The sequence below is a fragment of the Musca autumnalis genome, unplaced genomic scaffold (genome assembly GCF_047663935.1).
Source record: "Musca autumnalis isolate F117 unplaced genomic scaffold, ASM4766393v1 scaffold_4, whole genome shotgun sequence".
In the NCBI taxonomy this organism is placed as follows: domain Eukaryota; kingdom Metazoa; phylum Arthropoda; class Insecta; order Diptera; family Muscidae; genus Musca; species Musca autumnalis.
This window is the reverse complement of record NW_027411977.1, coordinates 47766861-47911039: the sequence shown is the minus strand read 5'-3', so window position 1 is coordinate 47911039 and position 144179 is coordinate 47766861. Positions and strand designations below refer to the sequence as shown.

The 144179-nt window shown below is 37.6% G+C and overlaps 4 protein-coding genes and 1 long non-coding RNA gene across 13 annotated transcripts; 2 read left to right on the top strand and 3 right to left on the bottom strand.

The window, feature by feature from the left end:
• Positions 1-1866: 1866 nt before the first annotated feature.
• LOC141403898 (uncharacterized) lies at positions 1867-23731 on the bottom strand. Of its 8 annotated transcripts, none has more exons than XM_073986980.1 (11): positions 23207-23731; positions 23034-23147; positions 22882-22971; positions 22532-22813; positions 15222-15485; positions 14926-15156; positions 14771-14806; positions 14576-14677; positions 2881-2992; positions 2330-2410; positions 1867-2252 (listed from the first exon to the last, which is right to left on the bottom strand). In XM_073986980.1, the coding sequence occupies exons 1-10, from the start codon at positions 23640-23642 to the stop codon at positions 2338-2340; spliced, it is 1740 nt and encodes a 579-aa protein (XP_073843081.1). In that variant the 5' UTR covers positions 23643-23731; the 3' UTR covers positions 1867-2252; positions 2330-2337. The 8 variants fall into 8 exon arrangements, with proteins under 8 accessions (XP_073843081.1, XP_073843078.1, XP_073843074.1 ...); XM_073986977.1 differs by having other exon boundaries at positions 2888-2992; XM_073986973.1 differs by having other exon boundaries at positions 2888-2992; positions 14771-14830; positions 23207-23719.
• A 3676-nt stretch (positions 23732-27407) lies between these two features.
• Positions 27408-33788, top strand: LOC141403897 (putative serine protease F56F10.1). 2 transcript variants are annotated; one of them, XM_073986971.1, is made up of 8 exons: positions 27408-27629; positions 27773-28187; positions 28264-28384; positions 32231-32466; positions 32530-32665; positions 32739-33179; positions 33349-33518; positions 33577-33788. In XM_073986971.1, the coding sequence occupies exons 2-8, from the start codon at positions 27857-27859 to the stop codon at positions 33702-33704; spliced, it is 1563 nt and encodes a 520-aa protein (XP_073843072.1). In that variant the 5' UTR covers positions 27408-27629; positions 27773-27856; the 3' UTR covers positions 33705-33788. The 2 variants fall into 2 exon arrangements, with proteins under 2 accessions (XP_073843072.1, XP_073843073.1); XM_073986972.1 differs by having other exon boundaries at positions 27427-27629; positions 27736-28187.
• Positions 33789-41218: 7430 nt separating this feature from the next.
• On the top strand, positions 41219-42306 carry LOC141401866 (uncharacterized). Its single transcript, XR_012412465.1, has 2 exons — positions 41219-41458; positions 41510-42306. It is a non-coding gene; the product is annotated as an uncharacterized lncRNA (long non-coding RNA).
• A 5307-nt stretch (positions 42307-47613) lies between these two features.
• On the bottom strand, positions 47614-49243 carry LOC141401306 (uncharacterized). The gene is made up of 4 exons (XM_073981441.1): positions 49023-49243; positions 48725-48919; positions 48109-48393; positions 47614-48048 (listed from the first exon to the last, which is right to left on the bottom strand). The coding sequence occupies exons 2-4, from the start codon at positions 48909-48911 to the stop codon at positions 47822-47824; spliced, it is 699 nt and encodes a 232-aa protein (XP_073837542.1). The 5' UTR covers positions 48912-48919; positions 49023-49243; the 3' UTR covers positions 47614-47821.
• A 5637-nt stretch (positions 49244-54880) lies between these two features.
• On the bottom strand, positions 54881-129978 carry Galphai (G protein alpha i subunit). Its single transcript, XM_073985794.1, has 5 exons — positions 129314-129978; positions 65818-66289; positions 65414-65508; positions 56612-56800; positions 54881-56545 (listed from the first exon to the last, which is right to left on the bottom strand). Exons 1-5 carry the CDS (start codon positions 129432-129434, stop codon positions 56355-56357), a joined length of 1068 nt encoding a protein of 355 aa, XP_073841895.1. The 5' UTR covers positions 129435-129978; the 3' UTR covers positions 54881-56354.
• Between the last annotated feature and the right edge of the window lie 14201 nt (positions 129979-144179).

Sequence of the window (144179 nt, the reverse complement as noted above, 5' to 3'; positions counted from 1 at the left end):
CTGTTTTCCAGTTGCGTAACATCAACATGGATTCCGGAAAATACATTGGACATATAAATATAAGTCGAGGACTGAACCAGGACAAACCGTGGCTCTTTACCTATCAAAGTTCTCCGATACCATCAATCCTGCCACGCTGTTCGAGGACATAGAGAAGACTTCCGTCCATCCGTGTTTGAAAAGTTGGATAATCAGTTATATGTGTGGATGCCAGTCGTATGTGGAATTCAGGAACAAGAAATCCAAGCCCCGTAGAGTGAAACAAGGTGTGATGATCTCCGAAACTGTATTCCAGATCCTCTAGACAGACATTGAGATTGTAACGTAAGCGGATGATTGTACGATCATGGCGTCGGGTACTTTCCCTGATGTCATTTGATGAAAGGCTGAAATCTATTTTGACTAAGATTACCACTTGTTTCCAATCGAGGAATATGCAAATATCCGCCACTAAATCTACTGACCACTAGCTATCCCAAGATTCTAGGGGTAGTATTCGACAGCATGTTCACGTCGTCCGCGCATGCTACAGCTATCTGCGACAAGCTTAGAACTAGGAACAAGGTCCTCAAGTCCCATGCCGGCAGTACATTTGGTGCGGATAAAGAAATCAATGCGGAACTATAGGTCGGTCTGTGGTAAGCTATGCGGTACCAGTGTGGTCCGCGAATATAAACAAATCTGTCAAAATGCCGCCTTGGGAACTGCAACAGGTCTTCATTGGACTACATGAGGGGACATATATTTTTCCAGTACAGCAACACAATAGCAAGCAGGTTTAAACAGCATACACACAGATATAATTGCAGATGCCATAAACAACTATCGTATGAATGCGGTCCTCGCAGTTCATGCTCCAACTATCGCAGTTGAGGAGCGTCAGTTACCACGACAAACGAACGTAGTATTGATTGAACTACGTTCGGGATGGTGCAGCCGTCAGAATTCTTATTGGACAAGGATTTATGATATCGTGCAAAACATCTGCCCATACGGCGCAAGCCCCCCGACACAGAGTACCTTTTCATTTACCCTGCCAAACCTACTTAACTGAATCCAGTAGCTTTGTGGTTACAACCCATAGAAACATCCTCATTCCTGAAACTGACGATAGGCCCAGAGCCAGATTATGCAGAAAAACGCATTTACAAAACATATCATATGCTGTTACAACAACAAAAACAGAATTTTCAAGATTTTGAACAGGTATGTAATTTTTATTTTAGATAAAATACTCAATCTCTCCCATAGCTATTGATTACACATTGCCTCCTCACGCTCTACCCTCATGTCGTGCTCTTCGCCTTTCCAATTCTTCTTTGGCATGTTGTTCACGTAACTCCTTACGCCTTTTAAGGTTTTCTTCTTCTATATTACGTTTCTTTTCCGGTTTATATGTCTCTTCGTTTGGCAAAATATTATTGGGACCATGGAAAAATGTTTTCTGACCATCATCCCAGGCAAAACGTTTTAAACGTCGATACATATATTCATATGGTACATATTCTAGTTCAGCTTCTTCGTGGGGCGTTCCAAATACATTCACGGCCAAAGCAATTATTATGGGAAACATACAAAAAGATAATATGCGATATGGTCTGCTATTCCCATGAGGTGTATCGAAAATATAACATTTATCCTTTATATGATTTCCAGAATTTTGCTGAGACTTTTCCGAACAAGGTGGACATTTGGTGGAGGTGGTACGATAACTACAACCATTGAAGTTATTTTTATTGGCTGCTAACTTGCTGGTGAAATGCCGCTTTATATTTGCATATAATTTGTAATTTAAAGATTTTGGATTTATCACAAATAATTTTGAAAAATATCTCGACATGGCAGCTGAGTAATAGTTTTAAAATATACGATTTTTCAAAAATATTTATTTTATATTTTTTGATAAATTTTTCAAATTTTAAATTTGTGTAATAAATATTTTAGAATTTTTAAGGTACTTTTTATTTAGACCTCCTTTAAATTAGTCCCAATTTCGGTTTCTGCATCAATTGCCTCCATATTTTGTGGTGGATTATCTACATGGTCTTCTTTGTTGATTTTCGTATTCTTCATGTCCTTTTGATAGATAGTTGTTTGTATTAGAAACTTTTCTTGATTTTGATATTCTTTCAAGGATTCGAGCAAATTTTGCCACAAAGTGGAATTTGTCTGCAGAACACCATAAAGCAGTAAACTTATTCCAACATAAATAGTGGTTATTATAAGGGTATTCCAGGTGTTGTCATTGGATCCTTGGCAAAATTTATATGTTATTATAATTAATATTTTTTAATTAGTGACATAATTGAATATTTTGAAAAACTTTTACCTTTCGAATTATTTCGATTTCCACCAACGGGGCCACCAGACAGCTTTTTTGTTGTTGTTGACTTCATTGCTATTTTGTTTTCTGTAAATAAATATAAATACATATGTATGTAAGTGTTGACATTCTTAACTAGGCAGGGAAATTTGAGGGATGCCCTCCAATATATTGAAACGTGTAGCTATATCACCGACATTCTGTAGATCGAAATAGGCTAGGAATTAATTATTTTTTTTGTCAGAAATGAAACAAGGCATGAGAGCCAGGCCAGGAGTTTGCTTATGTAACCAGGCCTTAAGTATCACAAGATTTTACAGGTCGATTATATGACAAGGCTATTTGTGACAAGCTAAAATGCAGAATCAAGGTCATCAAGTTCCTAGCCGGTAGCACTTGGGGTATACATAAATATACCTTGCTGACTACATAATACACAATATGTAGGTCTATGGTAGGCTATGCGGCGTCAATGTGGAACTTTCCAAACTGCTGGTATGGTATACTCATTCGAGTACATTGGTGATATGTAATAAAATTCCTAGATTTAATCTCACCTCTCACCTTTTTTGAGCATCTCTTTTTTCTGTTGAAATATTTTTAATTTTTCCTGATTTTGTTGCAATTGCTCCGGTGTCATGCATTCACCAAACATATTTTTGGGACATTCTATGGGAAAAAAAATTATTTTTTTTAAGAAAAACGGCTTAATAATGAGTAATAACTACTAAATAGTAAATATTAAATAATGAATAATAAATAACTAATAATAAATTAGAAATAATAACTAATAAATAACAAATAATAAATAACTAATAATAACCCAGCAAAATTTGACGGAAGGGGTTCTTTGCGATGACGTGATTTCATGTCATCTTTTGCATTGGTTCAAAGGAAGTCGTGAAAGATCCGATCTTTTCATTAGGATTTGAACCAATGCCAAGGAAGTCGTGAAAGATCCGATCTTTTCATCAGCATTTGTACCCATTCCATCGATCCAATAGATATGATGTTTGTGTTTTTATTTACACACCTGTTTATTTTCATTTTGGTATGTTCCAGTACTGGAAAAATCTACTAATTTTTACTATTTTTTCCGATAACATAAAGGAAAAATTGTTATCGTAGTAAAAATAAGTAGATTCTTGCAGTTTCTGGAACAGACCAAAGTTGTTAGAACTGTCGTCGTGATGTTGTCTTACATTTCCTGCATATCAAACAACTAAAATTTCTAAACAATTGGTATTATATGAAGTCCCAACCATCGAGCTAAAAATAGAATCGGACTGCACACATTGCGTTTTTAAAAGTTCCCTTGTCTGTTCTAAATCTGACATAGAATGAAATCAATCAAATCTCGCTTCTTGGAATTTGAAAAAAAGTCCGAAACGAAAAGGAACAAGAATCTGAAAATAAAGAAGAAACTACTTTTGGAAAGAAACAATTAAAAATAAATTAATTATGCATAAATGGTATTTTCCATAAAAAGTCTCTCCTCCCCGTTCGTTACATTTTGTTCTTAGAGATCCCTAAAGCAAGCCGGGTTGTAGATCCCTACATATTTCCGTCACTAAACAAAAGAGTATAAATTACCAAAATGTTGTTATAAAATAACAAAATTATAAAATAAAAGTAATTTACGAAATAAAAATACTTAAAGGAGTGCATTTGCAGTCCATGTTGAAATCTGAACTGGTGATGGGAAGATAATTGAAAAAACCTTTTGTAAGATGAAATAATATCAGTTGCGGAGAACGGAGGAAGTAATCTTTTGCGTTGCAGCGGTGGTGATTACATTGCAATTTTGGATGTAAACTTTGGAAAAACTAAAGTGATAAATTAATTGTAGCTATTTCACGAATTCGTTTGAATTAATAAAGAGTTTTGTTTTTCATGAAAACCATATTTCAATACAGCATTTCCATTTTCCAAACAAGACATGAAAATTTCATGCCAAGGGGTTGGTGAAAATGACATGTCAAATTATTGGTAGAAATGACATGCCAAAGCATTGGTGGAAATGACATGTCAACGCATTGGTTAAAATGACATGCTTAGGATCCAGAAAAGAACGTCATCTTTTGGGGTCCACGCTCATATAAAATTCATCGATGAAGATGCTAAAAAGATGACATGCTAGATCACTTGCACCCATGATTGAATGTCATCTTTGGCATCGAACATTTTGCTGGGAAATTACAAATAATAAATAATAACTAATAAATAATTAATAATACATAATAAATAAATAATAAATTAGAAATAATAAAAAATAACTAACAAATGATAAATAATAAATATTAAACAACTAGCGGACCCGGCGAATTTCGTCTCGCTATTAAGGAATAAAATTACATACAAAAACTCAATTTTCGATTTTTCCAATTTTCCGACTTTTCCAGAGAGATTTTCCAAAATTTTCTTCCGTAAAGACCTTCTCATCGAAAATACGAATAACTGACAAAAAATTTTACAGAAATCGGCCTAGCCGTTCTCATTTTATGAATTACTATACATTTTTTACACCATTTTTATATATCGACGCCTCCAAATAATAGTATGCTAAGTCGACTTAGCATGTTTTCAAGTTCTTTACATTTTTATATTTAACGTCCTTTAACTTAAATTCTGTCAAATGTTGGTAATGATCGAACAATCCGAACAGAAGTTATAAACAAATATTTACTTAGCATAGTACTGAAGTTCAAAAAAATTTCCAAACTTTTAGAGCTTGCCCTGCAAAACTCGCTTTTCAGAATTAGCAAACTATTATTTGGAGGTGTCGAACGTCCTTTAACTTAAATTCTGTCTAATTTTGGTAATGATCGGTCAATCCGAACAGAAGTTATAAACAAATATTGACTTAGCATAGTACTGAAGTTCAAAAAAATTTCCAAACTTTGAGAGCTTCTCCTTCAAAACTCACTTTTTAGACTTAGCATACTATTATTTGGAGGTGTCGATATATAGATAAACAATAAATAATAAATAATTAATAATAAATATTTAATAATAATTAACGTGACTTAGGGGATGGAAGATACCAAGGAACGGTCCTGACCGGTTTTAACATGGCAAAGCCCAGGATTTAACTTGGTCCCTCTTTCATCTCAAGTGGACACTGACCTCCCCGTGGTGTCACCTGGGGAGCTGCCTTTAACACCCGTTAAAGGTAGTGAGCTAACATGTGCCGCGCGTTCACCTATAAGAACGTTAAAAACTTGGGTTTGGGCGTCGGGTTAGTAACCCTCCCCTAGAAAAAACAGCCTACTATGAAAAAACGAAAGAAAAAGGAACCCCTCTAAAGCTGACGAACCCCGCAAACGTTTTAAGGACCATGATCTGCGAATCTGCACCTGGAATGTTCGCACTCTTTATAGAGAAGGTGCAGTCTTCGCATTGGCAGACGTACTTGAAAAGTACAAGTCCGATATTACTGCCATACTGGAAATACGATGGATTGGGAAAGGCGTCACAACAACACCTAAAGCCCTTGGCACATACGGTCCGTTTAGTGACACGTTGGGACACGCGTTGTCCCAAAACAGTTAAATTATTGGTCTGTTCCTTTACGTGCAAGAATCTTAAAGTTTTACAACTTTTTACTCGAAAAGCGTTCCTTTACTTCAGACACCATACAATTCATAAGGGGGCAGTTTACAACTTTTACTACTTTTGCCGGTTTTACCATTTTCAAAAGTAAAGGAACAGACCATATGTTTAACTTTAATGAGTCAGCCACATTGTTGTTTTTCAAAAAAACTTGGCATCACTTACACTTTTTTCATGTGGTTGTTGTACCGCGACGCTCATCGCATCGTACACGCAGAGAAAAAATATTTTTTTAACTGGTGGTGGGCAAAATTTTATTTTGGCGATAATGTATATTGCCAATTTTGATTCTGTTGACCATATAAAACAACAACAAATCGCATAATCTTGATATGTGGTAATATTTTCATAATTATCTGATGGTCAGTCCAACCACAATCTGGTTAACATCTTTCAAAAACTAGGAACCTTGCCTGATGCACGTACAACAGCTGTTTACTGTCAAAAGCAAATATTCTCTCATTAGTTGTTCTGTCGTTGACCCAATGATTACACATGCAAGTAACTTGCAGACAGTTGTGTATACATATTATAGTCGAAACTTCAATTTTTTCGAACTGACACTTGTATGTGTAACCCAAGGATTACACATGCAAGTAACTTGCAGACAGTTGTGTATACATATTATAGTCGAAACTTCAATTTTTTCGAACTGACACTTGCATGTGTAAACGTTCGGAAAAAAGTTGATGTTACTTTCAAAGCACTTACATTGATTACTGACAAGGAAATTTTGTCGGCAGTGAGGTTGTTAGTTGGTGTGGCAGTGAATATGTGTGAGTGTATTGGTGTTTTTCGAACTGTCACTTGCATGTGTAATCATTGGGTAAACGTTCGGAAAAAATTGAAGTTACTTTCAAAGCACTTACACTGATTACTGACAAGGAAATTTTGCCGGCAGTGAGGTTGTTAGTTGGTGCGGCAGTGAATATGTGTGAGTGTATTGGTATTTTTCGAACTGTCACTTGCATGTGTAAACGGGGGGTGAGTGAAAAGGTTGTAAATTTTGTTAAATTTTCATTTAAAAGTATTGTGCAAAATTGGTAATAACAGATTCCAAACAAAAAATGAAAAATTTCGAGTATTTGTTGACGGTATTAATGACTACAATTTATTTGTGAATGAAGATATGAACATGTGTAGACAGAAAAATCAAAAAGTGACAAAAAGATATCAGTGACACTTCTTAAATAAAAAGAATCTCCGAATGTTTTGTGCCAATATTGTTCATTATTTCATTTTGTAATTAATAAGTAATAGATATCGTATGCAAGTGATCGAAATAACTAGAAAAAGAATGTACATATGTATAACATAAACATCTGTTGTTGTTGCATAATGTTATCCAACATAAACATAACAAACGGAGAGACAACAGAGAAAACTGCATAGTGTTTGTTAATGTTGTATTATACTTATTTGTTCTATTATATCCAAATTGTTCTTAAATAAATAAAACTTTTATTTAAAATATATTGAAAAATCTTTTAATGGGCAATTAATCGCAAGGGTGCAGTATAATTCCAAAGAAAATACTACTTATTAGAGGCAATCAAAACATGTTTTCGGCGGCTACCACTCCATTTTAAAATATTTCAAAAATTGTATTATTAGAATATGATAGCGGTTACCATATATCTAAAATATATATTTTTGTTTCAAAATATGGTGGCATGAATCATATTTTTTCTCTGCGTGTATGTGCCGAGCGCTTAAAGGTGACGCACTGTATTATAGCTGCCATGACGTAAAGCATGAGTTTGGTTGCGGATTTGTAGTTAGTCTGAGACTAAAACATCTGGTATCCAGCTTCACCCCAGTGACTTGCTGCAATTCGAATAAAAGCTAAATTCTTCAACATCAGCTTTATTTCCGCTCATGCTCCCACTGAAGAAAAGGACGAACAGACCAAAGACATATTTTACGAGCGCTTAGAAGAAACATATGACCGTTGCCCTGCCCATGACATTAAAATCATTCTAGGCGATTTAAATGCCAAAATCGGAAAGGAGAATATCTTTGGCCCAACAGTCGGGAAATTCAGTCTCCACAGTGAAACATCTGACAATGGTATGAGGCTGATAGGCTTTGCAGCTGCAAAAAACATGGTAGTTAGCAGTACCAGATTTAATCATCTCGATATTCATAAGGGTGCCTGGCTGTCTCCAGATCAAAGAACAAGTAATCAAATTGATCATGTTGTGATAGATGGAAGACATTCATCCAGCGTGTTGGATGTACGATCGATCCAAGGCGCAAACATTGATTCGGACCACTACCTTGTTGCAGCAAAGGTACGTACCCGTCTAAACGTTGCAAATAAAGCACGAACAGACACAACGCGGAAGTTGGACATCGATAGGCTGCAAACACAACAGATAGCCACAGCATATTCCACTCAACCAGCCCAATTGCTTAACGCGAGCGCTCCTTGTCCCGATAACATAACAATACAATGGCAAAATATTGCCCACTCCATGCAAACAGCCGCAAAATCCATACTTGGATTCCAGAAACCTCCACAAAGGAATTCATGGTATGACCAGGAGTGTCGTGCTGCTACCGAAGAGAAAAATGCGGCATATAGAGCTACTTTACAATCAGTAGCAACGCGTAGTGCACGAAAGAGATATCGGGAGAAAAGTAGAGAAGAGAAACGTCTTTTCCGCAAGAAAAAGAGAGAAATGGAAAAGCGGGAGTGTGAAAAAATCGGGATGTACAGGAGCCAGAATGAAGTCCGAAAATTCTAACAAAGAGTGAAACATCAAACAGATGGCTTTGGTACAGGCACATCCTCCTGTAGAGACCAGCAAGGTAATCTGGTAACAGATAGAGATAGCGTGCTCAGGATATGGAAGGAACATTTCTCCAATCTGCTGGTATCCAATAGTAGCGAAGACGATGATACCACAGATCCAATCCCAGAAGATGGTATAGAATGTATACCGCCCGGCCAAGATGAGGTAAAAACAGCAATCAATCGGCTGAAGAATAATAAAGCAGCAGGAGCCGATGGCTTACCAGCCGAGCTGTTTAAAACCGGAGGCGAAGCGCTGATAAGGTGTATGCATCAGCTAATTAGCACCATCTGGCAGGAAGAACGCGTACCCGACGATTGGAACCTCAGCATCCTATGTCCCGTCCACAAGAAAGGAGATAAGACTGTATGCTCTAACTATAGGGGCATAAGTCTACTCCCTATTGCCTTTAAGATAGTGTCAGGGATATTGTGCGAACGACTAAAGCCAATGGTCAACGAAATAATTGGACCATACTAATGTGGCTTTAAACCTGGCAAGTCCTCAATTGACCAGATATCCTGGATCCTGGAGATCCTTGCATCCTGGAGATCCTGGAGAAGATGCAAGAAATGCAGATCGACACATATCACCTTTTTGTCGATTATAAAGCAGCATTCGACAGTCCCCTCGTTCAAAGGTATTCCATGCAATGTCTGAATTTGGTATCCCCGCAAAGCTCATCCGGCTTTGTAAGATGACTTTAACTGATACTAGGTTCTCAGTTAAAATTGGACAGAACTCTCCGAAGAATTTTGCACCAAAAGAGATTTCAGACAAGGAGACAGCCTTTCGTGTGACCTATTCAACATTTTGCTGGAAAAGGTAATACGAGATGCAAATGTCAAAAGAAATGGCAAAATTTACACCAATAGCCACATGTTACTTGCTTATGCTGATGACATAGACATCATCGGACGATCATTAAAGGAAGTAACTGATACCTTTAGGAAGGTCGAAGCAGAATCTGCGAAAGTGGGTCTGGCGGTAAACGGCGAAAAGACCAAATTGATGGTGTCGACGCGCAAAGCGTCCATAGAGCTCGGACCAACTGTGGAAGTTGGTACCTACAATTTTGAGGTAGTTAAAGACTTTGTCTACCTCGGCACTGCCATAAACACAACAAACAACATCAGTTGTGAAATAAGAAGAAGAATTATATTGGCCAACAGATGCTACTATGGTTTAAGCAAGCAATTTAAAAACAAAGCCACATCTCGTCAAACAAAAATAACACTATACAAAACGCTGATACTACCCGTGCTAATGTATGGCTCCGAAGCATGGGTACTTGCGCAAGCAGATAAGGCAGTGCTTGGTGTGTTTGAGAGGAAAATTCTTCGAAAGATCTACGGGCCGATTTGCGTTGACGGTGAATATCGACGTCGTATGAACCACGAGCTATATAAGCTATACAAAGACATGAATATAGTTAAACGTATCGAGATGCAACGATTGCGTTGGCTAGGCCATATCATAAGAATGAGCTTGAGCTCACGTTGTTGTTGTTGTTGTAACAGTGTTTATTATTATGTTTGTATGTTCGTTCTTCTGTTCAATCTGGCTCTGGGTCTCCAGTTCCAGGAAAGTGGCTGCTTCGATGGGATGTAACCACAGATCCACTCAAGTTGTTTGGCTGGGCTGTTGAAAAGGAGTTTTGTGTCGTGCGGGCCCATGCCGCATACTGGGCAGATGTCTTGCACGGTGCGATCGATTCCCGCCCAATAGGAATTTAGGCGACTGCAATATCCCAAGCGTAATTGAGCCAAATCTACTCTGGTCTGTCGTGGCAGCTGACGCTATTCAGCTGCGATAGATGGGGGATGTACTCCGATGACTCCATTCACACAATAATTGCTTATGGCCTTAGCAACTGCATCCGTGTGAATACTATTTAAACCTATATTGTTGGATCTTCCTCTCTAGGGTGTGAATATCCTTCCTGATATGCCTGAATGTGTCGGGCCTACCCACAAGATGGTGATTGGGATGGCTCTCCCGGTAACAGCCGTGCAAGTACTATAGCATCTCATTATGTTGTCGTACTGGAAGAATCTTTGCCTCATCATGTAGATGGTCCACTGTAGATTTGAGGAGGCACCATGTTGCTGTTCTCAGGGCGGCGTTCTGGCAAATTTGAATCTTATCCCACTGCGTGTCACATAAATTCGGGGACCAAACTGGCGCCGCATAGCTTACCCCAGACCGACCTATCGCTTTACACGTAGTCAACAAGGTTTTTTATCTGCACCCTAAGTGCTGACGGCTAGGGACTTGAGGACCTCGTTCCTACATTTCAGTTTATCGCAGATAGCGGTAGCATGCGAGGACGATGTGAAAGTGGTGTCGAATGTGACCCCTAGAATTTTGGGGCAATTTGTGTTCGGAATTCTGCTACCATCGACCATGACATTCAACTCTCTTCTGTACTGCGCCGTCCATGTGGTGAACAGAGTGGCCGTCGATTTAGTGGCGGATATCTGCATATTCCTCGCGTGGAAAAAGTTGGTAAGATCGGTTAAATAGGAGTTCAGTCTCTCACAGATGTCATCACGGATAGGTACCTGACGCCAGGGTCGTGCAATTATCCGCATACGTTACGATCTCGAGGGGGGGGAGGGGAATACAGGAGAGGTAGAGGTTAAACAGTACCAGAGATATCACCCCACCTTGGGGAACTCCCTGTTTCACTCTACGGGGTTTGGACTCCTTGTTCCTGAATTGCACGTACTACTGGCGTCCACACATATAATTGACTATCCAACATTTCAAGCTTGGCCGGAAGGTTGTCTGCCCGATGTTGTCAAACAGCGTGGAGTGCCTGACTGTTCTATCGCACGGCCGTCTCTGTTTGAGTCCATGACAAATATATGTGGTAATGGCGTGCAGCGCAGTGGTCGTGCTGTGCTGCTTACGGAATCCATGCTGATGATCGGCAACTTGATAGCTATTTCTGATATTGGGGAGGACTAAGGCCTCAAGGATTTTAGCTACGGGCGACGAAAGAGAAATCGGCCTGTACGATTCACTTTTGCTGGCATCCTTGCCGGGCCCCTTAGTGAGACCACCCTGCCCATTTTCCAGACTTCGGGAACAATGAGGGTGGATAGCGACAAGTTGAGAACTTTAGTGAGATACTCCACTCCCGGCTCATCCAGCTGTTTCAGCATTACCATGGAGATTCCATCAGGGTCCAATGCTTTGGATGATTTAGCGTTCCTGATGGCATTGGCAACATCATCCATTGTAAACTGTGGTGGTTCCTCCTCGGCAGGAAGAGATCTGATGCGACGTAATATTCTTCTCTTCGCCCTGTCATTCTCGGGGTGCTCGACAAACTGTCGATTGAAATAACTTGCGCACATCTTCGGGTCAGTCAACGTAACGTCGCCAAACGTGACTGAGGTCCTATCTTCCCTTCTTCCAGGGTTCGAGAGTGTCTTAACCGTTGCCCACAATTTACCTATACCGGCTCCAATGTTGCAACTCTTCAGATGATTTAACCACTTGTTGCGCTTATGCTCGCCGACCAGCCTGTTAACTTCCAGTGTCAGCTCCCTGACTCTGGGGTCATTGGGGTTGGTTCGACGAAGCTCATCACGCTCATTTCCTAATCCCACCGCCTCTGCTGGGAAGTTGGGTCTTACTTGGGGTATTCGACCAGCATGGCGAGCGGCTGCAGCAGTGATGATGTCTCGGAACGTCCTTTCCGCTACCCGATCATCAGAAGGATTGGGCAGTTCTCTGAAGCGGTGATTGGTGAACTCTCTGAAACCCGGCCAATCAGCTTTCTTATGATTGACGAATGTGAGGCGTTCAGAGGTAATGAAATCGGGTGGTCTGCTAATGGAGACAATAATGGGGAGATGGTCTGATCGAAGGGAAATGACGAGTTGCCAGGTAACGACATTTGTCAGACCAGGTGACACGATGGTTATGTCAGGCGAACTGTGACACTCTCCTCTAATTCTGGTAGGGGCATCCTTATTGGCCGTGCAAAACGTAGAGCTGTCAATCTGCTCAGCCAGCGCTGTACCTCTCTGGTTGTTTCCGAGGGCCGAATGCCACATCTCATGATGCGCATTAAAGTCCCCCAAGACCAGACGATTATGACCTTCCAAAAGCGGACTAATGTTAGACACGTAATCTGAGATACAGCTATTTCTCGGCGGGATATACACGTTGAGCAACTCTATCTCGCCAGTACCACATCTAACTGCTACCCCCATACATTCCATGTACGAGTCATAAGAGACAGGCTCAAGCGAGATAGGTCTGTATTGGACAGACTGGTGCAAGAGGAAAGCTAATCCCCCACCTCCACTTCTGGTGCGATCCTTCCTTAGCACGTTGTAACCATTACAACGTTGTAATCTACAGTTGTTCTTGGTTTCTTGCACCGCAGCGACCTTGATATTCCTCCGACTCATGAAATCTACTATTTCCTCGTTCTTACCTCGGAGTCCATTGCAATTAAATTGCAAAAAGGATGCATTTTCCGGGATTGGGACAACAACGGCTGGTGTTAAAGGCTACATATGCGGTTGTTGTCTAGGCGACTGCGGGGGAGTATCATAATCAGACAACGAGGGAGTTTCGTAACCCGATGACGACTCATTGGGGACTGTATTCACGCAGCATGCAGCAATATAGTCCCTCACGTGGACAAGTCCAGAGTAACCCCTTTGCTGCACCGACTTCTGACATCTATTGCATCTCACCGAAGGCTGGATGTGGGTGAAGATGCGGATGTGACAAACCGACCACAAATATATTGGACCTGGGTTTTCCTCCGTTCCGGCACGGACCAAAAGAATTCGAAGCAGGCATTCCGGGATATGCTGCTCCCAACACAGAAAAACGGATCAAATACAAACATATGTACACTGAGGTGGCAGCCACTGGCCGGAACTATGATGTTGTGTAGTTCCGGGTCAATCCGGTACGAAAGAATCCGCTGCCGTGGGATTGAGAACCTAGCTTGATCTAAGGTTAGGCAGAATATTACTAGGAGCAGTTTGAATCAAATCAATTGATTTGTTCGATAGTTAGAGTTAGTGAGCACAAGCAACATAGGCGACTGTAAAATGTCTAAATGATCTGGGACCTGGGGCCGGCTTCTTGCTTTATGAAAATTTGAAATGAAAACTTTTAAAATTAATTTCAATGAAAAAATTATAAAGAAAATATTTTTCATTTAAAACTTTCATAAAACAAGAATCCGGCCCCTGCCCTTAAACTGTACTTTTGCGAAAAAAATTGGAAATGAACGAAGGGATGGACTGGGATAGAAGCAATATTGTGATTTGCAAAGTTTGGACCAAATTAATTACCTTCTTTGAGATTTATCTTGTGCATTATTTAAGTTTTGTGAGAATAAGACCAAAGAAGAAGACCCATATGGTCCATCTTCGAACTTGATTTCAGGAGTTTGCTTGAAATCAGTTGATCCTTTCGAGAGTTAGTACATATTTACATTAGGCACTTTTCCTTGCGGCAATTGTCAGTTTGTAGGTGAGAGAGGGTGTTGAGAGGCAAAGGGTTACCATATGCCTCACCCCTCTCTCCATCAAACTGACAATTGCAGCAAGGAAAATTGCCTAATCTAAATAAGGACTTATCGAGACAGACGGACGAATAACATTAAACCGACTTGAAATTTTCAGAAACAGATATCGCCCAAAACCACTATTTCGATGAGTCAGATTTTTTATCGTATAAAAAATGTATATACCCTTAGCCTAAAGGCCAAATGAACAAATAGGAGAAGATTATGTCATTTTTATTTAATGTGTAGTAATATGTTTTTAAAAATAAAATGAAAGTTTTCTAAACTACTTACTAGTTGAAGATTTTGGAGGATTTTTTATATTTTCCTTTGGTTTAGTGATTGTGTTCATATTTGCATTATCTTGGGTTTTGGCTTTGTAGGCAGGATTATTCTCTGTAAATATCATACACGGTTAATTAAATATTAATTGATTAATAAAAATATAAAGTGATTAATGTTAAAATTTGTCAACATATTTCTGCTAACCCATTTTGGATAACTTATTGTTAGCACCGCTTGAATCTATAGAATTAGGCATTAATGTATCTGAAGAAAAATAATAGCAAAGTTTTTAATATAAATATATTGTTTACGTTTTATAATAGTAATATATGCTATGAATTGCAGAGCCAAAAATTTACCTGTATTTGTTATTACTTTCTTTGATTTCCCACCTAATGGCAGATTGGAATTATTTTCTGTAAAAGCTTGTTTTGTCGATGGTTGTGGCAAAGGCTTTACATTTGCCTTTCCACTTTCATTTTGTGCTGAAGACAACTTTTCTGCTATTTTGAGAGGAAATTCACTCTTTTTCAAATCCTTTAATTTGTCTGTTTCCGCATTGGATGTTAAAGACATTAGAAATATTGAATCTAAAAATAAATATTTCACTTAGATAAAACATTTTATTTCAAATTATTTTATTTGCAATACTTACCATTATTATTTGATTTGGTATTTGAATTGTTCAATTTAATTTCATCTTTAGTAAAATTGATTTGAGCTTCTTTTATAGGCGTAGATGATTTTGCCATATTTTTGGATTCAATATTTGTTGTTGGGTGTTTTATGGAAGAACCATCAAGAACATTTTTCAGTTGACTACCGCCATCTTTTAAAAGTTCTCCTTCATTTGGATGGTTTTTGTTTATATTTGACAATAACTTTTTTGAGGTTTCGATTTGTTTTGGAATTTTTTCATCTGGAAAAATATTACAATAAGTTATAAATCACATCTCAACATCGCACTATAGGTAATTTGGACAGGTTTTTAGGTAAAAACTCGAGTTTTGCAGTTTTAATAAAGCGAGTTTTCTAATTTTTTCCGAAGAAAGAACATTTCAATTTCTATTGATGTGCAATTTGTTTTAGAAAATATTCAAAACTCGCGGTATAATTCGAAGCTTAAATCAAAATTTCGAAGACAAAATTAAAAATGTTAAAAAAGTTTAAAACTCAGAGTAGAATTTAAACGCAATTTGTAAGAGTTTGGTGATAATCAAATACATAGATATGGTATTCAGTGGAATGGTGGCGGTGTGTATTTTCTGTTTTAACAAAATTTTTTTTTTTTCAAAATATTTGTTGCGGAACTTTGTCTGAAATTCTGTCACCGGGAATATCTTCAGCCAAGTGTTCTGAATCAACTACATAATTACCAAGGTGCAATTTTTTGCGTTACAAACCTAACATCAAGAACTTTGCATAAATGTTGGGCCTTCTACAATGTTAACTACATTCCATGATGCCATGACATTTCTGGCTTTTAAAAATCATTGTCGGCTCGCCTAAAAATATGTCACGACAAACCACTTGCACCCATAACTCAACTCATCAATCCCACGGCAGCGGGTTCTTTCGTACCGGATTGACCCGCAACAACACAAAACCAATGTTCCGGCCAGCGGCTGCCACCTCAGTGTGTACATGTTTGTATTTGTTTCGTTTTTCTGTATTTGGAGCAGCATATCCCGGAATGCCTGCCCCGAATTCTATTGGTCCGAGCCGGGACGGAGGAAAACCCAGGACCAATATGTCTGTGCTCAGTTTGTCACATCCGCATCTTCACCCACATCCAACCTTCGGTGAGATGCAATAGATGTCAGGAGTGGGTGCATCTAAGGGGTTGCTCTGGACTCGTCCACGTGAGGGACTGCATGCTGCGTGAACACAGTCCCCAGTGAGTCGTCGTCGGATTACGAGACTCCCTCGTCGTCTGATTACGAAACTCCCCCGCAGTCCCCTCGACAACAACCGCACACGCAGCCTTTAACACCAGCCTTTGTTGTATCAATCCCCGAAAATACAGCCTTTTTGCAATTGAAATGCAATGGACTCCGAGGTAAGATCGAGGAGATAGTAGATTTTATGAGTCGGAAGAACATCAAGCTAGCGGCGGTGCAGGAAACCAAGCTGAACAACAACCACAGCTTAGAGCATTGTGATGGTAACGATGTTCTGAGGAAAGATCGCACCAGAAGTGGAGGTGGGGGATTGGCTTTCCTATTGCACCAGTCTGTCCAATACAGACCTATCTCGCTTGAGCCTGTCTCTAATGACCCGTACATGGTTAGGTTAGGTTAGGTTAGGTTCAGGATGCGCAGCTGCCATGTTGGCAGCTACTCCACTAGGAGACCTTGAGGTCCATTGTGATCATCCAAACTATTAAATTATGTGTGTTGTAGAGGTCAAAGATGTTGTATTGATTTGTGGTTTGGGCTATTTGATTGTAGATGCTGGATATGGCTATGTGTGTTGATGTTGGTTGAGTTGTAGATGGTGATGATATGTAACTGATGTGGTGCCTGATGTGGATAGAGCTATGTGGTGCTGTGTGACTGTGGGTGATGATATAAGTCTGTTGAAGTGCTGTGCTTCTAGATGGTGATGATGTGTAACTGATGGCTATATGGTGATTTGTGCATTCAGGTGATGACAAAGAGATATTTAGATGATGATAGTGCATGTGAAGTTATTGGTGATGTGGAGGACAAGTGATGTGGTGCCTGTTGTGGATAGAGCTGTGTGGTGCTGTGTGCCTATGGATGATGATATATGTCTGTTGATGTGATGTGCTGTGTGGGAGGAAAGTGATTAGGTTGGAAAGGTTGGACAGGAAGGGAAGCGGAAGTTGGTATGACAAGAGAGAAGAGTAAGAATAAGAATAATTAGAATGATTAGTGACTGTATTGGAGAAGTCAGGTTATTTAAAGAGGGAAGATTGTTTAGTAGCTAACTACGATTTAATTACTAATGGTTTTAGGTCTGTGTTGGCCTGCCCCAGAGCATCTTAAGGCTCTTGCAGTAAACCACCAACACTGTGGGGTCAATAGAGGCGAAGTAGGAAAGAGATTCAATCACATGTTCACCAAATAGTCTATGTCTTTTGACCATCAGTCTAGGACATCTACATAGAAGGTGCTCGATTGTCTCCGTTTCCTCCTCATCCTCACATAACCTACAGTACTCAATGTTATTGCCATCCCACTTGCAAGTCATGGATCTTATTCCGCAGTGACCGGTTATTACCCCCACAGCGGTTCTGATTTCAGATTTGCACAGCGAGAGGAGGGACGAAGTTCTACGCCGTGAGATAACCGGCCAGATTGACTTAGATACCTTACAACCAGGCACATCCTGGCAAACTTTAACGGTTTCCTCTGCGTAGAGCTTACTGAGTTTGTCGAGGAAGAAGCAGAGAGGTGGCTTGACACTATCCTCTACCGTGAGGTCCGAGGATTGGGATCCTCTTCTAGCCAGTTCATCAACTATCTCGTTTACCTCAACATTGCAATGCCCTGGAACCCAACAAAACCTAACAACTATGTTACATGTTTTTAAGAGAGACCTGCATCTTTGAACAATCCTGGATTTAATACTGTATGACCCTAACGCTTTTAGGGCAGCCTGACTGTCCACGTAAACAGTGACTGCCTTATCTATAATGTCCGTCATTCCCACTATTAATTCCAAGGCTTTCAAAACCGCAAAAACTTCTGCCTGAAAAACGCTACAGTTGTCATTAAGCTTATATGAGTTCCTGATGTCTAATTCTTCACAGAACACACCAGATCCCGTGCCTTCCTCCATCTTCGACCCATCGGTGAAGATCGACAGGCTGTCGGGAAGTGGTCTGCCTCGTGTCCACTCACTCCTGTCGGGGATTAATACGTCAGCCGTGTCAAAGTCCAGGCTTGATGAGATGTAGTCAGTCTCATCTCCCCTGGCTCTTAGTCCAATCTGGCTACAAATCCGCTGTAGAACACTAGCATGTCCAAGATGTGAAACACGCCACCACGAACCAGCGTTGGCGGCACAAATTCGGCAATATTTCTTTTTCTGGTGAATAGTACCAGCTCAGTCTTCGCAGGGTTCACCCCAAGACCATTGTGGTGAGCCCAGCGAGAGAGCTTAACAATGCGCACCCTGCATCAGTTCCGACAGCGTCGACAAGGATTTTCCACTGATTAGAAGGACAACGTCGTCAGCGTATGCTACAACTTTAGTCCCTAGTCTATCAAACTCTTTGAGTATCCCATTCACCACTAGAAGCCACAGCAGTGGAGATAAGACTCCACCTTGTGGGGTGCCCCTAGTGACTGACTTCCTTACGGAACTCTCTCTAATACTGGAATTGATCAGTCTGCTTTCCAGCATTCTGTCAATCCAGTTGATTAAGATAGAGGGGACACTCAGAAGCTCTAGAGTAGAATGAATGGATTCAAGCTTCACATTATTGAACGCTCCCTCTATGTTTAGAAAAGCGGCCAATGTGTGATCCAAGTTATCCATGTTCTTCTCTATATAACTCACTACCTCATGTAGCGCTGTTTCTGTCGATTTCCCTTTCATATAAGCATGCTGAGAGCTGCTTATAAGGTCACAATTTATGTACGATCTGATCTCCAAGCCGAGCAGCCTTTCTAAGGTTTTTAATAGAAAGGAGGAAAGACTTATCGGTCTGTAGTCCTTCGGCAACGCGTGGCTTGGCTTCCCAGCCTTGGGGATATAAGTCACTGTTACCTCTTTCCACAGTGCCGGTACGTGCGACAGCAATAGACAAGCCCAAAAAATAACCTTCAGTATGGTGACTGTTACCTCTTTCCACAGTGTCGGTACGTGCGACAGCAATAGACAAGCCCTAAAAATAACCTTCAGTATGGTGATCAATACCGGAGGTGCGTTCTGAAGCATCGCCGGAATGACACCATCTGGGCCAGGAGATTTGTAGGGTTGAAAAGTGCTGATCGCCCAAGAGATCCTTGAGTCACTTATCAACCTATTGACGAAGAACCTCTCATCGGGTGTATAGGTTCTGTTCGTTTCCGAGCTCGGATACGAAACAGCGTCCTTGCATCCCGGGAAATGAGTCTCTGCCAATAGATCAAGAGTCTCTAGAGCAGAGTTCGTCCACGTGCCATCATTTCGTTTGATGCTCCCAATAGGTTTGGGGTCCTTTGAGTTTACCTTACGAAATCTTGCCGCCTCGTTTACTCCCTCTATCGACTCACTAAAGTTAATCCAGGAGTTTCTCTTAGCTTTCCTGACCTCACTTTTGTACTTATTGAAACTGTTCTTATACAGATCCCAATCCGTACTAAGTTTGGTCCTGTTCGCTTTGTTGTATGCTCTCCTGCTAACCTTCCTGAGGTTAGCTAGATCTTTGTACATGGAATGTATGGGGGTAGCAGAGTTGCTGAATGTATACATCCCGCCGAGAAATAGCTGTATCCCTGATTATAGGCCTGACATTAGCCCGCTCTTGCAAGGTCATAATCATCTGGTCCTGGGGGATTTTAATGCGCATCATGACCGACCAGAGAGGTACAGCTATAGCTCTACGTTTTGTACGGTCAATGAGGACGCCCCTACCAGAATTAGAGGAGAGTGTCACAGTTCGCCTGACATAACCATCGTGTCACCTGGTCTGACAAATGACGTTACCTGGCAACCCGTCATTTCCCTTGGATCAGACCATCTCCCCATAATTGTCTCCATTAGCAGACCACCCGACTTCATCACCTCTGAACGCCGCACGTTCGTCAATCATAAAAAAGCTGATTGGCCGAGTTTCAGAGAGTTCACCAATCACCGCTTCAGAGAATTGCCCAATCCTTCTGATGTTCGGGTAGCGGAAAGGACGTTCCGGGACATCATCACTGCTGCAGCCGCTCGCCATATCCCTGCTGGTCGAATACCCGAAGTAAGACCAAATTTCCCAGCAGAGGCGACGGGATTAGCAAATGAGCGTGATGAGCTTCGTCGTATCAACCCCAATGACCCCAGAGTCAGGGAGTTGACACTGGAAGTTAACAGGCTGGTCGGCGAGCATAAGCGGAACAAATGGTTAAATCATCTGAAGAGCTGCAACATTGGAGCCGGTATAGGTGAATTGTGGGCAACAGTTAAGTCACTCTCGAACCCTGGAAGAAGGGAAGATAGGACCTCAGTCACGTTTGGCGACGTTACGTTGACTGACCGGAAGAGGTGCGCAAGTAATTTCAATCGACAGTTCGTCGAGCATCCCGAGAGTGACAGGGCGAATAGAAGAGTATTACGTCGCATTAGATCTCTTCCTGCAGAGGATGAACCACCACAATTTACAATGGATGATGTTGCCAATGCCATCAGGAACGCTAAATCATCCAAAGCGTTGGGCCCTGATGGAATCTCCATGGTAATGTTGAAGCAGCTGGATGAGCCGGAAGTCGAGTATCTCACCAAAGTCTTCAACTTGTCGCTAGCCACAACTTGTCGTAAGCAGCACAGCGCGATAGAACAGTGATGGTGGCGCTTGACTTATCAAAAGCCTTTGATACAGTCAGGCACTCCACGCTGTTTGAGGACATTGAGCAGACAATCCTCCGGCCAAGCTTGAAACGTTGGATAGTCAACTATATGTGTGGACGCCAGTCGTACGTGGAATTCAGGAATAAGAAGTCCAAACCCCGTAGAGTGAAACAGGGAGTCCCCCAAGGTGGGGTGATATCTCCGGAACTGTTTAACCTCAACCTCTCCTGTATTCCACCCCCTCCAGACGGCATTGAGATCGTGACGTATGCGGATGATTGCACGATCCTGGCGTCGGGTACCTATCCTGATGACATCTGTGAGAGACTGAACAACTATTTAACCCATCTTACCACCTTTTTCCATTCGAGGAATATGCAGATTTCCGCACAAAATTTACAGCCACTCTGTTCACCACATGGACAGCGCAGTGAGTTGAATGTCGTGGTCGACGGTAGCAGAATTTCGACCACAAACTGCTCTAAAATTTTAGGGGTCACATTCGACACTACATTCACTTCGTGCGAACACGCCACAGCTATCTGCGACAAGTTGAAAAGTATGAACAAGGTCCTCAAGTCCCTAGCCGGCAGCACTTGGGGTGCAGATAAAGAAACCTTGTTGACAACGTATAAAGCGATAGGTCGGTCTGTGGTAATCTATGCGGCTCCAGTCTGGTCCCCGAGGTTATGTGATACGAATTGGAAAAAGATTCAAACTTGCCAGAATGCCGCCCTGATAACAGCAACAGGGTGCCTCCTCAAATCTTCAGTGGACCATCTACATGAGGAGGCAAAGATTCTTCAAGTGAAGCGACACAATGAGACGCTTTCGTTGCAGTACCTGCTTGGATGTTACCGTGTGAGCCATCCCAATTACCATCTTGTGGGTAGGCCTAACACATTCAGGCAGATCAGGAAGGATATCCATGCTCTAGAGGGAGAGGTCCAACGATACAGGAGAGAACCCCTAGATCAACAAGCATATCAAGCAGGATTGAATAGCATTCACACGGACGCAGTTGCCAAGGCCTTAAGCAATTATAGTGTGAATAAAGTACTCGGAGTACATCCTCCTTCTATCGCAGCGGAGGAGCGTCAGCTGCCACGACAAACCAGAGTAGTTTTGGCTCAACTATGCTCGGGCTATTGCAGTCGCCTAAATTCGTATTGGGCGGGAATTGATCGCGCCGTGCAAGACATATGCCCAGTATGCGGCATGGGACCGCACGACACACAACACCTTTTTAACTGCCCCGCCAAACCTACCCATTTATCCAGTGGATCTGTGGCTACATCCCATCGAAGCAGCCAGTTTTCTGGAACTGGAGATAGACCCAGAGCCAGATTGAACAGAGGAACGAACATATAAACATAATAAAAACATTGTTACAACAACAACATAACTCAACTCATGATTTGTCATGGAACATTTTGCAGAGTGGTATTTAAAACTTACCCGCGATATTTTTTGTAATATTTTCTTTATTCTTTATAGCAGGAGTGGTGCCACCCACTGTACTGTTTTCAGGTGTTCCATTGGAATCTGTTTTCGATTTAATTTGATTATCTTTGGAAACCTTTTGTTTTGTCAGTTGATCTGTTTCGGCATTGTATATAGCTTTTTTGGTATCATTTTTAATGGCAACACTGCTGGACGAACTGGATGGTGTTTGAATCGAGGGTTTCTTTTCTAACTCAATATCCTTGCGATTTTCTTCCTCCATATATTCAATGTGAACTGTAAGAAAATAGAAAATATACTAAAAAGGCCTTAAAGAGAAAAAGAGTTTTATTTATTATACTTACCTTTCTTTGGAGTCAATATGGAATTGGCAATTCCCTCATGATCGGCAAGTATTTCCAATTTATATTGTTTGGATTTAATATCAGGGGATTCTGTGGTATGTTTTGGGGAATGCAAATTTCATTGGAACCATTTATATATAAACATTACTTACCAATCGATTTGTTGTTATTGTCCCTTTCATTATTCTCCAATAACTGAACTATCATAATTCTACGCTTGCTGCCTCTGCGACGAGTTTGCATATTGGCTGGATCATTGAGGGCCTCTGAAAGAGTTTTATTAAATTCATGAGCAAATTAAACGGAAACGCCCAACTAAATTTACCTCTGGACTCTTGTCGAGAACGTTTCTTGAAAACCTTTTTCAAAATTGTTCGAGGTTCCTGGGTTGATGGCTTATCTTCTTTTTGCAAAGATTCTTCATCATTGGAAACATGCGAAACCGATTGATTGAGAAAATGTGAGGAATTTGGATTAATAGTCTCTAGGGTTTCATTTATTTTCTTAATATCAAGTGATTTTTCGAAATCGCCATTTTTCTTTCCATCCGAACTCTTTTGGCGCATAATATTCCAATAAGGCAAATAATTATGCCGCTCAAGGCCCCGATAGCCAGAAGATGATGCCTTTAAGTTAGATTTGAATTTTGGTTTTTGCATACCAGTATTCATTGGCCGCTTAATTGAATGGTGTAGTAAGCACTTCTTTGCGATTTCCACATTTTTTGTTGCAATATTAAAGACTGGAGATTTAGAAAACATTTTGTAGATCTTTAGAAAGAATTAAAAAATATAAATGAATAGTTTTGAAGTTCAATATCTTGTTCTGGCAGTTAAAAAAAAAATTGAATGCAAGGTGTTTCGGAATTGATTTTTATGTAGCTCCCGTTCCGGTGTACGTTGTTTTTCTCCGACCATACCAAATACTTACTTACTTGGCCCATTACAGAACATTTGTTCCATAGACCGAACTAAGAAAAGATCTCCATTCCTCTCTGTTTTTCGCTTGACTTTTTGGAATACCGCGCCTTTCCATTTCTTCATCCACTTGTTTGCTCCATCGAAGCTTAGGCCTGCCGATTCTGCGTGCACCGCCATGTGGCATGTATTCATACGCCTTTTTAGCGGGTTCATCATCGTTCATTCTCATGATATGGCCTAGCCAACGCAATCATTGGATCTCGATACGTTTAACTATATTTATGTAGTATAGCTCATATAGCTCGTGGTTCATACGACGTCGATATTCACCGTCAACGCAAATCGGCCCGTAGATCTTTCGAAGAATTTTCCTCTCAAACACACCAAGCACTGCCTTATCTGCTTGCGCAAGTACCCATGCTTCGGAGCCATACATTAGCACGGGTAGTATCAGCGTTTTGTATAGTGTTATTTTTGTTTGACGAGATGTGGCTTTGTTTTTAAATTGCTTACTTAGACCATAGTAGCATCTGTTGGCCAAAACAATTCTTCTTATTTCACAACTGATGTTGTTTGTTGTGTTTATGGCAGTGCCGAGGTAGACGAAGTCTTTAACTTTAATTGTAGGTACCAACTTCCACAGTTGATCCGAGCTCTATGGACGCTTTGCGCGTCGACACCATCAATTTGGTCTTTTCGCCGTTTACCGCCAGACCCACTTTCGCAGATTCTGCTTCGACCTTCCTAAAGGTATCAGTTACTTCCTTTACTGATCGTCCCATGATGTCTATGTCATCAGCATAGCCAAGTAACATGTGGCTATTGGTGCAAATTGTGCCATTTCTTTTGACATTTGCATCTCTTCGGAGAGGTTCTTTCCAATTTTAACTGAGGACCTAGTATCAGTTAAAGTCATCTTACAAAGCCGGATGAGCTTTGCGGGGATACCAAATTCAGACCTAGCATGGAATACCTTTGATCGGAGGGGACTGTCGAATGCTGCTTTATAATCGACAAAAAGGCGGTAGGTGTCGATCTGCATCTCTTGGGTCTTCTCCAGGATTTGCCGCAGGGTAAATATCTGGTCAATGGTGAACTTCCCAGGTCTAAAGCCGGATTGGTATGGTTCAAATATCTCGTTGACCATAGTCTTTAGTCGTTCGGACAATATCCCTGACACGATCTTGTAGGCAATAGGGAGTAGTCTTATGCCCCCATAGTTAGAGCATACAGTCTTATCTCTTTTCTTGTGGACGGGGCACAGGATACTCAGGTTCCAATCGTCGGGTACGCGTTCTTCCTGCCAGATGGTGCTAACTAGCTGATGCATACACCTTATCAACGCGTCGCCTCCGGTTTTAAACAGCTCGGGTGATAAGCCATCGGCTCCTGCCGCTTTATTATTCTTCAGCCGGTTAATTGCTGTTTTTACCTCATCTTGGCCGGGTGGTATACGTTCTATACCATCTTCTGGGATTGGATCTGTGGTATCATCGTCTTCGATACTATTGGATACCAGCAGATTGGGGAAATGTTCCTTCCATATCCTGAGCACGCTATCTGTATCTGTTACCAGATTACCTTGCTGTTCTCTACAGGAGGATGTGCCTGTACAAAAGCCATCTGTTTGATGTTTCACTCTTTGGTAGAATTTTCGGACTTCATTCTGGCTCCTGTACATCTCGATTTTTTTCACACTCCCGCTTTTCCATTTCTCTCTTTTTCTTGCGGAAAAGACGTTTCTCTTCTCTCCTTTTCTCCCGATATCTCTCTCGTGCGCTACGCGTTGCTACTGATTGTAAAGTAGCTCTATATGCCGCATTTTTCTCTTCGGTAGCAGCACGACACTCCTGGTCATACCATGAATTCCTTTGTGGAGGTCTCTGGAATCCAAGTATGGATTTTGCGGCTGTTTGCATGGAGTGGGCAATATGTTGCCATTGTGTTGTTATGTTATCGGGACAAGGAGTGCTCGCGTTAAGCAATTGGGCTAGTTGAGTCGAATATACTGTGGCTATCTGTTGTGTTTGCAGCCTATCGATGTCCAACTTCCGCGTTGTGTCTGTTCGTGCTTTATTTGCAACGTTTAGACGGGTACGTACCTTTGCTGCAACAAGGTAGTGGTCCGAATCAATGTTTGCGCCTCGGAACGATCGTACATCCAACACGCTGGATGAATGTCTTCCATCTATCACAACATGATCAATTTTATTACTTGTTCTTTGATCTGGAGACAGCCAGGTGCCCTTATGAATATTGAGATGATTAAATCTGGTACTGCTAACTACCATGTTTTTTGCAGCTGCAAAGTCTATCAGCCCCATACCATTGTCAGATGTTTCACTGTGGAGACTGAATTTCCCGACTGTTGGGCCAAAGATATTATCCTTTCCAATTTTGGTATTTAAATCGCCTAGAATAATTTTAATGTCATGGGCAGGGCAACGGCCATATGCTTCGTCTAAGCGCTCGTAAAATATATCTTTGGTCTGTTCGTCCTTTTCTTCAGTGGGAGCATGAGCGCAAATAAAGCTGATGTTGAAGAATTTAGCTTTTATCCGAATTGCAGCAAGTCTTTCATTCAGTGGGGTGAAGCTGAATACCAGATGTTTTAGTCTCCGACTAACTACGAATCCGCAACCAAACTCATGCTTTACGTCATGGCAGCTATAATACAGTGCGCCACATTTAGGTGTTGTTGTGTCGCCTTTCCCAATCCATCGTATTTCCTGTATGGCAGTAATATCGTACTTTTCAAGTACTTCTGCCAATGCGAAGACTGCACCTTCTCTATAAAGAGTGCGAACATTCCAGGTGCAGATTCGCAGATCATTGTCCTTAAAACGTTTGCGGGGTTCGTCAACTTTAGAGGGGTTTGTTTTTCTTATCTTTCGTTTTTTCATAGTAGGCTGTTTTTTCTAGGGGAGGGTTACTAACCCGACGCCCAAACCCAAGTTTTTAACGTTCTTATGGGTGAACGCGCGGCACATGTTAGCTCACTACCTTTAACGGGTGTTAAAGGCAGTTCCCCAGGTGACACCACGGGGAGGTCAGTGTCCACTTGAGATGAAAGAGGGACAAAGATAAATCCTGGGCTTTGCCATGTTAAAACCGGTCAGGACCGTTACTTGGTATCTTCCATCCAATACGTCACCCGACCATATCAAATAAAATACTGATTATCTGATCTGCAATCCTTTTCCCGCCCTTTGGAAGAAGAAGACTTTTCATAGGTATTCTACATATAAAATATGTACCTTATATAAGTCTCCTTTTTAGGTCTACTATGTACGTACAAAAGACCTATTATAGGGCATTTATAGATAGAACATTTTTAATACATATTCTGTAGTTAGACAACATAATATAGGTTTTTTTTTAAAGTATAAGGCCTTTTATAGATCTTCTTCATATATAATACCTTTTACAGACCAAACACCATATTTTGTCACATTTAAATTAACTTCCAAAATGCTTCAACTTTGATAAGTTTCTTTGTGGACAAACAAAATAAGTTAAACTTTCGCATGACTGTGACTTAAGAGAGCTTAATTCATGGGAACATTGGAAAACATTTGAATTCTCTTTCATTATTCTCAATAATTTGCAATGCAAAAAACGCATTGACTCACTCATGGAGGGCTTTTGTTGTTATTCCAAAGTTAAAGTTTTGAGTGGTGGATAATGATGATGGGGAGAAACATAACATGAAATTTATTCGTCAAACGACAACAGAAGCGGTCAGACAATTAGATTTCCATCGCATGGTATTGTATTTCGCGAACAATACCAAAAAAGGCAGCACAAACAAAATAAAGAAATACAGAGGTAAGCAAAACTTGAGCATAGACAAAGAAACCCCTGACAAATAAAAAAATTGTGCAAATTAAACAATTATCAATGATTAATTAAATTAAAAGTATTCCAATTTTAGTTCACTTAAATAATGAAAACTCGGCTTTTTTTTGCAGCTTTATCATTCCACTAATCTAAAAATCATATCACTTGCTGCACTCAAGCTTAAACATCAGAAAACAACAACTAGCGCAAAAATCATGGCTGTCTCAACAGCCGCCCCTCATTATCTCTGCTGGCGGAACATAATTCTTCTGTTCATCTCTATCCTCTACTTGCTGGCTAATGATAAGGCTGGCGTTACGGCTTTGAGTAAACGTTATCATTTGGGACGTTATTGGCATGGTTTCCTTGGTGAACCAAGTAAAATTCCATCACTGCAAGCGGAACGTGAAGTGCCAGATTTGTGGTTTGAACAGCCATTGGATCATTTCAGTGAAACAAATAGTGCTACTTGGAAGCAAAGGTATTTTGTCAATGATGAACATTATCGCAATGATAGTACGGCTCCCATTTTTCTAATGATTGGTGGTAAGTTGGAGGGGGTTGAGGGAGTACATAATGAAAATAGCTTTTCTGTTTTTAATGTTTACTGTATATTTTATAGGTGAAGCTGAGGCTTCAAAGAAATGGATGCGTGAAGGTGCCTGGATACATTATGCCGAACACTTTGGAGCGTTATGTTTTCAATTGGAACATCGTTTCTATGGTAAATCACATCCAACAAGGTGAGTTATATTACTTAGGTGATTTACTTACGTACTTCTGTAGATGCCTGACCGCGAATCTTTGTCCCAGAAGTAGCTTTATTTTAATTTTTTTTCTCATTTTATATACCTACATGACATATAACCTATACGTAGGTCATTCCATCGAATACTTGTCCTTCTCTTACTGCGTTTACTGTCAAGAGGATGGTTTTTACATGTCTTCCTAGTAGGGGCATCCTCATCCATTATAATGTCATGACTTAGCCAACAAAATCATTGTAACCCGACACGTTTAACCCTGGCCGACTTCCGTATTGTCAGTTGCATTGAATTCGCGCATGAAACTAGGGGTTCTTGAATCGATTTCCCCACCACTGCAATTTCATAAAATTACTCTAGTATGGAACTCGATTTAAGAACCCCTAGTTTCATGCACGAATACAAAGCAACTGACAATACGGAAGTCGGCCTATGTTAATGTCGGTGTATAGCCGACGCCGCCAATGTATGTTACCGTATTTTTTTGGAAAACACCATGTACTACCTTATCTGCTTACTCAATTTATTAAGTGCAGTTTAAATTCAAAATTTTTGCCGAAGGTAGTTCTTGTGCTCCTGATTAAAACGATATAATTATTTTCGTGGACAAGTCCAAACGTCCAGTGGTAGTGAAACAGAAGCTCAAAAAATCCGAGGCGGCACCAACTTAACTGACTGATGAACATGATAACTTACGAGTTGAGTATCCGATTTGGCTAAAACTTAGCAAATCGTAATTTTTCTTTCAAATGTACATCAAGATCCAAGAAGGTTTTAATCTAATATCTCCTTCCAGGTACCTCACTTGGAAAAGTTTAAAATTATGGCATATCTTTTCTTTAGCCGAGGAAGCTACATATATACTTTACAAGTTGTGGGCCATAAACGTTCAGAAGGAATCCTTAAATCCCATATAAGGTTTTAGTTTGTCTCTATCTCCAGTTCTATGAATGTGGCTGCCTCGATGGTTTGTATCCGCAAAGCTACTGCAGTCAGTTGAAAACTCTACTTCTCATGTATTCCACTCTCTCCAGACGGCACTGAGATCGTAAGATATCACCCCTACCCTACTGAAATCCCTGTCTTACTCTACGGGAATTGCACTTATTGTTCCTAAAATCCGCGTACGACTGGCGTCCACACATATAATTGATTATCCAACGTTTCAAACTTGACCGGAGGTGATTCTACTGCAGTCGGTTGAATTTTCTACTTCTCCTGTATTCCACTCTATCCAGACGGCACTGAGATCGCAAGATATCACCCCACCCTCCTGAAATCCCTTTTTAATCTACGTGACTTGCACTTATTGTTACTGAAATCCACGTACGACTGGCGTCCACACATATAATTGATTATCCAACGTTTCAAACTTGACCGGAGGTGATTCTGCTTAATGTACTCAAAGAGTGTGGTGTGCTTGAGAGTATGAAAGGCTTTTGACAAGCCGAAGTCCACCATCACTGTTCAGTCACAAGTCCTGCTCTGCTTATCATACTGTGCTGCTTACGGAGCCAATGCTGAACATCGGCAACTGGATAGCTAAAGCCTTTGCTATGCATGGCAAAACCGAAATCGGCCTGTACGAGTCAACATATCTGGCATTCTTGCCTGACTTCAGTAGCAGGACCACCCACTGCCCATTTTCCAGACTTCGGGCTCTATGTGGGTGGTTAGCGAGAGGTTGAGAACTTTTCAGGGCACAACGCTTTCGATGATTTAGCGTTCTTGATGAAGTTCGCAACATCATGCTCGACATGAGGAGATCCAAATTGTGGTGGTTCATCCTCGGCAGGAAGAGATATAATGCAACGTAGTACTCTTCTCTTCGCCATGTCACACCCGGTGTGCTCGACAAAAATTCGATTAAAATAACTTGCGTACCTCTTCGAATCAGTCAGCGTAACGTCGCCAAACGTGACTGGGCTCTTATATTCCTTCTTTCCAGACTTCAACAGTGACTTAACCGTTGCCCACAATTCATTTATTCCGTCTTTAATGTTGCAACTCTTCAGATGATTTATCCACTTGTTCCGCTTATGCTCACTGACCAACCTGTTAACTTCCAGAGTCAGCTCTTTGACTCTGGGGTCACTGAGGTTAGCTCGACGTAGCTCATCACGTTCATTTGCTAATCTCGTCGCCTCTGCTGGGAAGTTTGGTCTTACTTTGGGTATTCTACCTGCAGGTATTTGGCGAGCGGCTGCAGCAGTGATTATGTCTCGGTATGTCCTTTTCGAACATCAGAAGCATTGGGTAGTTCTCTGAAGCGATGATTAGTGAACTCTCTGAAACTCGGCCAATCAGCTTTCCTATGATTGACGAATGGGCGGCGTTCATAGGTGATAAAATCGGGTGGTCTGCTAATGGAGACAATTATGGGGAGATAGTCTGATCGAAGGGAAATGACATGTTGCCAGGTGACACTCTCCTCTAATTCTGATAGGGGCGTCATCATTAACTGAGCAAACCCTAGAGCTGTCAATCTGCTCAGCCAGCGCTGTACCCAGCGCTGTTTCCGAAGACCGAATTCCATAACTCATGATGAGCATTAAAGTCTCTCCAAGACCAAGGCCTATAACCTGGAGTACAGCTATTAATCGGCTGGATGCATACGTTCAGCAAATATACCTCAGCATTTTCACACATTCCATGTACGGGTCACAAAATTCAGGCTCAAGCGAGATAGGTCTGTATTGAATAGGCTGGTGCAATTGGGAAACTAAAACCCTCCACTTCTGGTGCGGTCCTTCCTCGGTACGTTGTAACCATCACAACGCTGTAAGCTGCAGTTGTTGTTGAGCTTGGTTTCCTGCATCCCCGTGACCGGGATATTCTTCCGACTCATAAGGTCCACTAATTCCTTGATCTTACCACGGTGTCCATTGCAATTAAATTGCAAAAAGGATGAAATTTCTGGGATTGGAACAACAACAGTTGTTGTTAAATGCTGCGTGTAAGGCTGCTGTTGGGAAGACTGCGGTGGAGTTGCGAATTCTGGGGGGTTACTCTGTATTGCCATGCGTTTGCGTTTCGTATTTTGTTAGCGCAAGATACATATTTGCGTTAACGCACGATTTTGACATATGCTTTTGTATTACAGATTGCGGTGGTGAGAGAAAGGAAAAAGGAACAAAAATACTTGCGAAAGGAGATACGAAAACATATTAGAGACGCATTTAATTTCCTTACGCATCGCATTTTTTTGCGCATCGCAATAGAGAGTAACCCCCCTGATGACGACGACTCACAGGTTGGCTTGTGTTCACGCGGCATGCAGCAATATAGTCCCTGTTATAGTCCGTCGGAAGGACAAGTCCAGAACAACACCTGAGATGCAATCACTTCCGACATCTATTGCATCTCACCGAATTTTGAGTGCGGTGAATGTGGATGCGACAAACTGAGCACAAATAAATTGGTCCTGGGTTTTCATCCAGAGAAGGCATTCCGGGATGCTATTCCCAATACAGAAAAACGATATAAATACAAACATGTGTACACTGAGGCGGCAGACCCTGGCCTGGACACGGATGTTGTGTGGCACCGGGTCAATCCTGTATCGAAGACCCCGCCGCCTTGGGATAGGTACATATTAAATGTAGTCTTTATCCGAATTGCCCAGGGTGAACCTAGAGGCAAGATAATTGGGCCTGTCCTCACGAATTTAGGGATAGTAGACACTCAGATATTTACTACGATATTCTTCTTTAAGGCCCGACAGTTTATTTGATTCGCAGTCACCCAGCATATCCAAATACCTAAACTTTACCTTACCTAATACCCACAACATCTCCTTTAATAAATTTAATGTTACTTTTTCAGCGATCTCTCAACCCAAAACCTACAATACCTAACATCAAAGCAAGCGCTGGCCGACTTGGGAGCATTTGTGTTGGCCATGAAGGAACAATACAATTTGGCACCCTCACAAAAATGGATAGCATTTGGTGGCTCCTATCCTGGTTCATTGGCAGCATGGGCCAGAGAGAAATATCCAGATTTAATTTATGGATCCATTAGCACCAGTGGACCACTACTAGCTAAATTGGATTTCACAGGTAAGCATGTGTCTAATTATATTCGTAACGAACAAATTACAAAATCTGTTTTTTATTCCTCAGAATACTTTGAGGTTGTGAAAGCATCCCTGGCAAGCTATAAGCCGGAATGTGTTGATGCTGTGGGCAAGGGTTTTGCTCAGGTTGAAATACTATTGAAACACATGATTGGTCAGCGTAATTTGGATGAAAAATTCAAGTATGGTCCATAGCTATACTTTTCAATTTCTTTAAAAAATATCTCACTTAAATGAGTAATTGTTTCCTTTCAGAACCTGTACCCCCATTAAGGATTCAATTGAAAACAATTTGGATATTTCGAATTTCTTTGAAAATGTTGCCAGTGATTTTGCTGGTGTGGTACAATATAACAAAGATAACAGTCCTCATGCCAAGATCACCATTGATGATGTTTGTGATGTTATGTTGAATACCACAATTGGACCTCCAGTAACACGTTTGGCTACGGTCAATAGTATGATTCTACAAGAATCCGACGAAAAGTGTTTAGATTATAAATACGATAAAATGATTAAAGAAATGCAAAACACATCATGGTCGTCAGAGGTGGCTAATGGAGCAAGACAATGGACCTGGCAGACATGTAATGAATTTGGTTTCTATCAAACATCTGAAAAGCCCACTGATATATTTGGTGATCGTTTCAAATTGGACTTCTTTGTGAAGCAGTGCATGGATATTTATGGTGATAAGTAAGAAATTTTGGAGGTTATTAATGACAATTCTTCGTGAGTTTGTGTTTCCTCCGTTTCAACTTAAAGGAGAAATTAAGAAAACTCACGGAGAATTTACGTTCAGAATAACACCCTTTATTTTTGTGGCAAATTTATAAATTTATCAAATTTATTTGTTTCATTTTAGCATGGACTCGAATTACTTGAACGCCGTCATCTCATCAACAAATGCCTATTATGGTGGTTTGAAACCCACAACCACTAACGTTTTATACGTTCATGGTTCCATAGATCCCTGGCATGCTTTGGGTTTGATTAAACCCATTAATAAAAATACTCCCACTATTTACATTGAAGGTTTGTTTGCAATTGAAATTATGCTGTTCTAATATTAATGCAAAATATATAATTTTAGGTACGGCCCATTGCGCCAACATGTATGAACCCATTAAAACTGATCCACCTCAACTGGTTGAGGCACGTCACAAGATTTTGAAATTCTTAGCTCAATTATTGGAGGGTTATTCTACTAAGAAAATGTAAATTCCAATCTCATTTAAAATTACTTATAAATTAAATAATTTTGTAAAATATATACATATGTAAAAAAATAAAGTCCATCGAACAATACGATCATTTATTGGGATAGAATCAAAGTGAATACCTTCTGCATATGAGAGTAAAAAAAAATTAAAAAGGCTTTAAGTTCGAACTGTTTACCCTCCACCATAATTATATTGACACCAGATATTAGCAATTTCAGTGGGATAATGAGGTCTGCAACCCGTTATTAATAACAAACACTCTTGGAGTAATAGAGACGTCTGTGCCAAAGCTCTATTCTAGTTATTGCAGACGGAGAAAAACTAAATGCTCAAAGTTTGGACCGATTCAAGCCACCACTTCCCATTTTTTTATTTTTCTAAAGAAAAAAAAAAAAAAATAATATCGTCACGTAACACAAAATAATAAAAATTCGTTTTTACTGAATCTGATACTCAAAGCTAAAGTACATGCTGTTGCAAAATTTCAAGCTTCTACGTTCAAAAAAAGTGATTATGTGACGATATGCTGGTGATCAAGACTACCATCGGTCCAAACCGATCCATAAACAGCTCCTAAAGTGCATTTAAGCGAAACTTGAGCATCTGATAATCAGGATCACAAGGACTACATTCCGTAAAAAGTTCAAGACCATTCTCGGGCCGTTCGTTGAGCAACTTCTAGGAGGGAGGTACCAGTAGGAGTGGACCGATATAGTACATCTTCGAACTTGATCTAACCCCCTGTTTTTGTAAAAAATTTTTTTCTTCTCACACGAATTGTCAAATTTTGTAGATCGATTTACTCGCCTAAGCGCAAATGTAGAGCGCTGATTTTTATATGAGGAATTCTTTACTAAATATGGAACGCGTCTACGAAAAATTAGATCTGTATGTCATCTGGGGGCAGAGCTATGGATGCCTAAATTATTACGAATATAGACGAACGAACAAAAATTAGTTACAAAAACTGGGGATAAGTTTGAAACAAATATTACTGTGTACTAAGTTTCGAAACGATCCTCGTATGGTCCTTAAACTGGCTCTTAATACAATTTTTTGAACTCTTGTAGTGGAGGTAACCAAAGAAGTGGGCTGATACATCCTTAGCTTGATGCATGTTTGGAAAACAATACTTTAGGGGTCGATTATGCATTGCCACTAAACTTGAGTTGCGTTGTCAGTTGTCAGCACAACTGAGATGAAATGTTGTATTATTGATGTCAACCAAACTGGGTTGTCGATAAACGTGTTATCGATCAGTGTTTTTTCAAACTTGTGAACTCTATTAAATCCAAAAGGCACATTTCGCAAAAAAAAAAAACAATTTTAAAATGATAAATTCAGTGGAATTATTTTTTGATGATTAAGAAAATGTACAGAAAAAATTTGTATTGTATTAGAATAAATTTGAGGGACAAGTCGAATCCATTGGAATTGCCAACTGCACTATTTAATGAAGTTGTCCACTTGATAGAGGACAAATTGGATTGTTTCGAAGTTGACGGAGGAGGAAAAAAAGGCAAAACAAAAATCATTTTTATTCAAAAACAAGTAAGAAAAGCGTTAAGTTCGGTCGGGCCGAACTTTTTATACCCTCCACCACAAATTTCAGCCATTTCGGAGGATTAATGTGGCCACAACCTTCAAAATACCTAAAATCGGGAGGTACCGTTATATGGGGGCTACAAAAAAACATGGACCTATCTTAACAATTTTAAGTGGCGAAATTTCGTGGCCACTGGGTACCACATATGTAAAATTTCAGCTAGTTCAAGCAAAAAATTTGGCTAAGATCCCTAAAATACCTTAAATCGGGAGGTATCGTTATATGGGGACTTTACCGAACCGTGGACCTATCTTGACAATTTTTAGTGGAGCAATTTCGCGGCCTTTGGGCAACAAATGCGGCTAAGATCCTTAAAATACCTTAAATCGGGAGGTACCGTTATATGGGGGCTATACCAAAACTTGGACCGATATAGCCCATCTTCGAACTTGATCTTCCGACGGCTAAAAAAATGGTATTCCCCAATTTTCAGCGAAATCGGTCAACAAATGCGACCTGTATGTTGCGAACGGACGGACGGACGGACATGCATAAATCGACTCAGAAAGTGATTCTATGTATATCCCTAAAAGGAACTATGGGTCTATCTCGCTTCCTTTGGTATGTTACATACAAATGCACTAACACATAATACCCCTTACCACATAGTGGTGTAGGGTATAAAAATGAAATTCCCTGGTGTAGTCGGCTGTATAGATGGAACTCATGTACACATTGGATTTGCACTCAATTTATCAATTAATATTTCAAACTGTTGTTTTGTTGTTATTTTTACCATATTTTTGATACACAAAATTAATTAATCATGCAAATAATCAACAATTGTTATTATGCTGGGTACACATTGTCAGTTTTGAATGTCGATATTTCGCAATTATTGATAACTGCCAAACCGTCCAGCAACCACAAAACATTTTGCGGTTGCATGATGAATGACAAAAATGAACGGCCACACTAGCAAGCAACAACAAAGCTGTCATTCAAAACTGACAATATGTACCCAGCAAAGACATAAATACAACAAGATAAGACATTTCTTTTGCTATCATTCTTCAGTGACTGGCTTTTGAACTTAACATAATGTTATGTTACGATATGGTGATATAACATTTTTTTCTTTTATACATTTTTACGTATTTAACAGAATTTACCGATCCAATTGACATGGAATTATTCTTGAACATATCCTTGAATTCATAAATTTCGTTTCTGATACCATTACATGAAATGTTCCTCCTTGGTTGCGATTTTGAATTAACTGCAACCTGTTAAGGGTAATGTTTCTATACATAGTTTCGTAAACATTTTTTTGTTGCATGCATTTTGTCAGGTCTTTATTACTCTATGTCTTTGTACCCAGCTTTAACTGCCTGTTTCTGTATGTCGAAAGAACGAGAGAATACTACCAAACTCTTGTGTATTTTCCAAATTTGTTGTTTTGTTTTGAAGCAAAGCAAGCATGGTAGAACAAGAAAAGGTAGCAGCAATACCCAGCTGACTGAACTGGGTTGTAGTGTTAGTGTCAAATTTCATTCGACATTTTATGTATTTATTTCTATGTTCGATGTATATTAGGGATATATATTTTTGAAGAACAAATTTCTTCATCAGAAAAAAAAACTATTTCCCATAAAGACGGCTTCATATCATTGACATGTAACCTCCTCCATGTCCGAACGACATGCCGCACACTAAAACACCGCTTATAGAGGCGGTACAATATTTGTTAATATGTGTGGTATTTTCTTAGACTTGAAAAGAATAAAGCCCTAATAAACATGTGCTTTTTTGTTTTCAAAAGCAAATGATTGAAACATCTTCTCTTTTTTCAATGAATTACCAGCGACCCGAAACATTTTTGCAAGTATTGTACTTTCTGCGAGAAATTATGCATTTAGTGGAATGATATGGAAACATTCAAATTGAAAATCTAACGAGTTTTCATTCATGTTTTCCAAAATATTCAATCAAATGTGAAAAATTATTAGTTTTTTAAATTCCAATAATTTATAGACATTTCCTTGTTTTGTTTACATTTACGTTGACACTAAGGTTTACAAACAAAAACAAATTCCTTTGTGGTTGTTGTTCGAGTTGTATTTGTTGTAGTATTAACTTTACCTTGTATTTGTTCTACCATGCAAAGCAAGGGTAAACATATTTCGAAAACTAAAGTTTGGACGTGTTTCATTCGGACACTTTTTCGTTTCGACATACAGAAACAGGCTGTAAAAAAATGTTTTTTCCTTTCAATTTTAGTTCTTGTTTCTTCAAAAATATTCACTGCAACTAAAAATAACTGGTTGCTGAAAAATAGCCGCTTCGTCAACCGAGACTCGCAACTTCAGTTGAAAGTTGCCATACATAAAGTAATTTTGGCAAATGACAACGCCACTCAACGATAATTGCCATCGATAATCGACCCCTTAAATAGTGGCTGCACGATTTTTTAGAGCTTTTGGGTCCTTATAAATGAGCTTCGTCGAGCCAACCCGGGTATTCACTCAGGGTTAGGGAGCGTACATTAGAAGTTAACAGGTTCTTCGGTGAGCATAAGCGTAACAAGTGGCTAAATCATGTGAAGAGTTGCAACATTGGAGACGGAATAAGTGAAGTCACTCTTGAGCCCTTGAAAGATGGAAGATAAGTGCCCAAACACGGTTGGTGAAGTTACGCTGACTGATTCGAAAAGGTGCGCACATTTTTTTAATCGATAGTTTTTCAAGCAACCCGGGAGTGACAGTGGAAGAGATGAGTACTGCGTCGCATTAGATCTCTTCCTGCCGAGAATTAGCCACCACAATTTTCAATGGATGATGTTGCGAATGTCATCAGGAACGCTAAATCAGTCAAAGCGTTGGACCTTGAGGAATCTCCATGGTAATGCCTAAACAGCTGGATGAGGGAGTGGATTCCCGACTCCAAAGTTCTCAACCTGATGCTAGCCAACCACACCGTTCCCGAAGTCTGAAAACTAGGCCAGCAAAGGTGAATCGTACAGACCGATTTCTCTTTTGTTGTTCGTAGCAAAGACTCTTAACTCCTCCTCAGCGTCAGAAATAGCTACCCAGTTGCCAATAATCAGCATGGGTTCCGCAAGCAGCATAACACGTCAACAACGCTGCTCAACTACGCTCGGGATATTGCAGTCGCCTAAATTCGTATTGGCCGGAAATCGATCGCGCTGTGCAAGACATATGCCCAGTATGCGGCATGGGCCCGCACGACATACAACACAGTGGATCTGTGGCTACATCCCATCGAAGCAGCCATTTTTCTGGAACTGGAGATAGACCCAGAGCCAGATTGAACAGAGGAACGAACATATAAACATAATAAAAACACTGTTACAACAACAACAACGCTGCTCGTCATCTCCACGCATATCAGTGGAGGACTCAACAAGAGTAAGCCCAATCCCACGGCAGCGAATTGACCCGAAACCATAGTGTTTCGGCCAGCGGCTGCCCACCCAGTATCAAACCTATGCTTCTACGTGGGTTTCATGCTACAACAACAACCGTAGCAAGCCATGTGATAGGACACAGGACACGTTGGTAGTGCTGGAATTAACAAAAGCCTTTGATACTATTAAGCACTATACGCTGTTTGAAGACATTGACCAGGCTATCCTCCGGCCATGTTTGAAACGTTGGATAATCAATTACACATACATATGTTTGGACGCCAGTTGTACAAAGAATTCAGGAACAAGAACTCCAAGCCCAGTAGTGAAACGTAGACTGCGGGGTGATATCTCCGGAACTGTTTTACATATACCTCTCATGTATTCCACCCACTCTAAACGGTATTAAGATCACACCGTATGCGGATAACTGTAGGATCATGGCGTCAAGTCCTTACCCTGTGACTTATCCATGCGAGAAATATGCAACTACTAAATATACGGCCACTCTGTTCACCACATGAACTGCAGAAGTGAGCACTGAGTAGAATGACATGGTCGACAGCATGTTCATGTCGTCCACCCATGCCACAGCTATCTGCAACAAGTTGGGATATACGTGTATGTTTTGAGACACTTCACGCCTCAAGCATTTTGTTCACCCCATTTACCCTTATTTTTGAGTATTTTATGGAGGAACTATGGTGTACTCTTCTTTTTAAATACCCTAAGGAATCTTAGCCCCAAGAAATTCGCAAAAAAAAATAGGTGTAAATGAGGTGAACAGAATGCTTGAGGCGTGAAGTGAGAAGTGTGTCTCAGAACACACCCGATAGGAACAAGGTCTTCAAACTGCCCCAAAATTCTAGGGGTCACATTCTACACTACCTTCACGTCGTCCGCGCATGCTGCAGCTATCTGCGACAAACTGAAATGCAGAAACAAGGTCTTCAAGTCCCTAACCGTCAGCACTTGGGAAGCAGATAAAGAAACCTTGTTGATCACATATAACGAGATAGGTCAGTCTGTGGTAAGCTATGCGGCGTCAGTATGGTCCACGAATATAAGTACAACGCAATGGAAAATATTCGAATCTGTCGGACGTATGACAGTTAAACATTTTGGGTCTGTACCTAACTAAACATGGGACTATTACCCTAGACAGACGGCAGAGTTAATTTGCATTAAAAATTCCTTAATTTGAATTAACTTTTTACCCTGACAGACGATAGTTTCTGCATTTATGAAACAGCTGTTTGTGTTGTTTGTTTGTACCCAGCAGACCATTTCATAAAGTTTTACAAAAGTTCGCCAAAATATGCGAAACAAATATACTTTCTACCATCGACTTTTTCACCACGATAATGCAAAAATAAATTTAATTTATTCGCGATATTTTTGAGTCCTTTTAATATTAAAAAATGTCGCAAAACTCTAAAGAAACATTTGAAGAAGATATTATTTTCGATAGAATTGGTATGTTGGGTAATGAAATGCTTGTGAAAATAAAAATTTTAAAAATAGATTTGATAGAAGGTGCGAAAAATGATTAGCTGCTATTCTATTCGAGAAAGACCACTACTTATTTGAAAGAAACGCGAAAATTTCTGATTTGTTTTCCTTTTTTATTTTCTTAAACATAGAAATTTGACAAAAGACAATTGATTTTCACAGAGCATGAATATGCTCTCTCTCCTACATGAATATGGGCTCTCTTTTACAGCATTGCCATATTGAAATACCTAAATTCAGTTTAAATTTCCTTTGATTTTGTGCATTAAGAATGTGAAATGTACGAATTAATTTGAATTAAGACAGTTAATGCAAATTAACGCGTCAATTTTGTTAAGTCGTTAAACCAAAGTTTGAAGTTGTTATATGTTTGAAGTTGATATCAACAGACTACAAGCATTCATTAACAAATGCTTAAGAAGAATTTGCGGCATCTTTTGGCCAAATAAAACTTCCAATGTAGAACTATGGAATAAAACTAATGAAGAACCCATTAAACGCCAGATCACAAGAAAGTGGAAGTGGATATGCCACACCCTGCGAAAAAGTCCCGACAGCATTTCTAGAATTGCTTTAGACTGGAACCCCCAAGGCAGTAGACGTCCAGGTCGGCCGAAGAACACTTGGCGCAGAACAGTTTCCATGGCGCAGAACAGTCTTCCCATTCCCGTGGGAAGAAGTTAAATGTATTTGTAACAATAGAATAGAATGGAATTTTCTTGTAAATGCCCTATGTTGCCAAGTGGAATGAATAAAGGAAAAAACAAGTAAAACAGTGCCAGTCGGCTTTGCCGACAGATATATACCCTCAGCCAATGTGAAGTGAAGCTTTCACCTACGAACAGATCGAATGTATTTAATGGGTCTATCTTGTATTGCCACTAAACTTGAGTTGCGTTGTACCATTAATGTCAACTCAACTGGGTGGTCGATAAACATGTTATCGATCAGTGTTTTTTCAAACTTGTGACCTCTATTCGCCAAAAAAAACATTTTAAAAATAATTGCGCTTTGGATAACTCTTATGTGTATTCTGGACAATATTTTAATATTTTGGCTGAGTTTTCGAGCAAATTTGGAAAACAACCCAAGATTAGAATATAACCTGCCCATTGAATCTTCGGATCGTCAAGTTTTATTTGCTGTCCCAAAAAATGATAAGTTCGCTGGAATTATTTTTTGATGATGAAGAAAATATACAGGACATTGCATCTATTAGAAGAAATTTGAGGGACAAGTCGAATCCACTGGAATTGCCATCTGCACTGTAAGCTGATGATCATGTGGAAAGATCTGTATAATCAGTAAATTATCTCAGGTTTAAGGCGTATTTTGGATTGCCAAAGGATGCCGTAGTTTACGTTGTGGAAACGTTAAAGGATGACTTCAAAGAAAGTTACAGATCAACAGGAATACCCCCACTTTTAAAAGTGTGCGCAGCGTTGCGATTCTTGGAGGACGGAAGTTTCCAAAAGTCCCATGGCAATGATTTCAACAATTGCATGGCTACATTGTCGAGAGTATTGAAGGAAGTTGTCCACTTGATAGAGGCAAATTGTGCCAAAATTGGATCGTTTCGAAGTTGACAGAGGAGGAAAAAAATCAAAATAAAAACCATTTTTATTCAAAAACGAAATTCTCTGGTGTAGTTGGCTATATAGATGGAGGATGTTCGTCATTTGTACTTAAACTGAACCTACTGTATTTGTCACCAAATTCATTTGCAAAAGATTTGCTGCTGTCCGCTCCAAAGGCGATAAATTCACTTATTTTGATGGACCACCACCAGTGTCGTTGAAGTTTATTTTATTTTGAGGCATTTTCTTTTTCAACTTTGCTTTAAAGTGAATCCAGACTCTGCCACTCTTCAGGTGTTCGTGTTAGAGGTTCATGGCTGTTTAAACTGTCCGAAATGGACCTCCACGCTTCATCCGCTGTGGCTTTGGTTTCACCAAAACTCCCGAACTCCTCGGGCTAAGTTTGGATTTTCACTCAGTTTATCAATTAATATTTCGAACTGCTGCTTTGTCGTTATTTTCACCATATTGATACACAAAATTAATTAATGATGCAAAGAATCAATAATTGTTAATAAAATGTTTATTTTTCCTTCTATTTTACTTCTTGTTTCTTCGAAAATGTTCACTGCAACTGAAAATTTGTGGTTGCTGAAAAACAGCCGCTTCGTCAACTGAGATTCGCAACTTCAGTTGAGAGTTGCCATACGTGGATCAATTTTGACAACTGGCAACGCCACTCAACGATAATTGTTATCGAAGATCGACCCCTAAGGTCTCTTCATAATTTTGTGGCCCCTTTTGGACATTTTGCCGACAAAAATGTGGATTAGGAATTAACTGAACTAAGACACAAATGTTGAACCTTTGTGGGGGAGGTACCCTTAGGGTGGACCGATATAGGCCATTTTAGAAGTTAAACTAAATTTTGACAAAATATTTGGAGATCCAAAGTTTGGACCAAATTGGTTGCCCCATTCAAGTGATATCGTCCTAGCATTTTAGTGACATTTTTTTAAATATTGGGGAGAAGTACTGGAAGTTGTGGACCGGTATTGCCCCATGAAACTAAGTTTGGATATAATATGACGAAGACCAAATGTTGGACTAAATCGGTTGAAGAGCTCGAGAGTTATCGTGCTCTCCGACAGCCACATATGGTGACATAGGGATTTTTTACACATTTCGGGCTGTTTTCCAAAGAAATATTGACTTGCCCCTGAAAAAACTTTTACCGTCGTAATGGAGGTAGCGAATGCAAATCACTTCAACAAAAGTCAAAGTGATTCGAGAGCAGGAATGGAGGAGTAATGGAGGTAGCGAATGCAAATCACTTCAACAAAAGTCAAAGTGATTCGAGAGCAGGTCTTAAAGTGAACTTATACGAAATTTTGTGTGAGAGGTACCAGATGGAGTAGACAAATATAGACCATATTCGAACCAGATCTATATCTGGTAGATATATTAGGGTGTGCAAAGTATGGATTACATCGGTCACTCCCTTCAAGAGTTATCGTGCGCACAATTATTCCGAACATTTTTGAACTTTTGTAGGGGAGGTACCTGAAGAAATGGACCGATATGGCTTATCTTCGAATTTAAACTATCTTTGGACAAAATATTACGAAGGCCAAATTTTGGGCCGAATCGGCAGATCCGTTCGAGAGTTGTTATGCGATCCATCTACTACACACGGTGTCACAGGGGCTTTTAGCATCTTTCAGGCTATTTTCTCAGGAAGTATGGACTTGCCCCTGATGAAACTTGTACCGTCGTATGGGGGCAATGAATACAAGTTGTTGCAACAAAAATCAAAACGATTCGAGAGCAGGTCCTAAACTGAACTTATCCGAAATTTTGTGTGGGAGGTACCTGAAGGAGTGGGCCGATTGAGTCCATATTGGAACCTCATCTAAGTATTGTAGAAATTTCACGATGTGCAATGTATGGACCAATTCGGTTACTCCCGTCAAGAGTTATCATGCTCACAAATTTTCCGAACATTTTCGAACTTTTGTGGGGGAGGTACCGATATAAACTAAGTTTGGACAAAACTTAAACTAAGTTTGGACAAAATATTACGAAAGCCAAAATTTGAACCGAATCGGTTTATCCGTTCGAGAGTTATCGTGCGCACCAGCCAGCCAGACAGACAGACGGACGGACTTTGCTAAATCAACTCCAAATTGTCTGAAACACATTTCGTCCAAACATACTTGGGGTCTAAAACCATTATTTCGATGAGGCACATTTTGCCCGTATGAAAGTGTATATACCCTCGTTAGCATAAATGCCCGAAGACGTAAGCCACAAAACCAAAACTTTACAGGAGAAACAAAAAACGTTATAAAATTAGTATATGGGATACTAGCAAAGTGCCCGCTACTTCGTATGCGTTAAATATATAAAACAAATGAACAATATATAATATAGAATGGTGGAAACATTTTGTGTACTAATACGTACCACTTTAGTTCGATTTTTGTCACGCCTACACATCAAGAGCAATCCACATTTTTTGAGATATTTTAATTGAGGTTCTCAGCGCAAATACGGCCTAACCCAACAACCGCCATCCTTATTTCTAGCTCTATCTGTTCCCCCAATTATAGAACTATTTAGTACTTTACATGTAAATATATACATACGAACCTCCTCCTATTATTTCAAAATTCGCATTACACAATAACAAATTGTACCAAATCCTGTGCCATTTACAACTTTTTACATATATTTATGGCACATATTTCTTAAATCGGACGTTATAAGCAAATGATAACAATAATCTTAATTCCAAATCTCACGAATCCAGATCTATCCGTTCATCCAATACAAAATTGTACCATACATGGAATCATTTCGTACCCCTAAGTGTACCTAATTCCACATTTTAGGATTCAAGCGCTATAATTTCACCTAAATCCTAATTGTACAAAATGTAGTACTTTTTGTAAGCATAAGTACGCATTTCTAAAACTAAGTACGCATTTCCAAAACTAACCCCAACAATAATATTAACACCAAAATTCAAGATTCCAGCTCTAACCGTTCGCTCAAATCCAAGTTGTAGCATATCTCAATCCTACACTCCAACAGTAATATTAATTCCAAATTTCTTGATTCCAGCTCTACCCGTTCGCTCAAATCCAAGTTGTACCAAATTTAGTACCGTTTAGTACTTTTCGTACATATAAGTACGAATTTCCAAAACTTCATCAATCCTACACCCCAACAGTAATCTTAATTCCAAACTTCAAGATTACAGCTCTAGCCGTTTGCTCAAATCCAAATTGTACCAAATTTAGTACTTTTCGCGCTCATAAGTACGAATTTCAAAAACTACTTCTATATCTCAATCCTACACTCCAACAATAATCTTAATTCCAAATTTCTTGATTCCAACTCTATCCGTTCGCTCAAATCCAAATTGTACCAAATTTAGTACTATTTAGTACTTCTCCTACCCATAACTAAAAATTTCCAAAATTTTATCAATCCTACAATTCAACAGGTATTTTAAATTCAAAATTGGGGATGGCAGCTACATCAGATCACCAAAATCCAAATTGTACCAAATTTAGTATCATTTAGTACTTTTCGTACCCATAAGTACAAATTTTCAAAACTACCTCAGTGCTATGTTCAAACGATAACTCAAATCCAAATTTGGTACCATTTAGTACTATTCGTATCCAAAGTACGAATTTCCAAACCTACCTCTATCAACACTCCAACAACAATTTTAATTCCGAATTTCACGATTCCAAATGTATCCCATCCTTGAAATCTAATTTCCAAATTTAGTACTATTTAGTACTTTTCCTACCCATAACTAAAAATTTCCAAAACTTTATCTATCCACACTCCAATAGTACTCCTTATTCCAAATCTCGGAATTTCAGCTATATCCGTTCACCCAAATCCAAATTGTACCAAATTTGGTACTATTTAGTGCTATTCGTACCCAAGAGTACCAATATCCACAACTACCTCAATCCTACACGCGAACAATAATCTTAATTCCAAATTTCAGAATTACAGCTGCATCAGATCACCGTATTCCAAATTGTACCTAATTTAGTACCATTTAGTACTTTTTGTTCCCATAGGTCCGAATTTCCAAACATACTTCTATCCAACACTCCAAAAGTAATCTTACTTTCGAATTTCAGGATTCCAAATGTATCTGATTACCCAAATCCAAACTGTACAAAATTTGGTACCATTTAGTATTTTTCGTTGCCATAAGTACGAATTTCCAAAAGTATCCCAATCCCACACTCCAATAGTAATCTTAATTCAAAATTTCACTATTCCAGCTCTATCCGATCACTTAAATTCATATTGTACCAAATTTGGTACCATTTAGTACTTTTCGTACCCAAAAGTACGAATTTCCAAAATACTTCTATCCTACACCCCGACAGTAATCCTAATTCTAAATTTCAGGATTCCAGCTCCATCCGTTCCCCCAAATCCAAATTGCACCTTATTTGGTACTATTTAGTACCTTTCGTACCCATATGTACGAACTTCGAAAACTACCTCCATATCTCTAACCTACACTCCAACAGTAATAGTAATTCACAAATTTCAGAATTTCAACTTTATCGGTTCGTCCTAATTCAAATTGTACCAAATTTAGTACCATTTAGTACTATTCGTACACATGAGTGCACATTTTCAAAACCACATCCTTGTATCAACTCATCTTTCTAACCTTGATTTGCATTCCAAATTTCAAGATTTTAGCTCTATCCGTTCACGTAATACCAAATAGTACTAAATTTAGTAACTTTTAGTACTTTTCGTACACTTATAGTTCGAATTTCCAAAAACCATTTGGTACACCTTTCTAAATCACCATCAGTGGACCTCATTCCAAATTTCAGAATTCTAGCTCTTCGCGTTTGCCTAATACAAAGGGTACCATATTTAGTACCTTTTAGTACTTTTAGTACAGTTCTAGTTCGAATTTCCAAAAATCCAGCCTTTTCTGACACCTTCGGACCAAGAGTGACCCTCACCCAAAATTTCAAGATTCTAGCTTTAGCCGTTTAGTCTGGGCGAGTCAGTGAGTCAGTGAATCAGTGAGTCATCATTACTGAACTCTTTTATAAGTATAGATTATCGATCATATACGAAGGGGAATTAGTAGTGAAACCAAAACCGCCGAAGTGCTCAGTTTTGAGATCCTCCATTACAACAAAATCCGCAATATTATCCCATTTTCCGAAATGCCATTTCTTGAATAGCATCGTTTTTTTTTTTGATCATAGAAGCTTGAAATTTTTTTGTATTTTAGCTTTATGTATCCAGATTACGTCAAAGAACGAATTTCGAGTTTCAATTCGGTTACGTCTTCGGGCATTTATGGTGACGATATACCCTTTCTAGCCGAAAGGCTGAGGGTATAAATATGAATTGCGATCATTTTTAGATTTCTTTCACTACACCAATTCATTAGACGTCGAACACTTCAAATATAACTAGAAGTGTTACCCAGGGCAGACAGTTACAGAATATGCACCCAGTTTCCATTTCAAATGCAAAGTTTGAAAGCCTATTACGAGTAGTTTGCTAGGTACCTATCACCCCCTACATCAGCCGCAGTCATATGTATGTATTGCAAATCTTATTCAAAAATTTCTGAATTATTCAGGGCAATCATGAATATTTTTATCGAAATTTTTCGCACCGCAAATAATTTTTAAAAGTGAAATTCTTTAAAAATCAATTTTTTAAAACGTTGAAAACTACTGCTAATGACTAAGAGATTAGTTAAGGGTCATTCTCACCGAATTGAAAAAATTTTACATCTTTGGACATAAATTGTGAAATTGGGGAAAGGAAACAAATTCCGCACGGAATTTTTATTCATGATTGCGCTGATTATTTTCCATTGTTTTTCTCCCAAATATTTTATTCCATAAAAGAATTAAAAAAGAATAGCAAAAATTAACATATTAATTAATAAATAAATATTTGAAGTAATAAATAATATAATTAATTCATTCGTGGTGTGCAATTATAATTCTGAAATAGTCTGTTTTGTTGAAAGAGGTACATCCTTATTACAGTAGGTACTTGATATTTGTTGTTCAGTGCAGTGTTTATTTCTTAGATTTCATGGCTTCACGTTGCTGATCCAAACGTTGAATCAGTTTTTTCCAATACTGTTGCAATGTGGGATTTTTCAGAATGTATGTATCGATTAGACGAATAGTCAAACAGAACATATAATAACAGAAATCCCAAACATAGACCAATGCGGTGAAAAAGTACTTTTCCACTTGATCCCGGTTGGGTAGTTTAATGTTGGGTGGTTGGATTGGTGTATCTATGAAGGAAGACAATAGAATGAAGAAAAATTAATTAACATTATTTTGTTTGATCTTACCGGGTGGAGATTTTGGAGGTTTGCATGGATCATTTGAGTTGTTGGGACATGATGGGGGCGATGATTTCACTTCTGTGTTAGAAGTGGATGGAGAAGGTGGCTTAGTTGATGATGCTACAGTTATTGTTTTTTCAGTTATTGATTTGCTTTGTGATTCCGTTAATGACAATGGATTAGTAGGTGGACTTGATGGTTGAGAAGTGATTTCAGTATTATTAATGGGTGTTGGCTGTGGAGCCGCATTTGAACCAAAATGTTTTTGCATTACCACATATGAAAATATTGCTAAATAATTATTAAAATTTGGAATTTTATTTTTGCAAATAGCTTTGTGGTCATTATAAATAATAAATGTATGGTTTTGGATTCAAAGAGTTTGCTTAATTCTGCCCGATTTTCAACTTATGAGGTTGAGAATTTTTCACTTTCACCATCTCTCTCTACTAAAAATGAACTGGGAAAGGTCAGGTTTAGAAAAAAAATTTAACACTATATCACATATTTACATTTTCAATAAAAGAATCGATTTCTTTGCACATTTTTAAGAACTTCATAGGGTTTTGAAAAAATCAATACACCCTTCAGCCAGTGGCTGATGCACCTAACGAATACTTACTGTTTTTTGTATCCTTTGAATAGGCTGCCGTCATTGGTGCTTGTATTGGTTTTATATACCAAGTTGTGGTTGTAGGTGTTGTCATCGTCGGAGGAGTTGTCTTCATAGACCATGTACACAATGGTGCCGGTCGACAACGAGCCATTAGGCAACGTAGTCCCCGGCACGCCAACATGTTTTGTGCCATCTTTTTTGCTATATTTTTACAGATTAAAATAATAAAAATAAAACTCTTTAGTTTAGATAACAAATATGGGTAATTAATATGTATTTCGATTTCCATTTGTGTCATTCTTACCTCTGCTGCACCACAATGAGATCACTATAAATGTTGTTCTTGTTAGTATACTTGTCGGGGAGCAAATGCCAAACGCAACTGCTCTATGCAAAAGCTTTCTATTTGTTTTATTTTTTTAAAATACTAAAGCTTTCGCGATAAATGAATGGCGTAGTAGATTGCAAGCTTTTATAAAATTTTTTGATTTTTATAGAAAACAATGACATTCGACGATGTGTCGGTGTTGAACGTTATTCGGTAGAAAATTCAAATATCAATGAAATTTGGAACGGAGCCTACTTATTTTTGTTTTCTATAACTGTTATAGTACGTTTACATATAACCGGATTTAAGGGCGAAACCTATAGCTCTGCGTGTTGCGTGTGCGTTCAAAAATACAAAAACAAAATACATGTATTTGTTGTTGTTTTCAATTTGAAATACATGTATTTTGTTTTTGTATTTTTGAACGCACACGCAACACGCAGAGCTATAGGTTTCGCCCTAATAAACCCACTGGATTTCAAATGTCAATTAAATTGCGTCAAATAAATCCTCATAAAGAAGGTTATCTCGACAAAAAGTCATAATATAAACAGGCTATTATACTAGAAGCGAATTTATATATAGTACGTTTACATATAACCGGTTTTAATAAACCCACTGGATTTCAAATGTCAATTCCATTCAATATACATACATCAAATAAATCCCCATAAAGAAGATTACCCCAGAAAAAAGGTCTAATATAAACATGCTATAACGGTTTAAAGCAACCGCTATAGGAGGGAACCATAGTTAAGTGTTATTTGAAGAGTCCATATGTTGGCGATAGTGCAATGATCAGTAGGTAATGGGCGTAATGCCTATAATATCGGAAAGACGGCGGAACGAGTGTGTGGCACAACCAAAACAACGTTTACCCACGAGATAATAAAATCCCACGGCGTCCGGTTCTATGCACCGGATTGACTCGAAGCAATCTTCTTCGACCTCAAGAAGTACATATGTGTTCGTGTATCTTTTCACAATGGGAGCGGAAATTTATGCCGGAATGCCTGCCCGAGATTTTTTGGTCCCAGTCCGGGATGAAACTTGGTCCATACATCTGTTTCGTTTGCCAAATCCGCATCCAGCACATGTCAACATCGGTGAGATGTAGGACATGAGTGCACTTCCGAGGATGCTCTGGCCTTAGCCGACTCTAGGAATTCTGCGATAGGAGTTATATTGCTGCTCCAGACCATCTTCAACTTCTTCGTCGGATTTGTCGTCGTTGTTGGATTATTTGACTCCACCGCAGTCTTCCAAAAACTCTCTAACAACAACAAACTCAGCAGCTTTGTTGTTCAGCACCCCGGAAATGCATGGTACCTGCTTTTCGATCCAGGAAACAGAGCTCACCGTCACCTGTAGCTTGCAACGTTGGGATATTAACAAAGTTTTGAGTAAGGATTATACAAGAAGTGGAGTAGGAGGACCTGCCTTCCTTGCACACCTGTCTGTCCGTCACAGACCTATCTCACTTGAGCTTGGCATGGAATGTATGAGGGTAGCAGTAAAGCTCGAGCATTCCATCCTAGGCAATGACCAGAGAGATATAGTGGTGGCCGAGCAAATTGATAGCTCCACATGTTGCATGGTAAATGTAGGCGCTCCTACGAGGATAATATGAGATCGCCACAGCTCGCCAGACATAACCATCATGGAGGGAAGTCTTCCATAACAAAAAGCACCAAGACTGTTCGTTGGCACGACCTATCTGGTTAAGTCCTCAACTGTTATGTGTGGATATAGCGTGTATTGCTGCTGTGGTACTGGGAAATCGGAATCCATGCTGATGTTGGGCAACTGTGAAACTGCTGAGAAAATTTGCCGGGACATCACCACAGCTGCAGACTCTCGCTACATACCTGCTGTTCGAATACCCGAAATTAAACCCCAGCAGAAGCGACAGGACTAGCTAATGAGCTTTGTCTCACGAACCCTGAAGACTCAAAAGTTAGGAAACTCACTTTTGAAGTCAACAGGCTAGTAGACGAGCACAAGCGGAAAAGGTGGCTAGACCACCTGAAACAGTTAGTCATTTGGTATCGGCAGAGTTTTTCAAGTTTTTGGGCCATTATCTCAGGAAGTATGGACTTGCTCACCGAAAAATACACCGCCGAAATAGGGGATTCGAAGAAAACCTGTTGCGAAAAAATTTGAAGTGAACTTGCCTCTGGCTCCTCCCTTACAAGGTTCATTGAAAATTTGTGTAGATGGTATCCGATTGAGTGGACCGATATTGTCTATATTGTAACCTGATCTATGTCTGGAAGAAATATTACTAGAAACAAATGTTTGGTCCAACATTGTTGTTATCGTGTACACAATTTTAGCGAAAAATATAAAACTTTTGTGGGGGGTGCGGAGGTACCAGAAGAAGTAACGTTTGGACAAAATATTACTAGGACCAAATTTTGTTCCAAATCGGTAGTTCCGTTCGAGATTTATCGTGCGCTCCAGCCATCCAGATAGTCTGAAACAGATTTCGTCCAAACATAATTGGGGTTTTAAACCATTATTTCAATGAGGAACATTATTGATTGTATCAACTTGAATGTATATACACTAGGGTGGGACGATTACTATGGAAGGAAAAATCTTAAGGGGTGCTTCACGTTTCTGATTCTTGTGATTGTACTGGGCAAAAAAGTCCACTAGACCATACGCGTCTACGGTGAAAATCGAGCTTCCACATTATGACTTGCAGTTTTTTCTTTTTTTTTTTTTTAAGTTGGCAAATTTTCTTCTGCTCATATTTCGTAAACTGTTTGAAATTTTGACTTATTAGAAAAGACTTCGTTTTCATGGTCAAAAACTCGAAAATGTAAAAATGCAAAATTTTTTACGTTTTGTTTTCTTTTTCATATTTTCACCTATAACAGCCAAGCCATTGAGATTTTTGATCCAATACTAAGACAAAAATTGTAGCCAAGACAATAGTTAAGAACTCTCTAGTACATCGCCAAAGCACTGGAACGCTCCTTCAGGCAGATATGATAGTGAAAATTTTCGACTTTTTGACCATGAAAACATATGGTCTAGTTGACTTTTTTGCTCAATACAAAGCGCCCTTAAGATGGAATGGACCGATCTTCATATATTTTGGTGAGCTTGTTAAATACATCCAAATCTTGTCTTTTTGGACAAAAAAGGTCAATTTTTCATTAAAATTGAAAATTACTTCTTAAAATAGATTTTTAAAATTATGTTTCGCTTAAAGATAAGATTACTTACTTAGCTGGCCCATTACAGAACATTTGTTCCATAGACCGAACTAAGAAAAGATCTCCAATTCTCTCTGTTTCGTGCTTCGCTTTTTGGAATACCGCGCCTTGTCATCTCACCATTCACTTGTTTGCGCCATCTATTCTTTGCCTGCCAATTCTGCGTGCAGCCATGTGGCTCGAATTTATACGCCTTTTTAGCGGGTTCATCATCGCCCATTATTATTATATGGCCAAGTCAAGCAATCACTGCATCTCAATACGTTTAACTATATTTATGTCGTTGTATAGCAGCAGATCGGTTCGTAGATCTTTCGAAGATTTTTTCTCTCAAACACGCCAAGCACTGCCTTATCTGCTTGCACAAGTACCCAGGCTTCGGAACCATACATCAGCACAGGTAGTATCAGTGTTTTGTAAAGCGCTATTTTTGTTTGACGAGTTGTGGCTTTGTTTTTAAAGTGCTTACTTAAGCCAATTAGCATCTGTTGGCCCATACAATTCTTCTTATTTCACAACTGATGTCGTTTGTTGTGTTTACGGCGGTGCCGAGGTATACGAAGTCTTTTACTACCTCAAAATTATAGGAACCAACTTCAACAGTTGGTCCGATCTCAATGGACGCATTGCGCGTCGACGCCATCAGCTTGGTCTTCTCGCCGTTTACCGCCAGACCCACTTTAGCAGATTCTCCTTCGACTTTCATAAAGGTATCGGTTACTTTTTTTACTGATCGTCCCATGATGTCTATATCATCAGCATAAGCGTGACATGCGGCTCCTTGCCTGATACAAAACTCTTCGCAGACGTTTTTTCCTATTTTAACTGAAGATCTTGTGTCAATTAGAGTCATACCAAATTCAGACATGGCCTGGAATACCTTTGAACGTAGTGGGCTGTCGAAGGCTGCTTTATAATCGACAAAAAGGTGGTAAGTGTCGATCTGCATCTCTTGGGTCTTCTTCAAGATTTGCCGCAGGGTGCCGCAGGGTAAATATCTGGTCAACGGTGGACTTGCCAGGTCTAAAGCCGCATTGGTATGGTCCAATTATTTCGTTGATCATGGGCTTTAGTCGTTCGCACAATATTCCTGCCACTATCTTGTAGGCGATAGGGAGAAGACTTATGCCACTATAGTTGGAGCATACAGTCTTATCTCCTTTCTTATGGACGGGACACAGGATGCTCAGGTTCCAATCGTCGGGTACGCGTTCTTCCTGCCAGATGGAGCTAACTAGCTGATGCATACACGTGTCGCCTCCGGTTTTAAACAGCTCGGCTGGTAGGTAGGCCATCAGCTCCTGCTGCCTTCTTATTCTTCAGCCGGTTTATTGCTGTCTTTACCTCATCTTGGCCGGTTGGTATACATTCAATACCATCTTCTGGGATTGGATCTGTGGTATCTTCGTCGACTTCGCTACTATTGGATACCAACAGTTTGGAAAAATGCTCTTTCCATATCCTTAGCACACTATCTGTATTAGATTACCTTGCTGGTCTCTACAGGAGGATGTGCCAGTTCCAAAGCCATCAGTTTGATGTTTCACTCTTTGGTAGAATTTTCGGACTTCATTCTGTCTCCTGTACATCTCGATTTGTTCACACTCCCGCTTTTCAATCTCTCTTTTTTTTTCCTGCGGAAAAGACGTTATTCCTCTCTCCTTTTCTCCCGATACCACTATCGTGCGCTATGCGTTGCTACTGATTGTAAAGTAGCCCTATATGCCGCATTTTTCTGTTCGTTAGCAGCACGACACTCCTGGTCATACCTACCATGGATTCCTTGGTGGAGGTCTCTGGTATCCAAGCACTATGGAGACTGAATTTTCCGACTGTTGGGCCAAAGATATTCTCCCTTCCAATTTTGGCATTAAAATAGCCCAGTATAATTTTAATGTCATGGGCAGGGCAACGGTCATAAGTTTCTTCTTGACTTGACTTCAGTGGGATTTTAATCGACATCCTTTGGCAATCGAAAATACGCCTTAAACCTAAAATAATTTACTGATTATACAGATCTTTCTAATATGAGCATCAACACAAATTTCTTTTGATAGTTTGTTTTTTGTTGTTCTGTACACTTTCTTCCACTGAACTTATTTGTTTAAAATAGTTTTTTTTTGACGAATTGTGTATTTTGGCTTGAATATAGAGTTCACAAGTTTGAAAAAACACTGATCGATAACACGTTTATCGACCACCCAGTTCGGTTGACATCAATAATACAACATTTCATCTCAGTCGCGCTGGCAAAGCAACTCAAGTTTGTGGCAATGCATAATCGACCCCTTAGTTGAAAGAAATATCTACTTAAAAATATTGGTAGTTTCTTTGGAAAAATTCATGAAAAATGATTTTTTTTTGGTCTGCAACCTAAAGGCGGAGGATATACAAATTTGACCAATAAAGTTAATCTTTATTATATACCATATAACACGATATGGGAAGGGTATAAATGAAGTATAAGCTCTTAAAAACAAAAGGTTGAAGTAGTGCCGAAAATATAACCATAGTCATTGGCCTTCAAGAAGAAACATTCTGTTATATAGTCATCTATGCAACTAGGGAAAGAATTTTCTTAGCTAATAAATTGAAAACCAACATTAATTTATTTGTCCAAAATGTAAATTTTTTTTATTTATTTTCTTTTATGACAAAATTCGTTTTGCGCTTTTTGTTGTTGTTAAGACTAATAATCACTTTGTTTACTTATGTTTGTAAAAAAATATTGTAAAAATTTAAAAACAAAATATTTTCATTTAATGTTGTTACTTCATGTATAGAGAGAGAGGATGTAAATTTAACTTTAACTTTTTTTTTATAAAAAATGCACAAAATTAAAACAAATCAGCTGCTAAGAAAAATTATGTTTTTGCAGGCAGTTTCTGTTTCTGTTATAGAGAACAAATTGTAACATTTTTATAAGGTATATTTGCGATTATAAATAAAAAAGGAAATGGAAAATATTCTATGCTGTGATGAGAACAAATATTTTCAATTTCATTTTTATTGTTATTTGTCATGTCTAGATTTTGTATATTCACAAGTGGACATAATTATTAGATTAATTGGGGTGGGGTTTTTTGTTTATATAACTTAAAGAAATTCGTTAAATTTGTCATAAATTTCAACTTAAAAACACACATTTGTTTAGTAATAAAATTAGAATATTTGTTTAAAATAATAATATTTATATTAATGCTAGTTATGGAAAAAGTGTATTCATAGTTTGTTGTAGGAGATGCGATTTTTATAGGTTGAAGAAAAAGAAGAAATGGGGTCTTCTATTACTAGAATAATTTATATGAAGAAAAATAGTTTTGTGGAAAAAGAAAGAAAAGGCCTTATTTTTAGACTACAAAAACACCAAAATATGGCTACAATGGTGCTGTTGTCCAAACAAAACTTTTAAATTAACCGTTGTAGAGGTCATGACCTCAACAACTGTTTAATTTATAAGCAATTTTAGTCTTAGTCCCTTTAGTGGCGTAACTAATTGTTAAATTTTATAGTTCTAACAAGAAGGCCTTTTAAGAAACAAATTCAAGAGTTTTTCAATATGGATACAGTATAAATGGTATAAATAATACACTATAGTAGGTTTATAAACACATTAAATATTAGAACATAATATTCATTTAGATCAAATATGGAATATTTGTTTGCTTGTTTTTCACAAAATCGTTGTCGCAAAATGTGGTGAGTGAATGAATGGTTTGTGTTAGGAAGGTAATACAAATGATTCTCAATAAATGGAACTGTTTGTTTCTTCTAGTTTTCTTTAGTTCTCGTCATGGAAATTATATTGATGATGACGTGACGAAACTGGAGTAGAATGTAGTGGCGGCATTCTATTGAAAAGTTTCTTTATATTCATACTTTTTTGTTCATAATTCAGTTCATATGCTACTTCTTTTCTCCTTTTTTTTCTTAATCAAAAAAATAAACATGGAATGACTTTGACTCTGCATGAATGAAATTATTAAAAAATTAGTTCTAAACATACTAGTTTTTGTTTCTTTTAATTACACACACATATATATAGAATTAATAATTATTTTAATAATAATAATAGTAGTATCTAGAATAAACCACAATCTTTGAGATTGTTTTTAATTATGACATCGGTGACGGCATCGAATACAAATTGTACATTATTTGTATCTGTGGCACAGGTAAAATGTGTATAGATTTCCTTTTGATCTTTACGTTTGTTTAGACTTTCGAATTTCATTCGAATATAGCAGGCAGCATCTTCAAATGTATTGGGTCCTGAAACAAAAACACACACAGGGAATTCGATTAGTAAAAATTTAATAATATTACTATTAACCTTACCTGTATACTCAGGAAAACATATTGTCAATGGAGATCTTTTGATTTTCTCTTCAAACAAATCCTTTTTGTTTAAGAAAAGTATTATTGAGGTTTCCACAAACCATTTTGAATTGCAAATCGAATCGAAAAGTTTTAATGATTCAATCATGCGATTCATTTCTTCATCCTCAGCTAAAACTAAATCGTAGCCTGAAAAGAGAGGTTAAAAAAACATTTTATTATTCCACCTTTGATGTTGTAATATTATAAGAAGCAGAAGTCCGAGGCATTAGGAAATGCAAGTACTAATTAAAGCAGATCGTTAAATTTCTTTGTTCTGATCATGAGTTAGTTAAGCCACGTCGCCATTTCGCGATCGTGAGCAACGTTTCCTCTCTTGGAAACTATGACCTATGAATCATGTTAGGCCACTTATTGAGCACGAAAATAACAATGTTTCGTACATTTTTTACAAGAAATCTTCCAAACTTTTTCAGAAGATTTTATTTTCATCTGAAAGGACACATCTTGAGCTATGTACTATTGGATTTTTTTTGTTGAAACATATTGCACAGTGTTCTGACAAATGGCCGCCTACAAAACACTGTTTTTACTAAAGCAGTTTGCGGTGCCCACTGTAGCTCGAAATCAAATAAACCGATCAGCATACGTTTTTTTTTTGTTGGATCATTATGAACCTAATAAGCTTGTCTTTAAGCGGAATTAAAAATGTCAGTTTTTTAAAAAATTGTCAACAGTTTGACAATCAAAATTTCAATTTTAACTAAAAAATTGGTAGTACTTTCACCAAAAATTCGTCCAATTTTTTTTAAGTCTCTCGCTTAAGGTCTTGGCTTTTTATGTGTATAATAATCTCACACAAACATATGAAGATCGGATCATCCGTTTTCGAGCTACGCTGGGTACTGCTTTCAAAAATGCCATATCGAGAAAACCGTGTTTAAATCTTCGATATTACATATTCGCAGTACTGAGCGCCTTAGAACTAATAATGAGATTGACAGACTTTGAATATAGGACAGTCACGGTGTACGTGAATAGCCAGACTGCTCTAAAGTCGTTAGGATACTTCACTATTAAATTCAAGGCTTCAAAGTTGTAGTCCTGGTTGCATGGTATCAAAGTCAATCTGGCCGCCAATCTTAGGGCGTAGAACTGCTCCTGTTCTCACTCTACGTAAATCAGTGATCAGAATTGTTGTTGTAGCAGCATGAAAACATACGTAGAAGCATAAGTTTGATGCTGGGTTGGCAGATGCTAGCCGAAACACTATGGTTTCGGGTCAATTCGGTACCAAAGAACTCGCTGCCATGGGATTGATCAGAATCGTTGTATGGGTCATTACTGCTGATTGCAGCATTAACTCTATGACAATTAAGTGAGAACACAAAAACATTGAGTAAGGCAGGCTATGTCAAGATGTGAACGATACTGAAGCAATTGAGCACCTTCCCTGCCAATGTTCTATACTGACCATCAAGACAGAAGTTGTTTGTTGTCCATAAGATTGTATATAAATTATTATTCTCCTCCATAGAACTCGCGGTCCTGTTAACTTATTGCAGGATCCCTAAGTGGCTATGGGAGGGCGATCCATCCTAGACTTAAGAAGTTCAATTACACCCTTTCTCCCCATCCTGTAATATATGTAATGTAATATAATTGTTCCACAAACATCCCAGACGGGACGGGGGACACTTCTCTCATATCAATGAGTGCACCCCGATTCATATTAGCTCAATGATATGGGACCTACTGTTTATCGCCGAGTACGAACGGCGTGTCTTACGACATCACTTTATAGAGAAGTTTTACATGACTGAAATACTCAGGAAATGTCGCCAACATTACCGAGGGGTGTTTGCCACCGTTGAAAATTTTGATGTTGCCTGGCCGGGGAATCGAACCCCCGACCTTCTGAGTGCAAGGCGGGTGTGCATACCATTGTACCACGGTGGCACTCCTCTGTTCTATGTACTCTCCCGATAACTTTTTCCTGCCCTTCCTCCTTCCAACACCTTTTAGTCTCTTTTTAGGATTAGCACAATGGGGCTTTGGTCTCCAAATGAAGTACATGCTAACAAGCAACAGCGGCTCTGTTATATCTACTATCCCCATATCTTTTTCCTGTCGTTCTCCTTTCCAACACCTTTTTATCTCTTCTCAGGATGAGCACAATGGACCGGTGGTTTCCAAGTGAAATACTTCTCACAAGCAACAGGAGTTGCGCATGAGTGATGACATTTGGCTGCACATCTTTTAACCTGACCTAAGATTTTCACTCAACACGGTCGACTTGGGAACTTTGTTCCTTCTTCTGATCTTGTCGTAAATAGTTGTGGTTTGTACGGACAACTTAAACATGCTGTCGAACGTTACACCTAATATCTGGGGTAGATAGTGGTCGGAATCAGGACACCATCGACCAATATGTTCGTTCATGTGGAGCCTCATTTCAACCGACCAGGCGGTGAACAGTGTGTCGGTCGGTCATATTCCTCTGATGGAAGAACTGCGCTATGTCAGCTCTGTAGAAATTTAAACTATAACCAGACGCATAGATTTATAGCTCTATAAATTGCCTTATAAATATCACGCGCACCTCTTCGAATCTATCACTATCATGCCATTCAAAAGAAGCCGTTCTATAATCCTTCGTTCCCGAATCCGAGATTGATTTAACCGTTGCTCCCAAGGGAAATAACGGGTTGCCATGACAATCTCCTCTTATCAAGTAGGAGCGTCTTTATTCACCGTGCAATATGTGGAGCTATCAATTTGCTCGGCCGGCGCTTTACCCCTCTATTCATAAGCTAAGACTGAATGCCATGTGATGTTGTCTGGCCTGTGAGTCGAGCCCACTGTGGCACCCAAAAGAACGGGTTTGAAGCGGAAAATATGCTCAAAGTTTTTTGTATTAAATATAAAGACTTAAGACCTGAAAATGCGTTGTCTTCCTAACTACAAGGATCATTTCTCCATAACTTACTCTCCTTCCAGTCACTCTGGATTTTCCCTTCTATGCCAATTTTCGTTTTTTCAACATTGAAGAAGACTACGAATATTACGTAATATGTACATAAATATGTATATAGTTTTTATGAAGGTATGTACTAAGCATAAACTATCTGGCAGTTTAGTTAATTCCAAGGCCCAGATCGAACCATATATGTACATTAGGGTTATGACTTTTTGACATTTTTCCTCAAAAATGATTTCCTGTAGCAGGGATGAATGAACTTTTGCCTATAACAGCTATACCTAATTGAAGTCGTGACGTACAAAAAATATTCACCTACCTATAACAACAACGCTCTCTGAGCGTCCGTATTACCCAAATACGTTGAATCCGAAATCCCATTTAAAACACAAAAACCGCGACTGAAACTTTATTAAATGTTTTCATTCGTAAAACAAACATTTTTCCTTGGCAATAAATCGTATATCATGTTTTGTTGGGATTTTGTTTTCAAAATACAAAACACACACATACATACATTCAATAACATATCGTACGTTCTGTCAAAGTTGAAAATATTCAACTTACAAAAAGTATACGCTCGACGTATTTCGGTAGTTCTCATAAGAATACATGTGTTCTACTTTTTTCACCACACACGCCCTGGGAATACGGTCGTATTTAGGCATAGCAGTTAATTACTATGCTATCGTTTATTCCATTGAAATATAAAAAAAGTTCACGCACAAATCGATTTTTAAAAAATAATAATTTGAAAAAATATATTAAATGAAAAAAATTTTTTTTTCAAAAAATTATTTTTTGTTGCACGAATGCATAAATATAAGCCTACTAATAACTATAATAACGTTTATTTCATTCAAATATTAAAAAAGTCGCGAAATAAGTCACATTGAAAAAATTTTAAATTTTTTGTTTTTTGTTAAAAAATTATATTTTTGAATAAAAGCTTTTACGACATTTTTACGATTCTGAGAATTGAAGAAAAATATTGATAAATACATTTTATGTCATTTTAATTATCTCATGTGGCTCTAAAGTTTATTTTCAATTATATATATGTTTTCAGTGACTTCAAAAAATTGTCCATAATTTTGATAAATTCAAATTTTAAAATCATTTTGTGCGTGAGGTTTTTTCACCGAATCACCTTATAATTAAGATTTTATGTAATCTTATGGCAAAACTCATCACGCTATGATACAGGGATATGAGGTTATAAAAAAGTCATAACCCTAATGTACATACAGTTGCGTTCAAAATAATAGGAGTGCCCATACACAAAAGGGAATAGTCCAAAAACACATGGTTAAACTTCTCCATTTTGGCTTATTTTGTTTTTGGTTAACATTGTTGGCATTCCAACTGTTATTTCATTAACAGAAATGTGACAATTTGTATTAAATTATTTACTGTTTACCAACATTATAAATCGTCTTAAAATGTGTTGTTCAAAAAAATAGGAGTGTGGAAGAAGAAGGACAATAAAAATATTTTTAGTTGAATTTACGACCAAAACTGTAAATATTTTAGTTGATAGTACTAAATACAATATATTTGATTTTTTTTTTTTTTTTGAAAACAAAAGTCCTTTGGTAGTATCCAAAAACAGGCTATTGTCCTTGTGGCGACTTTTCCAATAAATTAAGCTCTTATTGGGGAATTCAGTAGATTTTATAAACAAAACCTTTATTGATTAGAGTTGTTTAACACTCTGACTGTTACCTCAAACAAAACATAATGATTGGTATCCCATAAATTGGTGTATTTTGAACCATGAACCAAATTTCAGCCAGTTTCCATTAATCCTTTATGAAAGGCAGCGCATTTATAAGTCATTTATTCCTCGAACAAATGAAATTATGAGGTCCTCAGGATGTTAGCTTTATGTAAACAATCAATTTCACTTCTATTCCAAAAATATTTTAAAGCGTGAACGGTTGAAATTAGTTTTACACCACTTTGTGATAATCCGGCTTTGACTACTCTATGGTTGGTATACACCGTACTATATTTTTCTACATAAATTCACGTTTTTCATTCAAAAGTACTTAATTTAGATTAGTTCTCATAGAAAAGCGTGTTTTACACGATGCAAAACCTAATAAACATATTCGCAATGCAACTTCAGAAGTATTTCCTTAAAATTCACTTCTACACCTTTTTCAGATGTAATTCGAATCATTTTAGTTGTAATTCGTAACATTTCATTTGTAATTCGAGAATTCTATTTGTAATTCGTAACATTTCATTTGTAATTCGAATTATTCCATTTGTTATTCGAAATATTCTATTTGTAATTCGAATTATTCTATTTTTAATTCGAATTATTCCATTTGTAATTCGAATTATTTCATTTGAAATTCGTATTATTCCATTTCTAATTCGAATTATTCCATTTGAAATTCGAATTATTCCATTTGTAATTCGAATTTTTTCATTTGTAATTCGAATTATTCCATTTGTAATTCGAATTATTTTATTTGAAATTACACATGAAATCATTCGATTTACAAATGGAATAATTCGAATTACAAATGGAATAATTCGAATTTCAAGTGGAATAATTCAAATTACATATGGAATAATTCGAATTACAAATGGAATAATTCGAATTACAAATGGAATAATTCAAATTTCAAAAGGAATAATTCGAATTACAAATGGAATATTTCGAATTACAAATGAAATAATTCCAATTACAAGTGGAATAATTCGAATTACAAATGGAATTCTCGAATTACAAATGGAATTCTCGAATTACAAATGAAATGTTACGAATTACAAATAGAATTCTCGAATTACAATGAAATAATTCGAATTACATCTGAAAAAGGTGTAGTTAAGATGCTAAGGGCCTTAAAACATTATTTGGTCGAGGAATTAATTCCTTATAGAAACGCTTTTTTGGCCAGTCCTTACATAAAAGTCTAATGGAAACTGGCTAAAGATTGGCTCAAGGATCAAAATACACAAATTTATGGGGAACCAACCATTATATATTGTTCGAGGTAACAGCTAGAGTGTTAAACAACTCTAATCAACAAAGGTTTTGTTTATAAAGTCCATCGATTTCCCAATAAATGCTCAAATTATAGGAAAATAACTGCAAGGACAATATCCTGATTGTGGCCACATCCAAAAGCCGTTTTTGTTTTCAAACAGCCTTCAAATCTATTAAATTTACTACTAACAACTAAAATATTGTCAATTCTGGTCCTAAACAGAAATAAAAATATTTTTATTCTCCTTTTTCTTCCACACTCCTATTTTTTTGAACAAAAAATTTTAAGACGATTTATAATGTGGGTGTAAACAGTAAATAATTTAAAACATATTGCCACATTTCTATTAATGAATTAACAGTTGGGATGTCAACAATGTTAAACAAATGCAGAATTGGCGAAAATGGAGATGTTAAAACATGTTTTTTGGGCCATTTCATTTTGTGTATGGGCACTAGAGTGGGGCGATTTGAACACCATCACGGGCGCCTGGTGTTTCTGATTCTTGGGATTGTACTGAGCAAAAAAGTCAATTAGACCATATGTCTACGGTGAAAATCGAGCCCCCGGATTTTGACTTGAAGTTTTTTTCAAGGACTTTTGGATTGTTTGGCATATAACAACCAAACCACTAATATTTTCGATCCAACACACAGACAACAATTGTAGCCAAGACAATAATAAAGAACCCTCTAGTACATCACAAAAGCATTGGAACGCTCTTTCAGGCAGTTATGGCCTCGAGAAGGTGCACATTTTTCGGAAAATATCGATAAATGACACTGTGCTACAAAATGGGACTCAAATTCAGTGGGTGGAAAATCCCTTTAGGAGATGAAAGCCCTTGGTGAGTGTACTAAAAACCCAAAAGGAAACTTTCACCATAGGTCAAGTTTCCGAGATATCGCGTGATTAATGGTTTAATTTTGGCCCCTTAATTTGCGAGAAAATAGCTTTATATCTCTGTTAAGCGTTATTGTAGCTTCATTTTGAGATTACATGTCTTCAGTCAAATCGAATGTTGAATCTTTTAGTAGAATATTTCATCCCTCTAACTCAATTCCTTCCATGTCCTTTTCGTCCTTTATTTTTTGAACCGTAGTAAAAGTACCACAAGACGAGATTTTACAGCATCCAAATATTCAACAAAAATGTTGTTCAGAAGATTTTAGGTACGCTTCTCATTGATGACCAATCGATATTTTCCCGTTTTCATGGTCCTTTTTGACATTTGCCCGTATTTTGTTGAGAAAACTGTGTTTTGTTTTTATTTATATTCGTTATTGGTCTGTGGTGCATCTGAAATACTTACCATAAATAGCTCTTGTAATGACGAACACGTTAATAACAAATTTGATTGAAGGATAGATCCGGGTATCTAAATTTTTGAACCGGATATTCTGATATCAAAACCGATTTTGGAACCGGTTTTAAGTAACCGATTAATCGTATATGTATATCATTGGAAAGCTAATAAAATGGTCAATCAAATGACAGCAAGTAGCTGATTACATGATTACAACTTTGTTGGTTCCGAAGCTAGAACAAAAAAACCGCTTTCTTAAACCGATTTTGATGTAAAATATCACTGGGTTGAAAAATTCTTTTTGGCGATGAAAGTCGATTATGATATTTTATAAATCTGGAAAGACACTTATGCCATAGGTCAAACTTCTGAGTTATTGTGAGATGAATTTGTGTTATGTTGTTTTGTTATCATGCAATTAAAGTTAATCAAGAATGAATTAATTTCGCCATAACTCAGAAGTTTGAACCACGTCAACCCAGTGATATTTTACATCAAAATCGGTTTAAGAAAGCGGTTTTTCTGTTCTAGCATCGGATCCAAGGAAGTTGTAATCAACTATTTTCTCGCAAATTAAGGGGACAAAATTAAACCATTAATCACGCGATATCTCGGAAACTTGACCTATGGTGAAAATTTCCTTTTGGGTTCTTAGTACACTCACCAAGGGCTTTCATCTCCAAAAGGGATTTTCCACCCACTGAATTTGAGTCCCATTTTGTAGCACAGTGTCATTTATCGATATTTTCCGAAAAATGTGCACCTTCTCGAGGCCATAACTGCCTGAAAGAGCGTTCCAATGCTTTTGCGATGTACTAGAGAGTTCTTTATTATTGTCTTGGCTACAATTGTTGTCTGTGTGTTGGATCGAAAATATCAGTGGTTTGGTTGTTATATGCCAAACAATCCAAAAGTCCTTGAAAAAACTTCAAGTCAAAATCCGGGGGCTCGATTTTCACCGTAGACATATGGTCTAGTTGACTTTTTTGCTCAGTACAATCCCAAGAATCAGAAACTCCAGGCGCCCGATAACACTTTTTTCCTTCCATACAAATCGCCCCGGCCGAATGGGCACTCCTATTATTTTGAACACAGCTGTACATACATACATAATAATTTCTCAAAATCTCTTCAAGAAAAAATTATGAGAAAATTTGTTATGCTTGTAATTTAAAGTCATCCCCTGTCCATAAAAATTGTCTCTTTGACATAATAACTCTTAACCATTTTCTGGCGAAGGATAGATTCTAACTCAGTACTATGAGTCATTGGATAAAGTCTAGTGCCGTGCAATCCTCCACAAACAAAGCTGACTTTTCAAAACAAATGGGAAAATATCCATGACCAGCTTTTAAAGATAAGACTCTACACTTTGCCTATGTATCTTGGTGGTTCTTTTGATTCCATATACAACACGATATACATACATATGTATCTACGTCTGTACATATTTTCAAGAAGACCGAGAAGAAAAAAATCTGAATTCCACAAAATGTTCTTGACATACATACCCGATAATGCTACACAGAAGATAATTGCTGTCACACATTCAAAACAATGAATCCATTTTTTGCGTTCCGAACGCTGGCCGCCAACATCAAACATTCTGGAAAAAAAGAAACACAAATTATAAAATGCAACAAATCAATTTAGAGAAAACAACAGCAACAAGCAAAAAACAGCAACAACAACATGTTAAGGAAGGAATTTCATAATTTCAACAAATCCCCCTCTTTTACATAAAGTCTCAATATTTAATGGAAATGGACTTGGCTTAATGGTACAACCGGGGAGAGCATTAAAAAGAGGGATACAACACTCCACAACTATAAACATTCATCATTGTGAGTTTTTTGCTTATTACCCAACTACTTCATCACCCCTTGTTTGTTTGTTTTGTTTCCATCATACTCACTTGAAATATAAACCTTTACATTTGAAATGTGTCTCCACAATGCCTGTGGTTTTAACGCGCGTGCGCAACACATCCTGCTGTGTGGGTACATAATTTGGCGCTGATATACGATCCAATGAATTGAGATAATAGGCTGCGGAATCATTTAATTGATATTCTCGTGAACGCGAAAATGACTGTTGAACACCGGCATCTGCCCATAATTTTTTCATCAATAATACTAGTTCGGGCAATAGGATACCCTCCTCCGCCGCCGAGGCATATGTAAAGAATTGACGTGCAACTTCCGTTTTTGATGGATCGGCAAAATCAATTTTTAAATGTCCCATTGCACGTATAATTGCCATCAGGGATTGTATGGTATTGCTATAGACGACACGACGATATTCTTCACATTCTTCCTGCGAATAGCCGGATTCATGAATGATTTTCATTTGTTTGACAATTGTGGATTTGCCAGATTCACCAGCACCTGTAAAATGGATGAAACGAGGGGAAATTGGAATTAGAATAAAGTTAAATATTGATGGAAAATATAAAAAGAAGAAAAGTTATGTTCGATAAGAGAAGAGTAACAAAGAATTAGGAGGCTTGACCGACAGATAAATACCCTCAGCGTATGACTAAACAAAAATCAGAATTTTTGTAAGTGACAAAAGATTTTAAGTTTCCAGGAGGACAACGACACTCATTCTCAAAACGACCGACGATCAGTCTAACACCTGAATTTATGTTAATATTTTTAGGCCTTATTGGTATCAAAAAAGGTGGGCCTAACTATTCTACAACACAGTTTTCTCGAATAAAATAGCCTATCCTTTGTATTTTACAAGAACACTACTTGGATGGGGATTTTGCAACTTGCGGGCTAATATCTAGAGAAATATGGAGCTGCTGAGACCTCTTAAGGTCTTCTACAGACAGAATACCTCTTAAAGTCTTCTTTTCCCAGAAGACCACTCGAGGTTTATTATGGACAGAATACAGTTCGAGTCTTCTATGGAAATATGACTTCTTGGGTTCTCCTATAGACAGATGACCTCTTGAGATTTGCTATAGACTGAACGCTTCTTGAGGTCAGAAGGACTTTTATAGAGAGAATACCCCTTGAGGTCTTCTTTAGACAGAAGACCTCTTGAGGTCTTCTACAGACAGAAGACCTCTTGAAGTCTTCTATAGACAGAAGAGCTCTTGAGGTCTTCTATAGACAGAAGAGCTCTTGAGGTCTTCTATAGACAGAAGAGCTCTTGAGGTCACCTATAGACAGAAGACTTCTTGAGGTCGTCTATATAGAGAAGACCTCTTGAGGTCTTCTATAGACAGAAGAGCTCTTGAGGTCTCCTAAAAACAGAAGATCTCTTGAGATCTTCTATAAACAGAAGATCTCTTGAAATCTTCTATAGATAGAAGATCTCTTGAGATCTTCTATAGATAGAAGATCTCTTGAGATCTTCTGTTTATAGAAGATCTCAAGAGATCTTCTGTTTTTAGGAGACCTCAAGAGCTCTTCTGAAGACCTCATTAGGTCTTTTATAGACCGAAGACCTCTTGACCTACTTAGGTTTTCTAGACAGAAGTCCTCTTGAGATTTCCTATAGACAGAAAGACCTCTTGAGATCTCCTATAGGCAGAAGACCTTTTGAGATCTTCTGCAGACATAAGTCCTCTTAAGATCTTCTATAGACAGAAGACCTCTTGAGGTCTTCTATGCAGACAGAAGACCTCTTGTGGTCTTCCATAGACAGAAGACCTCTTAAGGTCTACTATAGACAAAAAGACCTCTTGAGGTCTTCAATAGACAGAAGACCTCTTGAGGTCTTCTATGGAGAGAAGACCTCTTGAGGTCTTCTATGGAGAGAAGACCTCTTGAGGTCTTCTATGGACAGAAGGCTTGTTGAGGTCCTCTGTGGACGGAAGACCTCTTGAGGTCTTCAACAGACAGAAGACCTCTTGAGGTCTTCAACAGACAGAAGACCTCTTGAGGTCTTCAACAGACAGAAGACCTCTTGAGGTGTATAGACAGAAGACCTCTTGAGGTCTTCTATGGACAGAAGACCTCTTGAGGTCTTCTATGGACAGAAGACCTCTTGAGGTCTTCTATGGTCTTCTATGTACAGAAGACCTCTTGAGGTCTTCTATGGACAGAAGACCTCTTCAGGCCTTCTATGTACAGAATACCTCTTGAGGTCTTCTATGGAGAGAATACTTCTTGAGGTCTTCTATGGAGAGAAAACCTCTTGAAGTCTTCTATGAAGAGAAGAGCTCTTGGGGTCTTCTATGGACAGAAAGAAGTCCTCTTGAAGTCTTCTATAGACTGAAGACCTCATTAGGTCTTTTATAGACCGAATACCTCTTGACCTGTTTAGGTCTTCTAGACAGAAGTTCTTTTGAGATTTCCTATTGGCAGAAAGACCTCTTGAGATCTCCAGCGGCAGAAGACCTCTTGAGATCTTCTGCAGACAGAAGTCCTCTTGAGGTCTTCTTTAGACAGAAGTCTTTTTGAGGTCTTCTATGCAGACAGAAGACCTCTTGTGGTCTTCCATAGACAGAAGACCTCTTAAGGTCCACTATAGACAAAAAGTCTTCTTGAGGTCTTCAATAGACAGAAGGCCTCTTGAGGTTTATAGACAGAAGACCTCTTCAGGTCTTCTATGTACAGAAGACCTCTTGAGGTCTTCTAAAGAGAGAAGACCTCTTAAGGTCTTCTATGGAGAGAAGACCTCTTCAGGTCTGCTATAGAGAGAAGACCTCTTGAGGTCTTCTATGGAGAGAAGACCTCTTGAGGTGTTCTATGGACAGAAGGCTTCTTGAGGTCTTCTATGGACAGAAGGCTTCTTGAGGTCCTCTATGGACGGAAGACCTCTTGAGGTCTTCTATGTACAGAATACCTCTTGAGGTCTTCTATGGAAAGAATACCTCATGAGGTCTTCTATGGAGAGAAGACCTCCTGAAGTCTTCTATGAAAAGATGAGCTCTTGAGGTCTTCTATGGACAGAAGGCTTTTTGAGATCCTCTGTTGACGAAAAACTTCTTGAGGTCTTCTGTGGACGGAAGACCTCTTGAGGTCTTCTATGGACAGAAGACCTCTTCAGGTCTTCTATGTACAGAATACCTCTTGAGGTCTTCCATGGAGAGTATACCTCATGAGGTCTTCTATGGAGAGAAGACCTCCTGAAGTCTTCTATGAAAAGAAGAGCTATTGAGGTCTTCTATGGACAGAAGGCTTTTTGAGGTCCTCTGTGGACGGAAAACCTCTTGAGGTCTTCTGTGGACGGAAGACCTCTTGAGGTCTTCTATGGACAGAATACCTCTTGAGGTCTTGCACGCACAGAAGATCTCTTGGGGAAGAAGACGTCTTGGATCTTGATGTACGTTTGATAAAATATCACAAAGAGAAAAGTTTAGATTTGCTCGGGTGCAAAACTCAAGAGATGCCGAGTTCATAGTCATGAAGCCAGTAGGGTCCTTTATTGGGTTTTTGGCTATTATCTCAGGAAGAATTGAAAGTTTTTAGTTTTAGTCAGAACCACAAGGAATACCTTCGGTGAATTTTCCAAAAAATTTCCTCAAATTGACCTTAAACTGAACTAAAGCAAACATTTCATACTAGTGGGCGGGAAGCCGCGAATTTGCTCGGGGAGCAGCTTCATGTTATTTACTGTGGATGAAGAAATCCTTGGATTCCCCATTCTGACAATTTACAACCTTGACACTCTTGCAGATCGCTGTCCTGCCTAAGCCAGTCTTATTATCGTCCACATCGGCAAAGGTTGTGATTTTTTAAGACGATCTTCCTTCGGTAGCAGAATTATCAACGACTTCGGTTGGGAGGAATATTTCTCCACGTGAGGAAATGTACTTTTGAATCGAAGCGCATTTTCAATTTTATCACACTTTAGTCCCAAGGCTGAGGTAATACAAAAAGGCAATAAATACCTTATTTAAGAGCATCCCACCTTTTGACCGTGTGTACTATTCACCTCTACACTTCCCACCCATCTCCGCTAATAATATTAATTAACAAAAATTTGTTCCAAGCTAACCCTTTCCCCTCTCTTTTACCATTTATTTTTCTAACATTTTAAATCAATTGAATAATTTTTGTTCCGTTCCACACACACAACAACAACGACAACAAATGAAATGAACAGTAAAAATAAATGTATTTGAAATTGTTGGTTGCATTTAATTATTTGTTTGTAGAATTGTTTGACATGGCATTTCCGTTTTTGGACCCCAACGCCTGTCTGTCTGACTGTCCGTCCGGCCGGCTATTTAGCAAAGTATATGTCCCAAAACATTCATTCCAGCTTTCACTTGATTAATTTCACAAGGAAACTCAGCAGAAACAGCTACAAATAAATATGACAAGCTTAGAGAAGATGGACCGACAGTCTGTCCGTCGGTTTGTCTGACAAAAACACACTCTATGACACTTTAAACAAAATAAATGTTTCAAGTGTTTGTGTGTTGTTGTTGTTTTTAATTTGTCAGTAGCAGTTTTGTGTTTTGTAAAAAAAATTTGCTAAGCTTCCGTCGTTGTGAGCTGTTGCGGCGGGCATCTGTGCTCATTGCGAGACCAAAATTGCTATTTTTTTGTTGTTGCTTCAAGTGTTTTTTGTTTTGACAATTATTATTAAAATTTATGTCTTATGCGGATCATTCTTAATTGAGTTAAAGGGCCACAAAACGAAATAACAACAGCAAGAAAAAACAGTCATTCCATGGTTTGTGGTTTTCGGGGTGTAACCTAAGCTAAAGGCATATCACACACTAACGTACACGTACAACACCAAAGATCTCTAATTACTAGAAGTGAGAAGAGTTGTAAATAGGCAGAGTGACTGAGTGAGTGGATGACTGACTGACTGTCACTGTAATATTGATCTTGTTGACCTGGTGGTTTAATTTACCATTTCAGATCCCCAGAGATGCCAAGGAATGTAATCGAACTTGTGATCTGTTAATGTCGAGAAGTTATTTTAATTAATACCAATTTTAAAATTTCAGGTTATTAATTTCCTGCTTTCCGCACACAAAAAAGATCGAGTAACGTTAGGTCTTTATTTTGGGGAAAACTGTGCACAAGGTTGTGACAGGGATGCTTTAAACATGGTTGATGGTATTGGCAAACCAATAGAAGTGGTTCGATGAGAAGTGGTATTTTCACTCAATCTTTAGAGTGATACTGATATCAAGAAAATATGTCTTTCCTGAGGTGTCATCTGAGAAACTCGAAGTCTTTACAGAGAAGATGCAGTTTACATCCTGGCGGATATACAGAATATGAGTTTGGGTTTATAGTTAACATTTCACATTTTCAGATTTCATTTGGTGAATGAAAATCTGGCAATTCCACAGGGCTGAACTTTTTATACTCCCCACAAGAAATGTGGACCTATGACTAAACGTTTTGGTGGGGAAGTTTTGTAATTACTGGGAACGTTATATGCCAAATTACAGCTAATCCGACCAGAAATTTTATCTAAGATCCTCCTTATAACTCAAATCATACCTCCCGATTTCGTTACCTGTGTACTATATCAAATCGTGGACCTATGTCTATACTTGGTGGTGGGGAAGTTTTGTAGTCACTGGGACCTTTCCATATAAAATTACGACTAATTTGGCCGCAAATTTTAGATACCTAACATCGGAAGGTACCGTTATTTAGGGGCTATTCCAAGAAGAGGACCCATCATAACGATAATTTTTGGTGGAACATTTTTGTGACCACAGGGAGGGAACATTCAATGACAAACTACAACTGATTCGGCCAGAAAATGTATCTAAAAATTCTGAAATCGGGAGGTAACGTTATATAGGAGCTATATGAAAACGCGGACCTCTGTATATCTATACTTTTTAGTGGGGACATTTTGTAGCCACTGGTAACCTTAAATGACAATTTACAGCCAATTCGTCAGGAAAATGTAGCTAAAATTCCCAAAATGTAGCTAAAATCAAAATACTAAAAAAACGCGAGGTACCATTATATGAGGTATATACAAAAACGTAAGCCGATAAAACCCATCTTCGAACTGAACTTGTGTGAAACAAAAAAAAAATAATGCTAATTTTTTTGGAAGCACGAGTGGTAACCACCGGCTTAGAGGACTGGATTAAAGCGTTAAAGAGTTGAAATTTTGCGGGGGAGATATCTGGGGAAATGGACCTACATATGCCATCGAAATTTCGAAAAACAGCTGGATGACCCGGGAGTCGATCATTTAGGTAATGCCCTCTCAACCTAGCGCTAGCCGTCCTAATAGTTTCCGAAACCTGGAAGATGGACAGAGTGTTCCCGCTGCCTCCTCATGTCTTCAGTGGACCATTTGCATAAGAAATCCAAGATCCTGCCGGTGTTTCGACACAACAGACCAACACCATCCAAATCACCACCTAATGGATAGGCCCCGACCGCCCAGGCAAGTCAGGGAGGATTTTCGTGATCTGAAGAGGGTGGTCAAGAGATGCGAAAGAGATATTCACACTGATGCAGTAGCTGAGGCTTTAACAGTCCATAATGTGAATGTTGTCCTCGAAGATCACCGACCACCAGTGGCAGCGGAAGAACAACAGCTGCCAAGGCAAACGAGAGTGGTGTTGGCGCAACTAAGTCCTCGACGATGTAGCCGCCTCAATTTTTACTGGGCCAAGATTGATGGCAGGCAGGGATATTCACACTGATGCAGTAGCTGAGGCTTTAATAGCCCATAATGTGAATGTTGTCCTCGAAGATCACCCACCACCAGTGGCAGCGGAAGAACAACAGCTGCCAAGGCAAACGAGAGTGGTGCTGGCGCAACTAAGATCTGGTCCATGTAGCCGCCTCAATTCTTACTGGGCCAAAATTAATGGCAGGCAAGGCATCTGCCCAGCATGCAACCCCGGTCCGCATACTATGCTGTACATTTTTAACTGCCTAGCCAATACAACGCACCTAACTCCACTCTCACTTTAGACTAATCCTATCCAGGTGGCGTCCTTTCTGAATCAATGAAATGAAGCTGCTATAACAACAACTCTCACGGTAACACTCGAACAAGTACTGCAAGAAAACATGCCATTGTGTTGCTGTACTGAAAGATTATTCATCTCATCATGCAAATGATGACATTAGGAGGCACCCTGTTGAAGTTCTCAGGGTGGCTATATGTATAAGGTCAAGAAGGTTTGTTTGTCTGCACGCCAATTGCTGCTGGCTAGGGACTTGGGGACCTTGTTCCTACATTTCGTAGATTGCTGTGCTATGCGCGTTCGATGTGAATATTCTCTCGATTGTTACCCCTAGAATCTTGGGGTAGTTGACCAGGGGAATCAAATCTTTACTCATATCCGCAGTCTATGGGATAAACAGAACGCCAATATCATAAAATCATAGGCTTACCTCACGATCTCAATGTCGTCTAAAGGGTGTGGAATAGAGGATAGGTAGAGATAAGCAGTTCTGGAGATATCATACCACCTTGGGGAACTCCCTGTTTCAGAATTCCACGTACGACTGACGTTCACACATATTGGAGGTTATTATGAACGGCAATTGAATTTGTTCACTTTCTCCCTTAAGTTGCAACGGCGGAAAGACGAAACTCACGGGGAAATTTCATTCATGATAACCCCCATTATAGAATATCCAACTTTTAAAACTTGGCCGAAGGGTAGTCTGTTCAATGTCCTCAAACAGGGTGGAGTGATTGACGGTATCAAAGGCTTTTGATTACTCGACCGCCACCAACACTGTACTATAGCAGGTCATGTTCGGGTTTAGTCCTCGACTAAAATGTGTTGTGAAGCGAGTTAGTAATCTCTGACGGGCTTCAGTAGCGAGACCTCCCTGCCTATTTTACAGTCTTCGTACACTATGTGATGACAGTTTGAGAACATTCGAGAATACTTATTTCCCGGCTCATCCACCTGTCTCAGCATTACCATGGAGATATCGTTAGGGCCTAACGCTTTGGATGATGTTGCAGTCCTAATGACATTTATAACCTCCTACATTGTAAATGGTGGTGGTTCCTGCTCGACAGACCAGAAGGTCTTCAACAGATAGGAGGCCTCGTAAAGGTCTTCTATTGATAGAAGACCTTCTAAAGACCTTCCATACATAGAAGACATCCTAAAGATCTTCCGTAGAATGGGGGTCTTAAGATCTGTAGGAGGTCTTCTATAGATCTCCTGAAGATTTTCTAGATGGAAGAGCTCCCAAAGGTAGATTGAAGACCTCATAAATGTATTTTAGTGATAGATGACCTCCTAAATTTCGTCAATAATTGAAGACCTCCTAAAGGTATTCTATGGATAGAAGAGCTTCAAAAATCTTCTAAAAATATTCTTCTATGGATGGAAGATCTCCTAAAAGCCTAATATAGATAGAAGACTTTGCAAGGTCTTCTATAGCTTCTATATATCCTAAAAGCCTTCTATAGATTGGAGATCTCCCAAAAGTTTTCCTATGGACAGAACATCTCCTAAAGGTCTTCTATAGATTGAAGACTTCCTAAATGCCTTCTGTAAATTGAATACCTCCAAAAGGCCTTCTATATATAGAAGACTTGATGAAGGTCTTTGACCGATAAAAGTTAATGAGTCTTTTTATTTAGAAGGTCTTCTAAATAAAAAGACTCATTAACTTTAGAAGGTCTTCTATAGACAATAGGCTCGAAAACATCCTCTATAGATAGAAGTCCTTCGAATGGGCTTCTATAGAAAAAGGTCTTCAATAAATAGCAGACCTCCTTAAAATGTTCTATATACTGAAAACTTCCTAAAGGTCTTCTATTGGTAGAAAATTCCTAAGGGGTTTTTTTTATAGATAAAGGACCTTCTAGCAGTCTTCTTTAGATAGAACACTTCCTAATTGTTTTCCATACATTGAAGACCTCCTAAAGGTATTTTAATGATAGAAGAGCTCCAAAAGTCTTCTACAGATTGCAGACCTCCAGAATGTCTTCTATAAATGGATGACCTCATAAAAGCCTACTATAGATAGAAGACTTCGCCAAGGTCTTCTATAGTAAGAATACCTCCTAAAAGTCTTCTATAGATTGAAGATGTCCTAAAGGTCTTCTATAGACAGAAAATCTCCTAAAGGTCTTCTATAGATAGAATTGACCGATAAAAGACCTACTGAATAAAAGACCATATTAACTTTAGAAGGCCTTCTATTGACAATAGGCTCCTAAGCATCCTCTATAGATAGAAGACCTCCGAATGGATTTCCATAGGAAAAGGTCTTTAATAAATAACAGACCTCCTTAAAATGTTCAATATATTGAAAACTTTCTAAAGGACTTATATAGGTAGAAAACTCCTAAGGGTTTCTTATAGGTAAAGGACCTTCTAGCAGCCTTCTTTAGATAGAAGACTTCCTAATTGTTTTTCATACATTGAAGACCTCCTACAGGTTTTTTATAGACAGAAGACCTGCTATAGGTCTTCTATAGATCAAAGACGTCCTAACGATCTTCCATAAGTAGAAGACTTCATAACGGTCTTCCATAGATAATAGATATCTCTCTTAACGTCTTCTATAGATAGAAGGTCTCCTAAAGGTTTTCTACAGAGAGAAGATACTCTAAAGGTCTTCTATAGATAAAAGACCTCCTAAAGGTCTTCTATAGATAAAAGACCTCCTAAAGGTCTTCTATAGGAAAAAAGATCTCCCAAAGGTTTTCTATGGATTAAAAAAACCTCCCAAAGGCCTTCTATAGATAAAATACCTTATAAAGGTCTCCTATAGATAAAATACCTCTTATAGGTCTTATATAGAAATACCTCTTAAAGGTCCTCTATAGATAAAAAAATCTACTAATGTTCTCCTATAGATAAAAGATCTCCTAAAGGCCTTCTATAGATGGAAGACCTCTTAAAAGTCTTCCATAGATAAAAGACCTTCCAAAGGTTTTTCATAGATAAAAGATCTCCTAAAGGTCTTCTATAGATAGACCTCCTAAAGGTCTTCTATAGGAAAAAGACCTCCCAAAGGTCATCTATACATTAAAAAACCTCCCAAAGGCCTTCTATAGATAAAATAGAAGACCTAATTCTATATATGAAAGACGTCCTAAAGGTCTTCTATAGATAAAAGCCCTCCTAAAGTTCAATTATAGATAAAAATACCTCCTAAAGGTCATTTATAGATAAACAAGTAAAAAAGTATCAGTCAGCTTTGCTGACAGAGATATACCCTCAGCCTGTGTATATTTAGAATTTTTTTTTTTTTTTTTCAAAAAACGTATGTGTTTATTGGGTTTTAAAAATTTTGGATGTATGGACCGACAAAAATGTTGATTATGATTAAAGATCAAAAGTTTTGCGGAGGAGACACTTAAAGGAATGGTGCCATAGGGGGTTTTTACACCCATCGGGCTGTTTGCTCAAGAAGTATGGACTTGCCCCTGAAAAAAATTTTACCATCGTAATTGAGGCAGCCAATGCAAGTGGCTTCAACAAAAATCAAAGTGATTCGATTGATTCTTAAAGTGAACTTATCCGAAATTTTGTGTGGGAGGTACCGGATGGAGTGGACAAATATAGTACATATTTGAACCTGATCTATATCTGTAGTGGGATTCTGTAACTCATTTTTGCTGTTATCGATAATTGTCGGTAAAATTAAAATGCTTATAATTTCGATAATTAACGAAATTTTTCGGTTAGTTAACGATGAATAAAAAGTAGTCGCTAGCCTCTACCGACACAATCAGTGATGCCAACTTTTATTTATGTTTTTAGTCATAATTTTGCGATTTAATTTTACCGATTTTTGTCGGTAACAGCAAAAATGAGTTACAGAATCCCACTACTGGTAGATATATTAGGATGTGTAAAGTATGGGCCAATTCGGCCACTCCCTTAAAGAGTTACCGTACGAACAATTTTTCCGAACATTTTTTAACTTTTGTGGGGGAGGTACCTGAAGGAGTGGTCCGATATGGCTTATATTCTAACTTAAACTATGTTTGGACAAAATATTACTAAGGCCAAATTTTGGACCGAATCGGCAGATCCGTTCTAGAGTTATCTTGCGCTCCAACCACCTCACACGGTGTCATAGGGGTTTTTTGCAACTTTGGGGCTATTTTCTCAGGAAGTGTGGACTTGCCCCTGATGAAACTTGTACCGTCGTATTGAGGGCAGTGAATACAAGTTTCTAAAACAAAAATCAAAGCGATTCGAGAGCAGGTCCTAAACTGAACTTATCCCAAATTTTGTGTGGGAGGTACCCGAAGGAGTGGACCGATTGAGTCCATATTCGAAATTCATCTAAGTCCGCTAGACGTTTCACGATTTGCAAATTATAGTCCAAATCGGTTACTCCCTTCAAGAGTTATCGTACGTACAAATTTTCCGAACATTTTCGAACTTTTGTGGGGGAGGTACCGGAAGGAGTGGACCGATATAACCCATCTTCGAATTTAAACTAAGTTTGGACAAAATATTACGAAAGCCAAATTTTGGATCGAATAGATTGATCCGTTTGAGAGTTATCGTGCGCTCCAGCCAGCCAGGCAGACAGACGGACATTGCTCAATCGACTCCAAATTGTCTGAAACACATTTCGTCCAAACATACTTGGGGTCTAAAACCATTATTTCGATGAGGCAGATTTTGCTCGTATGAAAGTGTATATACCCTCGTTAGCATAAATGCTGAGAGTATAAAAATACCTCTTTAAGGTCTTTTATAAAAAAAACACCCCCTAAAATCTCCTATCGATTACCTCCTAAAGGTCTTCTGTAGATAAAAGACCATGAAAAGTATTCTAAGGTAAAATACCTCCTAAGGGTCTCCTCTACATAAAGGTTCCCTATATACGAACTATAGATAGGAGACCCCCTAAAGATTTTCTATAGAACAGAGGGATTCTATACAGAAGGCTTCCTAAAAGTTTTCTATAGGCTGAAGACTTCCTTGTATAGATAGAAGACTCTGAAACGGCTTCTATAGACTCATAAAAGTATTCTATGAATGCAAGACCTCCTCCTAAAGCATTTCTATAGATTGCCTCGTTAGCCAAAAAGACTGACTTATTCAATAACCCTTCCCCATTGCTAATAAACAATTCTATATAAGTTATCATTCATCTATCGATGGTGGGTACATTTATGGGTGAGTAATCATTAATTAATAGTAGAGTCTAATGCGGAATAGAAGAGTAAAGCAAATGCTAGAAATACACATGCCTTTTAGATCTGAGATAAAGAGAATACATTGATTGAGTAATACGGTCAGTAAATTGACTGTCGTGTACGGTGGAAGACAGAAGACAATAAACAACTATTAAATCAAATGGAATCAGCGAGTCAGCCTATCATTAATTATGACTAAATTATTCAATACGACTTCAATAGAAATGATAGATACATACATACATAAATAATAAGCAATGCAATACAGTTAGGAAGTAGGACTGGATAAAGGTTTAAATTATTTGACAGAATGCAAGGTTGGTTTAGCTAAAAATGGACAACCCATAGATCACCTCAAATGCATTAATTGTTCTTTTGTAGACAAATGGCCTTACAATTTGAATTAAAAATTGTGATTTATTTGAAATAAAAAAATAGTAAAGTACCTGTCACAAAATGTAACTTTCAATTTGGTTAGTAACTACAAAAAAAAAAATCAAATTTATGAATTACAAATGCACTTTTTTGTCCAAACACCCAAAAAAAAAGATGATTTATGTCAAGCGCAACGAAATAAGAAAATAATGAATGACATAATACGTTTGATTTGCATAGACCAAAATCAAAAGGAAATCAAAGAAATAAATTAAAAAAAACCCAAGAAATTTGGTCATAATTAACTGCAGCTGGGGATTGATGTAAATATTGATAAATAACAAAATGACAATTTCAATATCAAAAACTTCATTATTAAGACAACACAAAACAAGTAGTGGTGACCCCATAAAGTTTCCATTCAAATGGAAATTTCTGGCAAAAGAAAAACAGAAACTTAATGATGATGTCTTAATTTTGCAACGAAACAGATAGGCAAAATCTTCACTTCACTTGGGAAAGGTAGGTTTCAATGGCGTTACTCATCATCTTCAATAAGAGAAGCAAAAATAATAGCAAGATTAAAATAAAAACAAAAAAAAAAAACACAAACTGGTAGTAAATAATTAAGCAAATTTTTATGAATGAAAATACAACCAAAAACAACAATAATTCAAAAGACCTGCGACACAAAAAAACTCGCAAGAGTAAGTGCACCCAATCTTAAAACTTGTTAGTATAGAAAGTGACAATGGGTGCATGTTACTAGTTACGTGCATTACTACTGGAGATCAACTAAGTTCTATAGATATGGGGTATTTTGAAGGGCTCAAGACTGAATACCTCCTAAAGGTATTGTATATATATAAGACCTCGTAGAAGTCTTAGGTAGATAGACGTCCACCGTAAAGTCGGACAGTGAAACTCTTAAAGGTCTTCTATAGATAGAACACCTCCTAAAGGGTCTTTAATAGATACATGACCTTCTTAAGGTCTTCTACGAATAGAAGACCTCCTGAACGTCTTCTATGGATAGGTGACCTCATAAAAAATCCTTCTTCACATAGAATACCATTTAAGACGTCTGTAGAGAGTAGAAAGTAGACCTAAAGGACTTCTATAGTAGGTAGACCTCCTAAAGGTTTTCTGCAGATGGATAGAAGATCTCCTATATGGTTTTAAAGACATATGGAAACCTTCTTTACATAGAAGACCTTTTGAACTTCGTCCATAGGTAGAAGATCTCCTAAACGTCCCTAAAGACCTCCAAAAAGTCTCCCAAAGACCTACTTAAAGTCTCCCAAAAACCTCCTAAAGGTCTTCTATGGATAGAAGATCTAATAAAGTAAGACCTCCAAAAGACCTGCAATAGATAGAAAAACCTTCTAAAGATCTTACTTAGACAGAAGAAATACAATGGATAGAAGATCTACTAAAGGAAGACCTCCTGAGGGTCTTCTAAAGACCCCCTAAAGGTCTTCCATAGACCTCCTAAAGCTCTTTTTTCGATAGAAGACCTCTAAAAGGTCTTCTATGGATATAGTATCTTCTCACAAAAACCTTCTTTACATAGAAGACCTTTTGAACTTCGTCCACAGGTAGAAGATCTCCTAAACGTTCCTAAAGACCTCAAAAAAGTCTCCCAAAGCCCTACTTAAAGTCTCCCAAAAACCTCCTAAAGGTCTTCTACGGATAGAAGATCTAATAAAGTAAGACCTCCAAACGATCTGCAATAGATAGAAAACCTTCTAAAGATCTTATTTAGACAGAAGAAATACAATGGATAGAAGATCTACTAAAGGAAGACCTACTGAGGGTCTTCCATAGACCTCCTAAAGGTCTTCCATAGACCTCCTAAAGCTCTTCTATCGATAGAAGACCTCTAAAAGGTCTTCTATGGATAGAATATCTTCTCACGAAAACCTTCTTTACATAGAAGACCTTTTGAACTTCGTCCAGGGCAGAACAACTCCTAAAATTCCCCTAAAGATCTGCTAAGGTCTTTAAAGGCCTCCTAAAGATCCAAAGGTCTTTTATGGATAGAAGATCCCCTAAAGGAAGAACTCCAACAGATCTGCAATAAGTAGAAAACCTTCTAAAGGTATTTTTTAAACAGAAGACCTGCAATGGATAGATGATCTACTAAAGGAAGACCTGCTAAAGATCTTCAATAAATAGAAGACCTTCTGAGGGTCTCCTATAGACTACCTAGAGGTTTTCTATAGAACTCCTAAAGCTCTTTTTAGAAGGCCTCCAAAAGGTCTTCCTTCTTCTCCTTAAAACCTGTTGAACTTCGACCAAGTCCCCTAAAGACCTCCTTAAAGTCTCCCAAAGGTCTCCGTAACGTCTTCTAAAGATCCAAAGCTCTTCTATGGATAGATCTCCTAAAGGACGACCTCAAGGACGAGATTTGCAATGGGTAGAAAACCTTCTAAAGGTCTTATTTAGACAGAAGACCTACAATGGATAGAAGATCTACTAAAGAAAGACCTCCTAAAGATCTTCAATAAATAGAAGACCTTCTGAGGGTCTTCTATAGACCTCCTAAAGCTCTTCGTTTCATAGAAGACCTCCAAAAGAAGACCTTTTGAACTTCGTTCATAGGCAGAAGACCTCCTAAAAGTCCCCTAAAGACTTTCTAAGGCCTCCAAAGACCTTCTAAGGGTCTTCTATAGATAGAAGATTTCCTAAAAAGACCTCCAAAAGATCTGCAATATGTAGAAAACCTTCTAAAGACCTTCTGTCCTTAGACAGAAGACCTACAATGGATAGATCTACTAAAGTCAAACCTCCTAAAGATCTTCAATAAATAGAAGACCTTCTGAGTGTCTTCTATAGAACTTCTAAAGCTCTTCTATCGATAGAAGACCTCTAAAATGTCTTCTATGGATAGAATAGCTCCTGAAAACCTTCTTTACATAGAAGACTTTTTGAACTTCGTCCATAGGCAGAAAACCTCCTAAAAATTTCCAAAAGACCTTTGAAGGTCATTAAAGGCTTCCTAAGGGTCTTCTATAGATCCAAAGGTCTTCTATGGATAGAAGATCTTCTCCTGAAAATCTTCTTTACATAGAAGGCTTTTTGAACTTCGTCCATAGGCAGGAGACCTCCTAAAAGTCCCCTAAAGAACTTCTAAGGTCTCCAAAGGCTTCCTAAAGGTCTTCTATAGATCCAAAGGTCTTCTATGGATAGAAGTTATCCTAAAGGTTTTCTACAGATAGAAGACTTCCTACAGGTTTCTTTAGACAGAAGAAGGTCTTCTGTCGATAGAAGATCTCGTAAAGGAAGACCTGCTAAATGTCTTCAATAGATAAGGTCTTCATTAGACCTCCCAAAGGTCTTCTATAGAGAATACCACCTTAAGAACCAAAAGACATCCTAAAGGCCTTCTATGGATGGAAGATCTCCTAAAGGAAGATCTCCTAAAAGTCTTCCACAGATGGAAGACCTTAGGAAAATCTTCTATAGATCTCTTAAAGGTCTTCTATGGAGAGAAGATCTCTTAAAGAAGATCTTCAATAAATTTAAAAACTCTAAAGCTCTTCCATAGGCCCCCTACATAGAAGAACTACTACAGGTATTCTTTAGACAGAAGACCTCAAAAAAGGTATTCTATGGATAAAAGATCTTCTAAAGGTCTTCAATAGACATTCTAAAGGTCTAACCTTATAAAGACCTTATAAAAACCTTCTGCAGACCTTCTTTAGATAGAAGACCTACTAAAGTTTCTTCTATGGATATAGGATCGCCTATAAGAAGACCTCCAAAAGATTTAAAAATGTATAGAAAACCTTCTAAAGCTCGTCCATAGACCTCCTTAAGGTATGTCTAAAGAATGCCAACAGGTATTCTTTAGACAAAAGACCTAATAAAGGTCGTCTATGGTTAAAAGACCTTCTGAAGGTCTTCAATACACTTTCTAAAGGTCTTCTATAGATAGAATACCTCCTGTAGTGTTCTATAGAAAGAGTACCACCTAACTGTCTTCAGGGAATAGAAGATCTCCCAAAGAAATACCTTCAAAAGATCTTCCATGGACCTCCTAAAGGTCATATATACATAGAAGAACTTCTAAAGTTTTTTCCTAAAAAGCTTCAATAAATGGACGACTTTCTGAAGGTATTCTTATTGACCTCCTAAAGGTCTTCTATAGGTAGGTAGGTCTATGGATAAAAGGTGTTTTGTAGTCGTTTAAATATGGAAGACCTGTCAAATGTTTTCTATAGATGGAGGACCCCCTAAAGATTTTCTACGGATAGAAGGCCTCTTAAAGGTCTCCAATAGGTAGAAGACCTCCTAAAGTTCTTCTATGGGTAGTGGACCTACTAAAGGTCTTATGTGGACCTTCTAAATGTCATAGATATATAATACCGGTACTCTAGGGATAGGAAACCTCATCTTGTCTATAGATAGAATACCTCCTAAGAGAAATTTTTAAAGTCTTCTATGAATAGGTGTTCCGGAGGTCTTCTATGACCTAAGACCTCAAAAGGTCTTCATTAAGTTCTCTTTAGTTCCAAGACCTTAGCGAGTATTCTTAATGTGATATCAGAAAGTATGGGTGGAAGATTTCAATTCATTCATTCATCCATCTAAATTGAATTTATTTGGTAATTAAGAAAGCAAAAATGAAAAAAAAGCTCGTCTCAGCCAGTAACGAGTTCATGTAGCAGTGACATCAATGAATGAATGAATGAATGCGAAATGGGCGATGGCGTGTTTCTTTGTCATCAAAACTCTGTGTTAGAAAACGAAACAAGATGCGGCGGTGGCTGATGCAGTTAATTTCAGTTTGAAAAGAAAGATCATGATCATGACAAACAATAACAAACCACCCCGACCAATGTCGTAGAATTAATTGAATGAATCACATGGCCGAGAGAAGCTGGTCATGCAGCTAGTCAGCAAGATTGTCAAGAGAGGGGGAAGAGTATTAGAATAAGTGCAATTTCTAAAAAAAATCTGCAAATTAAACCAAAACAAAATCTAAACATAATCAATCATTTCAAGATGATCTAATAGGAGAAGGGTTATAGGGTCTAAATAGGTTTGACCGAAACCCATAATGTAATATTCTAATAAGAATAGCAAATACCCTTATGTTGCAGTTTAGGTTTTTCTATATAGAAATTTTACAGTTTCTTAAATGAGTTTGTTGTGCAGTTTAACTGTTGCCTTAGATTTTTTCCTCATCTGCAAGAAGAAGAAGAAGCTTGAAGTGAAGATGATGATGATTATTTGTGTCATATTTTTATGATTCTAATAAGTTTTTTTCTCTTCATCCTCTAATACAAAAACTGGATTTTCCAGAAGCAGAAGTATGAATTTCCAACTACTCAAAATGCTTAAATTCATATTTTAGAAATTCATAAAAATCTTGGCACCATTCCTGTTCTGGCAAATTTGTTGCGACAGGTTTTGTGGGCAAGAAAGTGCTGCCGGCCGGTGTGTAGTTTCGAGGCTGGAGGCTATTTTTTTTATTGTGATTTGATTAAATTAAAATAGTGTGGTGATAATGTATCGCTATGTACGTTTATCCGCCGTCCCTGTACACTTGTATATTTTTCGGTTTCAATGGGTTATATGCCGATTTTGTTTCTGTTGTATGTTTTGCATTTCTTTTTATGGCAGTGGCTCATAATTATTATTCAAAACCTCAAAGCAATGCTGTTCACTTCGCCGAGCTGTGCTGTAAGGCAAAAAAAAACAGGCAACAAACATCAAAAAAAGCACAAAAGTTAGAGCCGAAAGTGTGGTACTCCCATCGTGGCACACACGTTAATAATTATTGTTTTTTTTTTCTTTTTTATTTTTGTTTCTTTGGCTTTATGTTTATGGTAACGTACAATTGTTAGGAACAACATTATTAACAAAAGTGAAAAAAATATTGTTTTTATTATTTTTAATAATTTTGCACAAACAGTTAAAATAAGGCAATACAAGCTAATAAATCCAATGAGGTAAGGCTATTAAAAAATCAGCGTTTACAACACCACTACACATAGCTCTATATGTATGTATGTATATCAAGCACCTGTAGGAATGTGTTAAGCTAAGCTGCAAAAAATGCAATTGAAACTTTTGTGCTTGCCAGCAATTACATATGTATATGGTCAATAACTGATACCTGAGCAATGAGTGTAGTAAGTGCAAGTGCAACATGACGATGACAATAAACGCCGCCGACGACGACCAACACGACATTAACGACCGACAACCGAGACGTGTGAGCATTTAACAAATAGCTGGAAATGTTAAATTGATAGCAGAGCTACAATAGCTTAAAACACTTGTCATGAATCAATAATAATTAAAGTGAAATTATTCACAGTGGTCACAGTGGTTACGAAATCCATACGAACCAAACACGAAAACCAGAGGACCTTTCGGAAGTCAACTATCTATAGAATACTTTTAGAAGGTGTTCTATTTATAGAATATCCTTAAGAGGTACTCTGTATACATAAGACCCTTCGGAGATCTTATATCTTTAGAATACCCTTAGGAGCCCTTCCTTACGACAGATCTCCTAAGGAAGGGCTCTTAAGGCCCCAAGTTGGTCCTTAGGAGATCTTCTATAGATAGGAAGAGTACCTTAACAAAAGGTATCTATAGATAGAAAGAAAATCTTATTAGCGTCTTCTATGTATAAAATACCCTAATGAGGTCTACCTTTTGGAGAATTCCTATCTATAGAATACGTTTAGGAGGTACTTAATTTACTGAGGAGGAGGTCTTCTGTCCACAGAGGCATTTTATCTATAGAAGACTTAGGGGTATCCTTTCTATAGAAGAGCTTAGGAGGACTTCTATCTATAGACGAGCCCTTAGACCTTCAGGAGGTCTTCTATATCGAAGACCTTCAGGAGGTCTTCTATCTATAGAAGACCCCTAGGAGGTATTCTATATATAGACCTCCTGTCTAATTGTTTTATACATTGTGTCTATAAAAGACCTTGATAAGACCTTCAGAAAACCTATACTCGATTTATGCTCTTATGCGTAATATGATTCGATTCACGCAAAAACACGAAATAAAATTACCAAAGGCAGGAGCCCCACGAAAGCCTTAAGTATGACTTCTATCTATAGAAGACCTCAAGAAGGCCCTCTATTTATAATATTACTTACTTACTTAGCTGGCCCATTACAGAACATTTGTTCTATAGGCCGAACTAAGAAAAGATCTCCAATTCTCTCTATTTGTTGCTTCGCTTTCTGGAATACCGCGCCTTTTCATCTCATCATCCACTTGTTTGCGCCATCTATTCCTTGGCCTGCCAATTCTGCGTGCACCGCCAAGCGGTCCGTGTTTATACACCGGGGTCATCATCGCTCATTCTTATGATATGGCCTAGCCAACGCAACCGCTGCATGTCGAACGTTTAACAATATTGATGTCGTTGTACAGCAGATACAGCTCGTGGTTCATGCGACGTCGATATTCACTGTCAACGCAGATTGGTCCGTAGATCTTTCGAAGAATTTTTCTCTCAAACACACCAAGCACTGCCATGTCTGCTTGCGCAAGTACCCAGGCTGCGGAGCGGAGATGTGGCTTTGTTTTTAAACTGCTTACTTAAACCAAAGTAGCATCTGTTGGCCAATACAATTCTTCTTTTTATTTCACAACTGATGTCGTTTGTTGTGTTTACGGAGGTGCCGAGGTAGACAAAGTCTTTTACTGCCTCAATATTATAGGAACCAATTTCCACAGTCGGTCCGAGCTCAATGGACGCATTGCGCGTCGACACCATCAGCTTGGTCTTCTCGCCGTTTATCGCCAGACCCACTTTCGCAGATTCTCCTTCGACCTTCATAAAGGTATCAGTTACTTCTTTTACTGATCGGCCTATGATGTCTATATCATCAGCATAAGCAAGTAACATGTGACTATTGGTGTAGATTGTGCCACTTCTTTTGACGTTTGCCGCTCGTATAACCTTTTCCAGCAGGATGTTAAAGAGATCACACGAAAGGCTGTCTCCTTGTCTGAAACCTCTTTTGGTACAAAACACTTCGGAGAGGTTCTTTCCTATTTTAACTGAAGATCTTGTGTCAGTTAGAGTCATTTTAAAAAGCCGAATGAGCTTAGCGGCGATACCAAATTCAGACATTGCTTGGAATACCTTTGAACGTAGCGGGCTGTCGAAGGCTGCTTTATAATCGACAAAAAGGTGGTAGGTTTGCGCATGTCTTGGGTCTTCTCCAGGATTTGCCGCAGGGTAAATATCTGGTCAATGGTGGACTTGTCAGGTCTAAAGCCGCATTGGTATGGTCCAATTATTTCGTTGACCATTGGCTTTAGTCGTTCGCACAATATCCCTGCCACTATCTTATAGGCAATAGGGAGAAGACTTATGCCCCTATAGTTGGAGCATACAGTCTTATCTCCTTTCTTGTGGACGGGGCACAGGATGCTCAGGTTCCAATCGTCGGGTACGCGTTCTTTCTGCCAGATGATGCTAACTAGCTGATGCATACACCTTATCAGCGCGTCGTATCCGGTTTTAAACAGCTCGGCTGGTATGCCATCGGCTCCTGCTGCTTTATTATTCTTCAGCCGGTTGATTGCTGTTTTTACCTCATCTTGGCCGGGCGGTATACATTCTATACCATCTTCTGGGATTGGATCTGTGGTATCATCGTCTTCGCTACTATTGGATACCAGCAGATTGGAAAAATGCTCCTTCCATATCCTGAGCACGCTATCGGTACTGTTACCGGATTACCTTGCTGGTCTCTTCAGGAGGATGTGCCTGTACCAAAGCCATCTGTTTGATGTTTCACTCTTTGGTAGAATTTTCGGGCTTCATTCTGACTCCTGTACATCTCGATTTTTTCACACTCCTGCTTTTCCATTTCTCTCTTTTTCTTGTGGAAAAGACGTTTCTCTTCTCTCCTTTTCTCCCGATATCTCTCTCGTGCGCTACGCGTTGCTACTGATTGTAAAGTAGCTCTATATGCCGCATTTTTCTCTTCGGTAGCAGCACGACACTCCTGGTCATACCATGAATTCCTTTGTGGAGGTCTCTGGAAACCAAGTATGGATTTTGCGGCTGTAGTGCTCTCATTAAGCAATTAGGCTAGTTGAGTGGAATATGCTGTGGCTATCTGTTGTGTTTGCAGCCTATCGATGTCCAATTTAGCGTTGTGTCTGTTCGCACTTTGTTTGCTACGTTTAATCTGGTACGTACCTTTGCTGCAACAAGGTAGTGGTCCGAGTCTATGTTTTCACCTCGGAACGATCGTACATCCAACACGCTTGATGCATGTCTTCCATCTATCACAACGTGATCAATTTGATTTCTTGTTCTTTGATCTGGCGACAGCCAGGTGCCCTTATGAATCTCGAGATACTTAAATCTGGTACTGCTAACCAGGGACGTACGCAGGATTTCATTTCGGGGGGGCCCAACTTGACCAAAAATCATGAAAATTGAAAATGGTTTGTAGGGTTATGTACAGCTTTTTTAAGGTTTTGCTGTTGATTTTATATGAAATATTGACACAAAGTATAAAAATTCAGTAGAGAAAGATCACAATATTTAGGATACCATTTTAACTTTTTACAGAGTATTAAATATAAGTTAAATATAAGACATTTAGAATTGAAATTGAAACCACGTTTGGTATAGTCGCCATATAAATGTTGCGTCCCGTTTTCAGAATTTTGGACCTATATGATTAAAAAATATAGGTCAACGTTATGGTATATCCCAAAATTTTAAAAGTACAGAGAATTGCCATTATTTCTGCTATCGCAAGATTTTCAGTATTTCAAAGCTCTTAATCTAATTTTTAGAATATCAGCTGTAATACGTATTTTGAGATTCCTTTTTGTGAAAGAGCCTCCATGCAGAAAGTGGTTAAAATATATCCACGTTTTAATTCAATCCCTACTTAACTATATTCGCGAGTAAGACGAATTGAGTTATACAGGAGTTATAGGGTATAGGGGTATAGTTCGACCCGAACATAACGCCTCATTTTTTTAATTACATATCGAAATCGTATGGGTATTTCTTCTATAAATTAATTACCTTTAAAAAGAAGAATAACACGAATCTGCGAGCACAGATTGGACTTCTAGCTATTGTGTCGATAACCTAAGACTATAAACTATTCTTTAATGCCATAAAAACGCCAAATTTGATTAATTAAAAACTTTAGAAATTTAAAAACGGACGATACAGACTACGATTCATAGACTCCAAATCCTTCTCAGAGTACAGTTTGAGACTACAAAACTCATGTTTGGACTAAGCCACAGCATGGTCGATCAAATATGTCAGAAACCAATTGGCAAACTCTAGCTAAGTCGTGACAAAACAATATAAGTCGAAAATTTTCATGATTGTTGTTCCGGCTGCATTCTTTTCTTTTGGTATAATGTTAAAGAACGCCTTAACTAACTTTAATTGAAAGGTGCTTACACTTGGGAAGTTTTTGCAGTTTCTGAAACTACAACATCCAAAAACAAGAAAAAAATCGCTGGATGGATTTTTAAATAAATCGCGGTCAAAGTTCACATCTTCAGGTGTCTTTTTAGGTTTTCACGGTTTTGCTTGGAAATTGCAAGTCCTATTGTAATCGTAGCTGTAAAAATTCTCTACAAGATTGGCCTTTACTACTTTTTCCTAAGTTTTACCATTTTTGAGATATAGAAGTTCAAATTGGGACAATGCACTGACTGTATCTCCTCCTTATAACAAAATGTCATGTATGGTGTCCTTAACTAACTTTAGTTGAAAACGGCTTACATCTGGGAAAATAGATAGAGGGATTTTTAAATAAATCGCGGTCAAAATTCGCATTTTAAGGTTCATTTGAGATTTTCAGGATTTTGCTGGAAGCGGCAAGTCCTATCGAAAGGCAACTAAGAAAAATGTTGTAGCAATGAAAATCCTCTTTAACATTTTCTTTAGTCCCATTTCGATAGGACTTGTCGTTCCCACGCAAAATCGTGAAAACCTAAAATAACCCAAAAAATGTGAACATTGATCGCGATTTATTTGAAAATTCCTCCGGCAATTTTTTTTTGTTTTTTTTTTTTCATCTATGAATACCCAGCAAACCAAATGTCGGATGTCCGACATATCGGAACAATTTCGGATGCAAAGTCGTTTAGATTTCGTATCGATTTCTATAGGATTTTTCGTAGGGGATTTCGTTCCGATTTCGGAGAAAATGTCGGAAGTAAATTTCCCTTCGAATATGCTAATGTTTTTCTTCCGATTTCGTTACGAATTCGGATCGATATGTCGGAAACAAATTTCCCTTCGCACAACAACCACCTTTTGTATATATCTAACAAGCAACATTTTAGTTTGTTGTCGAAAAACAAAATGGTTGATTATAAAATTCGCATATACATTTTTTAAATATTTTAAATATAAATGCAACATATAATAATTCAAACTAGTGCTGATAGACTCAACTTATTCGTACACAAAGTTAACATTGTTCTACTATAACTACAAAATGATAACAACAGTAAAAATAATTAGATATCTTTGAAATTATAATCTTCCAATAAAAAACATAACAAAGAAAATTGACCAAAAAAAACGAGGCATCAGAGAAAAATTTTTTTCTTCAATAATCACACGAAATTATTCCAAAATCGTTCAGAAATCATTACGAAAGTTCGGAAGGTACCTCCGATTTTCATACGACATTATTCCGAAATCGTTCAGAAATCTGTACGAAAATTCGGAGGAAAAAATTCGCATTCCGAATTTCCCAAGGATTTTCTTCCGATTTCGTTGCGAATTCTGACCGAAATCGATCCGATTTCGCTCCGACATTTCGTTCCGAAATTATGTCAACCACTTCATACAACTTTCGTTAAGATATCGTTACGATTTCGGATCAGATATCGGACGTAACGTCCGAATTTTGTTCCGATTTCGTTACGATATCGGTACGATTGGTTTGCTGGGTAGTTACTGCGCCCACAAGCCATTTTAGTTGGTCTCCTTAGTATTTAGAGTTTTGAAGCATGGACTTTCTCCCTCAAAATTTGATCGCACTAAACAAGACTACAAGTCCAAAGGATCAGTCTTAAGCTGCACTTATGTTGGATTTTGAGAGGGACGTACATGAAGATGTTGGCCACACATATTCTCTGGGAACTTGTTGTACATTTGGAAAAAAATTTTATTTGAAGAACTGGACCGATATAATCAATTTTGGGTTCGATATATTTCTGGAAAAAATACTGCGATGTGCAAAGTTCAAATCGAATCGATTACTACCATTTTAGCGAAATTTTTTTCTTTGCGAGATCCAAAACTTTGACCAAATCGGTGGATCCGTTCGAAAGGTATCATGCGCTCCAGCCTGCCAGACAACTGAGATACAGACGGACGGGCTGTCCGTCCAAACATATCGCTCATTTACTCAAAGAGTGGCATAATTCAAAAAAACGGGTTTTTTGAGTTAGCAATTTCTATTTTTTCTACGACTTCTATTTTATCTTGTGTCAACTTTTCATGTTGATATCTCTAAAAATGAACGAGTTACACCTTTGTTTTCTAGGAGTTTGGCATAAATCAACAAAAACAATTCGAATCATGCTTGATCTTGCACAGAAATTTAGCACGAATATCCTGCAAGATCTGTATAAAAGATGATCCCAATAGTTATTTTATTTTTTGTGTATTAACCTTTTTAATTTGGGAAGTCAAATTTCATTCCGCAACTTAAAACGCGTTTTTCTCGAAATTTGATTTTTTGAAATATAAATGAACGATATGTGCAATTATAGGGAAAAAATGCAAGTGAGTATGCTACATATAGCAGATTTTAGCAGTTTTTATAACTTTCTCCTCTTGTTTAGCAACAAGTAAAAAAAATGTTGGTGAAGGCAGCGAAACAAATTTCTAATTGGCTTTCAATATATAGTCCACGAAGAACGCTTCATACATTTTGTCCAATAGACATTTTTCATGCACTTCCATTCCCAGAATACTGAATTATTTTGGATTCAGGATGAGTGTAAAGCCTCGAGACCTCAATATAGCTTGAATAAGACATACAAATATGGAGTATATTCATTGCGGAATTCGTATTTAATAGTGGAATGTTGTGGCATGAAGACGTAATTCATATTTCATTGGAAGTTTCTCCCAAAAGGAGTATACAAACAAAAAATTTGAAAAAAAAATCTTGCATAACTTGACTCGATGTACATTTTCTGTACTGACACTTCATATATATAAGATAGATATATAAGTTTTCATTTGAAATCTCCTAACATAAAAAATGTTTATGACAAAGAAAAAATTTAATAATTGGTTACATTAGCTTAATAAATTTTGTTCGATCAAACCATTTAGGGGGGGGGGGCCGGGCCCCCCGTGCCCCCCCCCCCTGCGTACGTCCCTGCTGCTAACTACCATGTTTTTTGCAGCTGCAGAGTCTATCAGCCTCATACCATTCATTGTCAGATATTTCACTGTGGAGACTGAAATTCCCGACTGTTGTACCAAAGATATTATCCTTTCTAATTTTTTACATTAAAATCGCCTAGTATAATTTTAATGTCATGGGCAGGGCAACGGTCATATGTTTCTTCTAAGCGCTCGTAAAAAATCTCTTTGGTCTGTTCGCCCTTTTCTTCAGTGGGAGCATGAGCGCAAATAAAGCTGATGTTGAAGAATTTAGCTTTTATTCGAATTGCAGCAAGTCTTTCATTCACTGGGGTGAAGCTGGATACCAGATGTTTTAGTCTCCGACTACCTACGAATCAGCAACCAAACTCATGCTTTACGTCATGGCAGCTATAATACAGTGCGTCACCTTTAGGTGTCGTTGTGACGCCTTTCCCAATCCATCGTATTTCCTGTATGGCAGTAATATCGGCCTTGTACTTTTCAAGTACGCCTGTGTTTCACATTGACATTTACGCTCCCTTGCTCTCAGAAAGCGCCCACTGGAGCATGTGTTTTTTTGTGGCTTTTGGGTTTGTATTTGTTTGCACCCAAACATATATTTGTTTGCACCCAAACATATATTTGTTTGCAGGACCCAAACATATGTTATGTTTGGAACTGCTTGCAAACAAATATATGTTTGCTGCAAAATATGTTTGGGACATATGTTAGAGAGGACATTTTTTTCTGTGTGTAGATGAAAGTTGCAATTCATATAGGCTGAGGGTATATTTCTGTCGTTAAAGCCGACTGATACTTTGTTACTTCTTTATTGGAATATTCCTCACAAATTGCCAGAAGAAAATAAACTTTCATAAACGCATGACATTATTGTAGAACAAATTGAATATTCATTGCCCTAACTAAGCACTCTTTAATTTATACAAAGCAGTGGAAATAACCGCCTCAATGCATTAATTGCCAGTTGACATTCACTTCTACAGCTACTTGGCATCAATGCAGCAACAAATAAGAAAAGCTTACACTCTCTCCAGTTCATCTCTTAGCAACAACAAATATACCTCTTACTCCAATTAAACGATAATGCTATTAAAAATTATTGCAGTAAAGCTGGTCTGCAATGCCCTAGACACAACAAAAACTATTTATAATAATAGTGAAAAATATTAACAATAACAATAATACAAACATATAATGTAATAACACCCATGAAGTGAAAGTAATCAAATTTATAACGAGCAACAACAACAACTACCAACAAAAGCAAAGCTAAAAAAAATTGAAAATTAAATTAAATTGCAAATAAAGCAAAGAAGAAAAAGTTAAAGACCACCATTTAAGGTAAACCCCATTGTTGATTGGCAAATATTTTAGTAATAGTTATGAATTAATATTTATTTGCATGACAAGTAGCCCCATTGATTGGTGGCATTTCAACAAATCTTGAGGGCCTATCATTGTCTATTTTTTTTGCTATAAATGTCATGTTAATCAGCTTAGCGAAAAAAACTTACAAAATATTTCTGATAAGATTTGATTTATTTTTTATTACAAAATTTGTGGTTAAGGTCAATGATAATGCTGATGATGCTGTGGCTGCTTCTGCTGCCGCTGTAAACCGCTATTGTTTTTAGAAACAATCATTCATCATCCAGCTGCTGTTTTTTTAATAATGGCCATAAACTCCACATAAACACCAAAGGCTTAACAAGACGAAAAATGGAGGATGATTAGCTAAAATACCCCAACAACAACGGCAAACAAACATATTTAAGAGAAGAATTCGACAGACAGAAAACAACAATTAAAATGAAATACATATGTATTTCAAAGGCATGGTCCAACCATTTACTACCATACAACAAGCCGTCGGCATCATTATTCCATGTCGATGTCATGATCAATGGCGACCAAAATGAACTATTGTTATCTCCTTGTGGCAGCACATGTCCGAAGCTTGAGTTACTCTCTTCTTTTGTGAACTAATTTATAAGATGCTGTCTGGCAGAGATGTAAAAAGCTAAGATGTAAATTGTATGGCACTCCAATTTATGATGTTCTTTTTACATCTTCACACCATTTCTTTTGCTCTCCAACAAATTGGCAAAGTTTTGTTCTTCTACTTCTGAAAAATCTAAAAGTAGACAATTTCCAATATCAGTAATTTATGCATAGCTCCACTCAAAAACTATAAATACCCCTACTAGAACAAGAACAACAAAAAAATGGTGTGCTACAACTGATAACAAAGAATATAAATTAATGTGTTAAATTTTTTTATCGGCAAGTTTGAAAAAAAAAAACGCCAATAAAATCTACATTAACGGTATCTGGATTTTGTTGTCTTTTTTCATATAAACAAACTTAAAATATGAAAATGATAAATGGGTAATCTTTCAACGATGGACGTTGGAGAGAGAATAAGTTGGAATGCGGCTGTCGTAGTGTAAAACGGGCTGCTAAAAACTGGGTGAAATATAGACACATTTTTTTTTCTGGGGAACTTTTTTTTTTGTTAATACCAAGTATTTTTGTGTGGTTGGCTTATCAGCCTCAATACTTTGGAATGCAATCAGAAATGGGAGGTAGCAATTTCAATTATTATTACAACATACACAGCTATGCATTCTCTTCTCTCTTTGGGACCATAAAAAATTAATAAAAATCGAAAATAAAAACGAAATCAATAATAATTTGTTACTCAATCCATATGGTTTGGAACAGAAATTATGGTCCAAAATATTGATAAGAATTTGAAATGAAATAAAAAAAAAATAATAACAATAATCGAAAGTAGGGGCGTAGAGTTGGGTCATTGGGTTAAACTAATGATAACGTCATAAAAACGTCGATTCGAAAATTCATAGGAACGATTTGAAGAATTAAAATAATGTTTTTTGGGTTATCAGCTATAGTGTCTATTTGCATTTTTAAATGACAGCGAACTTCATACAAGGTTTATTTTATTTAAATATATTTTTTTCCCTTTTTTTATGCTTTCTTAATACCGGGTACCGGGTCTGTGGAAAGAGGTAAAAGTTACTTACATTTCCAAAGCGGGAAAACCTAGTCACTCTGCACCAAAGGACTACAGACCCATCAGTTTATCATCCTTTCTCCTTAAGACTCTCGAAAGACTGATCGATCTGGAGATAAGGAGCCATGTAGACACCGCCTCTATAAGCAACTCACAACACGCCTATATCAAAGGCAAATCTGTGGAGTCTGCCTTGCATGAGGTGGTTGGCTTCATTGAGAGGAATATGGAAAACTCAAACTTTACCTTGGCTGCCTTTCTGGACATAGAAGGAGCTTTTAACAACGTAGAACCTGAGTCCATAAAACTCTCACTTAAGAAAGTTAACACACCTGAACCTCTAACTTGTTGGATAAATAATATGCTAGAAAGCAGAATTATAAACTCCAGCATAGGGGAGACAAAAATTAGGAAAACAGTAACTAGAGGCACTTGTTATAAACAATATTTTGACTGATCTGGACAATCAAGGTATAAAAGTTGTTGCTTATGCGGACGACGTAGTACTACTGATTTCCGGTAAGTTTCCGTAAACCATTTCGGAGCTTATGCAGGGAGCATTATCGACGCTGTCGCGCTGGGCTAAGGCCAATGACCTTGGAGTAAACCCAACCAAGACAGATCTGGTAATGTTCACGAGAAAGCGTAAGCTCGGCGTTTTTGTACCACCAACACTGGATGGAGTGCAGCTTCAGATCTCGCGCGAGGCAAAGTACCTTGGCACAATCCTGGACTGCCAATTGCGATGGAACAGGAATGCTGAGGAGCGGGCGAAGAGAGGATTGATTGCGCTTTATTCATGTAAGAATTCTATTGGGAAAAGTTGGGATCTAAACCCATCGATTATACACAGGTTGTATAACACCGTGGTTAGACCCATCTTATCCTATGGTTCTCTTGTTTGGTGGCACTGCGCCAAAAATCGACATCCAGTAGGCTTGACAAGGTGCAAAGAGCTGCCGCGATTCCCATAACTGGAGCCACCAGGAGAACACCACAGGCTGCTCTGAACGCAACGCTGAACTTAAAACCACTGAAACTCAGCATTAAGCGTCAGGCAACTCGCAGTGCCCTAAGGCTGCATGAACAGGATCTATGGCGCGGTTGTGCCTATGGGCATGGATGTATCCTGAACGAATCAAGTAAAAATGTAAACCAACGCGGGAAACTGAGCGACTATATATCACCAGTCCTGAGATTTGACGATATAGACGTCGTTATACCTAGTAGAGGCGACTGGAACCGCAGTAACCCCCCTCTGGACGGTCTGGCTTTTTATAAAGACGGTTCCAAGATGGAGGAAGGTACCGGGGCTGGCATCTACTGTGAAAGGCTATCTCTTGAGTACACATACAGACTAGACAGCAACTGTAGTGTCTTCCAGGCTGAAATCTTCGCGATTTGGAAGGCAGCGGAATTGATAAAATGTTTGGATGCAGTCATCTTTAAACCGGTGACTATCTTTGTGGATAGTCAAGCGGCTCTTAAAGCCATCAAATCCTGCAACATCAAATCCGATGTCGTCCTTAAGTGTAGATCAGCCTTGGGAACGCTAACTAACGGCTTTCGGCTATGCTGGGTACCAGGACACCGCGACTATCTGGGTGATGAAAGATCAGATTAATTAGCTAGACGAAGATCGTAGACTACAGATCTCTGTGAGGATGAGGAGGAGTTGGAGACGATCGAGCACATCCTGTGTCGTCGTCCAGACCTGGCTCGTAGACGACATTGGTTAGTAGATGTTTACTTTCCACGGTGTCAAACTTTCTACTCAACTATGGAACCTGCTGTGATCTACAATATCGTCAAAAATCTGAAGTGGCTGTTAAAATTCTCTTTAGCAAATTTCAATAAAGAATATTCTGCATTTTTAATATTTTGAAGGGAGCTCCGTATTTAAAAAATTAACTAATTCACTAACTCAGGCACTACCAATTTCAGTAATGTTACTAGACACCGATTTAAAGGCTGTGACTCCATAGCCCTGATATTGGGCTCTAAATCAAAATAATCGTAAATATTATTAAAACGTGTATATCTGAGATTAATAAATGACTCATGCTCCGCAGTCGTAGTTGATCCCGCTTAACGCAAAAACACGATGTAAAATTGTCAAAGGTGGGTGACATAGATGATGGATGATACCAAGGAACGGTCCTGACCGGTTTTAACATGGCAAAGCCCAGGATTTATCTTGGTCCGTCTTTCATCTCAAGTGGACACTGACCTCCCCGTGGTGTCACCTGGGGAACTGCCTTTAACACCCGTTAGCGAGCTAACATGTGCCGCGCGTTCACCCATAAGAACGTTAACAACTTGGGTTTGGGCGTCGGGTTAGTAACCCTCCCCTAGAAAAAAAAACAGCCTACTATGAAAAAACGAACCCCTCTAAAGTTGACGAACTCCGCAAACGTTTTAAGGACCATGATCTGCGAATCTGCACCAGAAATGTTCGCACTCCTTATAGAGAAGGTGCAGTCTTCGCATTGGCAGACGTACTTGAAAAGTACAAGGCCGATATTACTGCCATACAGGAAATACGATGGATTGGGAAAGGCGTCACAACAACACTTAAAGGTGACGCACTGTATTATAGCTCACGGTGCGCCTTAACTAATTTTAAATGGAATGGGCTTACACCTGGAAAGTTTTTGCAGATTCTGAAACTACAATGCTCATAGATGAGAAATATCAAGAAACAAAAAAATCGCCGGAGGGATTTTCAAATAAATCGCGATTTAAGTTCACATTTTTAGGGGTTCTTTAGGTTTTCACGATTTTGCTTGGAAACCGCGAGTCCTATGTAAAATTTGTTTCTAGTTTTATGATTTTTCTCATCTATGAACATTGCTGTTTCAGAATTCACAAAAACGTCCCCTGTGTAAGCGTTTTTCATTAAAAGTTAGTTAAGGCGCACCCTTCATTATATTGTTTTATAAAGGGGCGATATAGTCAGTGCATTGTCTCAATTTGAACTTCTATATCTCAAAAACGGTAAAACCGACTAAAATATCATAAAGGTCAATCTTGTGGAGAATTTTCCCAGCTACAACATTTTCTTTAGGCTCATTTACATAGGACTCGCGGTTTCCAAGCAAAAGCGTGAAAACCTAAAGAACCCCTAAAAATGTGAACTTAAATCGCGATTTATTTGAAAGTCCATCCGGCGATTTTTTTTTTTTTTTGTTTCTTGATATTTCTCATCTATGAGCATTGTAGTTTCACAATCTGCAAAAACTTCCCAGGTGTAAACACCTTCCATTTAAATTTGGTTAAGGCACACCGTGAGCTGTCATGACGTAAAGCATGAGTTTGGTTGCGGATTCGTAGTTAGTCGGAGACTAAAACATCTGGTATCCAGCTTCACCCCAGTGAATGAAAGACTTGCTACAATTCGATTAAAAGCAAAATTCTTCAACATCAGCTTTATTTGCGCCCATGCTCCCAATGAAGAAAAGGACGAACAGACCAAAGATATATTTTACGAGCGCTTAGAAGAAACATATGACCGTTGCCCTGCCCATGACATTAAAATTATTCTAGGCGATTTTAATTCCAAAATTGGAAGGGAGAATACCTTTGGCCCAACATTCGTGAAATTCAGTCTCCACAGTGAAACATCTGACAATGGTATGAGGCTGATAGACTTTGCAGCTGCAAAAAAACATGGTAGTTAGCAGTACCAGATTTAATCATCTCGATATTGATAAGGGCACCTGGCTGTCTCCAGATCAAAGAACAAGTAATCAAATTGATCATGTTGTGATAGATGGAAGACACTCATCGAGCGTGCTGGATGTTCGATAGTTCCGAGGCGCAAACATTGATTCGGACCACTACCTTGTTGCAGCAAAGGTACGTACCCGTCTAAACGTTGCAAATAAAGCACGAACAGACACAACACGGAAGTTGGACATAGATAGGCTGCAAACACAACAGATAGCCACAGCATATTCCACTCAACAAGCCCAATTGCTTAATGAGAGCACTCCTTGTCCCGATAACATAACAACACAATAGCAAAATATTGCCCACTCCATGCAAACAGCCGTAAAATCCATACTTGGATACCAGAGACCTCCACATAGGAATTCATGGTATGACCAGGAGTGTCGTGCTGCTACCGAAGAGAAAAATGCGGCATATAGAGCTACTTTACAATCAGTAGCAAAGCGTAGCGCACGAGAGAGATATCGGGAGAAAAGGAGAAAAGAGAAACGTCTTTTCCGCAAGAAAAAGAGAGAAATGGAAAGGCGGGAGCGTGAAAAAATCGAGATGTACAGGAGCGAGAATGAAGTCCGAAAATTCTACCAAAGAGTCAAGCATCAAACTGATGGCTTTGGTACAGGCACATCCTCCTGTAGAGACCAGCAAGGTAATTTGGTAACTGATACAGATAGTGTACTCAGGATATGGAAAGAACATTTTTCAAATTTTTGTTATCCAATAGCAGCGAAGACGACGAAGATACCACAGTCCCAATCCCAGAAGATGGTATTGAATGTATACCGCCCAGCCAAGATGAGGTAAAGACAGCAATAAATCGGCTGAAGAATAATAAGGCAGCAGGGGCCGATGGCTTACCAGCCGAGCTGTTCAAAACCGGAGGCGACACGCTGATAAGGTGTATTCATCAGCTAGTTAGCACCATCTGGCAGGAAGAACGAGTACCCGACGATTGGAACCTGAGTATCCTGTGCCCCGTCCACAAGAAGGGAGATAAGACTGTATGCTCTAACTATAGGGGCATAAGTCTACTCCCTATTGCCTACAAGATCGTGTCAGGGATATTGTGCGAACGACTAAAGCCAATGGTCAACGAGATTATTGGACCATACCAATGCGGCTTTAGACCTGGCAAGTCCACCATTGACCAGATATTTACCCTGCGGCAAATCCTGGAGAAGACCCAAGAGATGCAGATCGACACCTACCACCTTTTTGTCGATTATAAAGCAGCCTTCGACAGTCCGCTGCGCTCAAAGGTATTCCAAGCCATGTCTGAATTTGGTATTCCCGCAAAGCTCATTCGGCTTTGTAAAATGACTTTAACTGACACGAGGTCCTCAGTTAAAATAGGAAAGAACCTCTCCGAAGAGTTTGGTACCAAAAGAGGTTTCAGACAAGGAGACAGCCTTTCGTGTGACCTCTTCAACATCCTGCTAGAAAAGGTTATACGAGAGGCAAACGTCAAAAGAAGTGGCACAATCTACACCAATAGTCACATGTTACTTGCTTATGCTGATGATATAGACATCATGGGTCGATCAGTAAAAGAAGTAACTGATACCTTTATAAAAGTCGAAGGAGAATCTGCTAAAGTGGGTCTGGCGGTAAACGGTGAGAAGACCAAGTTGATGGTGTCGACGCGCAATGCGTCCATTGAGCTCGGACCGACTGTGGAAGTTGGTTCCTATAATATTGAGGTAGTAAAAGACTTCGTCTACCTCGGCACCTCCGTCAACACAACAAACGACATCAGTTGTGAAATAAAAAGAAGAATTGTATTGGCCAACAGATGCTACTTTGGATTAAGTAAGCAGTTTAAAAACAAAGCCACATCTCGTCAAACAAAAATAACGCTCTACAAAACACTGATACTACCCGTGCTGATGTATGGCTCCGAAGCCTGGGTACTTGCGCAAGCAGACATGGCAGTGCTTGGTGTGTTTGAGAGAAAAATTCTTCGAAAGATCTACGGACCAATCTGCGTTGACGGTGAATATCGACGTCGCATGAACCACGAGCTGTATCTGCTATACAACGACATCAATATTGTTAAACGTATCGAGATGCAGCGATTGCGTTGGCTAGGCCATATCAAAAGAATGAGCGATGATGAACCCACTAAAAAGGCGTATGAATACATGCCACATGGCGGTGCACGCAGAATTGGCAGGCCAAGGAATAGATGGCGCAAACAAGTGGATGATGAGATGACAAGGCGCGGTATTCCAGAGAGCAAAGCAACAAATAGAGAGGAATGGAGATCTCTTCTTAGTTCGGCCTATAGAACAAATGTTCTGTAATGGGCCAGCTAAGTAAGTAAGTAAGTATTCTGTCTTTAAAATACCCTAAACTGGTTTATACCCTCAGATGCTGTATGATTCGGTTGACGCAAAAACATGAAATAAAATTACCGGAGGCACGACCCCCACGAAACCTCTTAAGATACCTTCTGCTCGACTATGTAATCATGATATGGGATGCCAACTCGAATAATCCGGGTATTCTTGCCAAGGGCACGACACCGACGAACAACTTTAGGATGGATACCTTACAACTATAAAAGATCTCAATGGCGCCTTCTTTTTTATATAAGAGCTTTAAAAGGTCCTTTGTCTATAGTTAGAGTTTATGGTCGAGAATTCCCGGCCCGGAATTTCCCGAATTTTTTTAACGGAATTTCTCGGAAATTTTTTTTTTGAAATTCCCGGGAATACCGGTATTTGTATTTTCATGTATAAGTCATGCATATTTTTATACCCTCCACCAAAATATGGAGGGTATAATTAAATTTGTCATTCCGTTTGTAACACATCGAAATATTCATCGGGGACCCTATAAAGTATATATTCTTGATCAGGGTAAAATTCAGTGTCGAAATAACCATGTCCGTTTGTCCGCCCGTCTGTTGAAATCAAAATACAGCTCGCAATATGTTGAAGGTTGTTGCCTCAATATTCCTCCGAAATAACTGAAAATGATATTTAATCTTCGTTAATGTTATAAAACTTACCCCCAGAAATTTGTCGGTACAGGTCCATGCCTTAATATAGCCCCCATAGAACGGTATCTCCCGAATTTCGGTATTTTTAAGGTTGTGACCTCAATATTCCTCCGAAATGGCTGAAATTTGGTATTTGGTCTTCGTTGGTGCTATAAGACTTTCCCCCAGAAATTTGTCGGTACAGGTCCACGCCTTAATATAGCCCCCATAGAACGGTATCTCCCGAATTTCGGTATTTTTAAGGTTGTGACCTCAATATTCCTCCGAAATGGCTGAAATTTGTTATTTAGTCTTCTATGGGGTTATAAAATATTCCAGAAAAGAATTATGTATTAGTATAGGTCCATGTCTTCCTATATTCCCCATGGAAGCATACCTCTTGATTTTTGGTATTTTTTAGGTTTTAGCCACATTATCTTACAGAAATATTGGTATTTGTCTTCTTCGTAAACGAAAGGAAACTAATTGTTCCATTTTACTTCAATGGTGGATGGTATAACAAGTTCGGCCCAGCCGAACTTAACGCCGTTCTTACTTGTTTGCCTTATAGTTATTTAATTTCGGCAATATAGTGGAGGGCCCGATAATTCGTGCCCCGATTATTAGTAATTGCGGGTCCATTGTGAAAATCGCGGTAATTCATATAAAATATATACATTTTGGTCCTCTCGATAATTGGTGTTTTTCTCTGGAATTCGAACCTAACATAATTCTATATTTTTAGTTAATTAATTTGAAGCCATTTCCTTGTTGTTCTAGTCTATATTTTTATTGATGGCGTTCTTGAAGGATACTACTAATTTGCTAAGATATAAAAGCTGTGATCTATTCGAATTTTTGTATTCTCCAAAATTATTTTATGCAATATTAAAAATTTTATTGCTCTGTTCAAGAACCTGCAAGAAGCTACTGCTTTTTACTACGATAACATTTTTTCCTTTATGTTATCGAAAAAATAGTAAAAATTAGTAGAACCTTGCAGTACTGGAACAGACCATATAATGTATAAGTGGCAAATGGAGTATATTAGGATTGGAAGCCAGTAATAACTATGGTATGAATGTTCATACCATAGTTATTAGTCGTGTACTCAAAAGGTCAGCCGTACAAAAATTCGCTATAAACGGATTTGTTCTATGATTAACACGCTCTTCGAACCATAAGAACAACATACCATATCGTTGACTTTAAAAATATAATCGGACAGCACTATTTGATATCAAGGAAGCTTTGCTAGGATGGTAGTGCAAAACATATATTTTATATAACCTCCGCAAATTAGTCAGGAATAATTGGATTTTGATCGCATACATATAGATATTCTTGAACCATATGTCACATATGATTTATTGGTTCTTTCAAGATTTTGACACAGCGTCGTTTAGGATGTTTGCTATTGCTTTTTGACCCTATTGCTATTTTACCCTTAATATTGTTCCAAAGAGATAACTAATGACACAACTACACACAAAGGGAGTAAGTACTTCATGTTTGCTTACTCGCTGTCACGTCTATGCCCCACGGATTCGATTTCCCATAGTCCCGGGAATGAGAATTCCCAAACTCTATCTATAGTAGACCGAATTCTAGTTTTGAGCCATCGTTAGACGTGCATGATCCCGTTCACGCACAAAACTAAATTCCAAAGGCACGAATCCCACAAAAACTTGTAGGAAAGCCTTTAAAGATCATCTCTAAGATAAACACCTGATATATTCTTTATTAAACGTAGTAAGATCACGTTCCCGCAAAAACAGAAAGAAAAATCCGAATGTTACGACACCTTGAAAATCTTTTGGGTTCCTTCTGTCCACAGAAGACTTCGAGGAGGGTGTTTCTATTTATGTTAAAGCTTTAGATGATCTTCTGCCTGTAGAAGACCTTCAGTAATTTTATTATTTTGAATAGATTTCCAAATTTTCAAAAAATTATTGAGGGAAATTACAATAAGAAACATTGACACAAACTCCATCAAAGTTGCTTGCCTCCGATTCATAAACTCAGACTTCGTAACTCTGATATTGGGTTCTAAATTCAAATAATCCTAAATTTCAATACCTTTTTTTGGAATGATTATGGATTAGTTCTTCTCAAACGCAGTATGATCCTGTTCACGCAAAAATAGAAAGAAAATTGCCGCTCAAAAACTTTTAGCATTCCTCCCGTGATTCGTAGACCTCGTGCTTCTATTTATAGAAACACTTCAAAAGGTCTTCAGTCTATAGAAGACCGAATTTGTTGCTTATAACTTTATAACTTTCAGATTTAGTCATCTACTTCCTTGAGAGTTATGGTGGGTGCTTTTCAGCAGTCCATTTTTTCGTGACTGTCCGAGTTTTTAAGAGCTTTAGCCTATAAACATTATATTGTTGTAATCAAAATCGCAAGGATAAAAATGTCAAAATCATCGTCGAACAGCCCTCAGCAAACTGCACTTAAGCGAAAGTTTTTTAAATTTTCGTGATAGAGGGGTATCGGAAGGATTTGACAACAAGGAGTACCTGCATTAAAAAATTTCAAAATTTCCTCGAAGAGCCCTTAAACATTTTGAAATTTTGTGCGGCAAGTACCCAAAAGAATTTGATTTTTTTCTTTGGGAGAAAGTTTGGGATGTGGAAAGTTTCTGTCAAATTGGATACTCAGTTCGTAAGGTATCCTAACCTACAGGGTTTCGTGTCAATCCGGTACAAAAAACGGGCTGCCAATATGCCTTCTCATCAGTTGTCGAATAAATCGTTCGCCTTTTACTAAAGATTTCCTTGGAGAAAAGCACTCTAATGCAGCACTAACGAGCACTCTTATTTTAGTTGGCGCAGGCAGTTTTTTAAAGCTTTGTTTTTTGTCCCAGAAAACAACGAAAATAATCCGCGAGACAAATTTGGTTACAAATCTGTTGATCCGTCCAAAAATTCGATGGACGGATAATGCTAAATGCTGTTGAAACGTCCAAACACACTTGGGGTCTTTAAAACCATTATTTCGATGAGGCACATTTTTTACCGTATTATGGATAGGTAAGTCGACTTTCAATTAATTGTATTTTGTCTGGAGGGAAAATCGCATAATCGATTTCCTTGTAAACGATTTTCGAGTTTGCCCGTAGATTGCTGACTTGTCGGTTTTACAGTTTCAAAAGAAAACTCGAAACTCGACGAATTATAGATTTGCTGCGGTTATGAAAAAGTCAAAAGTCGAGTTTTAGGACAACTGAAATAATCGCCAGACCGAAAATCGCATTTTTGGTTTTAGACCAAAATCGAAAAGTCGAAAATCGATTATTGCTTTCCATTACCTATCCCTAGACCGTATATCCTTTTTATCCTGAAAGTTGAGGTTATAAAAATTATATACATCCTAAACCTACATGCTTTATGAGCAATTCCAATCTCTACTAAGAACTCTTGATATGTATGTCCATTAGTTTTTCTTTAAAAGCAAATAGTAGCTCTTTGTTTACTTTGTCATGTGGTCAACACAATGGTGACCCCACTGAGAAATCGGGGAAGTGTATTTAAATATCACGGGGAGTTCCATAATGTGTGACGCATACTTATAAAAGCAAACAACAATTGTAAAACCGCAACATTTTCCTTATTATTAGATTCTTTTTAAGAATTCATAAGAAAATTAAAACATTGTCTTGATTCGAAGTTTTTGTTGTTGTTCTTATTTGCCATTCTCATGGTGGCAATGAAAACAAAAAACATATGGCCCTATTTTTTTAATGCAGGCGAAAACTACTGTGGAAAATGTTATTTGTTTTTTCTATTGCTGTTGTTGACTCAACAATCATCCATCCTCATCACCACCACTCAACCTTGGGTGCAGCAGCAGTTGAAAAACTACAAATTCACAGCAGGCCGACGAAACCGCCCAGGTAGGTAGATGGATTTGGTGATCTGTTTTTGGTTTTCTTTAGTTTTCCAATGTTTTCTTTTGTATGTCTGGATAGCATTTTCTTCTATTTGCCACAATTGAAGAAAAAAGAAAATTTCCAAAGTGGTTGGATTTTTTGTTGTTTTTTGAAAACGCATTTCCATTAGCTTTTGTTTCCGTAACTGTAGTGTTTTCTTTTTTTTTGTTTTCCTGCCTGCTTTCACACTTGAATGATTTTCGTACTCTTTCGGTTTGTGCTGCACTGCACAATATTCCCACCATTATGTCAAGCACCCTTGTTAATGGCATGACGACCGGCCGACCCTCCTCCGCCTGTTTTCTTATTGAGAAATAACTTTGTGACGGTACTTCCAAACAGAGATCTTTGTGGAAATAACAACCCTCATTTTTATAAGAATTCAGAAAATGATGTTGCATTTCATCGTCATGCCACAGTGGCATTGATGCAATCATAAGGGATTTATATCGTCTTATTCTTCTTTCTGTGTGTTCTTGGCTTGTTTCACTTGTCCCAAAACGATGTTTGTACCAAAGATCATATTCCTCCCTATGCGTTCTCTACATTCCATTACAGCTGTGTGCGATAAGAATTTTCATCGAGGAACTTTATGAATGTACGAGTACATAGCAACGGAACAAGGAACAGACAGACTAGCTGTTAAAAAAAAAGCAAATGCTATTGGAAGTGAGGCCAACATCATGGAAACATTTTCAAAAAAAAAAATTAAAATCGATTTTATTGACACAGAACGAAACAGCAGTTCATCCCACAGCTTAACGGCATGTCAGACAAACACAGATAGACATAAAATCATGGGAATTAAAGAAGAAAAAAAAAACAAATACAGCTGTCAATCGAATTGACCTCTATAAACCATTATAATGAATGTCATTGTTAAATATGAAGAACAAAAGAAAAACTTTTGATGGATTAAAAAAAAGATGTACATATGAACAACAAACTGGCCGAAAAAAATTGGAACTCCTTCCCGCTAAATTTTTTTCCATTTGATCCAATCGATGAACATTTCATTGTTGTGGCTAAAAAACGAATGGTACAAAAAATTGTGAAAATCGGATTTTTGTGCTATTTTTAATATCATTACTATAAATTAATGTTGAGTCTTACTAATGTTGGCCCCGTAAGGGCAAGTCCATATTTTTTTTAAATACAGGGGAAGGTCTCTAGTTTACGATAAAACAAGATCCAGCTGCCCCCAGCAGCCACCCTGTAAGTAAATCCCCTTATACCACGCATGTAAAATCGCAAAAATTCCGAAAATCGCGAGATACGTTTATATGGAAGCTATACCTAAACTTGGACCTATATTGAAAATTTTTTGTACGGCCTCAGAATACAAAATTTAAAATTACAGCCAAATCGGTTGGATAATTTGGCTAAAATCGTCAAAATACCGAATATCGGGAGGTACGTTTATATGGGAGCTATACCTAAACTTGGACCTATATTGAACATTTTTTGTACGCACGTATGGTGTTCCCTCCGAAGTCAAAATACAAAATTACAGCCAACTCGGTTAGAAAATCTGGTTAAAATCGTCAAAATATCGAATATAGGAAGGAACGTTTATATGGGAGCTATACCTAAACGTGGACCTATATTGAACATTTCTTGCAAGGTGGTTTTTTGTTCCCTCAGAACACAAATTACAGCCAAATCGATTGGAAAATTTGGCTAAAATCGTCAAAATATAAACAAGTAAGAACGGCGTTAAGTTCGGCCGGGCCGAACTTGTTATACCCTCCACCACACGTTGTATTAAAGTAAAATGGAATAATTAGTTTCCCTTCGTGTATGAAGAAGACTTAATACTAAATTTCTGCAATTTCGGTAAAACAATGTGAGGCACCATTCTATGGGGGCTATTCCAAAACGTCGATCTATTCCGACAAATTTCTGACGGAAAGATTTTAGGCTCAAAGAAGACTAAATACCAAATTTCCTATATTTCGGTAAGAGAATGTGGCTAAAACTTAAAAAATACCGAAAATCAAGAAGTACGCTTCCATGAGGATATAGGAAGAAGTGGACCTATACTGATAATACTCTTCTGGAATATTTTATAACTCTTGGAAGACGAAATAACGAATTTCAGCCATTTCGGTTGGATATTGACGTCACAATCTTCAGTATTACGAAAATCGGGAGGTACAGTTCTATGGGGGCTATATCGAAACGTGGACCTATACCGACGAATTTTAGTCAGAAATGGGACAATATGAAAGCGTGGACCTGTACAGACATATTTCTGGCGAACAGTTTTATATCAAATTGAAGACTAAATACCAAATTTCAGCCATTTTTGGTGGAATATTGAAGACACAACCTTCAAAATACGAAAAATCGGGAGGTACCTTTCCATGGGGGCTATATGAAGGCGTGGACCTACACCGACAAATTTAAAGGGGAAGTTTGAGTACCCCAAACGAAGTCTAAATACCAAATTTCAGCCATTTCGGTGGAATATTGAGGCCACAACGTTCAAAATACCGAAAATCGGGAGGTACCGTTCTATGGGGGCTATATGAAGGCATGGACCGATACCGACAAAGTTCTGGGGGAAAGTTTTATACCACCAACGTAGACTAAGTACCAAATTTCAGCCATTTCGGTGTGATAATGAAGCTAAAACCTTCAAAATACCGAAAATCGGGAGGTACCGTTCTATGGGGGCTATATGAAGGTGTGGACCGATACCGACAAAATTCTGGGGGAAAGTTTTATACCCCTAAAGAAGACTACGTACCAAATTTCAGCCATTTTGGTAGGATAATGAAGCTAAAACCTTCAAATACCGAAAATCGGGAGGTACCGTTCTATGGGGGCTATATGAAGGTGTGAACCGATACCGGCAAAATTCTATGGGAAAGTTTTATACACCCAAAGAAGACTACGTACCAAATTTTAACCATTTTGGTAGGATAATGAAGCTAAAACCTTAAAAATACCGAAAATCGGGAGGTACCGTTCTATGGGGGTACCAACCATCCTGCAAGTAATAAAAACTTCTGTACCAAATTTTGACTCTCTATCTTTAAAATTGCGAGCTGTATCTTGATTTCAACAGACAGACGGACGGACAGACGGACATGGTCAAATCGACATACATAGAATTTTATGCTGATCAATAATATATATACTTTATAGGGTCTCCGATGAATATTTCGATGTGTTACAAACGGAATGACAAATTTAATTATACCTTTATATGGTGGCTAAACCCAAATATGGACCTACCATCCATTAAAATTATTTCTCTCTCTCTTTTGGGCTTGTTGTAAAACTATGTTTAAAATTTCGAGTTCAAAAAATTGTTTGGATCTTTTTAATATCCATACATATTTTCCTAAGTTTGATTGTTAGTGCTGCTTTGAACGGGATATTTGCTGTCCATAGAAATCTCGATACGTCAAATTACGTGCAGTTTACTTTAAAAGTAAATCGAGACCTGGCCGCCTTCTTAAACTATACACTTTGAAAATTTGTGTGGAATCTATCCGAAGAAGAGTACCAATGTAATGATCACAAGGACTAAAATTTCAACATGATCCGAGCAGTGGACCGCTTTGTTAATATCAACATGATTTGAAAAGTTGGACGCCATGAAAAGTTCAACACCATCCGATAAGAAGTGGCTTTTATCCTGATTTAAGGGCAGAAGTACATAACTTTTGTAAAGGAATTAATTATCTGAAGGAATCGACCGATATAGTCCATCTTGGAATTTTATCAAAGTTTGGAAGTTTGGTCCTTTCGAGAGTCACATGCCCAAAAATCATTTTAGTTGGTAACAGTCGGATTTCATTGATTTGCCCAAAACAAAAAAATAAAATAAATAAACGACATAATATTGTTGTAAACAGGACCACAAGGACGGTTTAAATTAGCCAATGATCCTCTAACGGTCTTTAAACAACTCACAAACAAAAATGTTGAAGTTTTGTGGGGGATATACTTGATGGAGTTATTCGATATAGACCATTGTTTGGCCCAATGTATGTCACTCCTTTCTACTATTATCATGCGATACGAAAAAAATCATATATCGTTGTACTCAGGACCTCAACAACTAGCTTCGACGAATATTTCAAAACTATCTTCGAACAGACCTTAAAATGCACTAAAGCAAAAATTTTCCAATTTTCTAAGGGAGGTACTCAAAGAAGTTGTCACATATAGACCTTTTTGGAGCTTGATGTACATTTGAAAGAAATATTACAATTTGCAAAGTTTCGGAAAAATATGATACTCTATTGGTATCGATCGGATTTTTTGTGTTTTTGGGACCACAATGACTACCTTTGAGAAAATTTCCAAACACGATCACGTTTAATAAAAAATATTAGGATTTACAAAGCTTGAACCATGGTGCAAGAAAGAAGGTGATACAATAATACCAACTGATGTCTTCATTTGCTGTCAAAACATATTTTTAATCAAAAATAAATAACCAATATTTTGCTTCTATAAGGAAAATCTGTATACAACATCTTTATTTATGCTTCTCGAAGAATATTTCACCGTTTTCTTCCTTCCACAAAAGGTATATTTCGCGCAAAAAAAAATTGACAGCAAATGAAGACTACGGACTGAATTCGCCTTTTGGATCACCTTCTTAAATTCGCCTTGGCTTGAACCAAATCGGTTACTGTCTTCGAGTTAACCAGCCAGACAGACGAACAGACATGGCGAATCGACTCTAAATTGTCTGAAACAGTTTTGTTATAATCATACGTGGGGTTATAAAATAAAGGTGCTTTCTTGCATTAGTAGTGGTTCGGAAGCCTGAGCCTGAGAAAGTGATAACTTTTTGAAAAAAAAAATGGCACCGACATCTTTGGTGACCACCTAAAAAAGGGTTTGACTTTGGGCAGAATTTCGAGAAAAAGTTAAAATTTTAGTTTTTTTATCACATACATATGTTTTTCGGCATGGACTCTTCTATTGCTGTAATTCGTTTCTATTATTTTACAACAAAAATGACTAAACAAAACAACAATAATAATTATTGTATGTGTTGCCATATAACCATCACCATCACCACCACACAAGAGAAGCTGGAGGAAAAAAAGAAAAAGAAAAAAACACCTTTCGCATTTTAATTATATGGAAGATGTATTACATCTGTTTTTGTTCCACAGAGTTTGCCGGAAATCAATGTAACAGTCGGTGAAATAAGCGTTTGTAGCTGCCGTCTTCTCAGTGTGTGTATTTGTGAAATAATAACGGTTTTCTGTGAAAATTCTATTTTCTTCTAACACTTATTTTTGTAACACCACACCACGGTGAAATGTGATATTCACATAGCTTTTAGCAATAAAGAACTAAGCTTGTTTTAAACAAATTATAGAACGGGAGATAATGTTGATTGTTAAAATGATCAAAAACGTTCCTCATCGACAATTTGGAATCGATCTAATCCGGTAGGTCTGACTGGTACACAGGACAACATTCAAAGGGATCAATCGATTTCGTCTTAGCATTGCAACTCGTAATATTTTGTCTAAAACTTAGATCTAGTTCGAAGATGCAACATCATATCGGCCAACCTCTCCGGGTATACTCCCCACAAAAGTTAAATTTTTGCGCTAATATGGTGACCACGACTATACATACGTTAGTGTTCAAACTTTGCGCTTCGTACCTTCCGGTACTGTACCTCCCTAAAAAATTAAAATTTTCGATTAATTGCAGTTAAGGACTATAGATTATCTTGAAATTTCCATCAACGTTTGTACTTACGATTCTGATCCATGATTTTAGACATAATGACTTAAAAAAACTAAAAGAAGTCCATATAGACGATCTTGAGGAAGTCTTTATAGATGAGATGAAGAGAGTCTGTATGGACAAACTGAAGGGAGTCTCTATAGACGAGCTGAAGGGAGTCTGTATAGACGAGCTGAAGGGAGTCTGTATAGACGAGCTGAAGGGAGTCTGTATAGACGAGCTGAAGGGAGTCTGTATAGACGAGCTGAAGGGAGTCTGTATAGACGAGCTGAAGGGAGTCTGTATAGACGAGCTGAAGGGAGTCTGCATAGACGAGCTGAACGGAGTCTGTTTAGACGAGCTGAACGGAGTCTGTTTAGACGAGCTGAACGGAGTCTGTTTAGACGAGCTGAAGGGAGTCTGTATAGACGTGCTGAAGGGAGTCTGTATAGACGAGCTGAAGAGAGGCTGTACAGACGAGCTGATGGCAGTCTGTTTAGACGAGCTGAAGGGAGTCTGTATAGACGAGCTGAAGGGAGTCTGTATAGACGAGCTGAAGGGAGTCTGTATAGACGAGCTGAAGGGAGTCTGTATAGACGAGCTGAAGGGAGTCTGTATAGACGAGCTGAAGGGAGTCTGTATAGACGAGCTGAAGGGAGTCTGTATAGACGAGCTGAAGGGAGTCTGTATAGACGAGCTGAAGGGAGTCTGTATAGACGAGCTGAAGGGAGTCTGTATAGACGAGCTGAAGGGAGTCTGTATAGACGAGCTGAAGGGAGTCTGTATAGACGAGCTGAAGGGAGTCTGTATAGACGAGCTGAAGGGAGTCTGTATAGACGAGCTGAAGGGAGTCTGTATAGACGAGCTGAAGGGAGTCTGTATAGACGAGCTGAAGGGAGTCTGTATAGACGAGCTGAAGGGAGTCTGTATAGACGAGCTGAAGGGAGTCTGTATAGACGAGCTGAAGGGAGTCTGTATAGACGAGCTGAAGGGAGTCTGTATAGACGAGCTGAAGGGAGTCTGTATAGACGAGCTGAAGGGAGTCTGCATAGACGAGCTGAACGGAGTCTGTTTAGACGAGCTGAAGGGAGTCTGTATAGACGTGCTGAAGGGAGTCTGTATAGACGAGCTGAAGAGAGGCTGTACAGACGAGCTGATGGCAGTCTGTTTAGACGAGCTGAAGGGAGTCTGTATAGACGAGCTGAAGGGAGTCTGTATAGACAAGCTGAAGGGAGTCTGTATAGACGAGCTGAAGGGAGTCTGTATAGACGAGCTGAAGGGAGTCTGTATAGACGAGCTGAAGGGAGTCTGTATAGACGAGCTGAAGGGAGTCTGTATAGACGAGCTGAAGAGAGTCTGTATAGACGAGCTGAAGAGAGTCTGTATAGACGAGCTGAAGGGAGTCTGTATGGACAAACTGAAGGGAGTCTGTATAGACGAGCTGAAGGGAGTCTGTATAGACGAGCTGAAGAGAGTCTGTATAGACGAGCTGAAGGGAGTCTGTATAGACGAGCTGAAGGGAGTCTGTATAGACGAGCTGAAGGGAGTCTGTATAGACGAGCTGAAGGGAGTCTGTATGGACAAACTGAAGGGAGTCTGTATAGACGAGCTGAAGAGAGTCTGTATAGACGAGCTGAAGGGAGTCTGTATAGACGAGCTGAAGGGAGTCTGTATAGACGAGCTGAAGGGAGTCTGTATAGACGAGCTGAAGGGAGTCTGTATAGACGAGCTGAAGGGAGTCTGTATAGACGAGCTGAAGGGAGTCTGTATAGACGAGCTGAAGGGAGTCTGTATAGACGAGCTGAAGGGAGTCTGTATAGACGAGCTGAAGGGAGTCTGTATAGACGAGCTGAAGGGAGTCTGTATAGACGAGCTGAAGGGAGTCTGTATAGACGAGCTGAAAAGAGTCTCTATAGACGAGCTGAAGGGAGTCTGTATAGACGAGCTGAAAAGAGTCTCTATAGACGAGCTGAAGGGAGTCTGTATAGACGAGCTGAAAAGAGTCTCTATAGACGAGCTGAAGGGAGTCTGTATAGACGAGCTGAATAGTCTGTATAGACGAGCTGAAGGGAGTTTGTATAGACGAGCTGAATAGTCTGTATAGACGAGCTGAAGGGAGTCTGTATGGACAAACTGAAGGGAGTATTATAGACGAGCTGAAGGGAGTCTGTATAAACGAGCTGAAGGGAGTCTTTATAGACGAGGTGAAGGCAGTCTATATAGACGAAGGAAGTCTGTATAGACGAACTGAAAGGAGTCTGTATAGACGAGCTGAAAAGAGTCTCTATAGACGAGCTGAAGGGAGTCTGTATAGACGAGCTGAAAAGAGTCTCTATAGACGAGCTGAAGGGAGTCTGTATAGACGAGCTGAAAAGAGTCTCTATAGACGAGCTGAAGGGAGTCTGTATAGACGAGCTGAAAAGAGTCTCTATAGACGAGCTGAAGGGAGTCTGTATAGACGAGCTGAATAGTCTGTATAGACGAGCTGAAGGGAGTCTGTATAGACGAGCTGAAGGGAGTCTGTATGGACAAACTGAAGGGAGTATTATAGACGAGCTGAAGGGAGTCTGTATAAACGAGCTGAAGGGAGTCTTTATAGACGAGGTGAAGGCAGTCTATATAGACGAAGGAAGTCTGTATAGACGAACTGAAAGGAGTCTGTATAGACGAGCTGAAGGGAGTCTCTATAGACGAACTGAAGGGAGTCTGTATAGACGAGCTGAAGGGAGTCTCTATAGACGAACTGAAGGGAGTCTGTATAGACGAGCTGAAGGGAGTCTGTATAGACGAGCTGAAGGGAGTCTGTATAGACGAGTTGAAGGGAGTCTCTATAGACGAACTGAAGGGAGTCTCTATAGACGAACTGAAGGGAGTCTCTGTAGACGAGCTGAAGTGAACCTGTATAGACGAGCTGAAGGGAGTCTGTATAGACGAGCTGAAGGGAGTCTGTATAGACGAGTTGAAGGGAGTCTCTATAGACGAGCTGAAGGGAGTCTCTGTAGACGAGCTGAAGGGAGTCTGTATAGACGAGCTGAAGGGAGTCTGTATAGACGAGCTGAAGGGAGACTGTTTAGACGAGCTGAAGGGAGACTGTTTAGACGAGCTGAAATGAGTCTGTATAGACGAGCTGAAGGGAGTCTGTGTAGACGAACAATTTACTCTGTGTAGACGAGCTGAAGGGAGTCTGTATAGACGAGCTGAACGGGAATCTGTATAGACGAGCTGAAGGGAGTATGAATGGACAAAATGAAGGGAGTCGGTATAGACGAGCTGAAGGGTGTCTGTATAGACGAGCTGAAGGTAGTCTGTATAGGCGAGCTGAAGGAAGTCTGTATAGACGAGCTGAAGGGAGTCTGTTTAGACGAGTTGAAGGAAGTCGGTATAGACAAGCTGAAGGGAGTCTGTATAGACGAGCTGAAGGGAGTCTGTATAGACGAGCTGAAGGGAGTCTGTATAGACGAGCTGAAGGGAGTCTGTATAGACGAGCTGAAGGGAGTCTGTATAGACGAGCTGAAGGGAGTCTGTATAGACGAGCTGAAGGGAGTCTGTATAGACGAGCTGAAGGGAGTCTGTATAGACGAGCTGAAGGGAGTCTGTATAGACGAGCTGAAGGGAGTCTGTATAGACGAGCTGAAGGGAGTCTGTATAGACGAGATGAAGGGAGTCTGCATAGACGAGCTGAAGGGAGTCTGTATAGAAGAGCTGAAGGTAGTCTGTATAGACGAGCTGAAGGGAGTCTGCATAGACGAGCTGAAGGGAGTCTGTATAGACGAGCTGAAGGGAGTCTGTATGGACAAACTGAAGGGAATCTGTATAGACTAGCTGAAGGGAGTCTGCATAGACTAGCTGAAGGGAGTCTGCATAGACGATCTGAATGGAGTCCGTAGGAACAAACTGATGGAAGTCCATATAGACGATCTGAAGGATGTCCAAATAGACGATCTGAAGGAAGTCCAAATAGACGAGCTGAAGAGAGTCTGTATGGACAAACTGAAGGGAGTCTCTATAGACGAGCTGAAGGAAGTACCTATAGACGAGCTAATGAACTCTGTACAGTCGAGCTGAAGGGAGTCTGTATAGTCGAGCTGAAGGGAGTCTTCATAGAATAGGAGAAGGGAGTCGTTATTGAAGAGTTGAATGGAGTATATGTATATTGACGAGCTGAAGATGGTCTTACTAGACAAGCATAACAGAGACGTATGTCTCTTCATCTCATTTAGATACATGGGCGTCCTAAGGAGGTACCATTTCCAGGGCTTCCAAGTAAAACCATTATTCTTTAAATTGTTTTCCAAATAATTTCGCACTTTTGAAAAAGAAAAATTTTCGAACCGTTTGCATTTGCCTGACTCTTTTTCCACCTCCTTTTGAATGAAAGAAACATACATATTTAATGAAAGTGAATACAATTACAATTATTTAATGCCAAAAAAAACTAAAACTAAAACACATGAGAAACTAACAACAATAACAGCAAACAAAGCATTTGTTTATATGATATTAGTGCCAAGCACTTGATCGGCTAACGGCGGCAAAGGCACAAAATGAACAGAAACACAATATAAGCGGGCAGAATTAGCTGGCCCCCACAGCATCACATTACAAAACAATAACACACCAAACAAAAACAAAAAAACATATTATTCGAAGAGGGGAATGTACTCTGGGTAGAGTGTAGAGTGCAGTGTGTAATGTGATCCAAAGTTAAATTTAGTTCGAGTGATGAGAGATGATGGTGATGAATGCCGCTGGTGTTATGACTGCCAAGTGTTGTGGAGAGACCTCCATTATAAATTACAAACATATTTGATAGGGACGGACGGACGGACATTAAATGGATTATCCCCCTTTCGGTCACTATGATTTGTTTGCGAAATTGACACAACAACACACTTGGAGTGGAACAGCTTGTTGTTTGTTCAGTGAATTTATTTGATATGTGTGTGAATTTAGATATTATTCATCTTTTTTGAGTTTTTTTGCTTTTATGCGTAATATGCCCCATAGTGTGTACGGTGTTTGATTAAATATAATTTACAAAAAACAAAATTATGTCACATTAAGTGAAGGTAGGTAGATAGATAAAACTGGCACAAATGATCATTCAAATAACAACACCAACAAATAAAGATTTTAACCATTGATGTTAGAGGGTATGTAAAAAGTGTACCCTTAAAGCGATTCAGAACTTTGGCTTAGTCACGTCATTTTTTTAACGGAAATGATTGCTTATCAGCCGTGAAGTAACCACAAACTATTATATGTACCTATAATTTGTTTGTACATTTGCAGCATCAGTGTGGTTTTATTGTTGCTTTTGGGGCAATTCAGCTCTGACAGCATAGATGAATAACCTCAATATTTGAAAAGGGGGGTTTTTTATATAAAAAACCAGCATATAGCAAAGTAGCTTAAAACTTAGAAATGTTTAAATATTTTACAATTCTCAGTAGTGGAATTCTGTATTCCATTTTTCGAGCTACCGACAAAACTCGGTAAAATTAATATGCTTGCAAAAAAGTCGTAAATGAAAATTATTGTTAGTGTTGGCAATGCCATCTGCCTTAAAAATCCACTGTGTTGAATTCCTAATTGCAATTTCGCAATAAATTCCGTATACATAGAATGAAAACTTTGGAGTAGGTGTGATGAGCGCACCCTCACCAAGTGCGAAACATGACATTCTTTTTTTCATTTACAAAAACCTTCTGGTGATTTAGCTCGTCTTGAAAGAGAAAAACAACAAAATAAAATGCTTATAATTTCGGTAATTTAGCAAAAATTTTGACATATTAACAACCAAGAAAATAAAGTTGTCGATAAGTCCTACCGATAGCAATAGTGTTATTAACTATTATTGATACTTTACATTCATAATTTTTCGTTTTAATTTTACCGATTTGTATTCCACTACAGTTGGTGTTCAAAACATTCACCAAAATCGACAATTTTGTATTGTATCTGTTTGAAAATCCTACTAAATTGTTAAAATGTCATTTAAAAGCCATGACCTGAAGGGAGTATTTATAGACGAGCTGAAGGGAGCCTTTTTGGACGTGCTGAAGGGAGCCTTTTTGGAGGTGCTGAAGGCAGCCTTTTTGGACGTGCTGAAGGGAGCCTTTTTGGACTTGCTGAAGAGAGTCTTTATACAAACGCTGCGTGGGAATATTTAAATGATTAAAAAATCCTCGATCTTATAAATTATTTAAAAATTCTCGAATTAAAAATTAATAAAAAATCCACGACCTAAAAAATATATAAAAAATCCAAGACCTAAAAAATATATAAAAAATCCAAGACCTAAAAAATATATAAAAAATCTAAGACCTTAAAAAGTATTTAAAAATCAAACACGACCTTCAAAAGAAAATATTTAATAAATCCATGACATTCAAAAAAATTATTGAAAATATCCGCTGCCTTAAAAAATTATTCTAAAATATCCACGATTTAAAAAATATTTTAAAAATCCTGGATCATTAACCTTTTTTTTAATCCGCGACATTAAAAAACATATATTTGAAAAATCAAAGACTTTTGAAATATTAAAAAAAAAATCAAAAGGCTTTTAAAAGTATTTAAAAAATCCAAGAGTTTTAAAATATTTAAAAAATTAAAAACTTTTAAAAATACATATTTAAAAAATCCATTACATTCAAAAAATTATTTAATAAATTCACATCTTCAAAAAATTACGTAAAAAATTTCCTACTTCAAAAAAATTTATTAAAAAATCCACGACTTTCAAAGAAATTACGAAAAGACATCCACGACCTTCAGAAACATTATTTAAAAAATCTACGTCCTTCAGCAAAATTATTTAAAAAATCCACGACCTTCAAAAAATTATTTAAAAAATCCACGACCTTTAAAAAGAATATTTAAAAAATACACGACCTTCAAAAAATTATTTAAAGACATTCAATTTTTTTTTAAAAAAATCGCGACATTCAATGACGTGTTTTAAAAGTACACGACCTTCAAACCTTTTTTAATCCGCGAATATCAATAAAATATTTGAGGAAACAAAGACTTTTAAAACCTTTTAAAAATCCATTACATTAAAAAAATATTTAAAAAATTCACAAATTCAAAAAATTACGTAAAAAATTTAATTTATATTTAAAAAATCCACGACTTCAAAAAATTACGTATAAACATCCTAGATCTTCAAAAAAATTATTTAAAAAATCCACGACCTCGGAAAAATTAATTAAAAATATTGAGAAAATCCACGAACGAAAAACTAATTAAAAAAAAAAACAAAATTAAAAAAAAAATATTTGGAAAATTCACGACCTTCAAAGAAATTATGTAAAAATCCACGACCTTCAAAAAATTATGCAAAAAGTTTTTAAAAACATTCAAAAAAATTTTTAATGGCGACATTCAGTAAAGTTTTTTATAAAATACATGACCTTCAAACCGTTCTTAATCCGCAAATTTCAAAAAAAAATATTTAAAAAATCAAAGACTTTTAAAAATATTTAAAAAATCCAATACATTCAAAAAATTAGTTAAAAAATCCCCAAAAAAATTTACGCGGATTGGCGTTTTTTTTATTTGGTATGACGACTTCTATTTTGTTTTTCAAAATAGTCAGACTTAATCCCATAGTCGTTGTTTTAATATTTTATTAAAACAACTTTAATTTATTAGTGGGAAAAAATTGGCGATGTTTGCCAAGGGGTAAGGCAGGGAAGACTATAGTTTCAGATCTCGCCACAGATCTTCATCAGTTCCCTTGTTTCTTGTTTTTCAACAAGAAACTTGTTATACCCAAGTGTCAATTGCCCGCTCAAATAGAACTGATGAAGATCTGTGGCGAGATCTGAAACTATAGTCTTCCCTGCCTTACCCCTTGGTAAACATCGCCAATTTTTTCCCACTAATAAATTAAAGTTGTTTTAATAAAATATTAAAACAACGACTATGGGATTAAGCCTGACTATTTTGAAAAACAAACAAAAATTCGTAAAAAATATACCTACAGCTTCAAAAATTATTTAAAAAATCCACGAACATCAAAAATATATTTAAAAAATCCACAAACTTCAAAAATATATTTAAAAATCCACGACCTTTAAAAAACTATTCAAAAAATCTACGATTAAAAAATGTTTAAAACATCGACCTTCGATTTTGTTTAATCCGCGACATTCAAAAAAGTTTTTGAAAAATACACGACATTTAAAAATATGTTTAAAAATTCAAGACCTTTGAAAATACTTAAAAAACTAAGATCTTAAAATAATAATCAAAAAACACCGACTCCAAAAAATAGTTTAAAAAATCCAATTGTCTGTCAAAAACAATTATATAAGAATTTCACGACAACAAAAAAAATTAAATATCCTACAACTTCCGAAAAATTTCTTAAATAAAATTATTCAAACATTTGCGTCCTCAAAAAACAAACATTTAAAAAATTCACGACCTTCCAAAGAATTTATTTAAAAAAATCCAAGATCTTCAAAAATAAATATTTTAAAATCCACATCCTTCCAAAGAAATTATTTTTAAAATTTGCGACTTAAAAAATTAAAAATTTGCGACCTTTAGAAATAAATATTAACAAATTTGCGAACTTCGAATTTAATTCTTTAAAAAAAGTTCACAACCTTAAAAAAATTATTTAAAAAATCCACGAACTTCAAAAATATATTTAAAAATTTAAAAATAATTAAAAAAATCCAACATTTTCAAAAAAAAATATTTTAAAAATTCATGATCTTCAACAATATGTTTAAAACAATTCAAAAACAAAATAATTCAAAAAATAAAGACCTCCAAAAAGAATGCTTTAAAAAAGTTTACAACCTTAAAAAAGAAATATTAAAAAAAAAATCAAGACCTTTAAGAAGAATTATTTAAAAAAATCACGACCTTCAAAAGAGAACTATTTAAAAATCCACGTCCTTCAAAAATAATTATTTAAAAATCCACGAACTCCTAAAAGTTGTTTAAAAAAATCAACGAACTTCTAGAAAATAGCATTTAAAAAATTCACAACCTTTAAAAAATTTATTTAAAAAATCTACGACCTTTCAATAGTATTTAAAAAAAGTGCGTTTTGTAAACATTTTTCTCTGCAAAGAGGAAAGTGATGAAGTTAAGCCAATGGGGGAAACTCCAGACTTAGACAATCATATGATTGAATCTTCAACTAAAACAAAACAAACAAAAAACAGCGAAGGCTCGCGCAAAACGGAATTTTGTTCCAACAACATACTCACAGGTAACTGTGTTGATGTTATTTCAACTTAACAGAAATCGATGATTTCTTAGTTGAATCGTGCTGTCAGCTTGCAAATATTTTATTCTGGTGTTTTTTGGGAAAGCCGAAAAGTGAGCATCATTCTCATTAACATGAGAATACTCGATGCTTAAAGAGTTCAGGTTTTCACTAAAAAATCATCATTTCAAAAACTGAAAAGCCAATTGATAATTCCCTTCGCCGGGATGAAATCATGATATTGGTAGCGATCAGTAAATTTTGCAAGCTGTCAGTGCGTTTTGTAAACATTTTTCTCTGCAAAGAGGAAAGTGATGAAGTTAAGCCAATGGGGGAAACTCCAGACTTAGACAATCAAAAAAACGAACTTAAAAAAATATTTTAAAAAATTCTCAACCTTCAAAAAATATATTAAAAAAATCCACGAACTTCAAAAAAAATATTTTTAAAATAATAATAAAAAATAAGAAATCTACGACCTTAAAAAATTATCTAAAAAATCCACGTCCTTCAAAAAAATATATTCAAAAAATCCACGAGATTCAAAATAATTATTTGGCTGTTAGACGTTCAAAAATTCAGGTTGTCTGCCTGACCTTCAAAAAATATTCTTTAGAAATACATGATTTCTGCTGGGCGTTCGTAAAGAAAACTGCGATATCCGCTTACCATTCACCTCACTTAGATGGTTTACTAGTGTTCTAGGAGGCACACAGTTTTAGTTCTTGGGGAGGCCTTTTTTAGGCCTGAATATTCTTATATTACTTTTATTCCGGCGAGCTTTAACCGACCGGTTAAATAGTGTGGATTAGGCTGGTTTTAACTCAAAGGGGAAAAATCGAAGTCGGATTTTTTAGGCCTAGGCAATGATCGATTGGACAATAAATGTAGCTTTTAGAGCAAATTACTATGGAAACAATGAGGCCCTAGTGGCACGTGTTAACATATTCCATTTTTTTTTTTCAAACTTTGGCAATCTTAAAATCTAACAAAACTAAGCACTCTAGTGGGGAGCCGCCAAAAAAACTCGAACATCGATTTTTTGGAACCACCCTAGTGCGGCTGTATGTTTCGGCAATTGACGGTATTGACGAAAAAATTCATTCCACCCTTGATGGCACATTCCTTGTCAGATTTTAGTAACAGCACAAATTGTCGGTAAAAATAGGTGGCGCACCTCCTCGAGTCAGTTAAATATATGCTTTAAGTCTCATCGTTATTTTTTCAGGGTTCTAGAATAACTTAACCACTGTCCACAAGTCTTTCAATTCCCAACAACATCAGATAATAGATGATGTACACCAAAAAAGAATAGACTAGACTGTAATATGTTTAAAATATAATCTACCAAACTTGTAGAAAAGTTTTACATGGCTGAAATTTTCAGGAAATGTCGCCTACATTACGGTGAAGGGTATTTTTTCCAATGTAGTGTTGTCTGGGCTGAAAAGGTGGATAGTAGAGTTCAATATAATTTGATCTCAAAATTTATAAACATTTATTTCAACATTTCTTTTCAATATTTTGTGCAAATTTCGAATTTTACAGCTTTTACATCAACTTTACACTTTTCACATTTGATTTATTCATTTTATTTAATATTAAACAAATGCCTAAAATCGCAACGGAAACTGTAAATATCTGAAAAATTCCAAACATATGAATGACTAAACCAACAATTTTCCGGAAACAGGTAAATTTGTGAAATTTCAATTAAATCAATTTTCACCTCCTGATTTGTAAGAAGACGGTGGATCACAGTCTATTTTGGTAGACAGCTTCATGGTTATTTCAAAATGTATTGTTTATTATTTGGATAAAAGTAATAATTCAAGTTCATATTCAGTCTATAAAGTAAACAACAAATTTAAGCAATTTTTATTGAATACAAAAAACATTAAAAGGAAATAAATGGGGGGCGTCGTTCATACTTTCTTTATAAGATAATGACGATGATGCTCTTCTAGAAGATAATAATGAGGATGAGTATGACGACTATGTTGTGGAAGTGGTTAATTGTAATCAAAAATAGGTACCAGTTCTTAATAAATTACTGATTATAAACATTTGTTTCCAAAAAAGAAATTATTACCAACAACAACAAAGAAGCGATGCGATGAATAAGCGTTTAGCACATGCCTTTGATAAATAATTGGGTTGAAAGAAACCCGTCGTCTGATTATAAACAGACGAGGCGACTGCTGCTGCCGATGGTGATTCAATATCAAAGTTATGGGTATTTGTTGTTTATTGATACGTTTCGAAAGATTAGTTGTAATATTTATAAATATAACAATACTAGAAAAAAAGAGTAAGGCACAAGGTTTTGTAATCTTTGGAAATTCTTATAAATCATTTTAAAACATTAGTTTTCCATTTTACACAATAATGTAATATTATTGAATGTCACGTATATTCACTGTAAGAAACATGTAAGCAAATAAATATTTGTCACCTTTTTAAAAATAATATTAATTTCACTGAAATCTTATCGCTTTAATTAAACAATGACGTATGCGTTTTGAAACATTTGTTATTCATGTTTGGTTTTGTTTTAATATTTGTTTTTTCTTCATGTCGGTGGTTATAAAAAAGGAGTATCCCAGAAATATACCGGGTAAAGGTGGTTTATTTTGTATTTTTTTACTTGGCCACAGAGTTACCCACAAGTATTGGTGGCTTATCTTTGTGTTTGTTTTTCGAAACGTTTTGTTTGTAAACAAATAAATGTTTCATTTTTTTCAGGTGTTAACCGAAATTGTTTGACAACATGTAATCCTTCCTGGTTTTTTTTTTTGGGGTACAGTAGAAGGAGATAAGAAAAGGGTAGGTGTTTAGAAGAATCAACTCAGTGTTATGGTGTTCCACTACAATGATTTTTATATGGTTAATCCATTCCAGGGCCTAGGATTACAAAATTCGGCTATGTAGATATGGGTCAAAGTGGAGTCCTTAAACTGAACTTGTTCTGATCTTAGTTTAAATCTCGCTATAGAAACTAGTAAAGGAAAAATTCTAATTTATTCAATGAAGACATTTGATCCGCTATACATCCTACCAAAAATCACAAAGTATCTTCTATATAAAACTTTACGCGAATTTTAGAACATTTTGAGCATCAAGCTCATTAGCATATTCAGGTTTCATTTTTTATTCAATTTTTCCAAATTTCTTAATACAAGTTCCATCATTGTTCATTCCTAAGACCGGAACATACAGGGTGTTTTTTTAAGCTAGATAGAACTTTAAATTGTAAAAAGTAACACAAAAAATTAAATTTTAATGAAACTTTTTTTTATTTGTTTCAGTATACTCTGACAAATCATCATGAATAGACTCACGCTTGAACAACGCTACGAAATTATCCAAATTTACTTTGAAAATCAGTCGTCGATTCGCGCAACTTATAGACGACTTCGTCATTTGTATGGCGTACATAATCGTCCATCTGAACAAGCCATTCGTCGAACTGTGGATAGATTTCGTACCACATACTCTCTAGAGGATGCAATAACACCAACACGTCGAAGGAATGTGCGTACTGAAGACAATATCGCCGCTGTAAACGAAAGTGTGGAAGAAAATCCAAATTTATCGATTCGTCGTCGGTCGCAGGAATTGGGGCTCTGTCCGTCCACTACGTGGAAAATTTTGCGCAAAGATCTCGGCCTACAGCGGTGTAAGATCCAGCTGGTGCAGGAATTGAGGCCACGAGACCATTATATGCGTCGTTCTTTCGCCGATTAGGCTCTAGAGCAGTTGGCAAATGACCCGTTGTTTTATCGCAAAATTGTGTTCAGCGATGAGGCGCATTTTTGGCTTAACGGGTTTGTTAATAAGCAAAATTGCCGCATATGGAGTGAGACCAATCCACAAGAGACCCTACAGACTCCATTACATCCAGAAAAATGTACCGTATGGTGCGGTTTTCACGCTGGTGGCATCATCGGACCTTATTTCTTATTTCTGGAGATCGTTACCGCACCATGATCAATGATTTTTTGTTTGAAAATATGGATGACATTGATCCGGAGGAGATGTGGTTTCAACAGGATGGCGCTACGTGCCATACGGCGAACGCAACCATCGACTTATTGAAATTAAAATTTGGCGATAAGTTGATTTCGAGAAGTGGACCTGTCAATTGGCCTCCAAGGTCGTGCGATTTGACACCTCTCGATTATTTCCGGTAGGGCTACGTGAAGTCACTGGTTTATGCTGATAAACCAGCAACAATTGATGCCTTGGAGGCCAGCATTGTTCGTGTTATTCGTGACATACGGCCAGCAGTGCTCGAAAAAGTGGCCAAAAATTGGACGTCCAGAATGCACTTCGTCAAGAACAGACGCGGTGCCCATATGCCCGAAATCATTTTCAAATGTTAATGTCACGTATTGATCTTTCGAATAAAAAAAATTTGATTACAATTTAATTTTTTGTGTTATTTTTTACAATTTCAAGTTCTAGCGGGCTTAAAAAAACACCCTTTATGTCAATGGAAAGGTGCTAAGCGTAACATGTACTATTCCTTCTTGCTAAGAGGACTATACCAAGGGATGATCTACCCGGAAGACCTACAACTCATTCTAACGTTATCCCACTAAAAGCTGGACATAACTTTCTAAGGAGTGAAGTGGATAAAATGGAGTGCGAATTTTAAGAGGCAAATTTAAGTTCGTGAGGAAATTTGAAAATATATCTCCGCACCCACCTAAGGACAAACACCTTAGAATCTCTCACTCTCACAAGTTTTTGTTCCAACCATTGACATAGGCCAAAAGAGTACCTTGGAAGCCACGATGGAGGAAACCAGGCGCCACAATTCGTGGATTTTTTAAATTTTTTTTTTTGAAGTTCGTGGATTTTTTAAATATTTTTTGAAGTTCATGGATTTTTAAAAAATTTTGAAGTTCAAGGATTTTTAAAATACATTTTTGGAGTCGCGTATTTTTTAAATAATTTTTATTAAGCTCGCGTATTTTTTGAATAAGTTTTATTAAGCTCCCGGATTTTTAAAAAGTTTTTATGGTCGTGGATTTTTAAAATAATTTTTTGAAGTTCACGAATTTTTAAGTAATTTTTTAAAGTTTGTGCATTAAAAAACTTTTTGAAGTTCGTGGATTTTTAAAATATGAAGCTCGTAAATTTTTTAAATTCTTTTTAAGGTCGTGTATTATTATGCCCTCAGCATTTATGCTAACGAGGGTATATACACTTTCATACGGGCAAAATGTGCCTCATCGAAATAATGGTTTTAGACCCCAAGTATGTTTGGGCGAAATGTGTTTCAGGCAATTTGGAGTCGATTGTGCAATTACCGTCCGTCTGTCTGGCTGGAGCGCACGATAACTATCGAACGGATGAACCGATTCGGTTCAAATTTTGGCTTTCGTAATATTTTGCCCAAACTTAGTTTAAGTTTGGGCTATACTGGTCCACTCCTTCCGGTACCTCCCCCACAAAAGTTCGAAAATGTTCGGAAAAATTGTGCACACTATAACTCTGGAAGGGAGGAAACGATTTGGTCCATACATTGCCCATCGTGAAATGGTTTCAATATGGACTCAATCGATCCACTCCTTCGGGTACCTCCCACACAAAATTTCGGATTTTTGTTTTAGCAACTTGTATTCACTGCCCCCCATACGACGGTACAAGGTTTATCAGGGGCAAGTCCATACTTTCTGAGAAAATAGCCTGAAAGTTGCAAAAAACCCTATGACACCGTGTGAGGTGGTTGGAGCGCAAGATACCTCTCGAAAGGATCTGTCGATTCGGCCCAAAAGTTGGCCTTCGTAATATTTTATCAAAACATAGTTTAATGTCGAAGTTGGGCTATATCGGTCCACTCCTTCAGGTACCTCACCCACAAAACTTCAAACATGTTCGGAAAAATTTTGCGCACGATAACTCTTCAAGGGAGTGACCGATGTAATCTATACTTTGCACATCCTAATATATCTACCAGATATAGATCAGGCTCGAATATGGACTATATTTGTCTACTCCTTCTGGTACCTCTCACACGAAATTTCGGATAAATTCACTTTAAGACCTGCTCTCGAATCTTGAAACGATTTGCATTCGCATCGCACAACAGAGTTCGATACAAAAGAATGGTTGAGCCCCTATGCTCCACAGGGAGTGAAGGATAACAGAAGAAGAAGAACTCAATTACAACGGTAAAAGTTTTTTCCAGGGGCAAGTCCATATTTTTTGGGAAAACAGCCCGAAAGGTGTAAAAAACCCATATGTCACCGTATGTGGCGGTCGGAGAGTTATCGTGCTCTCGAACTGTTTAACCGATTTGGTCCACCATTTGGTCTTCGTCATATTATATCCAAACTTAGTTTCATGGGCAATACCGGTCCACAACTTTCGGTACTTCTCCCCAATATTTAAAAAATGTCACTAAATGTTAGGACGATATCACTTGAATGGGGCAACCAATTCGGTCCAAACTTTGGATCTCCTAATATTTTCTCAAAATTTAGTTTAACTTCTAAAATGGCCCATATCGGTCCTCCCTAAGGGTACCTGCCCTACGTTGGCTGAGGGTATATATCTGTCGGCAAAGCCGACTGACACTTTTTTACTTGTTTATAGTTCGATAACTTTGAAAATAATTCTTATTAAACTCGTGGACTGCTTTAGTTATTTTTAGAAGTATGAAAAAACCCGCTGCCGAGGCATTTTTTTGATGGTCGTGTTTTATTATTATTTTCTAAGGTCGTGAATTTAAAAAAAAAAATTAAGTCGTATATTTTTCTAAGTCTTTCTAATGTGGTGAATTTTTTAAATATTTTTTTTTTAAATTGTTGGTTTTTTAAACAATTTTTTGAAGTTCGTGTATTTTTTAAATAATTCGTTCTTTCAGCAAGTCTATAAAGACTCCCTTTAGCTACTATGAAGACTTCCTTTAGATCGTCCCTTTAGCTAGTCTATAAAGACTACTTGGGTTGCCACCGCGATGCAATGGTATGCAGACCTCCCTTACACTCAGAAAGTCTGCGGTTCGTTTTCCACACCACACAGTTATGTTGGTGGGATTTCCTGTGTATTTCAGCCATGTAAAACTTCACTACAAGTGGCGTCATATTACACCCCGTTCGGACTCGGCAATAAACAGTATGTCCCCTTATTGAGATAATATGAATTGGGGTGCGCTCATTGATATGAAAGAAGTCCCTCACTTCGAGAATGTTCCTGGAATGTTCTTTAGAAATATACATATCGTCACCTGAAATGCCCAAAGACGTAACCCTCAAAGGGTTACATTGAGGGTTACGTCTTTGGGCATTTCAGGCGACGATATGTAAGTTCGAATGATGAAATCACTTCAATTCTTATTGGGCAAGGATTAGGGACAGCATTTAAAATATCTGCATATCATACGATACAGCTAACTCCAGAAGAAGCCACATTTCTATACCTAATGATGTTACGCGTAATATTAGCTTAAAATCGGGCTGCTATTTTTGATATGCGAGAAGTATCCTCTTGACCTTTCTAAGTTGTTCGAGTATTAATGTAAACAAGAGCCTAGTCAGCTTTACATTCGAGATGCACTTTCAGTTTGAAGCTTTGTGTTCGAACCAGAGACAGGTCAACATCATCAAATTCATTTCTTAGATATTGGAGCCTTGCAATAATTTCTATAGGCGGTGTTTTACTAGATTCGAAGCGCAATAGCTTTCTATGATATACGAGAAGTATCCTCAATGCGTCTTCTGAGTTATTCGATGCTTTGTGGAAGCCCTATGATCCCAAGAGGAGTAACAGTAACAAAAGTTAGCTTCAGATTTGCTGAGCCTTTTGAGTTTAAAACCTTTGCAATCCGTCTGATTCTGCTTTTTATTAATTTACGATACAAACATACAAAGGTGGTGATGCTTTTGTCCAAGTTATACAACCTGAAATGTGGTATAATCAATAATCAATGGTAATAATCAAGTATATATACGAGTCAGATATAAACTCACATGTGGCTGGTCTTACTTCAAATATTTTTATTGTATATTTTTATTGATTCAAGCCTATCCATAAATAATCAATTCAAAGATTATTCCTTCTTAATTTGTTCCCAACTAAATATTTCGTTGTAAAATGATTCTTGGTCTGCTAAAACTGCTCCCTGTTTCTAACTTTTTTTCCTTCCCATCATCTCTGTAACTAAAAATCATTAAAATTATTCCTTTGAAAGTATTTTACATATTTTCCCCATAAATTATATTATCAAATAATTTTAATATGTATTTCCTTTTAAAATTCTAACAAAATTTAAGGTTTTTAACAGATTTTATGCAAAATCATTACGATCTGTCATTTAAAACTCACTTTGCCAAAAGAAACAGCAGCAAAACAACAACTCCCTTTGTTTTGATAATGCCAACTACTCTCAAACTCTCTCTCTCTTCTCTCTCACAAATAACCATCATCAATTCTTTGCCACTCTTCAACTTCATACACAGTTGTTGTATTTGCAAAATCCGCAGATAAACACACACACAGACATACCGACGCAACCCATGCAAAGGTTTGACAAATGCCGCCACTACAGAAAATGAAGCACAGAGCCACAGAAGAAGAAACAAGAAGTGAGTGTCCAAGCAGCAACAACAAACAAATTTATAACAACAACACTTACAAAAAATACACACTGGTTGAATTTCTGAGAAAATCAAATCCCCCTCACTAACTTGAAAAATAAAGAAGTTACGACCATGGCTTCGGCAAACGGGGTGGATGATGAGTAATTTGCAGTAAATCACACGAAAAATACAAGAATTAATAATAACACAAAATCAAATAATACCAAACAAAAGCACTTCTTTCCTCGAATTCTTTTTAAAAGGGAAATTACAATTAAAGTAAACAATATTTAAAAAGTCATAAAAAATAATGCAATTGAGTAATTAAATAAAATAAGAAACATTAAAAAACAGACGCACCCAATAGCAATAATTTCACCTCCGATGCGGCACGTTCTCCTTCCTCACGCAATGCACGATCGATGCTTTTGGAACGCTCAATAGCTTCCTTATCTCGCGCTGTACTTACGGCGCAGCCCATTTTGCTGTTTGGAAATTGTTTTAATTTACACTGAAGGACTGAAGGAGGAGGAGGCAACAAGAAAAGCCCAAGTAAGTTTCTTTCTTTGTGATAAACAAATGACACCAACAACAACAAAAATCGCACTGTATTGATTCACTTCAACAAACACTTGAATTTTTGTAATTTATTCCTTCTCTGGAGATTATTTTGTTTCGTTTATTTAAGATTATTTTCGTTTTTTTATTCAATATTTCGTTTTTTATTATTTTCTGCCCAAAATTTAATTTAGGCGTCGTTTGCGTCTGCGCTTTTTTCTCAAAGATTTTTATTAAAGCAACTTTAGTTGTATATTTCACCACATAATTTTTTTTTGTTTTTGCAATATTTTTTGTTTATTTTTAACACACACAATACAATAAATTTCTAGAACAACGTTTTATAAAAAGCCGCAAATTATTTTTTTCTTATTCTTCTATTGCAATAAAAATAAAGCCAACAAAAAAAATGATGACTCCACTCCAGTTCGTCTGTTAATGTTTAATGTTCTCGTTCAACTGTGAGTGCGATTGGGTGATCGGACAATAGGGATCCCGTAAGTCGATTTTCGATTAATCGTCTATTAGTCGTAATCGACTATAACCGGTTATTTCTAAAGTGGGGTACACACGATTAGTTTTGACTGTCAGTTTAGCTCAAGTAATCGGTTGCTTGTCAGTGTGGTCGTTCATTTTTTCTGTCATCAGTCAACCAAAAAATATTTTGTGGTTGCTGGACAGTTTGACATTTATCGATATTTCCGAAAAATCGACAGTCAAAACTGATCGTGCTGTCAAAAAATCGATGGCACTATCGATAATATCGATTATTACTTAAAAATTCAATATCGATAGTGTGTACTAAATCGATGGCAGCAAAAATTTTGCATCCCCGGATGCAGTTAAATCACTAGAACAATTGCCGCTGGAGTACATCTTTTCCTATGAATTCACCTATGAATTTTACAAGAGAGCGCGCAGCTAGGATGCACTCCATTTTGCTTCTCATCTGGATTTCATTTGACGTTTAACCTATGGATTTGACAGTTGAAATCGAGTGGATTTCGTAAATGTAAACCAAGCTTAACTCCACTTCAAACTCCGTCTCGTGAATTACAGCAATGTTCGTATCTTTAGTTTGTATTTAATTTTTTTTAAACAAATTCTTATAATTTTAGACACTTTCTTGTGTTCAGAAAAAAGAATGCGACTGTAGGGAACAAAAAATTGGCTTGCTTGGCTAGGGATCTCTATAAGCGAGTGCTTCTAAAATGTATCGAGCGGAGTGCATTTTTCATAACTCTGTGTGGACTGCATCGAAATATGTATTGAAATCATAACTCTGCATTGCACTACTTCCAAACTTTTTTTCTGGGATATATTATTATGTAAAAAAATATCTAAAATACGCAAAAATCAAGATGTACTGTTATGTGGGGAATATATCAGCATATCATGAACTTTTCTTGGAGTTTTTTGACCACTGGGAATCTTCAATGTGAAATTACAACTAATTAAATTAGTCCCGGTTCATACTAGAGTGATTTGATTGAAATCAAGTAAAAAAGTATCAGTCGGCTTTGCCGACAGAGATATCAAGCTTTTTGTAGAAAATTAACTTATGTTGAAACTGAGGTATGGGGTATTGTAACTCGCGATCAGTTTTACTATACCATAACTTTTGACAGCATTTCGGTAAAATAAACTGTTTTAGTCCGATTGGAGTTATTTTTTTTTATTAATTTTTTTTTCTCCCATCGGACGCCTCCCCAGGTGGTGGATAGGGGAACGCTCATCAGATATGGCGGGTACCGCAAAAATAAAATATGCGGGGCGAACCAAAAAAAAAAAAAAGGGAAAACAAAGGCCGCGTCTGATCAACAGTTGGCGGCAGCAAACAGCGTCTGAATTCCAGGAGGAGCGGCTGAATTGAAGAAGGAAAACTACAAACCCTTTAGAAGGCAACGGGAAACCACTAAAGTAACATCCTTAGAAAATCATACAAATGCTATGGATATAAGAAATAACACACGGCCCTCAGTCTCCGGCCAATCGAGGGTGCTAAGAATCCCCGGAGGTAAAAATAAAACAAACATAAATATCGGAACTTGGAATGTAAGAAGCCTTTACGAACCAGGAAAACTAAACAATACCATACACGAAATGAAGAGAATGAAGATAGATATACTAGGAATCAGTGAAACATGGTGGACCGAAAGTGGCGAATTTAGATCACAGAATACGAAAGTATATCATTCGGGAAACAACGAGGGTGTTCACAGGAGAGGTGTTGCAATCATTGTAGAGAATAAAATAGCCGATTGTGTAAATGGATACATCCCATTATCGGAGAGAGTTATGATGATAAAAATATGTGCCAAACCACTTAATATAAATATTATCCAGGTCTATGCACCTACGTGTGATGCAAATAACGATGAAATAGAAACATTTTACAACAATGTTGAACAACTTATGAAAATGACAAAGCCACATGAGATCACGATTATCCAAGGAGATTTCAACGCCAAAGTGGGACAAATAGAAACAACCGATGTTACGGGAAAATTCGGACTAGGCACCAGAAATGAAAGAGGGGACAGGCTTATACAATTTTGCCAAGAGCACAAAATGAAAATAGCCAATACTCTATTCTGCCATCACCAAAGACGACTGTATACATGGAGATCTCCACAAGACAGTAGAGAAAATCCTGTTAGAAATCAAATCGACTATATAATAATAAATCGACGATACTGTTCTTGTGTTTTGAAATGTTCCACATATCCCGGAGCTGACGTCCCCTCCGACCATAACCTCCTATTATGTAAAATTCGCATAAAGTTGGGAATGCCGAGAAAAAAGAACCAAAAAAGCAAACCTGATGTAGAAAAACTGAAGGATCCATCAATAAAACAAAGGGTAAAAGAATATATGAACACCGAACTTAATAGTGTCAACAGAGAATACACTGAAGATTTGTGGGACAAAATGAAAACAATTTTTAGAACAACCACAAATATCCTAGGAACAAAAGCAAACCAAAAGGAAGAATCCTGGATCACAGCAGAGATTCTAGAACTTCGCGAAAAACGAAAAATATACAAAAACAGCAACTACGAAACTTATTGGGAAAAAAACCAAGAAATTAAAAACGCCACACGAGCTGCAAAGAACGCCCAGTTAAACAAACAATGCGAAGAAATTGAAAAGTTACAGAGTTTACATGACGACTTCAACTTACACAAAAAATTAAAAGAAGCATCCGGAATATATCGGAAAACTCATCCCGCTCTACTCATAGATGAAAACAAAAAAGCTATTTTCGAGATAGAAGAAAGAAAGTGTGTTTGGTACAAATATATTAAAACGACATTTACAGATGATGAAAGACCAGAAAATAAAAGTATCACCGAATCGGACATGACAGCAAACCCGATCACCGAAGACGAAATTAAATCGGCAATCCAATCAATGAAAGATAAAAAAGCCGCCGGCCCTGATGAAGTACCCGCTGAAATTCTTAAATTAATAGAAGATAACAACATTCAGCTACTGTTGAAACTCTGCAATCATATTTATGACACAGGACAATACCCAAATGACTGGCTAAAGTCCACGTTTATAGCTATACCAAAAAAAGCAAATGCCCGAACATGCGGTGATTACAGACTCATTAGTCTAATGTGCCATGTCCTAAAAATATTCATTAAAATACTACACAAAAGGATATACCCCAAGTGTGAGGAATATATGGGGAAGACACAATTCGGCTTTAAAGAAGGCATGGGAACGCGAGAAGCACTGTTAAGTATTCAAGTCCTCATCCAAAAATGCAGGGATGTCCAAAAAGATATTTTCTTATGTTTCGTCGACTACGAAAAAGCCTTCGACACGGTCAGGCATGAAAAATTGATGGAAATTTTGATTGATACCGGTGTAGCAGAAAAGGAAATAAGATGCATAAAAAACCTTTATTGGCAGCAAACTGCAAATATTCAAGTCGATGGAGAACTTAGTGACACTGTATTAATATCCAAAGGCGTTAGACAAGGATGCATCCTTTCACCATTATTATTCAACATATATTCCAATAAAATATTTCAAGAAGCAGTAGAAAACGAACAAATTGGTGTAAGGCTAAACTACTCGGAAGTAATAAATAATATACGATACGCTGACGACACAACATTAATTGCCAGTAGTCTACATGGCCTACAGAGACTAGTTACCTTACTCAATGAAAAAAGCGAAGCGAATTTTACGGTCTAAAAATAAATATTAAGAAGACGAAATATATGGTAATAAGTAGGAGAAATAACCAAAACAGCACATCGCTCATAATAAAAAATGATGAAATAGAACGGGTAAGGAACTTTAAATACCTCGGGGTCCTCATAAATGACCAATGGGATGCGTCAAAGGAAATAATGTGCCGAATTGAAGTAGCCAGACAATCTTTTTTCAAATATTATAAAACATTAACAAGTCATGACATCAACATTGCAACGAAGATGCGATTTATTAAATGCTACATATGGTCCACTTTACTTTATGCTTCCGAAACATGGACATTAAAATCAACGGACGAAAATAAATTGAACGCGTTTGAAATATGGATTTATCGCAAAACTCTAAAAAGGACAGAGCGTGTACCAAATGAAGAAGTGCTACGAAGAATGCACACAGAACGACAGCTGCTTACCACCATAAAAAATAGGAAAACATCTTATTTCGGACACATAATGAGAAATGAAAAATACTCAATCATTCAGAACATAATAAAATGCCAAATTGAGGGAAAAAGGCCAAGAGGAAGAAGAGAAATGTCATGGATAAAAAATATTCTAGACTGGACAAATACGCCAGATGAGAACAACCTTATAAATGCTGCGAGGAATAGAGAACTCACCATTGCAGAATAAATTTACACAATAGATATTATATATACATCTAAAATATTCAACTTGTAATTGTATGATCGCCAAAATCCGAATACGGATCGGCAAATAAAGAAGAAGAAGTCCGATTCACCGAGGCGTTTCTTAAAATAATAATTTGAGCGGAAGCTGTGGTCGTACTAATGTAAAAAAATCGGAAAAAAAATCGTTGAATTAAACGAGTTTCATTATGTTATTTTCCAATTAGTGGTGTTACAACACAATGTAGAGCTTAATGCTCAAAGGAGAAGTTAAAGAGTACACTTCAGAGTTGAAGTTTCTAATGTATGATTTTTTAATATATCCACTGTATCTACCTCAAACGGATGCTGACATTTTGAAACCTGAAAAATGGGGTTTTTTGAATTTTTGCTCTAATCGGGACGCGCAGCTGGATTTCCCTAAAAGCTTATTATATGATTATAGTACTCGCGATTCCGCATTTTTTAATGTATAACATGAGGGTGTAGCCCTCACAGGATCACAGTAATCTGCGCCCAAACACGAAATTTTTGTGCGTAAATTTTTCTCAAAAACCTATTTTTTTGGATTAAAATTTACAAACGTCATTCGATTTCCGTGGAAACCCGCGTAAAAATCCACCCACTAGATCGGCGGATATAATACCCCTCAAATTTCGAAAATTTGCAAAAAATTGTTTTGAAAATATCGCATATTAAAACGCGTTTTGGATGTGTCAGTTCTACTTAAATAAATAGATGGATACGCGTGTTTAAACTGTGCGAAAACAGATATTTAAAAACTCTCGTAAATCCAGAGATATAATAGATTTTTTCTAAAAATTGAGGGCGATGCTACATCCACGGTTCTTGATGGATCGCATTGAAACGGCATAGAATGATGAATTTTTTAATGGTGATTATTGAAATCGGATGCGCATAAAATGTAAATGAACTTCGCGGAAATTATGACCATTTTACAGTATTTTGCACCCTAATATGCAGCAGATGCTACATCGTGGCCGCCAAATAGAATTTGACAAACTGTACATCAAATAAGAGGGATTGATTCGCTGTGTTGGAAAATCGGACGCGCATCATGTCATTTTCATAATTACGCGGTTTATATGCGTCTTAAATGTTATAATATTCAATATAACATTATTTTAACGTTATGCCACAATTGGAATTCCTTGTGATTTAATATAAGGTTCTAATAATATTATCCAATAGGAAAACTATAAGCGAAAAGTTTGTTACAACGGAATATCATCATTATTGCGTGAAATTTTCACGAAAATGCCGAAGAACTCAAACAATTTTTCTCCAACTTTTCCTATAAAACCATAAAATTAGAATAATATGATTTTAATTTTTTCGTAATATTTTCTTCGTATTTTTGCAAATAACATGAATACTATTGCTCCAACCTTCACAACTTAGGTTTCATTTTATTTCTCAAAATGTCTGGATGCTGTTATAATGTTTTATATATTTTTCGTAAGTATGAGCGCTATTGTTTCAAAAATATGTTTGTAAATACGTGAAATTATTTAACAAATTTGAATTTTCGCGAATCCATTGAGACTTTGCTATTATTTTTTGCATCATCGCAAAGGTTACGAATTCAGTTAACGATAATAGGATATAACAGCTAACTATATTAAGCCGCGATTTTTTTAGAATTTTTTCTAATTATCATAATTAAAACGGTCATATCTTTTGCGCGCAACGATCAAAGTTAGTAACGAAAACAGATTTGGAATGCAGATTTTTTCTTAATTTATGTACCAAAAATCATTGATGTAGTATCAAATTTTTTTTTGATTTTTTTGAAATGGAAAAGACAACTTTAGACATTTTTCCTGATATACCCTCAGCCTGTGCAAATTGAAACACTTTTATTCACAAAAAACTTATGTATTTAGGGGGTTTCAAAATTTTGGTCTCGTATGAACCGACAAAAATGTTGATTAGGATTAAAGTTCAAAAATTGTGCTGAAAAGGTACTTAAAGGAATGGACTGACATAGACCGTGGGGATGCCATAGGGGATTTTTACACCCTTCGGGCTGTTTTCTCAAGAAGTATGGACTTGCCCCTGAAACAACTTTTACCATCGTAATTGTGGCAGCGAATGTAAGTTGCTTAAACAAAAATCAAAGTGATTCAATAGCAGGTCTTAAAGTGAACTTATCCAAAATTTTATATGGGAGGTACGGGATGAAGTGGACAAATATAGTCCATATTCGAACCTGATCTATATCTGGTAGATATTATGAGAATGTGTAAAGTATGGACCAAATCGGTCACTCCCATCAAGAGTTATCGTGCCACAATTTTTCCGAATATTTTTGAACTTTTGTGGGGTAGGTACCTGAAGGAGTGGACCGATATGGCTTATCTACGAACTTAAACTTAGTTTGGAAACAATAAATTTTGGCCGGAACCGGCATTTCCGTTCGAGAATTATCTTGCGCTTCCACCCATAAACATGGTGTCATAGGGTTTGTTTTTCAACTTTCAGGCTATTTTTTCAGGAAGTATGGGCTTGCCCCTGAGGAAACTTGTACCTTCGTATAGGGGACAGTGAATACAAGATGGTACAACAAAAACCAAGGCGATTCGAGAGCAGGTCCTAAACTGAACTTTTCCGAAATTTTGTTTGGTAGGTACTCGAAGGAGTTTACCGATTGAGTCCATATTGGAACCTCATCTAAGTCTGGTAGAAATTTCATAATGTGCAAAGTATGGACCAAATCGGTTACTTCCTTCAAGAGTTATCGTACGCACAAATTTTTCGAACATTTTCGAACTTCTGTGGAGGAGGTACCGGAAGGAATGGACCGATATAATCCATCTTTAAACTTGAACTAAGTTTGGACAAAATATTACGAAAGCCAAATTTTGGACCGAATCGGCAGATCCGTTCGAGAGTTATCTTGCGCTCCAACCACTACACACGGTGTCATAGGGTTTTTTGTAACTTTCAGGTTATTTTCTCAGGAAGTATGGATTTGCCCCTAATGAAACTTACAGCGTCGTATAGAGGACAGCGAATACAACTTGCGTAAACAAAAATCAAAGCGATTCGAGACCAAGTCCTAAACTGAACTTTTCCGAAATTTTGTGTGGGAGGTACCTGAAGGAGTGGACCGATTGAGTCCATATTGGAACCTCATCTAAGTTTGGTAGAAATTACACGATGTGCAAAGTTTGGACCAAATCGGTTATTCCCTACAAGAGTTATCGTGCGCACAAGTTGTGCGACAATTTTTGAACATTTGTGGGGGAGGTACCTGAAGGAGTGGACCTATATGGCCCATCTTCGAACTTGAATCGAATCTGGACAAAATATTTCGATACCCAAAATTTTAACCGAATCATTTGATCCGTTCGAGAGTTATCGTGCGCACTAGCCAGCCAGACAGACGGACGGACATTGCTAGATCAACTCAAAATTGTCTAAAACGGATATCGTACAAACATACTTGGGGTCTAAAACCATTATTTCGGTGAAACACATTTTTGGTCGTATCAAAGTGTAAATACCCTCCTTAGCCTAAAGGCCTGCGTACATAAGCTGCTCTGCCTGATTGCCTTGCTTTCCTGCTTCATTTTTGACATTAAAAAATAAAAGAATAAAGAAGGCCGAGGAAATTTCGAACTCGGTTGCCCTTTTCTTTTTTATTCTTTTATCAGAAGTAAGCAAGGTAATCAGGCAAGGCAGCTTATGTACGCAGGCCTTAAAGGCTGAGGGTATAAAAAATCATGAAATTAGGCGTTCTTATCATAGAAACCCAAATACTTTTGTTGCTTGATTCACGCTCAGTTTCATGTAAATGAATAAAGGCCAGGTACTACCTAATACAAATGCGATCCTGGATTCCTTTCTTTCCTTTCCTTTCTTTTACTTTATTTAGGCTTCGGTAAGCATGCATTTCTCATTGTGTTCTCACCTTTAAGGTGCGAACAGAAGTACAAATTCAAGCTTATCCAAGATTCAATTTATGTACATATATAAATAATAAAATACAAGATCGCATTTTAATTATTTTTATTCTTCTACATGAAATTGAGCGTGAAGCAATCAACAAAGTATTTTAGCCTTTAAGGTGCAATCACAATGAAATTTGTCGCTTACTTCACCCTCAATTTCATGTAAAAGCATAAAGTGGAGGTACTACCTAATTAAAATGCGATCTTGTATTTCTTTAGTCTTTTACATAAATTAAAGCTGGAAAACATGAATTTAGGTCTCGACACATAAGCGGCTGGGTTTGTGGCTGAAGTCATTTCTGGTAAAACGCTAAAGGGCTGAGTACATAAGCTGCCTTGCCTGCTTACTTTTTTTTATTTTATTTTTATTATGTCAGAACTGAAGCAGGAAAGGTAGGTAAGTAGGCGAGGTACCTTAAGGTGAGAACACAATGAGAAATTCATGCTTATCCAAGCCTGAATTTGTGTAAAGGAATAAAGAAATGGAAGATCGCTTTTCAATTATGTAGTTCTTGGCTATTACTTTACATGAAATTGAGCGTTATAGCCCATTTAGATATAACTTCATTAGCCGGATTTAGCACATTATCAGGTTTTATTTGGTAAATCCAGCCAAAATCTACCAGATTTCCTATACAAAAATAAATCCTCGTGTTGGGTGGATTTGTTTTAAATCTGGCATAAATCCTCGTATACAACTCTGTTTTTTGCAACATGTTGCTAGAAAATACAAAAAGTTGCAAGCTGGTATAAGAAACAAGGTAGATGCATCGGTGAATTGCTACACTAAAAATAATTTAAAATGTAAAAATTTGTAAACAAGGCAGAAAAAAATAAAACTGTTTTGATGTACAAAGTTATTTTAATCAACCAAGACTAATATTTACGATATCTGAACGAAAAAACGAATTCGTTTATTTGTTTTAGATGGGCAAACTGCGATAAAATAATTCTTTATTTGCTCTTTAGTTAGCATTAGTAGCATAATGTGCTAACATTTTCAGTATTAAACAATAAATTTGTAATTTGTCGTACGTTTTTAAGACGAATTCAATTTACAAAAAATTCGTTTGACGTTTCAATTTCGATCAGATGCATCTACCTTCGTAATTGTGCTATGAACAAAAATCAGCTGACTGTCATTTAAATCTTCCAAAATGTATATCTAAATGCAATGAGATTTGTACTGGATTTATTAAATCCAGTCGAGGATTTATGGCTAGTCTAAATGAGCTATTAAACGGAGTTTGCACTAGAGCTTTTTCCCGGGTTAACCTTTTTTATGAGGATTTATTTGACGTTTGCGCGAAGGATTTAACATTTGGAACCCAACGGGTTTATTAAATCCGGATAAGTGCAAACGGGGTATTACCAGCGTTGCCGACAGTTTTTGGTCGGAAATCGTCAAAAAAATCGTCAAATCGTCAACAAAATTTGGAAAATCGTCAAAAAATCGTCATCATGATCCAAAACTAGGTTTGGTTACCGTTTAATGCGATTTTTTAGCCGATAGGTTTGTCAATGAGACTGACAACATAAAATATACAACCCACAGCAATAAATATAACCCAATCGTACATGTTTGTAAGCGTTTTAAGAACCTATTAATCTTAAGAACCTATTAATTATAAGGCGAAGCAGAATTTTAAACAAACTTTTTTATACAAAAATTTGAGTGTCAAAGTCAAAATTTCGATTTTAACGAAAAAAATTTACTGTTTTTTTTTTTGGTCAAAAAATCTGGCAAAACAAATTTTAAAAACTGTCTCGCTTAAGGGCAAGCCTTTTATTTATTTAATACGCTTACCAAAACATGTGAAGATCGGTCAATTCGGTTTCGAGCTATCGTTGGCAACGACTTCAAAAATGTCATTTCGAGAAAAACGCGTTTAACGTATCTATGCTACAAACAAATCTCAAGAAATTGTTCCCTTCTTGAATTTTTTTTGCGGCATACTCTACACTACCTGTACTTCAAAATAAGCCAATATATTTGTTGTTGTTTGAAAGTGACAAGTAGAGGTAACCCCTTAGTTACCGCTATAAAACAGCTTTCAGAAGATGATAGTTTTCCCCATGGTTTTCTAATTTGCAGTAATGCTGCAAGGTAAAGCTGGGCACATATTGCCAGTTTTGAATGACAGATTAGCTCAAACATCGCTTGCTTGACTGTGTGACCGTTCATGTTTGTCGGTACACGTACATTTGGTTGATGGGCAGTCGAAAATCGACAAAAACTCTCATTAAGGCGGCCATCCGACCATCTGCTTTTCACATGTATGTTGTCACTTTGGGTATACTAATATACAGAACAGCTGATGTCATACATGTGAAAATGCATATGGTCTGATGGCGGCCTTAAGAGGGCATGGGTCGGAAGTATTATATCTCGAAAAATTTTCAAGGAAGATTTTCATTCATTAACAATCCTACATGAAAATTTTCAGCTGATGTAAATCCAAGATGAGACAAAAACTATGAAAATACCTCTATTCCAGATATGTGCCTAAATAAAGCCAATCCGTCTCGAAATTGTTTAAAAACATTAAAATAGCTCATAAAATCCAGTTTTGAATATTGCTTTCCTTAAAGTCGTTCGTGAAATTCTGGTCAAAATATAGTTATCGGCTTTTATTTCATGCAATTCGGGATTACGTGAAAAATCGTCATTTTGTACCATAAAATCGTCAAATCGTCATTTTTCAATTTTAGGCCAAAAAATCGTCAAAATGACGATAAATCGTCAAATTCGGCAACACTGGGTATTACTCAAAATTTGTAAAAACTTTAACTGGATGGTGTTCGTTACACTAAAGCACAATGTAGTATACCTTAAAGCCTAGGTAGGTAAAGCCTAGGTGATCTTCTGATAAAGGTCAAAACCTAAAAATTTGCGTGTTGCGTGTGCGTTCAAAAATACAAAAACAAAATACATGTATTTCAAATTTCTTGCAGGCTCTGGAACAGGCACAATAAGTTACTGGAATTGTACAAATTTGTACAAATTAGCTCTGTTCCAGAAAGGGTGTTTTGTTAAGCTAGATAGAACTTTAAATTGTAAAAAGTAACACAAAAAATTAAATCTGGAACAGGCACAATAAGTTACTGGAATTGTACAAATTTGTACAAATTAGCTCTGTTCCAGAAAGGGTGTTTTTTTAAGCTAGATAGAACTTGAAATTGTAAAAAGTAACACAAAAAATTAAATTTTAATGAAACTTTTTTTTTTATTTGTTTCAGTATACTCTGACAAATCATCATGAATAGACTCACGCTTGAACAACGCTACGAAATTATCCTAATTTACTTTGAAAATCAGTCGTCGATTCGACCCGTTGTTTTATCGCAAAATTGTGTTCAGCGATGAGGCGCATTTTTGGCTTAACGGGTTTGTTAATAAGCAAAATTGCCGCATATGGAGTGAGACCAATCCACAAGAGACCCTACAGACTCCATTACATCCAGAAAAATGCACCGTAGGGTGCGGTTTTCACGCTGGTGGCATCATCGGACCTTATTTCTTCAAAAATGAGGCCGGAGCTCGCGTTACGGTTTGAAAATATGGATGACATTGATCCGGAGGAGATGTGGTTTCAACAGGATGGCGCTACGTGCCATACGGCGAACGCAACCATCGACTTATTGAAATCAAAATTTGGCGATAAGTTGATTTCGAGAAGTGGACCTGTCAATTGGCCTCCAAGGTCGTGCGATTTGACACCTCTCGATTATTTCCTGTGGGGCTACGTGAAGTCACTGGTTTATGCTGATAAACCAGCAACAATTGATGCCTTGGAGGCCAGCATTGTTCGTGTTATTCGTGACATACGGCCAGCAGTGCTCGAAAAAGTGGACAGAATTGGACGTCCAGAATGCACTTCGTCAAGAACAGCCGCGGTGCCCATATGCCCGAAATCATTTTCAAATGTTAATGTCACGTATTGATCTTTCGAATAAAAAAAATTTTTGATTACAATTTAATTTTTTGTGTTATTTTTTACAATTTCAAGTTCTATCGGGCTTAAAACACACCTTATACAACTTTTACGACTTTTACCACTTTATAAAGTACGGGAACAGGCCAATTATTGAGTAATCGAACACACCTATTTCCTTGTTGTTTTACTACAACATTTTGTTGATGACAGTTTTGAAGAATATTAACAATTTAATTTTCAACGAAGACTAAATACCAAATTTTCGCCATTTTGGCAGGATAAAACTTTCAAAATACCGAAAATGCAGTTTAAATGTAAATAATATCCTAGTTTTATTTATTTTCACCTTTCAAATTAACTTTCGGTTATGGATATTTATTACAGTGTTGCATTTCTTTAATGACAACAATTTCGATAACAATTCGTTTATACAGACATGCAATTTTCATTATATGGTCGTATGCATCTTAGGGCGGTGTTGTGTTTGCTCAAGGTGTGGTGAGTTTTGTTCTGCCAAATCTATCAACACGACTACATGATGAAATGCAACACTGCTTGTAAGTAGCTGTGTTCTCTTTACATTAGATTTATAAGGGGGATGTTTAGTGTGTTGAAATGAAAAATACAGTTAAATTTGAATTGAAATGAATGGAACGCTGATGCTTAAAAATGGAATTGTAATGGTTTGGTAAACATGATGACATTCATGGGAATTGATGTTAAAATAAATGTTCGTAAAAGAAATTTTGAGCAAATATAAATCAGAGTTTATTCCATGTATGAAAGGGGCAATTAAAATTATTATTAGGACCAATAAATTATTTATTTATAAAATGTATCTTATATTTAATATAAAATAGATTGGAAGAATAGCATTAGCAGCTTAGACCATCAGCTAAAAATTAATTGTGGTATGTATATCACATTTGTTCTATAAGTGATTGAGATTACACACAGCTATGCATCAGAACGATTCATTGGTTATGTAGAAGTTTTACAATGTCTCCTTTGGAATATTCGTGGCAATATTAATGCAATTGCAACCAAAGCAGGATATCCAAGTATAGTTGTGTAGATGAATTTTATTTTAATTTTAGTCATGGGATTTTTCATTTTTATATGAGGTTTATATAAATTATCACAAATTTTATACATTCCCACCACATTGTCTCCTCGTTGGGTACCAACTCCTGCTGCTGCTGTTGCTAAGATACCAGAATAAAATTCTTTTAATATATTTCACAAAAACTTTGAAGAAGAAAAATTCTCACACCATAAATTATGAACGAAGTAGTAATAACGCGCCATGAACAAATTAATTTCTGTTCTTTTGATTATTCACCATTTTCACACAGTGTGAGGCTGATATTTGTTTCAATTTGTTTGTTTTCATAACGATCTCCTAAAAGCATCTGAAACAGAGTGCGGCGGCTAATGTTGAAATGTTGCCGAGTTGTTTGGAAACTTTTCACTTCAAATAAAATTAAGACCAAGAAGACCCAAGATCAATAAAAGAAACCTTGAATAAAAAGAAAGACAAATAAACAACAACAAACAATGAATAAAGAAAAAGAAGATGCAAATAAATTGTAATTAATAAAACAAGAAGTTGAAAGGCGAAATAATAAAATATCCGAAATGTGTGATTTACTCATGATTAGTCCCGGTCCACAATAGAGCGATTTCATTAAAAAAAATCATTTTGGAATTCTTAGATCGAGTTTCCTTCTACAGCCATTTTATGATATCACTCTACTATTTTCCACATGAGTTTTCTCACTCTATACTTTAAGTTGAAACGGCGGAAGGACAAAACTCATGGTGAATTTTCGTTCAGAATAACACCCAGTATATTCAAATTTAAACGTTAAGTTTAAGCGGAGTTCGAACAT

What these genes read in the sequence shown, in the direction of transcription:
- LOC141403898 (XM_073986973.1), bottom strand. Translation starts at nt 23,642, where the DNA reads ATGTTTTCTAAATCTCCAGTCTTTAATATTGCAACAAAAAATGTGGAA. An exon ending in TATTACAAAAAATATCGCGG is followed by an intron (nt 15,486 to 22,531) that starts GTAAGTTTTAAA and finishes ATATTTTTCCAG; the next exon opens with ATGAAAAAATTCCAAAACAA. An exon ending in CAATAAGTTATCCAAAATGG is followed by an intron (nt 14,678 to 14,770) that starts GTTAGCAGAAAT and finishes TGATATTTACAG; the next exon opens with AGAATAATCCTGCCTACAAA.
- LOC141403897 (XM_073986971.1), top strand. Translation starts at nt 27,857, where the DNA reads ATGGCTGTCTCAACAGCCGCCCCTCATTATCTCTGCTGGCGGAACATA. An exon ending in AGCTAAATTGGATTTCACAG is followed by an intron (nt 32,467 to 32,529) that starts GTAAGCATGTGT and finishes TTTATTCCTCAG; the next exon opens with AATACTTTGAGGTTGTGAAA. An exon ending in TCCCACTATTTACATTGAAG is followed by an intron (nt 33,519 to 33,576) that starts GTTTGTTTGCAA and finishes ATATAATTTTAG; the next exon opens with GTACGGCCCATTGCGCCAAC.
- LOC141401306 (XM_073981441.1), bottom strand. Translation starts at nt 48,911, where the DNA reads ATGGCACAAAACATGTTGGCGTGCCGGGGACTACGTTGCCTAATGGCT. An exon ending in TTCAAAGGATACAAAAAACA is followed by an intron (nt 48,394 to 48,724) that starts GTAAGTATTCGT and finishes ATAATTATTTAG; the next exon opens with CAATATTTTCATATGTGGTA. An exon ending in ACCTCCAAAATCTCCACCCG is followed by an intron (nt 48,049 to 48,108) that starts GTAAGATCAAAC and finishes CTTCCTTCATAG; the next exon opens with ATACACCAATCCAACCACCC.
- Galphai (XM_073985794.1), bottom strand. Translation starts at nt 129,434, where the DNA reads ATGGGCTGCGCCGTAAGTACAGCGCGAGATAAGGAAGCTATTGAGCGT. An exon ending in CTTCTGTGTAGCATTATCGG is followed by an intron (nt 56,801 to 65,413) that starts GTATGTATGTCA and finishes CTCTCTTTTCAG; the next exon opens with GCTACGATTTAGTTTTAGCT. An exon ending in ATGTTTTCCTGAGTATACAG is followed by an intron (nt 56,546 to 56,611) that starts GTAAGGTTAATA and finishes TTTTTGTTTCAG; the next exon opens with GACCCAATACATTTGAAGAT.